The sequence below is a fragment of the Bos indicus genome, chromosome 20 (genome assembly GCF_029378745.1).
Source record: "Bos indicus isolate NIAB-ARS_2022 breed Sahiwal x Tharparkar chromosome 20, NIAB-ARS_B.indTharparkar_mat_pri_1.0, whole genome shotgun sequence".
NCBI lineage: Eukaryota > Metazoa > Chordata > Mammalia > Artiodactyla > Bovidae > Bos > Bos indicus.
This window is the reverse complement of record NC_091779.1, coordinates 37,467,881-37,612,059: the sequence shown is the minus strand read 5'-3', so window position 1 is coordinate 37,612,059 and position 144,179 is coordinate 37,467,881. Positions and strand designations below refer to the sequence as shown.

Genomic DNA, 144,179 nt, shown 5'->3' with positions numbered 1-144,179 from the left:
AAGAGCAAAAATTTTACCCAACACAAATGTCCAAAATAGGGCAACAGTTAAGTAAATTATGATATACCTACATAATGGCAGCATATGCACTCACTGACAAACCATACTTTGATAATACAATGAATTCATGCATAACATGGAAAATACTCATATTAACTCACAGCTAATGAGTGTTTGGGGCGTCCCAGTTGGCTCAGTGGTAAAGAATTCACTTGCCAATGCATGGGACACAGGTTCAATCCCTGGGTCAGGAAGATCCCCTGGAGAAGGAAATAGCAACCCACTTCAAGAGAGAGGGGACATATATATACTTACGGCTGATTCACATTGTTGTATGGTAGAAACCAACACAATATTATAAAGCAATTATACTCCAATTAAAAATAAATTTGAAAAAACTTCTTTAAAAAATAAATACCATCTAAGGTAGCTGTCCATGGTCAGTGGCAGTATGCATAGCTTTCACTTCCTAAGTATGTTAAATATTTTTCAAGCATTCCACAGTGAAGAACTATTTCTCTTATTCTTTGGTTTATTTAAAGGCACAATAAAAGCTCTTGTAAAAAGTATTGCTCCCAAGGAAATGGCAGCTACATCACCAGAGTTTGCAAAGGAAGAAAAAAGAGGAGACTTCAGAAAAGGTTCATGGAAAAGTGAGAGAGACTGAGCCATCCTGCTGCCTACACCCCATTCCCATCTCTTCCAAGCCTCCTCCAAGCTCTAGTTCAGGTCCTGCTTTCACTCAGAACTGTCCCAACTCTGGACCTGAGGAGGGAAACAGGAGCTACTTGCCTCATAGTAATAACTAACAAACTCCTACCTTGGCCATCGTTAAAGAATTTCCCTCCGAAGGGAAGTCTCCTGAAGTCCCCTGCTCTGAGCTGTATCTCCCATTGGAAAGTAAAAACCCACCTCAGACTTCTTAACTCAGTGAAGTCACCCAGCCCCTGTGCTCAGCATTTCACATGATGAGGCTTCTCTGGTGGCTCAGATGGTAAAGAATCTGCCTGCAATACAGGAGACCCAGGTTTGATCCCTGGGTTGGGAAGATCCCCTGGAGAATGAAATTTCAACCCACTCCAGTATGCTTGCCTGGAGAATCCCATGGACGGAGGAGCCTAGCGGGCTACAGTCCATGGGGTTGCAAAGAGTCAGACACAACTGAGCGACTAAGCGTGCATGCACAAGGAATATTACAAAGGAGGCCAGGGAGGCTAGAGGTGCACCCAAGAGTCCTATGCCCACTTCCTTCTCTGGGTCAGCCCCACCCAGTTTTCCCAGAATGCCCTGGACTTTGAGGAATGGCAACAAAGGGGACTATTTGAAATGTACGTCACTCAGCTTCCCCTAGTGTGACTTGGGCTGCCACACTGTTCTTTCCGGGGCACCAGGACTATGCTGCTTGCTTATTTTTAGAACACGCTCTTCTGACGTCCGCATCCTGCAGGAACACGTGTGTACACACACTCGCAGACACCAGCAAGTGCACCGGCAGAGTCACAATCACAAATGCCAGCGTGCATCCCCAGGGCAGGGCGCCCCAGAGATAATCATAAAAGCCTGTCCAAGGAGGGAAGCAGGCAGATAGGCAAGCATCCGAGAGTCTGCTTTCTTCTCCATCTCCTTTGATGTATCTTCTTCCTCAACCTGACCCCTGTTGACTAAAAAAAGATGCACGATGTGAAAGTTTCAATTAAGGTTTATTGGGGGCAAAATGAGGACTGCAGCCAGGGAGACAACTAGGTCTAATAAACAACCCCAAAGAGGTAGTGGGGAAGGACAGCATGCATGTGATTTTGATAAAGGAGGAGTACGTGCAATCCAGCATATTTATTTTTTAGAAAGTTTCTGCTGGTTTCATGAAGCTTCTGCAAGTCACAAGAAACAGTTGTCACAATGAAAGATTTTAGTGCTTTTGTAGATATGAGGAAATACAAGAATTGGGCTCATAATATCAGCTCCTGAGAATATCTAACAAACTGAAGACCTGTACTGCCAGTTTTCCAAGATCACAGAGCGCCTCATTTCTGCTCTTCACCTTGAACTCCTCCAGTGGGTGTTGAAGGTCAGCAGCTGCAGCAGCACATGATTTAATCCTTGTAGAGGTAGATGGCAAGCACTCACGGCAAGTGCCAATTTGTAGCTGACAACCATAAAGGCTGGAGTGTCCTGGGACTCAGTCCCTGAACTTGTCTCTTCTCCATATATTCATATCATGGAAGATCTCATCCAAACAAATCAATAAGCTGACAGTTCCAGCCAGGACTCTCTTGTTAACTCTTACAACAACAATGTTTACAGATCACCTAACCATGGGTAGCAAAACAATGACTAGAAGTAACACAGAGACTTTAAAATCTACTTTCAGGATATTTTTACTTTATCTTGGGAAGCAGGGTTCTCTCCATCAAGTCTTTAAACGAAAAAAAAGGAAGGGAAGGAAAAGAAATTCTGCCTTAGGGACTTTCCTGGTGGTCCAATAGCTAAGACTCAGCGCTGCCAATGCAGAGAGCCTGGGATTCAATCCCTGGTCAGGGAACTAGATCCCACATGCTGCAGCTAAAGACCCCACAAGTCTCAACAAAGACCCAGAATGGCCAAATAAATTTATTTAAAAAAAATTTTTTAAAAGAAAGTCTGCCTTAAAGTGTTTTACAAAAATTTTTTTAAAAGAAAGTCTGCCTTAAAGTGTTTTACAAAGAAGTTTAAGAAAGTTCAAATGAGCAGAGTAGAAGATGAGTTTCATGTCATGGATGACCATACTAACAATAAAATTAAACAATTTATTTTTTGTAAACACTTTCAGATTTGTTCTTTCATTTGATATTCATAACAACTCTATATGGCAAGCAGATGAAATAATTTCATCCATGTTTATCTTTGAAGAAACTGAAAGTGATGTTCAGAAGATCATAGTCAAAGCATGGCTTAGCCAGAAATGCAGCTTCAGTCTCTCAGATCCAAGCCTCGGACAGGTCAGTTGTACCTCCTTGCATGCCATCCCCCTCCTAGAGCCTGTCACTGCTTATCAGTCCCTGGGAATCATAGCAACAAACAGAAAGAAGAGGAGTAGACCTGGATTTTCTTTGTTCTTCACCTGATGTGCAGTGGCAGTCTTCCATACCTAGTACTGAAACCCTAAGAAAGTTTGTTAATTTGGATTAGATTCCAGTCCTGGTGTCTGAGTGATTCCTTGGACTCAGCAAAGGGACCAAGTTTCCAGAGTCCTGAAGACCAGGGGTAACACCCCAAAATATGGATTCATTTTCCACTCTACCTTCATTGGTGGAGCAGCTGCCAAGAACAAAAGCTAAAATCTGGCAAACAAATGCCATAATGTCTCATGAACTGATTGCTTCTCTGAGGTATCCACCTGTGTGTTTGGGGAGAAACTTTGAGAACAAGTTGAGGAGCAACTGTCCTTCTGTGAGACTAGAGAGATTCCATGCAAGAATCTGGTTGTCATGAAGGATGCAACAGCTCAGGCAGAAGAATTGGCTGCTGAAATTACCAGGAAGCTGGAGAAACAGAAGAAAGGAAAGAAAAGAAAGCAGAGGAAGGAAAAGGAAAAGCTGTCTTTGATTGTTCCGGCATCTTCAGAAAACAGCAGTAGTACCCGGAGGAGTGTGAGGAAACAAGCAAAAGACCTAAAAAAGAGGAAAAGCAAAAGCCCCGGGATCCTCAGGAGAATAGAATGGAAGACCTATCTATCTCTTTCTCCAAATCCAAGAAATAGAAATCTTTTTCCAAGAGGAGCTGGTTAGTACTGATCTTGAAGAGACAGCTGGCTGTGAAAGTCTTCCCAAGAGGAAGAAATCTTTCCCCAAAGAGGAACCAGTTAGTGACCCCGAAGAGTCAGAAAATAAGCAGGTCCCCAAGAAAAAGAGGAAATTATCTTCCAAGATGGAGCCACTCAGCGGGGGGCCTGAAGAGGATGCTGCCAGCAAGAGCAGTGGCTCCAAGAAAAAGAAAAAGCTCCAAAAGCTATCCCAGGAAAATTAGAATGGACATTTCCCTAGTGGGGCATAACTTGCAGAGGTCTTTCCCAACCCATCCCTTATGGCCCAATAAAAATAAAAACAAATTCAAGAGAAAAAAAAAAGGAAGAATAGATTCAGTTACACATCTCGGGGGGTGGGGTAGTGGAGAATGGCTTAAAAGAATATAAGTTTTATTTTCTCTCACATCAAAGATGCTGAAAGTACGTGTTCCAGGGCTGTACAGAGTCATCAGAGACCCAGGATCTTACCCCTCTGCTCTGTCATCTTTGGCACTGGCTTCCATCCCCAGGTTCCCTCGTAGTCCAAGCTGGCAACTGGCGCTCCAGTCATCAAGTGTACATTCCAGCCTAACATCAGAAGAAAGCAGGGAAAACTATAGTGTCATTCTCTTCTTCCTTTTAAAAAGCTTATCAAAAAGTGCCACAGAAGCCTTCTTTTCAGATTTCTTCAAAGAAAATTTTATCACATAGCCAAATCAAGCCACAAGAGAGGCTGGAAACAAATCTATATTCTAAGTGGCTAATCCCTACCTAAACATTATGTTCCTATTAAAAAGAAGGGGAGAATAGATACTGAGAGGTAACCTGCATTGTCACCTAATTGCATTCAACTGAGGACTAAGAAAAAGTTGCCTCCTGTTTTAAAAGGCCCTAATCCAACACTCAGGATTTCCCTGGTGGCTCAGTGGTAAAGAATCTGCCTGCCAAGGCAGGAGATGCAGGAGACATGGGTTCAATCCCAGGGTCAGGAAGATTCCCTGAAGAAAGAAATGGCAACCCACTCCAGTATTCTTGCCTGGGAAATCCCATGGACAGAGGAGCCTGGCGGGCTACAGTCCAGGTCACAAAAGAGTCAGACACGACTTGGCGACTAAACAACAGCAGCAACATATATATACATATATATATAAAATATTATTTAATATAATAATATATATTGATAATATAGCTCTAATGTAGTCATTCCACCACTGCCAAAGACAGATTAAGTAGTACCAGATCAGTGCTCAGGCCTCAAATAACCAAAGAAAGAAGACAATATATATGAAACAATTGTTTTTAGATGATGGACAACCAGCAAGAGAGAACTGTAACTCCAAAGAAAAGAGAAATAAATGAAATAACCCCTATGATGACCACAATTCTCCGAAGGTATTTGTTAGACTCCAGACACAGTAGGTACAACACAGTGGTTTCGATGAATACAAGAGATGTTGTTGTTGTTCAGTCACTAAGTCATGTCTGACTCTTTTGCAACCCCATGACCCGTAGCCCACCAGGTTCCTCTGTTCATGGAATTTCCCAGGCAAGAATACTAGAGTGGGTTGCCATTTCTTTCTCCAGGGCATCTTCCTGACCAATGGATTGAACCCTCGTCTCCTGCTTGGCAGGCAGATTCTTTACCACTGTGCTGCCTCAGAAGCCCACAAGAGACATTACTTGAAGTGAGCTGAAGTGGCTGAGATTTGCAAGGCAGAGAGAAGGACGCTATGCATGCAGACATGTAGCTTTAGGAATCTCCTTGAGTCTTTGACTGGATACAAGTCTGTGCCTATATAGGGTAATACAAAAGGAGACCAATCAAGGGAAAACAGAAACTTGACCAAATATTCTGGATAATTTTTTTTCTACCCCATAGCATTAAGGCCAAACTAAACCTAGAGTAAAAACTACTTCAGATTTACTTTAATAAAGCTTAAAAACAAGCCTCAAAATGATGAAGACACTCTGCCAGTAAATTAATTACATGACAGAACAAATCTATTCACTCTTCCATTAAAGGAAAATGAAAAGATACAACCAGGAAATGAACTACCATTTTTTTAAGTTTAAAGGGTTAAAAAAAAAAAGTCCACCTAGAATTCTATAATTAAAAAAAAAAACAACTTCAAAAATGAAGTTTAAATAAAGACGTTTTCAAACAAACAGAACCTGAGAAAACTCATTGCCGTTGTTAAAGTGCTTCAGGTTAAAGGATGATAACTTCAGATGGAAATTTAAACTTCTAGAGATAAATGTAGAAGACATTTATTTCTCATTTTTTAAGTCCTTAAATAATAGTTAACTTTTAAAACAAACCCCAAGAAAGTACTGTGAGGTTTGTACCATATGGAAAAGTAAAATCTATCATAATAATAGAACAAAGAAAGGGAGGAGGGAAAGGAAGTATAATGCTATAAAGTTTTAAAATTCTATGGGAAATGGCATAAAATCAACTTTTTACCTAACTCTCTTACCCTTACATTTCCTATTCCATCAAATCCCAATGAACCCAGTCTTTTCCTCAACATGACTTTCAGTCCCTACTCTTCGAAGTATCCTCCCCTTGCCTTCCAACTCAGCAGGACCCTAGGGCCACAACATAGAATTGTAGATACTTTAGAGCTAAGAGTTGGACGTTATCCACTGCAAAGCCCTTACTTTATAGATAAAGAAAGAATCCAGACCTCCAGCTCCTTTCCCTTCAGATGTCCTTACCATGATCCTTCGCTTCCATGACCAATGCTCCACTTGCCTTGTTAATTCCTGTGCTGTGCATTTTTCCATTTAATTTCTCCAACTTCATCTTTTTATGTTCATTGCTACAGTTAATTTCTTAAGAAATTATTAATCATATCAAGAGCTTCTATTGCCATTTTCTGCATCTCAGCCAGGTTTTCAATATTGCTTCAACTCTTTTTTTCCATATCTTTTTAGTTCCTAGTAGAATTTATAATTTCAGTTTTAGAAACTTTTTTTTTTTGGATGTGCCATTCATCCTGTGAGAGATTAGTTTCCTGACCGGAGATCAAACCCGGACCCTTGGCAGTGAATGATAGGAGTCCTAACACCTGGAACACCAGGGAATTCCCCTCAGATGCTTACCTTTTAGTTTTTTCTATGTCTGTGTTTGTCTTCTTTCTTAACAGTGGACATCGTAAAATTTTGATTTTCCAACGTTTAAAACACCCATACACCTTCCTATGGGGAATTTCCCATTGTGGAAGGCAGGTTTTTAAAAATAGCCTCCAAGATTCCTAGCCTTGGTGTACATGCACCTTCTCCCAGTTATTCAGACACTACTGCTGTGACCTCTCGTTACTCAAACACAAATTTCAGATATAATCAAGTTCCCAGATCAGTTGGTCTTAAAATAGGGAGATTAGCCAGACGAGTGTGACCTAATCACCCTTTAAAGCTGGGTCTGGTGATGGGGACAGAGAAAGTCAGAGAGATAGGAAGCACAAGAGAGGGATTCAATGAGGGTGAAACGCTCCATTCTTGCTTTGAAGCTGGAGGGGGCCACTCGACAAGGAAGGTAGGCAGTCTCTCACCTCTGAGAGTGGCCCCTGGGCAGCCAGCAAGGAAACCACATCACCCAGCCAGCATCATAACCACAAGGAACAGGACTTTCTACAACCACATGAGTTTGGAAGAGGACCCCAAGCTCTAGCTGAGAGTGCAGTCTGACCGACCCCTTGATGTGAGTTTTGTAAGACATGGAGCAGAGATCTAAAGACTTCTGACCTACAGAACAATAAGCTAATATGTGAGTGTTGTTTTAAGCCCTTGATGCTGCTGCTGCCACTAAGTTGCTTCAGTTGTGTCCGACTCTATCCGACCCCAAAGACGGCAGCCCACCAGGCTCCTCTGTCCCTGGGATTCTCCAGGCAAAAATACTGGAGTGGGTTGCCATTTCCTTCTCCTTTAAGCCCCCAAGTCTGGTAATTTGTTATGCAGCAGAAAGAAACTACTACACCCATATTTTACCTTTGGGTAAAAGCTGAAACCAGTCCGTTGCAGGATGAAGGCATATGGTTTAGGTTTTCCTCTGTTAAGAACAAGACAGCAAGGAAATCCCTAGCCGTCCATTGGTTAAAATTCAGTGCTTTCACTCCCGAGGGCCTGGATTTGATCCCTGATTGAAGAACTAAGGTCCCACAAGCCACGCTGTGTAGTAAAGAAAAAAAAAACTCAAAAAAATAATTTCCTTCCAGAAACAAACAAACCAACAGGCCTAAAATGAAGTCACTTACGCTAAGCCTCATGTCACCGAAAATGAAAGTGAAGTCGCTCAGTCGTGTCCGACTTTTTGCGACCCCATGGACAGTAGCCTGCACCAGGCTCCTCCATACATGGGATTTTCTAGGCAAGAGTACTGGAGTGGGTTGGCATTTCCTTCTCCAGGGAATCTTCCCGACCTAGGGATCGAACCCAGGTCTCCCGCATTGTAAGCAGATGCTTTACCATCTGAGCCACCACCGAACTAAGACTTAATTATAGTCTTGACTTTCTCAGAAATGAAATCTTTCCCAGAAATGATCAATCAAAATCACCTAATCGGGACTTCCCTGGTGGTCCAGTGGGTAAGACTCTGTGCTCCCCATGCAGCGGACCCAGGTTCGATCCCTGGTCCCTCATGCCTCAGCTAAGACCTGGTGCAACTGAAAGAAAAGAAGAATCACCTGATCAGCTCTAGTTAGGCAATCTGCCTTATAGAGCCCTGACATTTCCTAAAGGACTTCCCTGGTGGCTCAGTGGTAAAGAATCCTTCTGCAATACAGGAGACACAGGAAACACAGATTCAATCCCTGGGTCGGGAAGATCCCCTGAAGGAGGACATGGCAACTCATTCCAGTATTCTTGCCTGGAGAATTCCATGGACAGCAGAGCCTTGCAAGTTACAATCCATAGGGTTGTAAAGAGTCAGAAATGACTGAATGCACTGACACATGGCATTTCCTAAAGGAAACCAACCTGCTGTTTCGCTTCATACAGCTTCCTTCTTCCTGCTCCCTTCTGCCTATAAAGACAGATCCCTGAAGCTCCTTTCTATCTGCTAGATTGCAGGATGTCTGTTTCAAATCAATTTTTGCTCAAATAAACTCTTAAAATTTTTAACTTGCCTTAGTTTGTCTTTTAACAGTTTTGGTATCAGAAGAGAGAATCAAAGAAGACTCCCCCCACCCACCCATCAGGAGAAGCCCCTCAGGAGCAAAGAGTAACCAGACAGGTATGCTTGGAGCCGCTTGACCTGCCAACTTTCTTAGAGCCCTTGGAGGTGGTGGGTAAGTCCCTCTAGCATTCTAGTTCCTCTGTTTTTGAATTATGAGTTTTCAGATTTTATGTAAGCATTTCTTTTTCCTGGCTGAACCCAAAAAGTGACAAGCATTCAATTTAGAATCCAGTCTGGGTTGGACTAGGTCTTTCTTAGTAATTGGACTGGGTTTAGGTTCATACTGGGAGAAGGCAATGGCACCCCACTCCAGTACTCTTGCCTGGAAAATCCCATGGACGGAGGAGCCTGGTAGGCTGCAGTCCATGGGGTCACTAGGAGTCGGACACGACTGAGTGACTTCACTTTCACTTTTCACTTTCATGCATTGGAGGAAGAAATGGCAACCCACTCCAGTGTTCTTGCCTGGAGAATCCCAGGGACGGGGGAGCCTCGTGGGCTTCGGTCTATGGGGTCGCACAGAGTCGAACACGACTGAAGTGACTTAGCAGCAGTAGCAGCTTCATACTGAGGTGCCACCTAGAAACTGGACAGATGAGGCCGTTTGGGTGAATAAAATTTTGTTTTAAGGCTGAACAAGTAGGTTACGCTTACCAAAGATAACTTGAATTATAATGGCCGAAGTAGAGAACTTTTTTTTCCCCCAAACTTATTTATTTTTAATTGAAGGAAGATTGTTTCACAATATTGTGTTGGCATCTGCCATACACCAACAAGAGTCAGCCACAGGTATACATGTGTCCCCTTCTTCTTTAACCTCCTTCCAACCTCCCACCCCCTTCTACCCCTCTAGGTTGTTACAGAGCCCCAGTTTGAGTTTCCTGAGTCATACAAGGAACAGTGGAGACTCAGACATAAAGAACAGACTTATGAAGATGCAGGGGGGTGGGGTGCGGAGAGGGTGGGAAGAATGGAGAGAGTAACAAGGAAGCATATATACTACCATGGGCAAAATAGGTAACCAATGGGAATTTGCTATATGAAGTAGATAAATTTTAATCTAGATAAGCTTATCCATTCATGAGGTGTCCTTAGAGAGAAAGGGGTCTCAGCCAAGCATTGACCACAAAAGGTAGAAGGAAAATTATTTTTCCTCCTCTACAGTTTCTGGTGACCAGGACTACACCCCTAGGACAGCCTACTTGCTCCAGAACCTGCAGACGGGATCCTGGGGAAATTGGCAGAAGCCTGCAAAGGAGGAGAATTCTTACCCAAGTCAACTTGCCTAGATCTCTATCTGTCATGCCAGGTGAAGAGAGAAGGTAAAATTTCATGTTGTCCTTTCTTTTTAGATTGGCAGACAAAAAAAAACACATGTAAGAATTAGATCTTTAAATTGTGATCTGTGAATTTGCTTTCAGGTACCTGTTGGTTGTCCATCCTTAGCCAGCAATATCTGTTGACTTCTTATTTGTCTCATTTTGTGTCCCAAGTGCTTGACTTGAAAATTGTAGGTTAGGAGCCTCAAAAATATGGCTGGATAGAAATATGGGTTTCAATTCACTTGCAGCTGAGATTCTGTGAACTCAGTCAATCCTAAAGGAAATCAACCCTGGATATTCATTGGAAGGACTGATGCTGAGGCTGAAAGTCCAACACTTTGGCCACCTGATGCAAAGAGCCACCCAGACCACGATGCTGGGAAAGACTGAGGGCAAGAGGAGAAGAGGACAACAAAGGATGAGACGGTTGGATGACATCACCGACTCTATGGACATGAGTTTGAGCAAGCTCCGGGAGATGGTGAAGGACAGGTACGCCTGGCATGCTGCAGTCCATGGGGCTGCATGAATCTAGATCCAGCTCTAAATCTGTAACACGGAAATCTAAATCCAGAAAACAGACATCTTTTGTTTTTCGTCATTGTTGAAGATCTTCTACCAAATAAAAAGAAGCAAATTGAAGATCACTAGCTCCTGGGCAGGGCTTCCCTTGTAGCTCAACTGGTAAAGAATCTGCCTGCAATGAGGGAGACCCCAGTTTGATTCCTGGGTCGGGAAGATCCTCTGGAGAAAGGATAGGCTACCCACTCTAGTATTCTTGGGCTTCCCCGGTGGCTCAGCCGGTAAAGAATCCACCTGCAATGTGGGAGACCTGGGTTTGATCCCTGGGTTGGGAAGATCCCCTTGAGGAGGGCATAGCAAACCACTCCAGTATTCTTGCCTGGAGAATCCCCATGGACAGAGGAGCCTGGAGAGCTGCAGTCCATGGGGTTGCAAAGAATCAGACATGCCTGAGCAACTAAGCATAGCACAACAGAGCTACCAGGCAACCTCCGTGTCAGCCAGGTTTCAACCCAGTTCTTTAAGGAATTAAAATCAACAGCACTTATCTTACAAACTGCAGTCTTATACAAGAACAGAAGTGTGACTCTATGAACAATTCAAAGCCCATCTATCTATTTTTATCAGTTTCCTAACCTCCTCTGTTCACCTCAAAAGACTTGCAGATACTGTAAAAAGTCTGGACTTAGGAAACAGAAGTCCTTCCTGGTGGAAATTCTTTCTCTGTGCCTTTTGATAAGTATTCCACTGGTTTTCTCCAGGAACCAGGGAAATTCTTTTCAGTAAAAAAGGAAAGGCTATTTTGCAAAGTAGACCAATAAAAAACTAAAAATTTCTTTCATAAAAATTAGTAAAAAGCTTTAACCACCTGAACAGGTAATCTTAACTTATTCCATCTGCAAAAAACACAATTTGGATCTACCTGTTCTTTTTTAAACTAGTGATTTTTGTACTATCATGCCCATCTTATGATCAAAATTTCAAAACAAAAGCTATAAGATCTCTGTTTGGGTCTGTATATTTATGTATGTCTATGTGTTTATTTATAGATGTCTGATATTTTTCTACCATGGGAAGGTATTACCAAAATTAATTTGTATAAAGCTCTATTTTATAGGCTTAAAGACAAATAAGCATTTATGTTAATCAAATATACTCTTAAAAATGTAGAAACTAATTAAAATGTTTTTCAAGTTCATGTGATCTAGGATAATCTTCAGTAACTAAAAGCTAGTTTAAGTTTGTTGGTTTAATTAAAACAGGCATGTCAGACTTCCCTGGTGGTCCAGTGGTTAAGACTCTGCCTGCCAATGCAGGGGACATGGGTTTGACCTCTGGTCCCGGAAGATTCCAAGTGCCATGGAGCAACTAAGCCCATGTGCCACAACTACTGAGCCCACTTGGCTAGAGTCCATGCTTCTCAACAAAAGAAGCCACCATAATGAGAAGCCCACACACTGCGACAAAGAGTAGCCCCCGCTCACCATAACTAGAGAAACTCTGCATGCGGCAGCGAAGATCCAGGGCAGCCGAAAATAAATACACAAAACCAGCATGTCTTTAGAGTTATGAGCATTAAATACAATACCTTTATTCTACTTTGGAGAAGGCAACGGCACCCCACTCCAGTGGGAATCCCATGGACAGGGGAGCCTGGAGGGCTGCAGTCCATGGGGTTGCTAAGAGTCGGACACGACTGAGCAACTTCACTTTCACTTTTTACTTTCATGCATTGGAGAAGGAAATGGCAACCCACTCCAGTGTTCTTGCCTGGAGAATCCCAGGGACGGGGGAGCCTGGTGGGTTGCCGTCTATGGGGTTGCACAGAGTCGGACACGACTGAAGCGACTTAGCAGCAGCAGCAGCATTCTACTTAATCAAATGCAAATTCATGCGCCCCATGCACAGGACTTCCCTGGTGGCTCCGATGGGAAAGCATCTGCCTACAATGCGGGAAACCCGGGTTTAATCCCTGGGTTGGGAAGATCTCCTGGAGAAGGCAATGGCACCCCACTCCAGTACTCTTGCCTGGGAAATCCCATGGACGAAGGAGCCTGGCAGGCTACAGTCTATGGGATCCCAAAGAGTCGGACACGACTGAGCGACTTCACTTTCACTTTTCACATGCACAGTAAGGCCAAACAAACCAGAATGTCAGAGTTTGGAGCAGAAAAAGGTATATTTCAGGGCTAAGCAAGAGGAATGGGTGGCTAATGTTCAAAAACCCTGAACTCCTCCATGATTTGGATGAGGAGTTTTTAACCATGAAAAATTTGCAGTGAGGACTGCAGGGTGACTTTCTTCTGATCAGTTGATGGTGCTCAGGAATCTTATGCTCATCCTGAATTTACCATCCTCCACCTGGTGGAAGACCTTAGTTCCTGAGGAAGAACTCACAGATACGGTTATATATATCCCTTGAGAAAGAGCCAGGACCTTGCCCTACCACTGTAGTAATTTTTTTTTTTTTTTTTGGCCATGCCACTCAGTTTATGGGATCTTAGTTCCCCAACCAGGGATTGAACCCAGGTCCTGAGCAGTGAAAGCAGAGTCTTAACCACTGAACCCCCAAGGAATTTCCTGCAGTATTATTTCTTGACTGGTCCTCCTTGGTTCCTGCATTTCCTTATTCCCCTGATTAACTACTGTTGAATCTCTCCTTTAATATTCAGGAAAGTCTAGGAGGCTGAAGCCTTTTTGCTACAAATGAGAACTGGGGACCTAGAAAATATTTATACCTGGGAGAGCCCCACGGGTTCCTGCTCCCTTTCATAACTCTACTTGGAAAATAGTTTCCAAAATCTTCTGGTAACTTGAAACCTTAGAGTGAGATAAAGTAAATGATGGACGTTCATTGACTATCTAGATCATTTCCAAATAAAATACTGAAGCATTAGCTACCCAGGTGGTGCTCGTGAACCCACCTGCCAATGCAGGAGACAAAAGAGACAAGGGTTCCATCCCTGAGTCTGGATGATCCCCTGGAAGAGGGCATGGCAATCCACTCCAGTATTCTTGCCTGGAGAATCCCATGGACAGAGGAACCTGGTGGGCTACTGTCCATAGGGTCACAGTCAGACACGATTGACACAACTTAGCATACACACACACACACACACACAAACACACATGTCACCAAACTGAGATAATTATAGTCTAAGCTCTTCCAAAAATGGAATATCAAACCAGTCAACCAGAAATCACCCGATCCACCACCAGTTGGGGAATTTGGCTCAGAGACTCCTATAATCCTCTAAAGGAAAGTAACTTTGCAATAACCAACCTATTTTTTGCTTCATAGATTAATAACTTCTTCCAATTCCCTTTTGTCTGTAGAATTCTTTTGTACAGCTAATTGGCACTCCTTTCTATCTGTTAGATTGGGTGTTGACTGATTGAACCAACTTTTGCTCAAATAAATTCATAAATTTTAAAATATGATTCATTTTATTTTTAACATATCTCAGATCCATTTTGCCATATTCAGGAGCCAGTGGCCCAAAAAATAGTAATTGTGATGTTCTTATGCTTCCAGTGGTATTAGTGGCAGCTGCTAAAAATCAAGTTTCTCATGTAGAAGTGATGGCTACATAGGTGGATAGCTAGTACTAAACAATTGTTGTTCAGTTGCTAAATCATGTCCAACTCTTTGTGACCCCATGAACTGCAGCACACTAGGCTTCCCTGTCCTCCACTAGCTCCCAGAGTTTGCTCAAATTCGTGTCCATTGACTCGGTGACGCTATCTAACCATGTCATCCTCTGCCACCCTCTTCTCCTTTTGCCTTCAGTCTTCCCCAGCAACAGGGTCTTTTCCAATGAATCAGCTCTTCACATCAGGTAGCCAAACTATTGGAGCTTCAGCTTCAGCATCAATCCTTCTAATGAATATTCAGGGTTGATTTCCTTTAAGATTGACTGGTTTGATCTCCTTGCTGTCCAAGGAACTCTCAGGAATCTTCTCCAACACCACAGTTCAAAAGCATCAATTCTCTGGCACTCAGCCTTCTTTATGGTCCAACTCTCACATCTGTACATGATTACAGTAAGGGCCAATATTTCCAGTTCTTAACCTGGATCCTCTATGGCCCTGAAACATTGATTTTTCTCTTCATTCACTTGTTCAACAAACTTTCATTGACTACCCAATATGTGACTTTTCCCCTAAAATATCATGGTTCAAAAAAAGACAGATTGGGCCCCTGTCCTCACAGATATGATGACCTAAAACATGTCCACTAATTCAACAGTCCTCTCATCAAGCCCTTAGCACAGGCTGGCCTTACTGATTCACTTCTAATTGATTGAATGCAGTGGAAGTGTCACTGTGTGACTCTGCCCTTAGCAGAAATATTGCACAATTTCTCCTTGCTTTTCTCTAGGATGCGTGTTCTGGAAAACCAGTCACTATGCTGTGAAAAACTGAGGCCATGTGGAGAGGTCAAAGCCACATGGAGATGTTCTGGTCAACAGTCTCAGCCGAAGTCTCAGTTGACAGCCACTGTCAACCAGACGTGAGTTTTAGAGTGATTCCGACTCCAGACCTTGTCTGACTATAACTGAATGAGAGATCTTGAGTGATAATCACCTAGCTGAGCCCAGCCAACCTTTGGAACCATGAACAATGATACATAAGTTCTCACTTTATGCCACAATGTTCGAGATGGTTTATTATGCAGCTATACCTGAGTTTACAGTCACCTGCTCTAGTGTCTACAGCAGACATCAAACAATTACCCCCAAAAAACTAAATTCAGTTACAAAGATGGCACCAAGCTTTCTCCTTTCTTGGCTCACAAAACACTACCCCATCCTAGCTCTTTTTCTCCTCTTCCCTGCTTCCCTTTCCTTGCTAATAGCATTATCCTCCTGACAAAAACCAAGGCTGAAAAATTTGAGTCACTCTTGACCTATTTTCCTCATCAGATCAGATCAGATCAGTCGCTCAGTCATGTCCGACTCTTTGCGACCCCATGAACCGCAGCACTCCAGGCCTCCCTGTCCATCACCAACTCCCGGAGTTCACTCAGACTCATGTCCATCGAGTCAGTGATGCCATCCAGCCATCTCATCCTCTGTCGTCCCCTTCTCCTCCTGCCCCCAATCCCTCCCAGCATCACAGTCTTTTCCAATGAGTCAACTCTTCGCATGAGGTGGCCAAAGTACGGAGTTTCAGCTTTAGCATCAGTCCTTCCAAAGAACACCCAGGACTGATTTCCTTTAGGATGGACTGGTTGGATCTCCTTGCAGTCCAAGGGACTCTCAAGAGTCTTCTCCAACACCACAGTTCAAAAGCATCAGTTCTTCGGTGCTCAGCCTTCTTCACAGTCCAACTCTCACATCCATACATGACCACTGGAAAAACCATAGCCTTGACTAGATGAACCTTTGTTGGCAAAGTAATGTTTCTGCTTTTTAATATGCTATCTAGGTTGGTCATAACTTTCCTTCCAAGGAGTAAGCGTCTTTTAATTTCATGGCTGCAGTCACCATCTGTAGTGATTTTGGAGCCCAGAAAAATAAAGTCTGACACTGTTTCCACTGTTTCCCCATCTATTTCCCATGAAATGATGGGACTGGATGCCATGATCTTCATTTTCTGAATGTTGAGCTTTAAGCCAACTTTTTCACTCTCCACTTTCACCATCAAGAGGCTTTTGAGTTCCTCTTCACTTTCTGCCATAAGGGTGGTGTCATCTGCATATCTGAGGTTATTGATATTTCTCCTGGCAATCTTGATTCCAGCTTGTGCTTCTTCCAGTCCAGCATTTCTCATGATGTACTCTGCATAGAAGTTAAATAAACAGGGTGACAATATACAGCCTTGACGAACTTCTTTTCCTATTTGGAACCAGTCTGTTGTTCCATGTCCAGTTCTAACTGTTGCTTCCTGACCTGCATACAAATTTCTCAAGAGGCAGATCAGGTGGTCTGGTATTCCCATCTCTTTCAGAATTTTGCACAGTTTATTGTGATTCACAGAGTCAAAGGCTTTGGCATAGTCAATAAAGCAGAAATAGATGTTTTTCTGGAACTCTCTTGCTTTTTTGATGATCCAGTGGATGTTGGCAATTTGATCTCTGGTTCCTCTGCCTTTTCTAAAACCAGCTTGAACATCAGGAAGTTCACGGTTCACATATTGCTGAAGCCTGGCATGGAGAATTTTAAGCATTACTTTACTAGCGTGTGAGATGAGTGCAATTGTGTGGTAGTTTGAGCATTCTTTGGCATTGCCTTTCTTTGGGATTGGAATGAAAACTGACCTTTTCCAGTCCTGTGGCCACTGCTGAGTTTTGCAAATTTGCTGGCATATTGAGTGCAGCACTTTCACAGCATCATCTTTCAGGATTTGGAATAGCTCAACTGGAATTCTATCACCTCCACTAGCTTTGTTCATAGTGATGCTTTCTAAGGCCCACTTGACTTCACATTCCAGGATGTCTGGCTCTAGGTCAGTGATCACACCATCGTGATTATCTGGGTCATGAAGATCTTTTTTGTACAGTTCTTCTGTGTATTCTTGCCATCTCTTCTTAATATCTTCTGCTTCTGTTAGGTCCATACCATTTCTGTCCTTTATCAAGCCCCTCTTTGCATGAAATGTTCCTTTGGTATCTCTGATTTTCTTAAAGAGATCTCTAGTCTTTCCCATTCTGTTGTTTTCCTCTATCTCTTTGCATATACTCAAATCAGTTATCATATAGTTTTGATTCTATTCCAGAAGGTGCCTCCCCAACCTGACTCCATCTGACAAATCCCGCTGTTACCTTGGCCCAGTTCAGGCCCTCAGAATCTCATCACTGATTTATTGAAATGATTACCCAATGGACCATTCATATCCTTGCCTATTCAACACTGTCAGGTATGTGTTCTCAAACCACATCCTCTATTTTCCCCCTCTCCCGCTAGAAACAAACAAAAAAAAAAACCTGTACTATCTCTTCATTCACTGTCTGAAATGTACCAGCCAATTGTCTCAGACCCTTCATGGTCTTCTGCTAACATTTGGTCTGGCTTTTCTTCCCACATAGTGCTACTATTACATGCTATGCTCCCAATAATCTGAACTTCTCAGTATGCTGATCATGCCCCCTCATTGATGCCCTCAAGCTCTCCCTCCCTCCACTGAAAATGTTTTTTCTTACCCCATCTATCCTGTAATCTCCTGAGGCTCACACAACACAATTGTCATTGATCCTATGGCTAGGTAAGAGTGATAGCTATGGCAGAGATGGTTCATGGCCAACCATTTCATACAGCGGAAGCCATGAGTTTTTGCTGAGCACATGGGCAGCCAGACACTACAATTAACCACTCTTTTAATGCAGCTTGACGCAATCATATGACTAAGTTCTGGCACATGGCATTAATCGAAACAGAATGTGCCACTTCCAGTTTATTCCCTTAAAAAGAAATAAGCATGCCTTCCCCTAGCCTTTTCCCTTTCTTGCTGGCAAGGATGGGACAAGGGCTGGAGCCACCATCTTGGCCTTAGACATGAAACTATATTTTGAAAATGGCAGAGATATTTTTATAATCCTAGACCTCTCAGCTTCAAATAGAGAAAATCCATTTCTATTATTCTGTACTACTGAATTTCGGAGTCTCCTTGTCATTGTAACTTAGTCCATATCCTACCTACTATGATAGCTAATCTTTATATTGAGAGTTTATCAAGTAGCAGACACTGTGCATCGCATCATTTAACCCTCACAATGATATCATGGGAAAATAATGTTAGAGATGAGGAAACTGAAGCTCAGAAGGGGTTTGCAACATGCCTGGAGCCACACAGCTAGTAAATAATGGAGTTAGAACTCAAACCTAGGACAGTTGCTTTCAGAAACTATACCTTTAATCACTGCTTCTCCCTTTGCTCTGATCCACAGCCTTAAAGGCATAGACAGACCTCCCTGAGGTTTGCCAAGAGTCCCCATAAACACTTAGAAATATGTTTCTCATGTCATAGGTACTCAATAAATGTTTGTTGAATAAATATCAATTGGTTTTAGGAAAGCAGGCTTTTTGGAAGTTCCTAACTGCAATCAGATGCAGCCCTGCATCCCTGTTTTATATAGAAAACTCTCCCAGTTGCTTAATACCAGACAATTTTCTCTCTGAAGAATAACATAGAGTACTGCACTTTGGATCCATGCATGTCCTTATGCATCTTACCTGCAATCAGCAGAGAGCCTATATAAGTGGAGCAGGCAGTTGGGGAAAGCACACAGCCAGTTGTACTCATCTGTATTTATTTACACAGCTGTTCTTCCCCTTGTTCAAGCAGAAGACTCCAACCCAGAAATCAGAAACAAAAATAAAATTAGGGGGCTTTTTGAAGACTGCTGGGCAGTATCCTGCATCCTGGGGTCTCAGCAGGGATGTGGGGTCCAAGGACGTTCAAAGTCTCCTTTGTGTGGTGTCGAGGGTACTAGTACAAAGCGAACAGTGCTGAGAGTTTAGGGCTGTGAGAGAGGTTGTTATAAAGTACTGACATCCTGCTGTGAGGGCTGAATGTGTTCCCTTCTTCAGGGCTCTTATCTGGAGCTCTGCGATAGAAAAGGAATAGAAGAGAACGCCTGAACTGTTCTAGCGTTGCCTTCAGCCCTCCCCTGGGAAAACTTTTAGCAATAAACATAAATCAAGAGGAAACTGAAAACGATTTTTTCAAATGGGTCTTCAAACAGCCAGTCTTTATTTGTTCAAGTGGGGGGACTAAAAGAAGAAATTAAAGCCAACTTTCTTTCTAATTAAGTTTCATGGACCTCCCAAAATACAACACAGATGCTGTGATGAACATTAACAAGCTCTCTGATGGAGTGTACTTGAACTCAGTAGGACTAAGACAGAGAATGATTAAAAAAAAAAAAAAAAAAAACTCCACTTCACACGCTGAGAGAAATACCCTAAAAACTTGTAATGATGACTTTTATTAGTTCTTTAGGAGGTTACACAATAAAGCTGAATCCTTTTTTCATCAGTACATTCAAAAGTAAATTCATTCTTCTCTTTTGATTCCAGTAATGATATACATTTAAGATTATTCTTTCTTTTCTTATGGGAACCTACCATGTTAACATATCTAATTAAAATTAAGCATTATTTTGTTTCAGAACATATGTTTAGATATAATGTCCCTGCCCTGGAATTCCACAGAGTCAGTGTCTCAGGGCTTGAGTGCAGGGGTTGGAGGGCTAAGATTGATCCATCACCTAGAGGAGTATGTGCATTAGGAAGAGCTAAGTGATCACTGAAGAGGCATGTTTGATCCACCATGTGTAATCAGTTTTAGTGCAACCAGATCCCAGGGAGTGGGATGAGTGTAAGGCAGGTGATTTTAGCTTCAACTTCAGAAAGTCAAAGATGATTTCGGTGGTATTTCTGCTTCAGTTTTAGCTATACCTGCTATATAGTTGCTCAATCGTATCCAACTCTTTGCTACCCCATAGACTGTAGCCTGCTAGGCTCCACTGTCCATGGAATTCTCCAGGCAAGAATACTTGTTTTAGGGTCCACAGCAATAATCCCACAGATACCATCAAGGATAGGAAAAAACGCATGACATAGAGGGAACCATGCATGGAAGTTGGCATCACTTCAGAGTTAATTAATTTGAGATAAGAATCAGACAGAAACAAGCTATGTGATAGTGCCAAGAAAGATAGATGATGCTCTCCTGAAACGGAAAAAAAAAATTGAGCTCAATGTTGAAATTTCAAACGGAGGCAGTGCAAGGTTGGATTGAGGATTATTTGCCTGTGAGACTGTATTATCTATAAACCATGTCAATGAGGAAAAATAAAAACCAATAAGGAAATTCATTTTTATGATTTCTGTTAAGTATACATGGGGGTGAGGGAAAATACCAACATAATTAACATAGAAGAGGGACTTCCCTAGTGATCCAGTGGTTAAGAATCTGCCTTCTAATGCAGGGGACCCAGATTCAATCACTGGTTCAGGAACTAAGATCACACACGCCAGGGGAGCAACAAAGAGCCCTCGCTGCAACTACAGAGACCATGTGCTCTGGAGCCTGTGAGCCACAACTAGAGTTTTGCACCACAAGGAAAGATCCCGTGTGATGCCATGAAGATCCTGCATGCCTCAGCTAAGACCTGACACAGCCAAATAAATAAATACATAAACTTTCAAGAACTAATGTAGGGAATTAAATGAGGGGATCTGTTTCAGGCCACCAAGGCTTTGCATATGGAGTGAACTGAAGTGGAAGATGGAAGTTTCTGTGTCTCTTCACATCTCTGTGTACTCTCTACCTCACCTTAAAAAGTGGGATAATAATTTACTCCATCCAACATCAAATTGCTAGAAGGGAAAGACTCAGTTTTCTTTCTTGTGGAGGATTCATTTACTTTTTACTTCTTTTTACTTCTCACTCACTCTTCCTTCTTCTTCTCTGGCAAATTAGGGAAGAATAAAGTAGAACTTTTTGGCTCCATTCTTACCTTTTTGGTGGGCCACAAGGATTGTGGAATCAAGGTGCTGAGAGCCTTACATGGACAACTCCCACCTCAGGAGATGGTCCCCAAACCAAGGTTGCCTGAGGCTCAGGAGCACATCCGCCTAATCCTGGAATCAGTTCATAGGGCCATTTGGAGGTACATTTATAGGTACACTATCAACTCAGTTGTAGTCTCTAATGAAGGGTGTCTTTTTATTTCCCATATGCCTGCCTCTTTACCATTTTTCTCACTGTGTTCATAACCTGGACAGAGAAAAGATATACTATATATTGGGCTCCCTGGGAAATCTCAGCAAAAATAAGGAAATATTGGAATGCATAAGCTGGTTTTAAAGTCCACGTAGAAAAATAAGCAAGCAAGAATAGCTAGGACAATTGTGAAAAACAAAAATAGTGAAAGAATGTCTTGATAGTCCAATGATACAATAATTAAAACTGTGGTATTGACACACTGAAGTTGCAGACAGATCAATGGATCAGAGTAGAAAGGTAAGCATTAATCACTCAGTGTGTCTGACTGCTTGCAATCCCATGGACTATAGCCCGCCAGGCTCCTCTGTCTATGGAAATCTCCAGGCAAGAATACTAGAGTGGGTAGCCACTCCTCTTCTCCAGGGGATCTTCCCAACCCAGGGATTGAAACTGCCTCTCCTGCATCTCCTGCATTGCAGACAGATTGTTTACCAACTGAGCCACCAGGGAAGACATAGGCATAAATATATGTGGAAATATAGTTGCAAAGATGACATTTAATATCAATAGAGAAAAGAAAGAGTACTTAATAAATTGTTTTGGAGCAGTATCTGGGGAAACAAAATGAGCCCTTACTTTATGGCAAGATAATTCCAAGTATATTAAATATTTAAAGTCAACAAATTAAATAACAAAAATTCAGGAAGAAATCACTGGAGTCCTTTCATAATCCTAAGTACCATAAAACTTCTCAGAAATCACAAAAAGAAAGACTGATCATTTCAATTGCCTAAAATTCAAAATTTATGTACAGCAAAGCCCATCAATAATCAAAAGATAAATGACAAACTGGTCAAAATATTAGAAACTTAAATCACAGAAAAAAAGACCAACATTTCCTAATAATATATTTATTCTATGTAAGCAGGAAAAGATAGATATCAATAGATAAACAGGCAAAGGATATGAAACAGAAATAGCTCTTAAGCATGAAAAAAAAACCCCAGTATCATTCATTAGAAGAAATATATAAATAACTCTACAATGATTTATCATTTTTTGCCTATTAAATGGACAAAATTAAAAAAAAAAACTTACATAGAACAATGTGTAGAGAAGCCAGCACTATCAATACATTATCCTTGGAAGTATAAATTGATTAATCCTCTACCAAGAATAATTTGATCATATCAGTTCTAAATGTATATACCTTTTGACCCAGAAATTCCTCTTCTAGAATTGTATTCTATCAATATATTTATATATGTGTCAAATGATATATATAAAGTACTTATTAGAGCACTGTTTATAATAGCAAAAGATTGAAAACTAAACATTCATTATTAGGAATTTGGTTGAATAAACTATGATCAACCTCATTAGAAGATAAGGTCTATGAATGAAAGGATTTGTGTTTGCTTTGTTCACTGAAGAAAAAGAAATGCAAAAAGGCAAAATGGTTGTCTGAGGAGGACTTACAAATAGCTGAGAAATGAAGAAAATAGAAAGGCAAAGAAGAAAAGGAAAAATATACCCATCTGCATGCAGAGATCCAAAAAAAAAAAGCAGGGAGAAATAAGAAAGCCTTCCTAAGCAATCAATGCAAAGAAAGAGAAGTATACAACAGAATGGCAAAGACTAGAGATCTCTTCAAGAAAATTAGAGATACCAAGGGAACATTTCATTCAAAGACAGGCACAATAAAGGACAGAAATGGTATGGGCCTAACAGAAGCAGACGATATTAAGAAAAGGTGGCAAGAATACAAAGAACTATACAAAAGAGATCTTCAGATAACCACGATGATGTGATCACTCACCTAGAGCCAGACATCCTGGAGTGGGAAGTCAAGTAGGCCTTAAGAAGCATCACTATGAACAAAGGTAGTGGAGGTGATAGAATTCCAGCTGAACTATTTCAAATCTTAAAAGATGATGCACTTAACATGCCAATAAATTTGGAAAACTCAGCAGTGGCCACAGGACTGGAAAAGGTCATTTTTCATTCCAATCCCAAAGAAAAGCAATGCCAAAGAATGTTCAAACTCTGTACAGAGTACATCATGTGAAATGCTAGGCTAGATGAAGCATAAGCTGAAATTATGATTGATGGGAGAAATATCAATAACCTCAGATATGCAGATGACACTACCCTTATGGCAGAAAGTGAAGAACTAAAGAGCCTCTTGACAAAAGTGAAAGAGGAGAGTGAAAAAATTGGCTTAAAATTCAACATTCAAAAAAAGAAGATCATGTCATCTGATCCTATCACTTCATGGCAGTCAGATGGGGAAACAATTAAAATAGTGAGAGACTTTATTTTGGGGGCCTCCAAAATCACTGCAGCCATGAAATTAAAAGACACTTGCTTCTTGGAAGAAAAGCAATGACCAACCTAGACAGCATATTAAAAAGCAGAGACATTACTTTGCCAACAAAGATCCATCTAGTCAAAGCTTTGGTTTTTCCAGTAGTCATGTATGGATATGAGAGTTGGACTGTGAAGAAAGTTGAGTGCTGAAGAATTGATGCTTTTGAACTGTGGTGTTGGAGAAAACTCTTGAGAGTCCCTTGGACTGCAAGGAGATCCAACCAGTCCATCCTAAAGGAGATCAGTCCTGAATGTTCATTGGAAGGACTGATGTAGATGCTGAAGCTCCACCTGAGGTGAAGAACTGCCTCCTTGGAAAAGACCCTGATGTTGCGAAAGATTGACAGCAGGAGGAGAAGGGGACGACAGAGGATGGGATGGTTGGATGGCATCACTGACCTGATGGACATGAGTTTGAGCAAGCTCCGGGAGTTGGTGATGGACAGGGAAGCCTGGTGTGCTGCAGTCTGTGGGGTTGCAAGTAATTGGACACAACTGAGCAACTCAACTGACTGAGATGAGAAACAAAGCAAAAACCCTGTTAAGACATTGGAAGAAAATCTTGGAGAGTACAGTATTTTTTACCTTTAGAATGGGTAAAGTCTTTGAAAGAAATATCTAAAACCAGAGGCCATGAAAAAAAAAGTAACAATAGCAAACTTACTGCTTAAAATTTCAAACCTCAGATGAGAAAAGACACCATAAATAATGGTAATGTTGTTGACCAAAGCCTCAAGATGTCCCATAGAATATCATTACTCTACCTTTATGAGTAGTATTGTGCCAAGAAGTGGGAAGTATATCATAAGAGTTCAGGACACAAATTCAGAGACAGCAGAAGTTCTCCACCTTTCTGCACCATTGTTCTTTGGCAATCTTATGAAGTCCCTTCTCAGGATTAAATAAAAAATGCATAATGCAAAAGATTACAAAGGGAACCAATTATTTTGATATTCAGTTATATGTATATATGCTTCTCTACTAACACAATAAAAAAAGATACAGTGTCCAATCTAATAATTACTGCAATTTTGAAGTACCGTTGAGCTATCTGAAACAACTGTAAGGTGATATAATGCTATCTATGTCAGTGACAAAGTCCAGGTACTGCTAATATTAATATGGCTTGTTGCCTACATTCTTAAGTGAAAGAATTGCTGAATTTCAATTAAAAGTTAATGAAAGTAGGACTTCCCTGGTGTTCCAGTGGTTAAGAATTCACATTCCAATACAGGGGGCCCAGGTTCAATCTTGGCCAGGGAACTAAGATCCCACAATGCCATGGGGCAACAAAGACCCAGTGTAGTACCCCCAAAAAAGTTAATGAAAAGATTGAAAGGAAAACTGTAATATTTTTCACATCCAAGTTCATGGACACCTAGGTTTTGTCAATAGAAGACCCTTTGGACAGCTCCTCCAACCCCAGGTTCAGAATTCCATGGGAAGATCTTGACACAACCTCAAAATATAAAGAAATGCAAAGTCTAATCAAGTGTTATGGATCCCCTGTGGTTGCTTAAATAGTCCAACCTCATCCCACTTTTTACCCTTCAAAATCATGACGGAGACTTAAACAGCATCTCACAGCATGGCAGTCAAGAGTTGAGAAACTAAGCTCTGCTGTCTGCTGCTTCCCATATCACACCTAGCCAAAATCTCTGGTCAACGTGCCACACTGATTAGCCAGGAATGTATAGCTGGAAACATAATTCCAAAATATCCCTTTGGGAAAGCAACTCTCAAATCCTTTGGATGACATATTTATTTTCTAAGCAAGCAAGTATATATAATCCTGGGGAGATTTAGAATTAAATACAGAGGCCATGTAAATAAGACCAGGTGGTTCAGTGGTAAAGAATCTGCCTGGAATGCAGGAGACTCTGATTCAATCTCTGGGTCAGGAAGATCCCCTGGAGAAGGGCGTGGCAACCTACTCCAGTATTTTCGCATGGGAAATCCATGAACAGAGGAGTCTGGCAAGCTACAGTCCATGGGGTCGCAAAAGAGCTGGACATGACTTCTTGACCAAACAACAAATTCTACGCTTGCATTAAATTTCAAAAGAATCTGTGACTAACTGGTATTTTAAGTACTTGTTTACAATAATTTGGCATATTAGACCATACTTCTGCTTTTTCCTCCCTTACCATGAGGGCTCTCTTCCCATTCCTCCCTATCTTTTCCATCTTTGGGTATTGGAGAGCCCCCAGCCCATTCCTTGATTATCAATTCTTGATTACCTATCTCTAGCTACACTCACACCCTGTGGAAACAAAATCCAAGTTGTTAGTATCAAACTGTGCCCTAGCTTTAAACACTATCTAGAATTTGATAACAGCAGATCTAATCTCCAACCAGACCTCGCCCCTGAATTCCTTCTCTTATATCTAACAGCCTATTCGATATCCCTACTTGATTACCTTTTGATTTCCTGTCCTGCCCACACCGCACACGTCTGTTCCCACTCTTCCCCAAATTGATAAATTACAACCACAGTCTTCCAGTTTCTCAGGCCAAAAACCTTGGTGTCATCCTTTTTGAGCCAACACATGCTTATGAAAAATTTGGCTAACAGTATGAAGCAGAATAATAGAGATTCCATTAGATATAACTTCAGCCTTTGTAATAGTGTTCAGTGTACTAACATGTATAATGTTAAGCAAAATAAACTGAACTATTTAATTTTTAGTTATTCCATTTGTTATGAATCTTTCTGCTCTGTCTCCATGCACACCCATGCACTCCCTTGGCAAGCTCATGCAGAGCTGGAGCTCTTAAATCTGTGTGTGTGACAAATACGGAATGCCGGCTTTCCATCTCTCTTGAATGCCATTGCCACCCGGCATCTACATTTGGCGATCTGAGAGAATCCAAAACAGCTCTTCCGTTCCCTACACCTAACCGAAACTTTCAGCTTTCCACCCATTTCAGTTAAACTCTATCTACACATTTACTCAAGCCTAAAACTTTAGTTCCATCCTTTACTACTCTCTTACCTTCATACCCTTCATTCAAACATCATTAAAGACTGACAGTTCTTTCAAAAGACATCCACTGCTCATCATCTCTCTGGTTAGTCACCTTAATCCAAGCTACCATCATCTTTCCTTGAGGCTTTTCTAGTAGTCTCTCACCGTATTAACCATTCTACACCCAGCAGCCAGAGTTTGATTTTTTTTGTCTGTACCAGGATCTTAGTTCCCTATCCAAGGATGGAACACAGGTCTCCTACAGTGGAAGTACAGAGTCCTAACCACGGGACCACTAAGAAAGTCCTAGAGTTGGTTTTTAAAAAGACTACTTCACCCCTCTGTGCTAAGCTAAGCCCTACAGTGGCTTCCTATCTCTCTCAGTGAGATCCACAGCCCCCTCCTGAAGCCATGCGCATTTCTTTGTTGAGGCTCTATCTCCCACTAGAATGCAAACTCCGGGAGCATCCAGACCTCCTTTCCTTTCTTCAGCATCTATCCACAGCACCTAAACCGTGCCACACACGGAGCAGGGACTCAACAGAAATTTGATGCATAAAGAGTAAATAAACTTGAAGTTTGGGGTTAGCAGATGCAAACTAACACATAAAGAAAGGATAAACAGCAAGGTCCCACAGTATAGCACAGGGAATTCATTCAATATCCTGTGGTAAGTCATAATGCAAAAAAAAATTTTAAGAATATGTACATATATTTAACTAAATCACCTTGCTGTACAGCAAAAATAGCACAACATGTAAATCAACTATGCTTCTATTTTTTTAAAAAGTAAATAAAATGTTGGATGTGGATGAAGCAAAATTTGGGGGTGCAAAGGAGTATATAAGGGCAACATTTACATTTTCCTTTATAATTTTTACTCTTTTGTAAAGAAAAAGCATTTTGAAGACTTAATCCTCAAAAATTTTAGAGGGGAAAAATTTATGTAAACATGTTAGCAAGTTTAAGCTTTCCATAGGATTGAAGGGGCACCAGAATAAGACAGAGAAATCTACAGTGGTGGAGATCTACCAGAAATCTACTGGTGGAGCTGAGGAAGCTGAACAAGTCACATCAACCTTTTAGGAAAAATGTTAGAGAGGAGTCTTCCTCTGGTTCACAATGACTTCCTAATGAGAATCAAAACCCCAGCTTCCACCATAGCCAGTTTCTACGCTTTTGAAGATTATCTGTGCCCTCGTCCACTCTCTTGTCTTGTTTGTTCTTTTCCTTTTTCTCACCCTAATCACATCTATTTTTTTTTTTTTAGTTAATTCCACACATGTATTTAAATCTGATGGTGAAAGTGAAATTCCTCAGTTGTGTCCAACTCTCTGCAACCCCATGGACTATAGCCCACTAGGCTGCTCTGTCCATGGGATTTTCCAGGCAAGAGTACTGGAGTGGGTAATCTGATGGTATGAAGGTATAATTGGTTATAAAAAAGAGAACTTATTGTGAGGTGAACAGCACAGCAAGCATGATGAATGATACAGTTCTTGAGAGTAAGAGGAGGTTTCCTCAGCAAAATAAAATTTCTTAACACCAAGTTACAATCTGTTGGAAAAGACCGTGATGTTGGGAAAGATTGAGGGCAAGAAGAGAAGGGGACAACAGAGAATAAGATGGTTGGATGGCATCACTGAAGCAACAGACATGAGTTTGAGCAAACCCTGGGAGATAGGGAAGGACAGGGAAGCCGGGTGTGCTGCAGCCCACGGGGTCGCAAACAGCTGAACACCACTGAGTGACTGAACAACAACAATCTTATCCAGAAGATCCAAGAAAACAGTTCTAAAAAGCCAGCAAAGAAGAAATAAATTCTTTGTGATAAGAAGTTGAGAAAGCCAGATATTCCAAGTGGGTTAAAAGAATGCCAGAGGCATAGCTTCAGGATTGACATATAAACATTGGCCATATTCTAGGAGTAGGATTTGCTTGGTCCTGGTGATGGTACTATTATTTGTAGTGAAAGACTGGTGCAAAAGGTGGTTTGTTGTTGTTCTTCAGTCACTCAGTCATGTTGACTCTTTGAGACCCCATGAACTGCAGCACGTCAGGCTTCCCTGTCCTTTGTCTCCCAGAGTTTGCTCAAACTCATGTCCATTGAGTTGGTGATGCCATACAATCATCTCATCCTCTGTCGTCCCCTTCTCCTCCTGCCCTCAATCTTTCCCAGCATCAGGGTCTTTTCTAATGAGTCAGCTCTTCACATAAGGCGGCCAAAGTATTGGAGCTTCAGCATCAGTCCTTCCAATAAATACTCAGGATTGATTTCCTTTAGGATTGACAGGTTTGAGCTCCTTGCTGTCCAAGGGACTCTGAATCAGAGTCTTCTCCAGCAACACAGTTCAAAAGCATCAATTCTTTGCCTCTCAGCCTTCTTTATGGTCCAACGCTCACATCCATACTTGACTACTAGAAAAATCACAACTTTGACTATATGAAGCTTTGTCAACAAAGTAATGTCTCTGCTTTTTAATACACTATGTAGGTTTGTCATAACTTTCCTTCCAAGCAGTAAGTGTCTTTTAATTTCATGACTGCAGTCACCATCCACTGCGATTTTGGAGCCCAAGAAAATAAAGTCTGTCACTGTTTCCATTTTAACCCGAGATAAATTAACCCTTCAGCAACACTCCTTTCCCTAAATTCACCACCACACATTTTAACCAGAGACAAACCCTGGGCTGAAATTAGATTGGGACTACATTTTAATCACTTAACTGTTCCATAACAAAAGGCCTCACGTGGTGGCTCCAATTTCCTGCAAGAATTTGAAAGTTGGACAGGCAGTTCTGAGTCACATTGGATTTAGTGAAAAAAAGATTTAAGCAGTGGAAGGGGAAACTCTATCTTCCCTGTCAAGGAAGTGGGCAGTGAGTTCTGCCTTAAAAATTAAATTTGAAAACTTAACAGACATCTAAGAGGGATTCCAACAGATTATCTAATAAAATTATTCACTGTCTCCTACATGCTGGTAAAAGCTACTTTTTCTAGTCTTCTCTGTCTGCCCTTTAATGTTAGCAATTAGTATCCTTCTGTGGATCTATGCTATGCTATGCTAAGTCACTTCAGTCGTGTCCGACTCTGTGCGACCCCATAGACGGCAGCCCACCAGGCTCCCCTGTCCCTGGGATTCTCCAGGCAAGAACACTGGAGTGGGTTGCCATTTCCTTCTCCAATGCATGAAAGTGAAAAGTGAAAGTGAAGTCACTTAGTCGTGTCCGATTCTTAGCGACCCCATGGACTGTAGCCCACCAGGCTCCTCCGTCTATGGGATTTTCCAGGCAAGAGTACTAGAGTGGGGCCATTGCCTTCTGTGGATCTATTGGCCCCCACACAGTCCTTCCTGTAATGGAGTTGAAGGGAACCAGGATTTTGACCTGAGTATGGGTTGGGGTGGAGCTGAGGCAGGGGCATAGTTGAGAAGGCATTTTGTTTCTGCTGATAAAGATCCTGGACTATGAAAGAATGTAGGCCACCAGGAGATCACTTCCCTGGCATCTTTGTTACATTTGGATACACTGTTCCTTTTGATTCTTGAAGATGGCTGGTTCTCTGAAGGTCTTAGGGTCTGATCTTGTGGTAGTTGGTGCTATTGTCTGTTTGGCCTGCTTATAGAAAAAGACTTGAGAGCTTTACAAATTGCATTAATACAAAGCTATCTTTGATTCTGAAAAGACTTTTTTCCAACCCAAGAAATCCTTGTCAAAAAAGCAAAGGTGGGCAAGAGATAAATGAGAAGTTTGGGATTAACAGATATACACTACCATATATAAAATTAATAAAATACAAGGATGTATTTGTTCTGTACAGCACCAGGGCTTCCCTGCTAGCTCAGATGGTAAAGAATCTGCCTGCAACACAGGAGACCTGGATTTGATCCCTGCATCAGGAAGATCCCCTAGAGAAGAAAATGGAAACCCACTCCAGTATTCTTGCCTGGATAATTCCATGGACAGAGGAGCCTGGCAGGCTACAGTCCATGGGGTCACAAAGAGGCAGACACGACTGAGTGACTAACATTTATGTTTACATCGCACAGGGAGCTATAGTCAACATTGTCACAGTCTGTGTGAGAGCTGGAAAAGAATTTTGAGACATGAGGCAGAATGAGAGGAGAATAAAGTTTACTAGAGTGAGAGAGGAGAAGGCAATGGCACCCCACTCCAGTACTGTTGCCCGGAAAATCCCATGAATGGAGGAGCCTGGTAGGCTGCAGTCTGTGGGGTCGCTAAGAGTCAGACAGGACTGAGTGACTTCACTTTCACTTTCCACTTTCATGCATTGGAGAAGGAAATGGCAACCCACTCCAGTGTTCTTCCTGGAGAATCCCATGGACGGAGAAGCCTGGTAGGCTGCAGTCCATGGGGTCGCATAGAGTCAGACACAACTGAAGCGACTTGGCAACAGCAGGCAGCAGAGTGAGAGATGCTGTTAGAATAGCAGGGTGGCTCAAGGGTGAGCTGAACGCTTTCCCAGGCTTGCAGCCAATTTTTATAGCCTCGAAACAGAAAATTCCTACTGGAATGGTGGCATTAGGTGATTGGCTAGGATGCTATAGGGTGGATAGTAGGGTAGGTATTTTACATAATATGGGGTCACGGAACTGGCTGGTTTAGATCCGGAAGCTCATGGCAACAATTGCTATGGGGCTTGGTTAGTTCCAGAGATTTTTATCCTGTGGTACAGTGTTCCACACCTGCGACCTTGGTATAGGGCTCCACAGATATCTTATAGTAACCTATAACAATAACAACAAAAATTTAATGAATATACATGTATATAGACATGTACATATATATATAACCAAATCACTTTGCTATACACCTGAAACTAACACAATATTGTAAATCAATTATACTTCAATTAAAAAAAAAAAAAGAATAAAGCAAAGTATCCAAGGTCTTTCTACCTTCTTACTCTCTACTTGTCTAAACGCAGTATGCTTGAGACCTCCCTCGTGGTCCAGTGGCTAAGAATTTGCTCTAGTAATGCAGGGGATCGAGGTTCTATCCCTGGCCAGAGAACTAAATCCTGCATGCCACAACTAAGACCCGGCACAGTCAAAAATATATTGAAAATAAAACACGGTATACTCAACCTCTTTTGTCTTGTCTTTCACTTGTGCCATATTTTAATAGCTTCTCTGGAGTCCATGCAGCGTCTTTGCTCTTTGGTTTTGCCACCTGAAAGATTCTCCCGAGCTATTCCCGTGTGTGTGTGTGTGTGTGTGTGTGTGTGTGTTAGGCCCTCAGTCCTGTTCCACTGTTTGCGACCCCTTTGATCATAGCCCACCAGGCTCCTCTGTCCATGGAATTTTCCAGGCAAGAATACTGGAGTGGGTTGCCATTCCCTTCTCCAGGAGATCTTCCTTACTGTATTAAAAAAACTTCATCTGTAGAGTTCCTTCTGAACTATTGCCTCTTCCATGCAACCCGCCATTTCCCCCCGAAACTGGAATTAATCTCTCTCCTGTGTGTCTAGGGAGTTTAATTTTTCAGTCTCGTCAGGCCTTATATAGTCATCTATCTCACTGCATATGTTCTCCGTACAATATTGTACGATCCCTGAGGACTGCAACCATTTTGTCCTTCTCTGTGTATTCGGACTTCCTTTCAGTGTCTTCAGACCTGTGGGAATTTGTAGAATTCAGAAGGCAGTATTTTCATCAAGAGTGTTCTTTCTCAAAGCAAAATTGTGTGGCACTCAAAGGCCTGAACTTTGAAAGCAAGTGGCTGCGGTAGAATCTGAGTCCAACCACTTAACCAGCTTGTGATCTTGGCTGGGTGCTCATTCTCTCAGAACCTCAATTCCTTCATTGGGAAAGTGGGAATAATAAAATTTAGTAACAATAGGGTTGTTGTGACAAGTAAATGAGGCAAATGTAAAGCACTTGGCACAAGGCCTGGCACACAGAAAAGATTTAATAAATGGTAGCTGTTTTATTATTATTACTATTACCATAGCATTAAACCTCTGTGCACAGACCAAAATAGTCTCAACACATGCTAATCTATTTAAATAAATTGAGAGGGAATGGACTGGAGAGCTTGCTAGTGCTGCCAAGTCTAAGAACACCTCTATAAAGAGTAATCACTTTATAACAGTGCTGTCCAATAGAAAGACAATGCAAGTCACGTATGTAATTTTAAGTTTTCTATTAGCTACATGAAAATAAGCTACAAGGAACGGATGAAATTCTTAAACATATTTTTAATATATTTTCTTTAACTTGATGACAGTGAAAGAGGAGAGTGAAAAAGTTGACTTAAAACTCAACAACCAAAAAACAAAGACCACAGCATCCAGTTCCATCACTTCATGGAAAATAAATAAGGGGAAAAAATGGAAGCAGAGGCAGATTTTATTTTTCTGGGCTCCAAAATCACTGCAGATAACTACAGCCATGAAATTAAAAGACACTTGCTCCTTGGAAGAAAAGCTATGATAAACCTAGACAGCATAGTAAAAAGCAGAGATGTCACTTTGCCAACAAAGGTCTGTATAGTCAAGGTTATGGTTTTTCCAGTAGTCATGTACAGATATGAGAGTTGGACCACAAAGAAGGCTGAGTGCCAAAGAATTGATGTTTTCGAATTGTGGTACTGGAGGAAACTCTTGAGAGTCCCTTGGACTGCAAGGAGATCAAACCAGTCAATCCTAAAGGAAATCAACCCTGAATTTTCATTGGAAGGACTGATGCTGAAGCTGAAGCTCCAATACTTGGGCCACCTGATGTAAAGAGTTGACTCCCTGGAAAAGACACTAATTCTGGGAAAGAATGAGGGTAGGAGGAGAAGGGGATGGCAGAGAATGAGACGGTTCAATGGTATCACCAACTCATTGGATATGGGTTTGAGCAAACTGGAAAATAGTGAAGAACAGGGAAGCCTGGTGTGCTGCAGTCCATGGGGTCACAAAGAGTCAGACACGACTTAGTGACTAAACAACAACTTAACCCAATATCTAAAATATTATAATTACAAACATGTAATTAATATTAATAACTATTAATGGTATATTTAACATTTTTTGGATTAAAATTTCAAAATTAATATATACTTCACACTTACCCAGTGGTTCAGATGGTAAAGAGTCTGCCCACAATGTGGGAGACCCAGCTTTGATCCCAGGGTCGGGAAGATCCCCTGGAGAAAGAAATGGCAGCACACTCCAGTATTCTTGCCTGGAAAATCCCATGGATGGAGGAGCCTGGCAGGCTACAGTCCATGGGGCTGCAAAGAGTCAGACACGATTAGTGACTAACCCTTTTCACTTTCACACTTACAGCTCATCTCAATTTGTACTAGCCACTTTAAAGCACTCCATAGCAACTTGTGGCTGGTGGCAACCACATTGGACAATATAGCTTTCTAACATGGGATCTGAAAATATCTCCCTTATAAGTGAGTCAAACCATATTAGGCTTTCACTGTATGTTTCTCTGAAAATGATTGGTGGGAGTGTGAACACCAGGTTCAGGTGTTGACTTTGATGTTCACTTCGTTGACTTTGGGCAAACCATTAATTTGGCATTTCCTGCATCTATCCTGGTGCTTAGCAAGGCCACATGGCCATAAAAATTATGACCCATTGCTCAGTCCAGTCTGTCTCATCACCACCCACCATCCCCTCCCATCCCCCTGACCACAGGCCTGGGCCTGAGATCTGCAAAACATACTCCCAGACATCTTACCTATGGCTGAATTTACTACAACAAGCCATGCCTCTGTAAGATTTACTAATTGAGGCATCACTAAAATTGTGGGGTCCTTAGAGTTTAAGGCTTTTGTCTTTTGCTATGAAGTTATTCTATCCTATTAGAGTGCTTTTCTTAGAAATTGAGTACTTTGAGTTACCCTGGAGATCCCCTGGAGAAGGACATGGCAACCCACTTGAGTAATCTTGCCTGGGAGAATCCCATGGACAAAGGAGCCTGGCAGGCTATGGTCCATAGGTTAGCAAAGAGCTGGACACCATTGCAGTGACTTAGCACACAAGCTAGCTAAAGCTGAGTTGGAGATTTGGAGTTGGAGTGTTAGGTTTCCTTGACAGTGTGGGCTGACTTGGGTTTTAATGTGTGATGTGGGCTCATATATGAATTAACTTCATCAGGTTAAAAAAAGTCTGAAACCTAGTTTTTGTCTTACCTTTAGTTTAGTCCCAGGATTTGCCCAAGCTTCCACAACCTGACCCCAGCCTCAGTGTATGTTTCTCCAAGACTAAATTATCTCCCCAAGTTTTATCTGTTGATATTAAGAGATTTTTTTTTAAAGATTTATTTCTTTAGGCTGTCCTGGGTCTTAGTTGTGGCATGCAGGATCTTCTCAGTTGCAGCATGCAAGATATTTATTTGCAACACGCCAACTCTTAGTTATAGCATGTGGGACCTAATTCCCCCACCAGGGATTGAACCTGGGCCCCCTGCACTGGGAGTAGGAAGCCTTAGCCACTGGACCACCAGGGAAGTCCCAGTATCAAGAGATTTTTGAAGAACCTACTGGAACTCATGCAACAGTGATAGAAATACCATTTTACAACTGAGGTCTATCGACAGGAGTGAACAGGTCATCCTGTGAGAATGTCATTGCATTTTGGCAGGTGTGGTCCTATGTGGGAAAAGAGCAGGATGAGGGGGGAGGCTTGGTTTTGCCACTTCTGTGACCCAAGGTGAACTGCCTCACAAGGCCACAGCAATCCCCCTGCCCAGCCCAGGAAAATGGGGTTGGTAGCATTCTAAAGTTTTCTTCTTTGGTCTTTCAATTTAGAATCAGCCTATAGATGTGACATTAGCAGAAGATTGACTTCAACTACTGAGCACAGCACAATGTACATTTTAAAGCATGAAATAACTTTATTCTGACCTTACCCCAAATTACTCTCACAGCATCCGATGACCAAAAATTATTTCAGCCGCTGAGATTGATTTGTGTGCAAGACCCAGACAGTTTCCACCATTCACCCTGTTTTCTCAACTCAAAGCTGCATTTTCTCTTGCTTAAAAAATTTGCATATTTTCTCAGTGCCTGTTTCTGACTCACAATAAACAATGCCCAGAGCTCCTGCCAAAAAAATGTCCAAATGCGAAATAGTTGCTATAATAGTCGTTTTTGTGATGGCAACTTTGAGCTGTGTGCTTTTAAATTATAATTACTTTTTTTCCTTACAAAAAATGTGTATCTGTCTTGATTGCTGTAATTATGATTCTATACTTACAAACACTTATAAAAGATTCATGTCATTGCTGTGCTTCATAAAACCCATGCCCTTCAATAAGCTTCCTTTGGTGACTGTTTATATGTTTGTGTTTAATTTGTGGCAGAGAAATCTAATGAGAAGCCATTAATCACTGCGTGCATATAAAAATTTGTGTCCTTAACTAAATAGACCGAAGTGAATGGGGCAAGCCTATTACTGGCATGACAAATTTAGAATCATAGAACATTGAAAGGGAAAGCGACTTGAGCAAAGTAACGTAGTCTAACCTCATTTTGGGCTTCCCTGGTGACTCAGTCTGTAAAGAATCTGCCTGCAATGCTGGAGATGAGGGTTCGATCCCTGGGTTGGGAAGATCCCCTAGAGAAGGGAATTCAACCTCCTCCAGTACTCTTGCCTGGGAAATCCCATGGGCAGAGAAGCCTGGCAGGCTACAGTCCATGGGGTCGTAAGAGTTGGACATGACTTAGTGAGTAAACTACCACCAATCTCATTTTACAGATGACATGCAAATTTGGAAGGGGAGGAATTTGTGGTTTAGTGATTAAAAATATGATGGGAGCAGGAATGGGGCGTCTAAATTCTAAACCTGGACCTGGCACTAAGGAGTCCTGGCACACGCTGACTTGACTTCCTCATTCATCCTTCTTCTCAAAGATGCTGCCTAGAATCCGTGGATTGATGAGGGCCTCCCCTGAGGGAGAGAGGAGGGGGACACTGAAATAGGTTCTAACATCCATCTCCTATCCATTCCATTAGAGTAGCTCCACTTGGATTTGTTTTTTACTTTTTTGCCCATGTCACCCGACCCCTGTGGTGGAGGGTAGAGTTCTAACCACTGGACTGCCAGGGAATTCCTTCTCCTCCTTTTAAAGTTTGATGTTTTCTGAGATCCTTCCTTCAAGTTTTAGCACTGGAGATGGATTGATATAATTTTTCCTATTTGTGGCTGTGATGTGTCCATTTATTCATGTAATAATTCCTACTTAACCAGGCAACCTTCTGTATTAGTAACTGGGTATGCAGTAGCTGTAAAGACAGACTGCTCTCGAAGAGCCCGCAGTCTAGAAAGAGAGAATTACAGAACAGTGTGGCAATTACTCTGGAAATTTAAACCCCAGGAATCTTGGGAGCACATAGAAGGGGCAGTCAACCCTATCAAGATTTGAGGAGGAAGAGAAGGAAGAGGAGAAGTTTAGGGTTGACTTTCCATAAGAAATAACAGATGGTGGGCATTCCTTTTAATGTTCTTTACTTTCTTTTCTCTTTGTCTTAATAAAAGCTACTGAGGACTTCTTTTGGAAAAAGATGAGAAACCAAACTTCCGAGAACTGTTAAGAGCTCTTGTCACTCACTGACTGTAATCCTGGGCAAATTGCTTAATCCCTATGAAACTCCATGTCAACATCTGGATATACAGGGCCAATAATGATAGAATGTTCCACAAAGTACTATCACAAAGATCGAATTAGATAATGTGTGTAAAAGTGTTTATAAAACTATAAAGCTCTGTAAAAATGTGGACTATCATTATTGCTAACACTCTGTGGAAAGCTTTAATTCCCACTGACCTACCCGATCTTTCCCAATTACACCAAGATTCTGGTCCTGTGGAGGTCTGGCTCACTTTGAATAACTGGGAAGGGAGCCATTTCACAATATGAGTCATAATTAATAGCAATAAGGCTTGTGAAATCTTCATTAAAAAGTAGACCCTCTTTAGTTTTAGGATGAAGAGAATGTGTTACATTTCTGTAAACCATCATTGTGTCCAACTCTTAGCTAACTTGGGATAAAATGGTTGGTATAATTTCTTACCACCTGCAGATTTATTGAGGGGGAGTCCTGTTGTTCTTTTTCTCTATTATAGTGGGATTCCCTAGGCGTCTGCCCTTGCTCAGACTGCTTCTTAAACCTCTTCAGGGGTCAAAACATTAGAATGTTCTAGAGAAACCCACTGGTAACTAAAAAGAGTAAAGTGGGTGGGCCCAGAGATCTGGAAAGAAATTACCTCTAGGGGAGGTGGTCTCAGTTTAATTCCAGCCTGTCTGTTGAACCTCCATACCTTGAGGTTGTCTGTACTGTTCAGTGTAATCTTTTTTTATCTTTAAATGTGAGTGTGAATCATTCTGGTTTGTAAAGGCTCCTCCGTCCCCTTGGCTTCCTGACTCAAGTCTTGTTCCCTTAAAAGGTTTGCATCAATCTAAACCTAAAATCACTCCAATGATTAAATCCTGTGGCTCCCTCTTGCTTAGGAGTAGAGTCAAGGTTTTTTAATTTAGCGTTCTGGCTCCTCTGTAAGTTACCCTGAAGAAGGGCAAGGCAACCCACTCCAGTATTCTTGCCTGGAGAATCCCATGGACAGAGGAGACTGTCGGGCTACGGTCCATAGGATCGCAAAGAGTCGGACACCACTGAACTGACTTAACACAGCACACACGGAGTAAGGATAATGTTGAGCTAGGCATAGCTTCTCCAAGAGTCTCTGAGTCTCAGAGGAAAACCTGGTAAATAGGCTGCAGGACAGGGTTCCCATAACTTTCTGTGGGCCGCTCCCACTGCCCACTGAATAATTACAGATGTGTTTGTGGCCTCCTAGAGAAAAGGGGCTGGTTTTTGCAGCACAGCACTTGTTCAAGGTTTGTTGAATGAGTGACTATGATAAAGGGTACTTTTAGCTGTTCAACTCTTTGTAGCCCTATGGACACTTTCCCGCCAGGCCCCTCTGTCCGTGGAATTCTCCCGGCAAGAATACTGGAGTGCATAATCTTTCCTTTCTCCAGGGGATCTTCCTGACCCAGGGATCAAACTCGGGTCTCCTGTATTGCAGGCAGATTCTTCACCTTCTGAGCCACCAGGGAAGCCTAGCTGCCCACTAAAATTGGGATTTTCAGGCTTCACATAGGTTCAAGATAAACCCAATCTGTTAAAAACCTAACCAGAATTTGCCACCAACTTTTTGTTGTTTTGCTTTTTACATTCGGGCTCAAAAGGAAAAAAAATTCAGGCAAAATGAGAGACCAGCTACTATAAGTACTGTTTCTATGCCTGCTACCTCCAGTACTTTCACTGGAGTTAAATAAGTCCCCTTCATGGTCCTAATATTCTACAATTTCCAAATTGCAGAAGGAAAATTGACATTCCTTACGGTAATCCTAAAATGTAAACTATTTGAACAAGAATGGACAAAATCTCCCATGAAATTACAAATCAAAGTGAAAAATATTCAACAATAGTTAAAAGGGTTTCTAATCACATTCTTCCTCAAATTCCAGAATTCCCTTATCTTGAATGCTGAAATTTGATGGTTCTGACCTATGTTACAAAACTTACTAATACGTCAAACTTCAAACTAATGGAAATTCAAGGATAGGTTGGATTTGGTTGTTTCTTGTTGTGACATTTCCCCTCACCTCCCACCACCCCAATGAATTCACCTACAACGTATTTTATAATAGCATGTTCAAAGAAAATTCTTGAAAGTTTTCAAAAGAAATAGCATTTGCCACATCTTTTTTTTTTTTAACTCTGGAATAGAAAAATTAATATGATTTCCTAGTCCTGTGTCTCCTACCCACAGTAGCCTTAAATAAAATACATACAGAGACTTGTTCATAATTTCTTGCTGTTTGGCTTATTTAGTATTTCTACGAAGGAAAAAATGTTTGAAGGCTCAAGGGTCTTATTTATAAAACAGAGGAAAAGGAAGAAATACGTTGAGTAAACCCAAGTTGTCCCGAGGGCATTATTGCTATAGCTTTCCAAAAGAGAAAGTGGTACTTAAAAGTAGTAATTCCTAATATTTCCCCCAGACTACACCCTTGTAATTCAGATGAACTCTGAACTGAGACTCTTTACATCTCATTTTCTCATTAGGTTTTTATTATAGCCAACAAAACTTTCAGTGGTGAATTACTTCTCTTCTCTGGGGTTCACCAGACTCCTATAATGTCTGTGCTAATTAAAATAATGAAATGGTTTTTAACTAAGATTTGGGGATTAGAAAAAAAGGGATAAAGAGAGGGTACTAGAGCCTTCTCATCTCTCTACTAACCAAAGTATGGTTTTCTAATCCCTTTTCTTGTCCCCCTACTCCAAAACAACCAGAAATAAAAATGCAAATGCCACTTGGCTTGAAATTCCATTTAAAATTATATAAAGATTTCTCTTTTAAGTTCTCTTGAAATACAAGACATTTCCTCAAGAAATGTGGACAAGTTAGTCTTAAATCCATGGCTCAGAGAGGACTTAGTGTAGTAAATAAATGCTTTAAAATGTAGTCAAGGCATTGAGAAATGGCGCCTAGGCCAGAAGTGCCAACACAAAAAGCGATTTTGTTTGTTGCCAAGTGTTATTATGTCAGTTATTCATAGGAGTTAAATTTAATATTTACTGTGTATCAGGTATAAAACCCATTCTTGCTCTCAAAGAACTTACAGTTTAGTTGAGAAGCCAGAAATTTTACAAGGATTTTTTAAAAGAAAAGAGTGGTAGGAGACTTGTAATTAAATGTTAAACTATGTAATACAGATGCTAAGTGATCTAGGAGATAAAAGAAAAAGAAAGACTGCTGAGGGTTGGGACTGCCAAGAGCATATATTTTCAATAAACCCTTAGAATGATGCAATTTTAAAAGTTGTTGTAATTGCTGCTAGTTTATACTTTTAGCATGTACATGATTCACCATTGCTTTCCAACCAGGAGATGTTCAAAAAAGTATAAACATGCAACAGTTGAGACTTGGCAGGAGACATATCTTCAGAATCTCCCTGGATTTGCTAATGAGAGAAAAAGACATACTTTCTTGCTGGAAAACAGACGTAAGAATTAAGCGGATTTTGTATGGGGAATATGAGATTTAATAAACAGGAATACAGAACTCTGGCTGTAATTTTTGGTATGAGTTTTGTTTCTACTAAACATTTTTTCTTCTTGCTAAACACATTCTAAGTTTTGGAGTTGAGTCAGGCTCAAAAAAATTTTTTTTTAATTTTTAAAAACCTATTTTCACAATCTATTTTCTTTAAGAAAGGTGGACTAGAAGTACGAGTTACAGTCTCAAGGAAATGAGAATTTTCTAATTCCTAAAAAACGATGGGGTAGGTGGGGGTGTAGAGGACATTGAGCATCCTTTAAAATTGAGGTGTCTGTCTGCACAGCAAACTTACCTTTTGAAACTACGAAACTTCAAGTGTGCATTTATACTCTTGGTCTTAAAATGCTTTTTACTTTAGTAGTCTAGCAAAGATCTTGGTCTCTTTGTGTTTCTTACCTTTTTTAATCTTTGCCACCAGACAATTTGAGCTAAATTAGATGTGTTATAATAGAGTTTTAACTGCTAAAGCAGAGGCATGTCTCATCTTGTGTTTTGAGTAAGTTTAGTCAAGTTTAGAGCATTATAGCATTTCTTTTCTCCATACTTGATTGCCTTCTGGGTCTTCCCAAGAAATGTCAGTTATTTCCCCAATTCTAAAAAGAGGGACTCTTTCATAATAGTGTACAACCAGGCAAAAGAGCACACTCGTGTTTCCTTAAGGGGAGGAAACCAGTAACAATGTGAGATAATTAAATTTAGCTCCAGAAATCTCTTCTTTGAAACGTTCTAATCAAGACTTCAAGCTTTCTGAGTGTGTGTGCGCTTTATTCTTCAATTCTTCCTGGTCCCGGTTTTGCATTTCTAATGAAAGTGAACTGACAAAGCGGCAAAGTGGTCTAAGGAGCAAAACAAAGCCAACAAGCAGGCTTCTGGTGCGCCAAGATTAATCAATATTCCAGAAACCTCGGGTTTCTCCCCTCCTTCCCTGTGGTGTTTTCATTTTTCCCCACTCCCCCTTTCCCGGGCACAGACTCCGCCCCTTTTCTTAAGTTGCCCTGATAGTAATTTGCAGTTTCAGAGCACATGCACGCCTCGCTCGCTGCGTTCTGTTGCTCTGCCGTACCTGCTGAGAATTCACCTTGTCATTGCCTGGGGTATCTTCCACCCGTTACAAAATCCGGAAAAGGTAAGTCTGACGTCCTGTATTCTTGCTGGGCTTAATTTCTCATTCCATTTCTCTGCCCCTGTATTTTGTTTCCCAGGCAGAGGAGTAGCGAGAGTAAAAGCTAGCCATTTTGGTAGATAAAGTCCATGTTAGTGATTTAATGCAAGGAGCGTGTGGTGTCTATTTACGCCGCGTCCTCTCTTAATTTGGAGTTGAGTCATTCAGGGTGGATTGGGGGCAGATTGTGGTTCCGGCGCTAGAAAAGAATCAAGGCTGAGCTGGTCTGTTTAAAAGTGACTGGTAAAGGGAATGAGAGATCAGTAGGGGGAAAAAATCTGGTCTCTCGCGTCTCCTCTGCTTTACTTCTCCCTAAACGTTTAATCTGCTATAAAGTCTTGAACGACCTGTATGTCTTATTACCACTGACCCCAACCTGCAGTTTTATTTAAAAGTCAAAGCTGTTAGGGTTGTTTTCCCCACCCGCCCCGCACTTGAATTTGCCAAAAGCTTCCGAGGAGTCCCTCGCTTTCTAGTTACTTCCCCCACGGACGCACACGCTGGCTGTTCGCCAGATACACACGTCCACAGGCACCACTGCTTTTTACTTGGATTTATCGTGGGAAAGGTTATGGATTAGAAATCTTGTAAAACAGCAGGAGGAATTTCTTGATCTTTCAAAAGAGCTGATTTCTACCAAGGGGAGATTTACTTAGATATATTTGAATAACCTAGGAGCACTTTAAAGAAACTGGAAACCACACTAACTGTAATGTTTGGAATGAAAATTGGACTCATCTCTTCATCTGTTGTAGAAATCCTAAATTTTAAAATACAGAGAAGTGGGTGATAGTTTCCTTAGAAGACTTCAGCATGTTTGCCACAAAGATAAATGCTACTTTGTACTTCTACTTGGGACAGAAATGTAAATGAATTATGATTTCAGATCATTTATAAATGTGCCCAGCCCACTTTGCTCATTTCATGAAAAAAACTAAAAAGTTGCCATGTGAAAGAGTCATTCTTTCTCAGGGCCTGTGGGTACTTGTGTTCTGTTCATAAGCATATTTACTATTGGATGTTATCATGACATTTTTCTTAATGAAGAAAATAGTTACTTTATTATATATAACAGAAACCTCTGACTGAAATCTCAACATCTTAATTCATTTTATTGAGCTGGTTATGCCTTTCCCATGTATACAACATAAGCCATTAAGTATAGTTATTGAGCATTTCCTGTGCATTTAATTCAGTTGGACATTTATTGAGGGTGAACCCTGTGTAAGGCACCCAGCTAGGTTCCAGGGGATCAGGTTGGGGTAGGGGTTGTTCCGTCACACCCAGCTCTGATGAGCCCTTTTATAGCTTCACTGGAGAGGGAAGGACAAATTTTTAAAAACGTAACACAAGTTCCTGCTCATATATTCTGGATTTATGCACATGTCTCACACGTGGTTCAGTAAGATATCCACATTCGAGCCCTGCGGTCTGGCATTGCCGCTCTCCAGTCCTTGATTCCTAGTGAGATCATGCAGTTTGCCAACGGCTTCCCCTGGTGTGAGGCAGCCCTGATTGTTCACCCCTGGGGGCTGTAACTCTCGTCTCTTTCTCTCCTGTCTAGTTGTGTTCTTTAACACCAAAGAGAACTGGCTTTCTGGGGCTGATTCCGTGACGTTGAAGTTCAAAGCAGAGACACTCTAGAGAAGTAAAATATGACGAAAAGCAATGGAGAAGAGGCCAGGTTGGGAGGCAGGATGGAGAGATTCCAGCAAGGGGTCCGTAAACGCACACTGTTGGCCAAGAAGAAAGTGCAGAACATCACAAAGGAGGACGTTAAAAGTTACCTATTTCGGAATGCATTTGTGCTGCTCACGGTCACTGCAGTCATTGTGGGTAAGTCATTTGATAACAAAACCCCCTTCCAAAAAAAAAAAAAAAAAAAAAACTGGATCTTGTTTCTTTGGGGCATCTGACTGCCTGGGAAAATTATCAGATGAACTGATTGTAGGTATTCAAAAGGACCGCCCAGGCTTTCCTCTGAATTGAAAGATTCTTCTTTTTCCCCTTTACATGACAGTCTGTTGGCACGTTTGGAACTTTGATAAACATGTAGGAATCTGAAGAAGCATCCTTAGGCATTATGCAAATCAATTGATTGTGTGGAGAAGGGAAATAAATCAAATGTTTTTCCATCTTATGTAAGAATAAAAGAGGATAATTTAATCATTAGGCCTGAGCGGTCAAATAACAATAAAAACAAGCAAGCACAGTAGATCTGGCCAAAATGTGATCCTTATACAATGTAACTTTCACTTAAAACTAATTTACACAATTAGCATACCCAAAATGAGACACAGGTCCCTGATAGTAATTATATTCTAACTGATGCTGTCTTGAAGCTGAGTAACAACTCTTAGACTTAGAGGCGGAATCTTTTTTGTTTGCACTCTCTGTCATCCAGTGACTGGGAAAGGTAAATTTCGGAAAATGTTAACACAGATCTCTCTCATTCATTCATTGCCTCTAAGTGCCTGACATAAATGGCTATAACTCTTTTGAAACATTTTAGCCTCTTACTAATTTAGCATTGTTGATGGCAATCTGTACAAATAAAACATTATTGTTTTGTTTGATTTATTGTTATCTGAAATTACAGTTCATTACTTGTGGGTAGCATTATTCTTCCTTTAAAATGTAGTTGGGATTTTTGACTGAACCAATATAAAAGTCCTTAGGCTAGTAAACAGATAAGCCAATGCCATGCTGTTAAAAACAAATAAACAAAGCTTAAATCTGCCACCAGAAAAAGTTTTAATCTCTAACTTGAAGTTTGCTAAAATCTCCGTCAAATATAAGAGGTAATGACAAAACAACTCAGAAAATTCTGTGGCATGTAAATATAATTGTAACTTTATCCCCCAAAAAGGGATTCTTAGATCACAGACAAATATGAATATAGCAGAAGAGTAGTTTGTCACAAGACTTTAGATACATTCCATGTCAGTATCATTGGCTCCTTTTCGTAACTGTTGTTGATTAATGAGTGTTCAATTAATTCTAGAGACGTTCCAAGGGAAAGTGTCTTGACTGACTAGGAAAAATAATGGCTTTCTTTAGGTTGCCAGGTTTGAATACCTTCCTGGAAGAAGTATTTCAGTGCTGTGTCACTGTCTTGGAAGTTGATGTAAAATACATTATTTTCAATGAATTACAATCACTGTCAAGCCAACTAATAGCTGCATAATACTAACAGTGAACATTTATACAGCACTATGCCAGCTACTTTCTAGGTGTTTTGCTTATATTAGCTCACTTAATCTTTAAACAAACCTATGAAGACTGTGGATAGGTATGATTACTCTGATCTTCATTTTATAGTTGAGGAGACTGAGCATGGAGAGATAAGCCACTTGGCCAACATCACACAACCAATAAATGTTAGAGCTGGAAGTGAAACTCAGGCTGTCTAGAGCCAGAGGTGATTTCTCTTAACTAGTCTGCCATCTTGCCTCTCTGCTCTCCTGACTAGTTTATATCTTATGAGAGTTGCCAGGAAGAAAAATACTGCCATGTCTTGGTAGAAGCCAATTACCAAGCAATGCTCGATGCATTCACATAGCCTTGTAATTTTGCTAAATGATTTACTCAGTTAAATTCAGCAGAAAACGTATAATTCTCCTACAAATGATTAAGCTGCATCCCTATCATTAATTTAACAAATACCCGTTTATTTTGTAACCCTATCCATATAATAATAGAGCTTAGTGATACTGGTGTATGTTTGGAAAAGATATAGAAACCCTGATTCAAAATGGTGTTCTAAACACAAGAGTTCAATTGCTACGACAGAAGTGTTTCATTTCAAGAACAGAGAAATAAAAAATGGTAAAAACCTGAGCATGGAAAGCAGATTGATGGAGCAGGAAGTTCTTAAGTGACTAAAAAGAAATAACATCTCTAATAGAAGGAAGATAATCCCAGATTTAAAAGTCCATTTTCTCTTTGAGTTCTGGGATCATTTCCTAGCCCAATGAGTCGTTCCTACAATTTGTGAGATTTGTGATGAGTTGGCTGAGCTGGGGTAGATAGCTTGGCAGGTTGCCCTCGGTGTTGGCTTTACTAATGGAAACTGAGGAGGTAGAAGTAAGGAGAAGAAGCCACTAACAAAGAAACAAATAAAAAGAGCTCATTGACAGTCAGAGAGACCACTGAGTCTGCATAAAGGACTTGGAATCTCAATTTAGTAGCAAACAGGTTTAGGAAAGAAGGAAGACGCTTTGGTTATCTCTTGGTGCCTCTTACATAGAGTGAAAACACGAATTTAGCTTGTTACTGGTACATGTCTACATCAACCTTAAAGAAATATTAGGAAAAGGACATGTCTGTGTATGTCTGCTCAAATTTATTTGCTGCAGCATAAGAAAAGACTGGGAAGTTGCTAGGAAGAAGGAAGAAAATAGTTTATTTCCCCAAAGATGAAATGAGACAAAAGAACTATAGCTATTACTTAGTTTTTGAATTCTTAGGTTTTGATTGCTTTTACTAAGAAAGAGTGGAAAAACCTACATATTGGGGTGAATTTTTTATTCCACTCTATTTTCTTTATCTTTTTGAAATAAAGTAAATGTTCATTTAGTGTGTGGAAATAGAAACTAGAAAAAGAGAGGAAGAGTAGAGACTTGTAATTCCATATGCTCAAAAAAGTAGAGAATTGTAAATATTAATATTTCCATAGCAATTCCTCTACAAACACAGGCATAGCCCTACATGAACAATTTGATGTCATTCCTATGCAATAATATTTCTACTGTCATTTCTAAGTGATATCAAAAGTCTGAAAATGCCTGGTTGCAAAGCCCATGTAACAGGAGCAGGTTAGCAACCTGAGAGAAGGCAGCACCACGTGCTAGATGTCTTTAGGACAGTTCATCATGAAAGCATTAGATGAAGTGTCTTCCCAGGCTATTGCAGACAGCTGTCTGACAAAAGCCATACTGAGAAAAGTGGTTACTGTCCTTTCTCCAGGAAGCATTTTCTCATTTTCCACTGCGGTCAGTTGTGTTAGAGTGACCTCAGACATCTCCCTGAAACAAAGGAAAATCCTTTGTCATGGTCAAGTCACAGAACGTTACTCATTTCATGTGCAGGGAATGAAGAGAAAATAAAAGTGAAATCTCAGGCCAAAGAATTACGAAGAAACGGGTCTTAAGATCAGCTTCAAGGGGAGGGAATCTTTAAATAGAGTTGCAGAGAATTAGATGGTGGTTTTACCTGAGGAAGTTCACAAATACAGCACCCAGCACCTTTTTCTGCTGTTGGTCTTAAGACAGACAGACAGACACACACACACACACATATACACACACACAACATTAACGTTTAGACTATCTTTATGTGACTTTGAGAGAAATTGGTGACTTTTTAAGAAAGAAAACCTGCTGACTGAATGTGTATATTACATTTCCCACCATTCCCTGACACTCTTTGGCAATAAATTTCAATTGCACTAAAATTGAGTGCAATTCAATAATATATCTGAAAGGATGTGCAAGAAATGAGCCACCATGACTGCCTCTTGGGGTAGAATTTGGATAGGTGGGGAGTAGGATGGAAGGAATGTTACTTTATCCTAAATAAGTTTTTGTATAGTTTAAATGTTTTAAGGGCTGATTAGCTCAGTTGGCTATGGCGTGATGCTAATAAATGCTTTATACCACATTCACACATTACCCACTGTGATCTATTATTTGCTGAATACATAAGTTAATTTTTTTAAAGATTCAGTGTTATTCAGTGATTTAACAAATATTGGATATTGTATATCTGGCCCTGTGCTTTGAGATGAGGAGTCTCTGCCCTCCGGTCATTTAGTAGAAGAGATGGATGAAAAATGAGATGACAAAGTGATATACAGGGTTCAGATATCGTAATAGAGGAGTTTGTAGCATTCTTTAAAATGAGATCATATTTGTATATACAGTGCTGTATCATATGTGAGGTCTTCCTGTGTTGGTACTTTAGAGATTCTACTGTGTTATTAACAACCACACTTGGAGCCCTAGATGTGCCACGTGGAATAATCTTTTTTTAAACTGTGGCTTTCGATGAAGGATAGAGCTGGGTTCCTATGCCAGCTGTACTTAATCACTGTGTGAACCTAAATAAGGCGTTTAGCTATTCTGAAGTTTCAGTTTCCTCATCTATCATTATACGTATAATATATATTGTGAACACTTACATGGTGCCAAGCAGTGCTAGAGTAAGCCAGGGAGGAAGGTATTTTTATTCTCATTTTATAGATGAGGAAAGTGAAGGTCAGCCACAGTTGATGCACAGTTGATGCATTTTGACCACAGTTGATGCATTTTGACCATGTTTCAAACCCACCCTTCTGTCTCCAAGTTCATATTCTTACCCACCACAGTGTTCTGGGTGTTCATCTCTGCTCTCAGGAAATGTTCATTCTTGTTTTATTACAACAGTTAACTAAGGATGTGCACTGACACATCAGCACAAGGCGTGGAAAGGAGAGATTGAATCGACAGTTCAGAACAAGGGTCACTCCTGAATCCTGGTGGTTGATTACATGTGAGTTGACAGAGAAAGTGGACTGCAGGTGAATCGTCCGATTTCTGGTTTGGTGCCTGAGTGGTAATGGTGCCACCAGTCATGGTGGAATACAGGAAGAAGATGGGGAAAATAATAAGCTGAGTTTTGGACATTCTGAGTTTGAGATGCAGGCTGCCACTGCAGTGGAGGTATCGTGCAAGAGGCGCGCAGAGATTTGCATGGTAGCCTTACCATCTCCAGGCCCAGTGAAGACAGGCTCTGTCTCTGAAGGTAAATGAATAATGATCAGTGAATCAGGTTATTCTACTACATAAGCTACTCTGTAGGTGAGTCTATTCTGAGAGCAGTCTAACTCTAGGGCCCTTCTTTATGACTAGAAGCAGTAATCTCCCAGAAAGGCTGTAGTGGTATTCTGAGCCTCGGACATGTAACACAATATCCAGCTGAGTCAGTTTAGCTCGACAGGTTCATCGATGCGGTGAACTATCAGCTGCTGCACTGAAGTGACAGGTCTTGGGACCAAAGTAGCCAACTATTTGAGTTAGTGGCCCCCCTGCTGACACCTTCCACCTTACTAAGAGAAGGGCATCTCCTCTCGGGTTGAACAACAGGAATCCAAAGAATGGTGGATGGATTTCTGTTTCCTTCAACACTTCCTGGAAAAGAGAAGAGAGAGAGCTTCCGGAAGCTTCGGGGAGGGTGGCTCCTGAGGCAAGCCCTCCCCTGGTGTTACCAAAGCCCAGCTATTTGTGGTCACACAACGGAGGCTCCCCGGGCAGAGGGCTGGACTGGAAGGGTTAGGCTTTCAGAGCTGAGAACCACAATGCCCTGCTTTAGAGAAATGACACAGGGATTGAGTATTAGGGATTAGAGTCTGAGTTTTTTTTTCTTTTTTATCTGCTTTATCTTCTCCCCCAGGGAGCAGAACTATAGAAAAATTGTCAGGGACAGCAATAGCAAATAAGTGACTTGCATTAGCTGACTTGATCCTAGCCCTCCCTATACCCCACCTTCTCCGCAAGCGTTCCAGGGAGCTGCCTCCTGTCGTGGGGACAGAGTCCAGGACTGGAGAGGGGAGTGGATCAGGGCTATGGATTCTGGAGTCAGACAGTTAGGGCTATGTCCCACTTCTGGAACTGAGCCTCTCTTTCCTTGCGTGTAAAATGGAATAATTTTAACACCTCTCTGCCAAGATTTATATCCCAGTTCTGCCATTTACAACCGTGTAACCTTAAATCACTTCCTTAAATGCTTGGCAGACAGAGTGTCTGTAGGAACTGTCCACACTTTGCCTTTGCTTCCCATCTTTGCTATGGCAATAAGTGGAAATATGCACAGGTTTGATGATGCTATTTGCTCAGAGGACGGAGACCCAGGAATGAGGGAGGCCTGGGAGCTGGAAGCAGAGAAGTCAGTTACCTGGTTTAGGTCTGGAAGTGGCTTGTTTCCTTGGCTAGAGAAAAGAGCTAAGAGAGTTGTAGGAAGAGACCTAATAGCTGTTAAGGTCTCTGAGAGCAGAGATGAAAGCCTCAGAGTAAGTGACACCATCCTTATCTGTCCCTTATCTACCTGGCCTCTTGAGTCAAAGCAGAAAGCAATCTCCAGGCAACTGTTATCACAACACAGCTTGCTCAATGCAGGGAGTACCTGATAGCTGAGGCCCCTCTCAGGAAAATGGGAAGTTGCTGGAAAAGTGGTTTCAATAAACGTAACATACTCAATAGCTCATTTTTGTTCCTAGCACTTGGGGACCCATCAGAGAGTCCATCGCCTCCCTGATTTCTCCTTTTCTCCAGCATTTTGGTGTCTTCCTTGTTGTTTAGTCACTAAGTCATGTCCGACTCTTTTGCAGCCCCATGGATTGTAGCCCGTCCAGCTTCTCAGTCCATGGGATCTCCCAGGCAAAAATACTGGAGTGGGTTGCCATCTCCTTCTCCAAGGGATTTTCTTGACCCAAGGATCAAACCATGTCTTCTTCATTGGCTGGCATATTCTTTACCACTGAGCCACCAAGGAAGCCCATTTTTGGTGTCGACTATTCATTAACTGTCACCCCTGCATTGGAGTGGGGGCAGGAAAGATGAGGGGTTCTGGAAACTTGGAGAAAATGTTGCTGGTTTCTAACAGAGCTGGGAGAGGTTGTTTTGAAGTAGGAGTAAGGCTTAATGTTGTTCTAAGATTATCTCTAGGTTCTATTTTCTTTCTGTTAAATCAGATAATGAGAAAACTGAGCAGGCAATTTCAAATCTATTTATCTTAAAAGTAGGCCATCAAGTAAGTAGATATGTTCAGAACAATTACCTACAATAATAATAATACCTTCCATTTTTCTGTGTCACTTTATAGAGCACTTTCTGTTTGCCCTTTATAGCAATGTAAGTCCATGGCCAGTTCATCCCCTCTTCTGATTAGTGTCTGGGAATGTCTGGAACACAGCTAGGAAAGTGCTAAGAATCTAAAGGTCCTGCTAAGAATCTAAAGGACCCTGCTCTGCCATCAGCTCCCCTTATGATTTTTAAAAATTTTTCATTTATTCTATTTTCAGCTGTGCTTGGTCTTCATTGCTTCATGTGGCTACTCTCTAGGGCGGTATGCAGGCTTCTCATTGCAATGGCTCCTCCTGTTGGGGAGTGTCAACTTTAGACCTTGTGGGCTCAGTAATTGGGGCCCACAGGTTTGGTTGCTCTGTGGCATGTGGACTCCTCCCAGACCAGGGATTGAACCCATGTCCCCTACATTGGCAGGAGGATTCTTAACCACTGGACCATCAGGGAAGTCCTCCCTTTATGATTTAAAACAAGTCTCATCGTGCATACATGCTAAGTTACTTCAGTCGTGTCCAACTCTTTGCAGCCCTACGAACTGTAGCCTGCCAGGCTCCTCTATCCATAGACATTCTCCAGGCAAGAATACTGGAGTGGGTTGCCGTGCCCTACTGGAGTGGGTTACCGTGCCCTCCTCCAGTGGATCTTCCCCACCCAGGGATCGAACCTGCATTTCTTACATCTCCTGCATTGGCAGGTGGGTTCTTTACCCCTAGCACCACCATCAGCAAAATACATTTGGACTAATGTCTGCTGCCAGCTCCAAAATTCTATCATTTAAAGTCTAATTTGCCTTCCTCTAAAGCTGTATATGAAATAAGATACAAGAGTGTTTGCAGCCCATGACGCTGTACCATCGCAGGACCTTTTTCCTGAGCTCATGATCTCCCAACCCATTTGAGCCAGTCTCTCTAAACTCACAAGCAGCTGCCTTCTCTTGCTTTGCATTCTTGGCTGTCAAGTTCCTGACTCTGGGTAATGGCCAGTGTTTCCTAAGCAATGTTCGAGGACACACGTGAGGCATACCTCTTCAGGAGTCACTTCCAACCTTCCGTCTTCTGCTAACCTATCATAGGTCCGAGGATGAAAATTTCGGGTGTCTGTTTTTGCCGTAGAGTAAACAAGGTTGTGAAGAGCCTACGCTATTTGGAAGAGGCAACTGGAATTTAAGCCCCGTCTTTCCCAAGCTGTACATTCCAGGTGTTAGAGTTCTTGATATTTATGGAACACTGGGGTGCCATCATTCATCAGGTATTTGGTCTGGCAGGGAGGTGAGCTGTATCATTGCTGTGAGATGTGGAAACACAGAGAACACTCCAGCACACAAAGTATTGCCATTGTACTGACTGAGGATAAAAATTATGAGTTTTATGTCAAGCTTCAGTGCAATCAGAGCAACCCAGAGCAGATTCCCTAGACCAAGAATATTCCCATCACTAGGCCCAATCAAAAATGTGCTCAAGTTGTTTTGAAAGCAAAAAGAAAAGAATAAAACCCCCAAAAGTAGATAAAGAAAGTTATACCCTGGCTGAATTAAGGCAAGGTTTCCTCTGTGTAGCTTATCAAAGAGTTGAAGGTAAATTTAGGAGCAGCGAGTTGAAAGGCACACTTGAATTTTGAATTTCAAGACTGAGTCCCTGTCTCCTGAGAGGACAGCTTCATTCTTCTTGGCCCCAAAGAGACTTCTCCAGTTCTCCAGCAATGATTCCAGGCCACACACTGCTGTCTCTTCTCAGAGAGAAAACAGCGGGCTATTAATGACAGACTTTCTATTCAGAATCTTGTAAGACGAAGCTCATTTGTCCCTAATGAGAGTAGAGATGGACAATTACTGCCCTTCTCACCCTGAAATGATGGCCTCTGCGTTTAGATCCATTGCACCATTGGAAATTCCACCTTTAAAGCAAGAAAGGCAAACCCCCAGAAATCCATGTGTTTCTTGCTGTCTTCACCATGTCGATGAACGTGAAGACAAAGACATCAAGAAAGAAAGTATGTCTTTGAAGAGATGCCTATGACCCTAGTTGGTTTTGTTTTTTTTTTCTCTTATTTTTTTACTTTTGTCTTAGATTTGCTTTTTTAAGGCAAATGAAGTAGTCCTGTGCTAAAGTTGAGATTCAGTAAACTGGCCAGGGCTTTGTAATTTCTGGTATTGGGATGCTTTACACAACATGGGGGATGAGGAAAGAGCATACACCTTTGCCAAGTTGTTGAGTCTCTGAGTCTTCAGTTCTGGGGTACTTGTAACTCCAGCTAATTGGGTGAACCGGCACATGAGCCTCAGATGACTGAGTTCAAAGTTTTTTCAGAGTCACTTCCTTGTCTCCAGAAAAAGAGCCTTTTGGTCAGAAAGTGATCCACTCAACTATAAGTCTGAGCACAACTAGTGTCTCCTCTCTCCATGACCCAAGTTAAGTAAATTCATTATTAAAATAGATTGAGGACAAGCCGACCCAGACCCAGAATGACCTTTTAGAAAGATCCAGGCATCTAGCAGAAAATATGTAAAATAGAATTCCATCAGCTTGCTTTTTGTAGTTGTGGACTATTTTTGTGTGTGTATTTTGTTATTTAACTTATGAAATAAATCACACTGCCCCAAATCAAAAAGAACAGACGTGAAATGAAAGAGTCACGGCCACCAAACCCCGCCCCCCCCCCCCCCCCCGGGGATCTAATTTGCTTTGTTATCAGTTTCCTCAGTGTATTTACAGTGATTTTATGAGCACAAAAATAAATCCATATTGATTTTTTTTGGTCTTTTCCAAATAGTAGCATAGTATATATAGCCCACTTCATACTTCGCTTTTTTTCACTTTGCAACATTCTTTGGATGTCATTCCTTACTGGCACATAAAAAGGCTCCATTCTCTCAGGGCTGCATTGTATGGGCAAATTATAATTTATTTAAACAATCCCCAATGTAAAGGTTGTTTCCAGCTCTTCGAAATCATTTTTCAAATGGTATAATGAATTATCTTGGATGAAAGTTATTTCACCTTAGTAAAGTATGTCTGTAGAATACACCCTTTACAGTGAAGTTGCTGAGACTAAGGATATACGCATTTGTGATTTTGATAAATATGGCTAACTTACACCTCATAGAGGTTGTTGTCATTTACTCTTTCAAATTGTGAGATTTGAACGTTTTCCCAATGGGACTGCTGCCACAGGTAAAGATGAGTGGACTTTGTAGTTTATGTGGACTGGCAAGCATGTGACTCATAGCAAAGGCATAGGAGGAACTTGGAAAATTTTAAATATATTTTATTTTCAGTTTCTGCTCACAACTGTATATGTACCTGTGCTGTGCTTAGTCGCTCAGTCATGTCCAACTCTTTGCGACCCTTTGGCCTGTAACCTGCCAGGCTCTTCTGTCCATGGGGATTCTCCAGGCAAGAATACTGAAGTGGGTTGTCATGCCCTCCTCCAGGGGATCTTCCCAACCCAGGGATTGAACCCAGGTCTCACAATTGCAGGCAGATTCTTTACCATCCGAGCCACCAGGGAGGCATATAGTTACGTAACTATATAACTATATAGTTACGTATAGTTACGTATAACTGTATAGTTACGTATATAGTAAATATAACATATAGTTACGTAACTATATAACTATATAGTTACGTATAGTTACGTATATAGTAACTATATATATAGTTATATAGTTACGTAACTATATAGTTGCTGCTGCTGCTGCTAAGTTGCTTCAGTCGTGTCCAACTCTGTGTGACCCCATAGACGGCAGCTCACAAGGCTCCCCTGTCTCTGGGATTCTCCAGGCAAGAACGCTGGAGTGGGTTGCCATTTCCTTCTTACGTAACTATAAAATATAATATATATAGTTATATAATATATATTTAAACCAGAAATAAAGGCAACAGATTCTGGTGATTATAGTTCGTATTTCTAAAATAAAAGACTTTTTTAAAAGGACAATGGATTGGACATTTAAGAGATCTGTAGAATTATTTATAAATTACATTACCATTTTGCATAGCCTGTGTTACTGCAATTTGAAGAAGAAAGTCGCACCGCATTGAAAGCCACTCTGCTGTCCCTGGGACATTCTGTGCTTACTATGCCATTTTGTTAATATTTATTGAGCCCTACTATGTGTCAGGATCATCTAGTGATAAACACATATTGGTCTCTGTCTTAAAAAAGAAGGAGAAAACACCAGGTTTTTCAGAACTGCAGGGTTCTTGCAATTCGCTTGGGTCCCAGGGCTGCGTGCCATGTGGATTTGAGTCTGAGTCTGTACCCTGCCTGGTGTCCGTCACGGCTGGTTATCTGGGCATCATTGGTGGAACAAGGCTGGAACAGGTATTTCCCACCTCCAGCAACAGGAAATACCAAAGGATAAAACAATGAGCCAAGTCAGGCCCCAAATCTCTGAAGGATGTGGGAACTGAGGAGTGGGGGAGGGTCAAAAGGTTGACTCAACACAGGGCAGCTTCTCGCCAGGAAATGCCTGCAAGTTTGGGCTAAAACAAAAGGCCAGGGAGCTTCAGACCCTCAATCCCCCCACCCCCAGCAGGTAAACTCTCCATTATTGCCTTGGAGTTTTTATAAAAATGAGTTAATGATGCTTTATGTCCAGCAGCTTCCTCAAGCTGACATGAGACCGGCCTTTAACATCTCCAAATGGATTGGCCACAGTCTAACAAATTTCCAAAACAGAAACTTTTATTCAGTCTCTCAACCTGTTGCGTACCTGCCATAATAGCCATAATGGCCAAATTGATAAAGCGTTTTATGACTTACTACTAGTTTCGTGTGCATTTTCAAGGACTTTAGAATTCATTAGAAGAAACAAGATGAATTCATAAAGAAGCTAAGCTAATGCTCAGGACATTTAGCTGAGAATATTGAAGTTCAAGAAGATCTTAGATACTGGCTTTCTGATCTAGTTCTCCCATTTTTCAGATTAACGAAGAGGGCAAGGAGAACAAAGAGATTATGTGACTTGAAGGTAGGAGCTGTGGAAATAGGAAGATCCAAGTCTATAACCCCATTTTGCCAACATCTCTTACTGGCCGTGTAATCCTGGGCAGACAGCTTATTCTTTCTAGGGTTTGGTCTCCTCATCTATACAATGGTGATTCTAAGTCTGTCTAAGTATGTCTGCTGTGATGATTCAGTCATTTACGTGAAGTGTTTACTTGCATTATTTACTAACAGCATCTGACTTTCAGTCCATGATCTTGCTATTGCATCACATCTGCTGTTCTTCACACTCAAAAAATAAATAAAAACAACCTGCCTTGTCAGAGCATTAGGGATTGAGAGCTATCATGCCTAGTTTGTGAGTCTAGAAGCCTAAGCGTATGAGAAATCGTAGCTCAATCAAGAACCAGTTTCCCAAATCATGAGAGAAACCACGGTTTGGCAGACAGGAGATGTCTCGAAGGGCAGGCTCCTATGTTCACACAGCACAGTAAGGAATCAGATTCACTGTGGAGCTAAGTTATTCCTCTGTTCAGGAAATTGTTCAACAGCAGCTGGAGGCCAGGCCTAGAGACTTTACAGGTCAGACAAACCATTAATCACCCTGTGAAGCTTGCTTGTTGGTGTGGGGAAACTGTTCTTGCTTTTAGGCAATAGAATATGGCAAAGGTGATGGATGCCACTCCTGTGGTTTTATTACATCACACGTTGTTGTTTAGTTGCTAAGGTATGCCTGACTCTTTTTTGACCTCATGGACTGTAGCCTGCCAGTGTCCTCTGTCCATGGGATTTCCCAGGCAAGAATACTGGAGTAGGTTGCCTTTTCCTTCTTGAGGGGGTCTTCCCAACCCAGGGATCAAACCTGCATCTCCTGGGTCTCCTGCTTTGGCAAGTGGATTCTTAACCTCTGAGCCACTCTGGAAGCCCACATCATACTTTAGATTGTTGTAAACTTGAGGCAAAGTCATGCTAGTCTTTTGTTTGTTTGTGTGTTTGGGTTTTGTTTTGTTTTGTTTTGTTTTTGCTACAAAAATGAAAAGACTGTAGCTGGGAAATAGTAGCATTTTGTACATAAAACTGCTACATCCTTGAATCATCTTACAGACAGCATGGTCTTTCTGGCTAAAGACCTACAGGCCAAGCCTTTTCTTGGTAGGAGTTTGAATGCGCTTTGACTGGTTTGCAGTGTAAATGCTTAAAGAGCTAGTTGGCTCATCTTGGGTGGGCTTTTGGTAGCTTTCTTACAGCTGGCCTCAGAATGTGAGGTCCTCTTCTCAAGATCAATGCCACTGTCACCTTTAAATTCTCTTGACATCTGAGCCTTTAGGGGGCATCATCTCTTTCTGAGAATTTTGCACTGTAAGTAATAATTCTAGAAGGCTTTCTACCAACTCTCCAGAGTTTGGAGATAGGGCAGGAATCTTAGTAAAACTTTTGTTTCTAACTCCAGCATCCACGAAAACTTAAATTGGGTGACTTGATCTAGTTTACTTCTGACTGTGCCTCGTTCTTTTACTTTTAAATAAATATGTTCTGACTTCTTGATGTTTTCAGTAATTTTTTCAGATTAGATATGGACCAAATTCTTAAAACAAGTCTTCAGCTTTTACTTGTGTGTGTTTGGCCTTCAAAAGTGAGCTGAGAATGTGTTCTTTCTGAGGTACCAGGGTGCATTTTGTGTCTTAGTTTAGAAAGTGAAGTGATATTTAATCTTCCAAAGAAGTATTTGTTATATAGACTCCCTAGGGAGAACAGTGGGCCCCTGAAGGACTCTCTTCTTGTGCTTTACACATTAAGAGAAAGAATTGAATATTTTTGAAAATGCATCTTTGCTCATAGCAATTAACTTAACTAACTACAGTTAGTTTTCATCCCTGTAAACATTTTTGTTACTGTATTTCCTAGATTCTAGAAATCTTGTTAAAATACCAAAACAGGAGTGCTATAAGCCTACTGGCTGAGAATGAGTGATCTTGATATTGCTCATGACATCTATGTATTACATAATGTTACCAAGATGCCAACTTTGCAAACTTTGCTTTGGCTCTGACCAGTCCTGTTAGGAAGTTCTTCTGGTTTTTATTGTTATTTCCTCAGAGTAATCAATAATAAAGGGTCTGTTCTTTTGCACTGAAGATCTGGTGGCCATAAAGGTCTTTATTAACTCTGGGAATATAGATCAATGTACTTAAGTGCCCACTAATGGAACCCAGCTCTGCAGAGGCATTGAGTTGCTTTACCAAAGGGAAGCAGGCTCCCCCATCCCTCTCCCGCTAACAGGTCAGAAGGACAGAGTGGAGAGGGTGCTGAGACATCTGTGCATCAGGCTGTGAGAACGTGTTTCAGAAAAGGCTTCATTTCTGTAATCAGAAACCTGAATTGCTAACCCCTCAAAAGCCATCTTTGCATGCAGACCATTTCCTCTTGATTTTGATGTTGATCGCTGACTGACCTCACCACTCTGGCTTTACCTCTAACTACCTGTCCCAGCAGAAGGCTGAAGAAAAAAATGTCTTTTGTTTCTTCATGTAACAAATGAGTTGAAAACAGCTAGATGTTAACTTCATTAATTCAATGAAATCTGTCCTCAAGTTAAGCTCCATATTTAACCTAATTAGTTAACCTAATTCAAAATAGAATGAAAAGGTAGATAAAATATTGCTCTTTAAAGTAGTGTCATGACTATTTTTTTTAACACCAAAAACATTTTGTATTGGGGTATCACCAATTAGCAGGGTTGTGATAGCTTCAGGTAAACAGCGAAAGGACTCAGCCGTACAGACACATGTATCCATTCTCCCCCTAACCCGCCAGTGACATGACTATTGAGAGGCCCTGAGTACAGCGTAGTGGGTGATGATCTGGGCCCTGGAGTTGGGTGTGAAGTCCAGCTCAGCCACTCAGCTGACCTTGAAGAACTTGACCACTCATAAGGTGGTCTGTCTACACAGGTTTGTGGTTTTGGCAGTTTACCAACCTTGTTGATGACCGGTTCTTCATCTGAGATATAGGTAGTGCTAGTCTTGGCCTCCATGGTATCTGTGCTTGTGAGAACGTGGCATCTTGCACGTGCTCAAGACTGATATCATTAAGTGAGAGAATATGAAGCATGTTTTCTTTTCATGTCTTTCCTACCTTTGTGTACTGATGGTATCCAAGGATTAAAATGTCTGCCCTGGAAAGAAAAGGCAGGCTACTTTAATGAATAAATTCTATTTAAGTTTAGTTAAATCATTCCATAAAAAAGGACTTGGTGTAACCATTTTAAAAAGTGACTCGATGCTTAATAACCATACTGTAGGACCCTCAGCAAGTCAGAGGACCTGTGGAAGGTTCCAAGATGTGCTGGGTACCTCTGCAGCATCTTCAGCAGATCAAAGCTTAGTACTCAGTTGCTTCTACGATTTAGAGATGCTTGAAGACCCAGAGGTCAGGTGCATTTGAGAACTGTCTTTGCTGCTGCTGCTACTGCTAAGTCGCTTCAGTCGTGTCCGACTCTGTGTGACCCCATAGATGGCAGCCCACCAGGCTCCCCCATCCCTGGGATTCTCCAGGCAAGAACACTGGAGTGGGTTGCCATTTCCTTCTCCAATGCATGAAAGTGAAGAGTGAAAGTGAAGTCGCTTAGTCATGTCCGACTCTTAGTGACCCCATGGACTGCAGCCCACCAGGCTCCCCCATCCATGGGATTTTCCAGGCAAGAGTACTGGAGTGGGGTGCCATTGAGAACTGTCTTTAGGCAGGCTAAATGGAAGAGAAGGTACATGGATCACTCAGAAAGAAAGAGGTGAATACAGCTGAACTGGTTGTTGAGAGCAGAGTAGAATCAGTGTTGGCAACGGTTGGACTCTGGGGAGTGGGATCAAATGTACCTAATATTTAGAAAGAATAATCCCTTCTTTCATCTACACTAGCTTGTCTCTTGCTCTCAGAACCTATATCATAAGTAGAGAAGCTATCTTGCTAGTTTTTTTCTAAATTGTAATTTAGATTTTCTGAACTAGGCAGGATCCTACCTACCCTTGGAAATACTGTTGTATCAATACATGAGTAAATACGTGAATTTAGCAATGAACTTGTAAAGCCAAGCTTATTCTTAAATTGTTGCTTGAAGGATATCTAAAATTCCTACTAGCTTGGTATGGTCAAATTCCAGAAGACCAAAGTGAGTTTCTCGTGTTTACTGTGCATATTTTTTGTTACAATCGAATGACCAGTGTTTAAATGCATTTAAACAAAAGTCACAAAACATAATCAATACCAGTGTAAATTTGATTTGGAAGTAAGGTAAAAATTTTAATATTTATTTATTTACATACTTATAAGATAAAGCATTTAAACTAGTAACAACCTTTATATGAATAAGTAGGAAAAAAACAGATATAACCAGAGCTTTTTATAATATCTATCTGCTGTTAATACTGCTGTATCAAATAATGCACAATGAAAATTGAAGTCAAATCCTTTATCCCAAACCAAGTTCCAGGAAGATTAAAGGTTCAATATTTTAAAACCAAGTGAACTATCTAAAAAGGAAAAATATATTAAAGATTTCTCAAACTTGGGAGGGAAATTAAGTTTATAACTCTTGAAAAGATCATCTAATAAAAAAGATGTGTAGACATTGTTTTATAAAGTAGAATACCTGTATATTTTAAGTAATAATATATGGCAAGTAAATTAGGAAAGTAGTTATAGCAAATACCATTTTAAATATAGGTAGAAAGTAACTATCTCTATTACATAAAGAATATATACCAAATATACACACACATACATAAACTCTTAAACTATCAAAATGTAATAAATGCTTGATGAAAATACAATTGAGGGAATGGTCAAGATCACTAAATATTAAGTAAATTCAAAAGAAAACAAATGTGCATACTATTTTCTCCTCTCATTCAAAAATTCTGCTTCTTTTAAACGTTTTTTATAATGCTGTGTTCCTAGAGGTATAGGAAATAAGCCCTCTTGTTCACTAATGAATTAAACTGCTGAGCTAACCCATTGAGAAAGCAGATTGATAGCATGAATTGAGGTAGTCATACACTTTATTTTCTTGCAGTTTTATTGAGATATAATTGACATACAGCACCATGTAAGTTTAAGGTATACAGTGTGGGAATTCCCTGGCGACCCAATGGTTAGGACTCTGAGCTTTCACTGCTGAGAGACAGGATTCAATCTCTGGTCAGGAAACAAAGATTTCACAAGCCACACAGCTCGGCCCCATAACCCCCACAAAGATGTACAAGATAATAATTTGACTTATTGTTGTTCAGTCACTCAGTCGTGTCTGACTCTTTGCAACCCCATGGACTGCAGCACACCAGGCTTCCCTGTCCTTCATAATCTCGCAAAGTTTGCTCCAACTCATATCCATTGAGTCGGTGATGCCATCCAACCGTCTCATCCTCTGTTGTCCCCCTCTCCTCCTGCCCTCAGTCTTTCCCAGCATCAGGGTCTTTTCTAGTGAGTTGGCTCTTCACATCAGGTGGCCCAAGTATTGGAGCTTCAGCTTCAACATCAGTCCTTAGATGAATATTCAGGACTGATTTCCTTTAGGATTGACTGGTTTGATCTCCTTCCATCATGAAATGATTATCACAATAAGTTTGGTGAACATCCATTATCTTATAGATACAAAAATTGAAACAGAAATTTTTTTTTTCCTTGTGGTAACTCAAGATTTACCCTTTTACCAGTTTTCACATGTAAGTACAGCAGTGTTAATTTATCATGTTGTCCATTACATCCCTAGTATTTCTTTGTCTCATGACTGGAAGTTTGTAGCTTTGACCACCTTTCTCTAATGCTCCTTCCACCCACACCGTGCCTCATGTAACCACAATTCTGATCTCATTTTCCATGAGTTTGTTTTTGAAGTGAGATTGACCTACACCACTACGTTAGTTCCTGGTGTACAACATAGTGATTTAGTATTTCCATACATTTAAAATGGTCCTCATGGTAAGCCTAGTTACTATTTGTCATTCTACCAAAGATATTATATAATTATTGACTATATTACCCCACACTGTACATTTCATACCCATGACTCATTTATTTTGTAACTGCAAGTTTATACATCTTAATCTCTCTTACCTTAATCTCTCCTCTTCCCACCTGGTAGCCAGATTCTTTAACGCACAGGTTCCCTTTCCCTGAACCACGCTAAGCAAAATATTCCTAGGAAAAAACCAGCCTTCATATATTCATAATGGAGTTTTTCATAAAGTAAAAAATGTGAAACAATAAAGTGAAAACAACAAAAAAAATTAGGTACATTTTGATAAAATCATTAGACCTGTTATCATGAGGCTTAAAAGTATTATTTATAGTAACAGTATATGGAAAAGTATTGTCTTCATGATTTCAATATATTTCACTCTGTATGGGAACATCCTGGGAGGAAACTCACAGAAGCACTAACAGTGGTTGTCTGCCCTACTGAAGAGGCAGGAGAATGAAATGTAGTCAGGAACAGGAGATCTGAGTCCTAACTGCCTGGGTTTAACTCCCAGCTCTGCCACTTCGGTGACTGTTTAACTTTGATATGGAAGAGCTATTGAAATCGGGCATGTTTTAAGTTCACTGTGATTAAATTTCTCTGTGAGTAAATTGGTGGTAAATTAGTACATAATTCCTGGGATTTTTTTTGAGGATTAAATATACTAATACAGGCCAGGAAAGGAAGGAGAAGGAAATGGCAACCCACTCCAGTATTCTTGCCTGGAAAACCCCATGGACAGAGGAACTGGCAAGCTACAGTCTATGGGGTCTCAAAAGAGTTGGATACTACTTAGTGACTAAATACAGGTAAAGCACTTAACAGAAATGTTTAGCAAATAGTAAGACCTCAATAAGCATCAGCTGCTGCTGCTAAGTCACTTCAGTCGTGTCCGACTCTGTGTGACCCCACAGACGGCAGCCCACCAGGCTCCCCCATCTCTGGGACTCTCCAGGCAGGAACACTGGAGTGGGTTGCCATTTCCTTCTCCAAGCATTAGCTATTTGCTGTTTAAATAGCAAAGCAAATAAAGCCAGGGTTTTGCCTGGACTTTTCTACCTTTTCCCAATCAACTTTTTATATCAAACATGTTACTGTTATACTGAGGGAAAGCAATAAATATTTTTCTGAAGGTCTTGAAAACTGGGTCAGCTGGATTTTCTAGTAAACATAGATTCAGCTCATAATTAGAATATCATAGATTCAGCTCATGATTGGGGTATCACAGTATGTAATCAAATAGATACTTCATTGCTGCTGGAATCCAAGAATTGAAATTGGAAGTTATAGTAACAACTGAAATGAACTTTGTGTCTCATTTCATAAGAAGTTAGGATGGCTCAGTTTCCTTAAAGTAAAGATTGCTTCCTTTGGAAAAACTTGTGTCTACACAGTATTCACTTCCTCAACCTTTAGCCTCTAGACTACTCAGTACTTCTCTATAATTCACATGTTTTAGTAATAACAGTGCAAAATTTTTGAAAATATTCATAATAATGGAATAAGCACATTTTAGGGGTCAAGGGTTAGCAAATACCCTCTTCCAACAACAGAAGACTCTACACATGAGCATCACCAGACAGCCAACACCAAAATCAGATTGATTATATTCTTTGCAGCCAAAGATGGAGAAGCTGTATACAGTCAGCAAAAATAAGACCAGGAGCTGACTGTGGCTGAGATCATGAACTCCTTATTGCCAAACTCAGACTTAAATTGAAGAAAGTAGGGAAAATCACTAGACCATTCAGGTATGACCTAAATCAAAACCCTTACGATTGTGCAGTGGAAGTGAGAAATAGATTTATGGGACTAGATCTGATAGACAGAGTACCTGATGAACTATGGATGGAGGTTTGGGACATTGTACAGGAGACAGGGATCAAGACCATCCCCAAGAAAAGGAATTGCAAAAAAGCAAAATGGCTGTCTGAGGAGGCCTTACAAATAGCTGTGAAAAGAAAAGAAGCGAGAAGCAAAAGAGAAAAGGAAAGATACACCCATTTGAATGTAGAGTTCCAAAGAATAGCAAGGAGAGATAAGAAAGCCTTCCTCAGTGATCTGTGCAAAGAAATAGAGGAAAACTAGAAAGACTAGAGACCTCTTCAAGAAAATTAGAGATACCAAGGGAACATTTCATGCAAAGATGGGCTCAATAAAGGACAGAAATGGCATGGACCTAATAGAAGCAGAAGATATTAAGAAGAGGTGGCAGGAATACACAGAAGAACTGTACAAAAAAGATCTTCACGACCCAGATAATCACGATGGTGTGATCACTGACCTAGAGCCAGACATCCTGGAATGCAAAGTCAAGTGGGCGTTAGGAAGCATCACTATGAACAAAGGTAGTGGAGGTGATGGAATCCCAGCTGAGCTATTTCAAATCCTGAAAGATGATGCTGTGAAAGTGCTGCACTCAATATGCCAGCAAATTTGGAAAACTCAGCAGTGGCCACAGGACTGGAAAGGCCAGTTTTCATTCCAATCCCAAAGAAAGGCAATGCCAAAGAATGTTCAAACTACCACACAATTGCACTCATCTCACATGCTAGTAAAGTCAAGCTCAAAATTCTCCAAGCCAGGCTTCAGCAATATATGAACTGTGAACGTCCAGATGTTCAAGCTGGTTTTAGAAAAGGCAGAGGAACCAGAGATCAAATTGCCAACATCATCAAAAAAGCAAGAGAGTTCCAGGAAAACATCTATTTCTGCTTTATTGACTATGCCAAAGCCTTTGACTGTGTGGATCACAACAAACTGTAGAAAATTCTGAAAGAGATGGGAATACCAGACCACCTGACCTGCCTCTTGAGAAATCTGTATGCAAGTCAGGAAGCAACAGTTAGAACTGGACATGGAACAACAGACTGGTTCCAAATAGGAGAAGGAGTACATCAAGGCTGTATATTGTCACTCTGCTTATTTAACTTATATGCAGAGTACATCATGAGAAACGCTGGGCTGGAAGAAGCACAAGCTGGAATCAAGATTGCCGGGAGAAATATCAATAACCTCAGATATGCAGATGACACCATCCTTATGGCAGAAAGTGAAGAGGAACTAAAGAGCCTGTTGATGAAAGTGAAAGAGGAGAGTGAAAAAGTTGGCTTAAAGCTCAACATTCAGAAAACTAAGATCATGGCATCCAATCCCATCACTTCATGGCAAATAGATGGGGAAACAGTGGAAACAGTGGCTGACTTTATTTTGGGGGGCTCCAAAATCACTGCAGATGGTGACTACAGCCATGAAATTGAAAGACGCTTGCTCCTTAGAAGAAAAGCTATGATCAACCTAGACAGCATATTAAAAAGCAGAGACTACTTTGCCAACAAAGGTCTGTCTAGTCAAGGCTATGGTTTTTCCAGTAGTCATGTATGGATGTGAGAGTTGGACTATAAAGAAAGCTGAGTGCCGACGAATTGATGCCTTTGAACTGTGGTGTTGGAGAAGACTCTTGAGAGTCTCTTGGACTGCAAGGAGATCCAACCAGTCCATCCTAGAGGAGATCAGTCCTAAGTGTTCTTTGGAAGGACTGATGGTGAAGCTGAAACTCCAATACTTTAGCCACCTGATGCGAAGAGCTGACTCATTTGAAAAGACCCTGATGCTGGGAAAGATTGAAGGCGGGAGGAGAAGGGGACGACAGAGGATGATGTGATTGGATGGCGTCACTGACTCAATGGACATGGGTTTGGGTAAACTCTGGGAGTTGGTGATGAACAGGGAGGCCTGGCATGCTGTGGTCCATGGGGTCGGGAAGTCAGACACGACTGAGTGCCTGAACTGAACTGAACTGAGGTGGAGTCAGGAAAGTTAATTAGGGAAAGGGGAGAGGGAGTAAATTTATTCACTACATTTGTTAATTTTTAAACATTTCCAATGGTATCATGCATAATTTGATTTGCATATAAAGTTAATAAATATTTAAAGATTCTATTTATTTATTTTTGGCTCCACCGGGTCTTCATTGCTTCGCTTGACTTTCTCTAGTTGTGGCAAGCGGGGGTTACACTCTAGTTGCAGTGTGCATGCTTCTCATTGCAGTGGCTTCTCACTGCAGAGCACAGGCTCTTGGGTGTGTGGGCTTCAGTAGTTGCAGCTCATGGACCTTAAAGCATGGGCTCGGTAGGTGTGGTATACAGGCTTAGTTGCCCCTCAGCCTGTGGAATCTTCCTGGACCAGGGATTGAACCCATGTTCCCTGCATTGGCAGACAGATTCTTAACCACCAGAGCACCACAGAGTACTTCATTTTGATATTTTTTAAAGTTCCAGGAGCAGAATCAAATTAAGGGAAAAATTGCTTTCTCTGTCCCCTATTATCCCCTAAGTTTTTCAGGGAAGATTTTTGGGAAAAGTGAAATCCTCTCCTGCCAGCAACTAGCAACTCTGTACAGGATAGTTGCCAAGGCAATATCAGGACCACGTAGACAGAAAGTGTGGGGTGTAGATAGGGGGATGATGAAACTGGATTCACAGTGTGAGCGAGAGGAGTTTTTTTTTTTTTAATTGTAAAAAATAAAATTACACTACCCTTTATAAGTAGTTATGCCAGCAGTTCTAACATCTGTTGTTACAAAGGAACTTGAATATAATAAGCCTTTTCCCCCATATTGCCTTGTATATGGGGACACGCTTTGTTTCCTAGATATGCCCCAGTCTTTATAACTTTGTCCTGGGCCATGTCAAAATTGGTTGCAAGTTAGACAAAGAAATTTTTCATTGGCTAAGACCAGGAACATTTTTTTCTCTAACTTCTCTGTGAAGCCCTGAATTCTGCCAGACCCTTTGAGATTATGGTTGAAAAGACAGGCAACACCCCTTGCAGCAAAGCAGCACAAATATTTGCTGCTTAAATAAATTGATTCTTGTTAGACAGGCATGATCACCAGCCAAATTCTTGCATATTTTTCTAAGCTTGTTAAAGTTTCAAGAAAGGCTCAACTTTTCTTCCTTGTTTTTCTTTTTCCTTCAGGTACAATCCTTGGATTTACCCTCCGACCATACAGAATGAGCTACCGGGAAGTCAAGTACTTCTCTTTTCCTGGGGAGCTCCTGATGAGGATGCTACAGATGCTGGTGTTACCACTCATCATCTCCAGTCTCGTCACAGGTACCCTATGCAGTTTTGTTTTTTCATGTGTGCTTATTGCCAAAGATCGCTTAGAAAAACCAACGCTTTAGGTTTCTGCTGGATGCATGCTCTGTTCTAGAAAATAAAAGTCCCTTCAAAATGATGGAAAGGAGGCTTCAGTAATGCATGAATGATTATAACTCTCGTATTTTACCAATCACAAGAGGAAACGGATTTGAACCGCCACGTAATCTGGTCTGCCTCACTATGCAAGAGGCACCCTGCTAGACACTACACCACCAGCCTTCTCTGCCCACAGCGATGTAGTTGACAACAGCGTACAACAGGTCTGTTTTCTCACCCTCTTATCCCACCCAGATAACATCTGGTTGGACAGCCTATTAGCTATTGATGCAAGAATGCTTGTTCTCAGAGCCACCACGACTTGAGCGGGAGCCTTCTTGGAAGCCTCATCAAGAGGTAATGCCCACGACACACTCACCAACTCTCCTGCCACCAACACTGTATCTTTTCCTGGTGAACCCGCATGACTTCTCCATTGTCCCCCACCCCCGTTGCCTTTTACGCTGGTGGGAGAATGGGGAGGGGGTGGGAGATTTCCCCATCCAGACACTTTGTCAGTTGACACTTGGATTGTCGAGGCATGGAAGCTTGGCAGGATAGGATTCTTATTCTCTATGAACGTGAAATAACGATTTACGCCTGCGTGGGAAATGGTTTAAGAGTACATGTGATTGGTGAATACGAACAGAGCTAAAAATTTCAGAAAAATGTTGCTGTACGTTCCTCCCTGCCCACTGTTCTCTTTCCCCACAGCACATCTCTGACTTGGAGAAGGAATATCCGTAGACACTACCCCCAGCAGGATGGTTTCTGGGTTTGTAGCTCAAGCCCAGACCTCAGGTATTACTAGCCCTGTTTTCTTTTCCGTCCTTGGCTTACTGTCCACCCTTAGGCAGATCATTCTGTGAGCTGGCTCTCAGCATCTTTTCACCTCCCAGGGAGTTCGCAAGGATGTTTATAATCTCCTTTCAAGATCTCTGTGTAAAAAGAACTCCATAGAACAACTCGAAAGTCTTGAGGCAAGATTCTGACTGCTTTATGCCTTGGAGGGCTGGCCATTACTTGGAACAGAAACTACGTCAGTTTCTTTTTTTTCCCAATGCCTTGCAGATCTCTGCTGGCTTCTACTTGCCCAGGTCTTCAAACAAGTGATTGCATGTACATAAAGCTCCCATTGGAGGATGAGTTGCCCATAAAACAGTCAAGTAGACAGGATGATTTGGGGCACATGTTTTTGAAACTGGTCTGGCCCATTGCTGACCAGAGGTAATCATAGCCGGCCACGATTCTTAGCAGAAAAGCTACATTCATACTGAGGTGAGGGCACGTCCTCATTATGCATTTGCTGCCATTTTTCTGGGAAGCAAGTTCTTGCAGCAAGCACTCAGAGGACAGAACTCATATCTGCCATTTTGTTTAGTGGAACAGGGAGTCCCTTCCCACCACCCTGTGGCTGGAGTCGGAATTGAGTCCCTGCAGTTTTCCTGGATGCAAACTGAGGGTCTTGTGCTCCTTTATGCTCTCTCTTCAGTGGTGAGGCCAGTGTTTAGAGGTTTCTGCTTTCTGATAATTGTGCTTTAAAAAAAAAACCCACTGTGTTACCCTTTGTAAGAGGAGAGCCCTTGTTCAGTACAACTAGAGAAAATATTCGTTCCCTTTAGCAATCCTTTGAAGTAGAACTCCCTAGTGTTTTCTCATACTTAATACATCAACTTTGTTGCAGGAATAAGACCTTTGGTTGAGTAATTTTTCAGGGAAAAAACAACAACAACACTAAGAGGCAGTCCCTCTGCTTGGTTAAAAAGAAACTGTGTGTAAACCTTGGAGAAATTATCAACATTTATGATACTGGTGTTAAAGAGAAAGGAATTTTAAACCTTGAACAACCAGTATAAAATGAACCTTAAAAGGTAACCTAATTGCAAGTTGGGAATGCCACCACTTGGAACCATTACAAGAGTCTCAGTTCTTTTCTAGGACTGTTAAGGCAAGGGACATAATTACGTTTGCTAAAGATCTTTTCAAGGTGTTAGTCTCAAAGGAATGATTTCTAAGCTACATGATAATTTAGATACTTATGATCAATTGGAATGAATGATAGATTCAATAAGAATTTCTTTCATGATTTGAAGTGCTGTGATTCTAAACCAAAGCAGGGTGTGATCCAGTGTAAATAAGGAGGTCCCCTTTGGGGACTTTTGCAAATTACACATACACAAGAGGATCTCTGTGTGTGTTGGGAAGCATTACTGGAGAATGTATCCGGAGAGGACAAAGTAAGGGCCCAATATTTTAGAACGGAAAAGCAAGCTCAAATGCCTCCAGTGGCCAAGCAGGTGAGGGATCTTTATATATGAAGTTGCCCTTTCAGGCTCCTTTTTGTTTTCCTACTTGATAGAGTCATGGATACAGGGAAATATTTCTCTTCAGTGGGAGAGGTAGCAGGGATGAGTATGATGATAAATGGAAAGTGACCCACTGCAGAACAGTGTAGACAAAGGGAGGAAAGGAGGTGATTATGACCTGAAAGCTATCAACTCCATCCAGTTGTTGCCATGTGTCAACAAGGGCCAAATCTTCCAATTTTTCCAAAGAATCCAGAAATCCAAAAATTGATAAGAACCTAGATTTTTTTTAAATTTATTTATTTTTGGCTGTGCTGGGTCTTTTTTGCTGTGCACAGGCTTTCTTTAGTTGAAGTGAGCAGGCTTCTCATTGCAATGGCTTCTCTTGTTGCGAAGCACAGGCTCTAGAGCATGGGCTAAGTAGCTGTGGCACACAGGCTTAGTTGCTCCACAGCATGTGGGATCTTCCTGGACCACGGATTGAACTCATGTCTCTTGCATGGACAGGCAGATTCTTAACCACTGGACCACTAGGGAAGTCCAGAACCTAGCTTTTTTTAAACACTGACATAGGTAACAGAACAAAACAGTGAAAGCCAAACAAAGCACATCTGCAGGCTCAGTCCAACACTTGAGCCACCAATACTGGAACTCAGGTTTCAGTGTCGGTGCTATTAATTATAAGAATGCACTGATAGACTTGTGCATGCATCAGCCTATTCCCAGGTTTCATATGTTACCTTATTCCACAGTTGGTAGTTCCTTGTCAAAGCTTAGCTTAACATGGAATCAGCTACTGAACGCCACTAAACAAGCAACTGTTGGAAAATCTCTCCATCTTCTGTGTTATAAATGTGTTGTGTCCTGGCCGTGCTGGCCTTTTCGGCCCCCATCAGGAATATGAGAACTCAGCACTCTTTAAGTTCAAAAGTCCCAGGGTCTGTGCAGACAGAACTTGGAATGCATGAAACCCTTACTGCATTGCCTGCGTTTGGCATTTTGTTTCAGAAGGTTCTGTGTGTTGTTTTTCCTTCAATTAATTAATTAATATATTTTAGGCTGTGCTGGGTCGTCGTTGCTGCACCGGCTTTTCTCTGGTTGTGGAGAAACCTTGGGTGCAGCGTGCAGGTTTCTCACTGTTGTGGCTTCTCTTGTGGAGCACGGGCTCTAAGGTGCATGAGCTTCAGTGTTGCGGCAGGTGGGCTCAGGGTCGCAGCAGGTGGGCTCAGTAGCTGCAGTTCCTGGGCCCTAGAGCACAGGCTCAGTGGCTGTGGCTCACTGGCTCTAGAGTGCGTGGGCTTGTGTACGTGGGCTCTAGGCACTGGGTTGGTAGTTGTGGCACACGGGCTTAGTTGCTCCACGGCATGTGGGATCTTCCTGGAGCAGGGATCCAACCTGCAACTCTTGCACCTGCAGGCAGATTCTTGACCAATGAGCCACCAGAGAAGCCTGGTTCTGAATGTTTTTAATCACATTTAAACTCTGAGAAATTTAAGTTAGATTTTCACCCTTGGAACATCCTTCTTGGTGAATTGTGGCACTAGAGACCCTGGAAGCCATGGTCTCCTTTTCTCAAATTTGACATTTCAGTCCTTCCTAACATCCTTGGTATGTATTAGCATTCCAGAAGCTGCCAGAGAGAAGCCGGGAGAAAGCCTAACGGCTACATTTGTACTCAAGTACCTATTTTTTTGGACAAAAGGAATACAACTGTGCCAACATACCACACAATAAAATGGGGAGTTGGCACCAATTTCTATTGATTTGGTCAAGATAGGCAGCCAGACTAGATATTTCATGCCAGAAATATGAGTTGGTTTGACTGACTTAACCCTGATTAAATTCACTAGATAATAGTTAAACTCCATTTCAGGTTGCTCTGTGTAGACATAGCTACCACCTCACTTCCTCCTTACTTTGGAATCTTTTCGGAAAACTCGTGCTTTCTTTTCTCATTCTGAATGTGCATTCCTTCTCAAGCTCTTACCCTGCAAGAAATCTTCTGTGTCTCCAGTTTTCTGGAAGGTGAAAGCATCCCTTTTGACAAACGATCTTCCAAATCTGTAGACCCGTGAATTCAGTGAAATATAGGACTTCAGTATAGGTGAAGCCAACAAGCTCCACTCAGCAAAGGGCTCCCTTACTTGAGAAAACAGAAGTAGAGACAGTAAATGGTAAACCTCAAAATATGGCCCCTTATTGTCAAAGAAAAGACAGCTACAATAAGAATGATCTCAAATTTTGTCATTTCATTTAACACGAGAGGGCAAGCAATGAGCTAGACGATTCTTGGTTCTTGGACATATGAAGGTTTTGTGAAGGTCTTGCAAAAATGAAAGCCAAAACACATAAGAAAAATTTACTATTTTAAATGATACACTGTCGTGGCTGAGGGGTATCACTGAGGCTTGATGAAATACTCCAGGTGCTTATGTACAAGAAAAGGGAGAGCAGATTTCTTTCCTTTCCCCCCCTACACATACATTTCATTGAAGAAGGAAATATATCTATCTCTGGTGGGGAGGAGTGTCTTTGAGCCTCCTTTTCATTCTCTGTAAAATGAATTCATTCATGGTATCTGTGTCATGGATCTGTTCTGAGGATTTGTGCTTGGCACACAGTTCAGTTCAGTTTAGCTCAGTTGTTTCCCACTCCTTGTGACCCCATGGACTGCAGCACGCCAGGCCTCCCTGTTCATCACCAGCTCCTGGTGTTCACCCAAACCCATGTCCATTGAGTCAGTGATGCCATCCAACCATCCCATCCTCTGTCATCCCCTTCTCCTCCTGCCTTCAATCTTTCCCAGCATCAGGGTCTTTTCAAATGAGTCAGCTCTTCGCATCAGGTGGCCAAAGGACTGGAGTTTCAGCTTTAATGTCAGTCCTTCCAATGAATATTCAGGACTGAATTCCTTTAGGATGGACTGGTTGGATCTCCTTGCAGTCCAAGGGACTCTCAAGAGTCTTTTCCAATACCACGGTTCAAAAGCATCAATTCTTTGGTGCTCAGCTTTCTTTATAGTCCAACTCTCACATCCATACATGACTACTGGAAAAACCATAGCCTCGACTAGACGGACCTTTGTTGGCAAAGTAATGTCTCTGCTTTTTAATATGCTGTCTAGGTTGTACGTGCTCAGTTACTGGTAGCTACTGGTGGTAAGGATAGCAGCAGTAAGAGCTGTCCTGGTCCACACAGTATGAGTGAAAATTCTATAACAAGAAGAGAGAGCTTCAGCTTAGGGGCATGTAACTAAGCCTCCAGATTCCTTACATTTTATTTGTCTGTGGTCTTCACAGTGATCACTTTCCTATTAAAGGTTGATTAAAGAAACCATGAAGTTAATCAAGTAGCAACTGGGGGCCAGGGAGAATTCCTTCCTGTCCACTGGAAAGGATTGGTTTCTTCCCTGCAATGTGGAATGGGATGACCTTATTACTGCTGCATCATTCTAAATATTATCATTGGTTATACAACTGCCCAGTCGTTACTGAGCAACGAGGCCCCAGTGTGCAGCACCCTGGAATCCACAGGGCAGCAAAATCTACTTGCTGCTTATAGGCCACAAGCGGAGCCTTCCTGGCTAATCAAAAGTTGGACAAATGGAGTCTGTCTCGACACAATGCTTGGCAACCTAGAAACAAGCCACCCAGAAAGAAACTTTGGCCCAGTTCATTTGAAGCCAACAGGTTGGCCCCGCTTCATTTTCTCTCTAGATCTGTTGACAAACATGGGGAGGGAGGCTGAATTACATCCACAGAGACAGAGAGATTGTAAGATATAATAGGAAGACCCACCTGAGGGCTGAAGAGATCACCTGGCTTTTTTTTTGGCATCCTGTAGAAAGGAAATCTCGGAAACTAAATGCTCTTTATTTATTTTTAGTAAATTTGGGTTTTGTTAAAAGGTAGACCAAATTATTTAAGTCTAGCTGTCCCAGAAAATATCTACCTTTCCATCACAAATAATTTCATTCAATAAGCACTTGACTTTTTTTTTCTTTTTTTTAATGTACCAGCCACTTTTCTAGGACATGAGGATGACACAGAACTTCCCTGGCAGTCCAGTGGTTAAGCCTCTCGCTTCCACTGCAGGGGGTACAGGTTCGATCCCTGGTCGCCAAAGTAGGATCCCGAATGCTTCAAGGCACAGGCCAAAAAAAAAAATTTTTTTTTTTTTAATGAGAAAGACAAAATCCCTGACTTCAGGAGTTCAGAGTCCGGTGGGCGATAGACTTGCAGTGGCAGTATCATGGACGGGGACAGTGACGCAGGGAGGAAGAGCCCAGGGAGGGACAAAGTTGAGACTGAGTAGCCCCAGGCCAGCTGTACTCCCCAGTTTTCAGGCTCCCTCGTCAGGAAGCGACTCTACTAGCAGAGAAGAAGTTGTTTAGGTTGTTGTTCTCCTTACACTTGGCTCACCATTAAATGCTGCAAGAGCCGGAGGTTGGGCCCTGGGCAGCTCCCAGCAAAAGTAACCCTGGGATGTGCGGCCACACAGAGGGAAGAGGACCCTGACGGGATTTCAGCCACAGAAACTCCCTTTGGGAGCAGAGCCTCTCTCTCGGCTCTCAGTGGGGCATGCAGGAGATTGGGTCCCTCTGAGCTGGATGGCAGGGAGAGGACATGCTGTGCATTCCAGCGCCCAGAGTGGCAGCCCCCTCCCCTGCACCCCGGAAGGCGGCCCGCAGCCGCTGCCTGAAAGTTTTGTGTGTCCATGGTCCAAACTTAAGTTGAACTTGTCTCCTGTGAGGTCCAGGGAGAAATAGAGGATGACAGTTCGGACGGTGTCAGGAAAGCACTTGAGCACAGCCTCGAATTTTTCTGCCAGTTCTTCTCAGATGCCCAGTCCTCCTAGGCCCTTCGCCAACCTGGTTGCCTTCCACATCCCCTTGTGTTCCCAGAGTTGAACCCAGTGTTCAGGTGTCACATGACCAGGTCGGGGCAGTCACCGGACCCAGTCCTCTGCTCATACCGACTGGGGTGGGTCAGCTGTCATAAGGTGCAACAGACCCCTGGCTCAGAGGGGTTCAGCCTGTGGTCACCTAACTCCTCAGAAATGAAGTTTGTGGAGAAGTACGACTGAGCGACTGAACTGAACTGAGCTGAAACCCATTGTAAATCAAGGAAGATCTATATTAACAATGCCAAGGGGGAACTTGTTGCCTGTCCTAAAGAAGCTAATAGTTTATTGGATTGTACATTTTGGTGATCAAATGCCATGCATGAAAAGAAACGGTAGAAAAAAGAAAGAGATAAGAAAGAAGGTAGAGCTGAATTTGGAAGTCCTGCCTCTGTTTTCACTAACTTTGTAAACTTTAGTAATCGCTTAAACTTTCTAAGCTTTAGTTTTACTAACTTGAGAAGTTAACCAAATATTCTGCCTGCAACATATGGTTCGTAAGAGATTTATATGAGAAAAATAAATACGTTATAAAAAAAAAATCAAATAGTTCTTGAAAAATCAGAAGCCCCAGGCTCAAGGCTTTCCTAGAAAGCTTAGGCTTCTATGACTTGGAAATTCTTATCTGTGAAATTTCAGCAGCTTCAAGGTAGGTAGCCTACAGTTTTGATCAGTTCCTGCTTGTAAGACATTTTTGAACGTTTCTTTAATTAAAAAAAAAAAAAAGATTTAAAGCTTCTTTTAAAGTTAAATTATTCTCTAAGAAAAATAAGATCCCCGGCCCCACCCCCACCCCTACCCCCCCCACCCCCCAACCCCAGCTTATATTAATTTGGTATTAATCTGGTAATTTCTTTCAAACCACTCTGAAACTGCAAGTCTGTGGACAGTGCTGAAAACAGATGCTTTTATTCTGCTGATATGATCTTGGTTTTCAGTAGAGCGAGGATGAATCCTGACTGGAGATTTGTGCTTAAGGACACACACAGACACCCAGTTTATTAACTCTGATTTGAATGGATTTCTGCTAGGAAAACTGCTTACCTTGAAAGTGACTGGGAAAACTGCCTTCCGTTATAAATTATGCATGTCTCATAAAGCCGAGTTAAACAGTGCTGGAGTATCTGCCAGCAGAAAGAGACAGAGATAGAGACAGAAAGAGACAAGATTCTATAGCTGGATAAGGCTTTCTGTGACAATGTCATGGATTGTGTGTCTTCAGGCGATAGTACCCCTTCTTCTGTTTGTTCAATGTTTAGTGGATATTTCATGATAAGCAGAAAGAAGGCTTTTGGGGGTGATGATATTTTCTGCTGAAGGATGGATCTGCTGGAATGATCCAGCCAATTTTGAGCCTGTGTAGAATCTAGCTTCCCGAGTCTTGTATTTGTGCAAATTCGTTTCTCTAGGCAAGATAAACTTCTTTTTAGCTTCTTCACAGAAGATCTTTACAAAAATCCCAGATGGAAGCCAGTTTACTACCCATGATTGCAACTGTTTTGCTAGCCCAGCAACATCTACATTTTCAGTTAAGACTGCTTTCAGATGTGCATTTCCTGGACTCCCATGTATGGGGAAATAGGTTTTGCCGTCTTTGTTTAATTTGTTAAACAATTACTTGAGTTTTCATCTGAGTTTTTCTCGGAGGGAAGAAACTTCCCCTAAATTACCAAGGGGGTTTCCTCTCAGAGCGCTGGATGAAGGGAGGCCAGTGTCTGAGCTCTGTGATGCTGGGGGCAAGTAAACAAGTCAGAAGAACCTCTTGGCTAGCCATTTAGAAAGAGTTTTAGAAGGAAGAACAAGGTGGCAAGATGATTGCAGACTTTCTAGATTCAGCCTGTTGAAATGACATTTATATTACCAGGACTTGTCAGTGTGGTTGAGGGAGAATATAAATATATAATCTTGTCTGCAGTAGCCTTAGATCCCCTCCCCCACCTATACTCCTTCCCACCATTGGATTATTTTGAAGCAAATACGAGAACACATAAGACAGGAATGATACTTTAAGATAATTTTAACTTGTTTCATGTTTCCATAATGTCCTACCCCGCCACCCCCGCACACACACACACACCAAGAGCTGTCCTTCACTTTAAAAAAGTATTGCCAACCCAGTTCTTTCCTTTTGTGGTGCAAACTTCCCTGCCACTGCTTACAGTAATTACCAAAATCTGCTTCCAGAGAGCATGATAAATCTCTGGTATAAGATGATGCAATAAAATGTTGATGCTATGGAATTTGGGGACACAATTTTTCACTGAAGCACAATACAAGTATGTCTGTGCACACATAACTGTGTGTGTTTTGTCCAAAGTTCTTCCAAGTCTGAAAAGTACTCTGGTCTGACTGTTGCCTCTACTCTTTGTAATTTACAGCTTTTCCAGAATTTCTTTCTGTACTTTATGGTATCTTACATAGATTATTTCTAGTTAAGCTATAATTTGAACACATTGTTCTCAGAGGAATTTGTGCTAAGAGCTGAAGTTTCAATTATTTTAGAACTAACTTTCCTAAAGAATATCGCAAAATTTTCCTGAGTTGGTGCATACCATAAAATCCTTAATATCAGCATACCTTACCTACACACTAAGTATTTTGGAGTTTGGGAAAGAATGAATACTTATATATGTATGGCTGAGTTGCTTTGCTGTGTACCTGAAATTATCACAACATTATGAATTGTCTATACTCCCATATAAAATAAAAAGTTTTTTTTTTTTTTTTTTAAAAAAGATGGAAACATTAATAGCTTCTATACTAGAATCTTATAACTTTCATACTAGAATCTTGCCTTCTTTTTTATTTTAGAATAGAATTTGGTAGTCTTATCTTGGGACCTATGCTTAATGACATATCTGAAAGCATTCCTTTGGCATACTTAGGCTTAAAGCCAGGCATTAATGTAGTAGTTCTTAAACATATTTAAGAATAACAAACTGGAAACTCATAACACTCTCATGGGTATATTCAAAATGTTTACATATTGAATGATGTAGGAATACATTTACTGTAAGAAAATATGACTCTTATGCAGTATAGGAACAAAACTATAAAGCGTATTTCCACAAATAGTATAAGCTATTAAACGAAAGCATGATTGACAGTTGCAAAGTTTGTAATATCATTTAGGTATTCATAATTTTTAAGTCATTTTTCTGCTAGCATTCACATAAGTAGAGGCAAGAAATACTGAAGAAAAATTTATAGTGAAAAATCAAAAGAATTCGGTCTACTGACTTTATTCATTTTTTTCCCTCTGAATTGGGCATGTGGCATCATTATCTGATCTTAGCAGAAAACAGATGTTTTATGGGAAAGTGACTGACGTCACTCTATAATTTCCCATTAAATAAACATCTGAACACTAACTTAACAGCTAGCAAGTGAGGTCAAGTGCCTGAAAAGTGCTGTATACACCACAGAAGCACATTTTGCATCTGTGAAAGATGGATGTGTAGCAGTGTGTATCAGACTTTCAACTGCTAGGAACATCCTGGTTGCCAAACTTTGCCTCTGTCACTACTTGTTCTTTGGAATGATAGAAGCCTATTTTACAATAGAAAGAGAGAGGTTTTTATTTATATGATGTTCCTGAAATTATTTCTTGGTATTGGTAGACTTAGGTTTATCTTATTTCAAGGTGCTTTTAATTTTTTTAACAGTTCTGCTGAAATGTAACTCACACACATACGATTTACCCCTATTGTGTATAATTCAATGGTTTTTAGTGTATTCGTGAAGTTGTGCATCCATCATCACATTAAAATTTTAGAACATTATTATTACCCCCTGAAAAAAATCCCACACTCCATAGCCATCACCCCCCCCATTACCCCATTCCTCCAGCCCTACGCAAACACCAAACTATTGCCTTTCTCTCTGCGCCTGTCTATCCTGGAGATTCCATATAAATGGAATGCATGGTCCTTTGTTACTAGTTCTTTCAGAGTTCATCCTTGTTGCTGTGCATGTTCGTGTCTCAGTCCCTTTTATGGCCAAATGATATTTTGTTTTCTGAACATCCCATACTTTATTTATCATTCATTACTTGGTAGACTTCAGGGATTTTGTCTGTTACAGGCAGGGTGCTCTTATGAATAATGCTGCTGTAAACTTTCGTGGGCCGATGTTTTCATTTCTCTTGGGTATATACCTCAGACTGGAACTCCTGGGACATGATAATTCTCCTTAAAACTCTGGAAGAACTGCCAGACTGTCTTGTACTACTTGTACCATCTTATCCCCACCAGCCGCATGCTGGGGTTCCAGTTTGTCTACATTCTTGCCAACACTAACCATGTCTTTCTTGGTTTGTTGGGTTTTTTTGTTGTTGTTTAACTTTTACCTATAAAAGATGTATGTTTTAGCTAAAACTTTTGAAGTCGTAAGATATGTAATTTCTGTATTATAACTAAATTTTACATTTCAAAAAAGATAAAGTTCAAATATTACATCTTTGGTTGTACTAAAATAATTGCTGAAATCCTTTAAAATGTATGTGGACTCATCAATTACAACTTTTTGTTTGTATTAATTTCTTTATAGTGAATACAAATCAACTTAACTAAAAAAATAAGACAGGTGACACAGCAATGTGACTATACTTAACACCACTCAACTGCACATCTGAAAATAGTTAAGGTGGTACATTTTATGATACATGATCTTAAACACAAACATTTTTTAAAATAAGGTAGATGTAATTTTTTTCTGGTTTTTTATTTTTAATTGGAGGATAATTGCTTTACAATATTGTATTGGTTTCTGCTATACATAAACATGAATCAGCCATAGGTGTATATATGCCCCCTCCCTCTTGAACCTCCCTCTCACCTTCCACTCCAAAAATATGATTTTTTAAGTCAATCGTTTGAAGCATAGTTGCTTTATAATGTTATGTTAGTTTCTATTGTATAGCAAAAATTAATCAGTCATACAAGATGTGCTATTTTAATATTAGTTCTTTTGAAAGAGACGTTCTAAATATTTGTCTAAATATTCTAAATATTTGTTTTCTTATTAATCTAATCTACCACCGCTAAAGTTTTTATACACAGCTTTCAAAGGACATCTGCTTTAGTCAGATAGCTTTCTCCCTGCGCCTGGATTTACATTTGGAAATAGCAGTATAGATGCTTGGGTTATCCAGAATGTTAAAATCTCTCCAAACTGAGACATTCTTCAACGGCCCCTGTGGTTTCCCTGAGGTGGTTGGGGGTGAGTGTGGGGGTGGGGGAAGAGACAGACTAAAGCCAGAGATCCTCTGGATTCCTCCAAGGAATGTAGATGTTAAGACTGGAGTGCTGACACAAATCTCACTGGTATGAAGTGATTTTTATGAGCTGCTTCAGTGGCCTGGTACATCTTAATTTACAGAATGCCCCCCATTGCTGAAAGTTCTGTTCTGATCTTTTACAATACTATTGAATTATGTATTCATTCTAATTCTTTGCATGGTGAGCTATAATTCCAAGTCAGTTATTTTCAGCTCAGAAGGAAAGTGTTTGCTTCCTTAGGTATTCACACTTGGGGAATTTAAGAAGAACCCCCTTAGTTCCATTCTTTTAGGAATCTTTCCCTTTAAAGCATGCGTAAGATCTCCAATCCAAATTTTGAGCTGTGTCTTTGCAGAATGGCTTCTGTTGCCTTTCGACCATCAGAAAGCCAAAGTGAAGCCTGCCAACTGATCATTCTCAATAATTTGGGGGTTGTTTCATTCAGCTTCCATCTCATTTATTGAATTGCCAGGAGCGAGCTTTACCTCTGTTTGATGAGCTAGTTTTGGTACTGGTTATTGCTCATTTTTATGCCCGAATAGAATTATATACCCCAAGCTATTTCTTGCATTGATGGTGATACACTCTTACAGATGTATAAGTAATGTACAGGATAATTACAAATTATTCCTTTGCATTTTATTAAAGAAAACCTTAAAGACTGGTGTAAGCGAAATATAAGCCACTGACCACCCGTTAAAGAAACAAAGCTATATTGTTAAGGGAAAACTAAAGTCTGTTGGGTCTTTTGAAGTTGATGTCTCAGAGGGCAACATTGGTGCTGCTGCCAGAGACAGGATGGATTATTGGTCTGACCAAGGGAAGTCTGGAATTTTAAAGAACACTGATAGAGTATTACATGGACTATCCTTGATAACAAGGGCTGGCTTTTGTTTCACTAACAGTTGGTTTCCTCTGTTTATTTTGCTGTTTCAGATTATCCTTTCTGTGTTGAAATCCACACAAGGGCCATGAGATTAAAACCCTCAAAAAATAAACAAAATATCCCAAGCTCTTTGGAAATCTAAATGTTAGACATTGTTTAGTCATGTCTGCCCCCTCTTGTGGTTAGACAAACCGCACTCTGGTATGTGTCGGCTTCATTCTGCAGCCCTGTGATTTGCTTTTGGTGGCTCTGGGCCAGTGTCCTCTCCAAGTGCAAGCTGCATGAAGGCAGACAGTGCGTCTCCCTTCTGATTAAGCTTTGCAGTCAAGCTCCCCCACAGGTGCCACACTGGCCCAGCATTGTGCATCTGTGTGTACACACTGACAGTGACAATTTAACCTCCCTGCTGGGAAATGGGTTTGGATATTAGAAGGAAAACAATTTGTGGTGTCATATTTGTGGTCTCTTAAAGGAGAATATTCCAAGTGGTTCTTAAGTCTTTGAAAACTTTCTATTTCAGGATGTCTATTTCAAGCGTCCTCACAAATAATGCCCAAAGGGCTATTTGGGGGGAAGAGAAAAAGATTTCTTGACACTTTACAGGTACAAAAGTTCTTGCCTCGGTGGAGTACAAATTTTGCTACGTGAAGGAAACAAAGGCATGGGCAGGAATTTAAATTTAAATTTTATATTACATCCATCCATGTTTATTGGGCTATTGGAGTGTAAGGGTCAGAGGTAGAATTGTTCCTTTGGCATACTTTTTGTTGAAATCATTTCTGTCCACAACCCTGGGGTCACTAGCCAAAATATATCTATTCTAGTAAAATATAGATTCCTTATGACACCATATCATTATAAACTACACATTTGTGAGTGTTGCAATGGAATTAGACTCTACTTACTTACTTCATACACACAGAAAGTGCAGAGAAAATTTCATGATTCTGCATAACTAAGTTTTAGGTTTTCATTTGTTTTCTTTAATTATCCCACTGGAAATACATGGTTCTTCTTTTGTAGCACCAAGTAAGAATCTAATTTGACCATTTTCCTTTTAAAATACTTTGTAAGTCCTGTGAGTACTCAACTAACACTCACTGTTAACCAACTTCTATTCTCAGTCACATGCCGGTCATAATGCAATTTATTAAAAGGACTTGAATGAAATAATTTAATTATTTTCAATATACAAAAGGCAAAATTAGCTGCCATGAATTTCTCTGGAGCAAAGCATACTTGATCCTTCCAAATAAGTATTCATTCTTGACATCCAATCAAGATACACTCAAATTCAAATATATCTTTTGTTAAGTGGAATATTACCTTTGGCATTCAAAATGATTCCAAAGTTTGCTCAGGAAAGAGAAAGAGAGAGAAATCAAATGTATTAAAGGAATTTAATCAGTTCTACTTGGGCACATTATTCCTGCCAATCTACTCATTGGTTTACTTACACCAAAGATAAGATAGAATCTGTGATTCTTTCATGGAAAGAGATTTTTGTCAATACTAGAAAAAGTCAGATTTTGGTCAGATTTTTACTGAAAGGCTATTTCCTTAAATATCCAGCCTGCAATCATCCATTTTATTTTTACAACTGCAAACAGTTTTTGAGAAAAGGTAGCAGCAGTTCCAGCAATTATTATGTTTTAAAAGAGCTCAGTTTCTTTTATGGCTATTTATCATAGTAACTTCCTGGGTTTTGTTCCTTATTTTTAATTTATCCCAACCTTCATGTGGAGGAGGCTAACATGGGCTTTGGGTGCTGAGAGTTTATAAGAAGCATTCTCTATGTTTCTATGTGATCACTTAGAATTTTCTTTTAATTAAGGCATTAATCAGCCTTAAATTTACCATTTGTTTTTTTTTTTTTTTTTTGAGGACCAAGCACATAAACATGCAAGAAACTATATTTTATTCTGCTAAATACCTTTCTGTTATTAAATTTTTAAAAATGTTTGCACTGTCTCAATGTTGAAAGAAAATTTTTCAAGGTTTACATGTTTGATTATTTTATCTGTAGTCAGGACTGTGCCACTTGAAACAACAAACTCAGTTTTCAAAATTTTAACTTGGGGACTTTTCAAGGAAGTTTGAGATTTGTGTCAAGAAACCATTTTTTTGTTTTATAACTGATGACTAATGTAAGTTGGAACACCGTTCTTAAATCAGATCTACTGTTTTTGCCCCATAGTTCATCAGATCTTTGGACAATTTCCAAAGGCATTCTGTACCATACTTCATACTGTCTCCTCTGTGTCGTTTGAGAGTTTGGCTCTTACAACCTTCAGTTGCCCTTGGGAGGTATTTATGGCTTTGATGGGCTATGTTCACAGTCACAGGGTTCTTGTAGATAAACCTCTTGGCCTTCTTGTGACACCAAGCTACTGATCCCAGCTTCCCAAGTGCACGGTCAAAGTCCACTTCCAAACAGTGCGGCCTCACCACAAGAGGGGCTTGGAAAGGACTTTTAGGCACGAGCAGACCCCCTGTGTGACCGATCTTTAGACACAGTGAATCTCTCTGGTTTTCTTTCTCTCCGCAGACATTGTGAAAAGATTCAGTAGAGAGAAGTGCAGGACTTGATCTCTCTGGACTCTAACTGCATTAATGACCTGTGGTTCAAGAGTTATTAAGATTTCAGTAGAAGAAAAAATATGAAAACAAAAGCCTTTTTAGACAACACTACAGATAATGGGTTTTTTTTTTTTTTTTTTTGCTACATATAATGAACAGTCCTAATTGTACAGTACAGTTATTATATTCCTTATTATGTTGAATTATGAAAGTTGAATAATTCACAGTCCATCTTAGCTGAATACATTTATCTAATTGGCTCATGGCTAAAAGATTCTCTGAGGTTTTCATTTTCTCTATTGTGAAAAATGGACAGTTGGTTTAAATTCCTATGCTTCTCAAAGAAAAAACACAGTCCTACCTTCTGTTGGTTGACAAAATCAAGATAGAAAAGCATCATAAAGAGCAAGGCTCTGGCCTTTCTGCAGCTTACTTATTTTTCTGTTAAGACAAAAGGCATTCCTATCTCTTGCAGGAACTTCATTCCAACAAATTGGTTCTAGAACAATTCTTGACTATGTTGAATGATCAAGGTAGACTTCACTTTGAAAAAATACCCAAAAAGAAAGTCCAGATCAATGGTTCTCTAAATTTTTCCAGTCCCAACTTCCTTGAGAGAGAAAAATCACTCTTCTTGGTAATTAATAGTAGCTAATATAATCTCTTAGTTTTTTGTGTGTGTGTGTGTTTTTTTGGTATGGGGAGAACAGAAGGAGCCTTGTACACTTGTATTGTTTAAAAAGATTCTAAAAGATATATGCCAGCAAATTTGGAAAACTCAGCAGTGGCCACAGGACTGGAAAAGGTCAGTTTTCATTCCAATCCCAAAGAAAGGCAATGCCAAAGAATGCTCAAACTACAGCACAATTGCACTCATCTCACACGCTACTAAAGTCATGCTCAAAATTCTCCAAGCCAGGCTTCAGCAATATGTGAACCGTGAACTTCCAGATGTTCAAGCTGGTTTTAGAAAAGGCAGAGGAGCCAGAGATCAAATTGCCAACATCCGCTGGATCACGGAAAAAGCAAGAGAGTTCCAGAAAAACATCTATTTCTGCTTTATTGACTATGCCAAAGCCTTTGACTGTGTGGATCACAATAAACTGTGGAAAATTCTGAAAGAGATGGGAATACCAGACCACCTGACCTACCTCTTGAGAAACCTATATGCAGGTCAGGAAGCAACAGTTAGAACTGGACGTGGAACAACAGACTGGTTCCAAATAGCAAAAGGAGTATGTCAAGGCTGTAAATTGTCACCCTGCTTATTTAACTTATATGCAGAGAAGGCAGTGGCATCCCACTCCGGTACTCTTGCCTGGAAAATCCCATGGATGGAGGAGCCTGGTGGGCTAGAGTCCATGGGGTCGCTAAGAGTCAGACACGACTGAGCGACTTCACTTTCACTTTTCACTTTCATGCATTGGAGAAGGAAATGGCAACACACTCCAGTGTTCTTGTCTGGAGAATCTCAGGGACAGGGGAGCCTGGTGGGCTGCCGTCTATGGGGTTGCACAGAGTTGGACACGACTGAAGTGACTTAGCAGCAGCAGCAGTCAAGAGACAGGTGGGGAAAATAGATTGACTATTGGAGAAACTCTTCCACTGTTTCTACCCTAACCTCTAGCTCTGGAATGAAAATGAAAATCATCTTTCCTGGATACAGGCTAAGGACTTTCTATAGTCTGAGGGAAAGTCTGGCTTCTGTTGGAGTCATGTATGCCTAAAAAGAGGAAAATCAGTTTCCCTAAAATATAACCATTCCCTAAACAAATGAAATTAGAAATGCCAGGCTGGATGAAGCACAAGCTGGAATCAAGACTGCAGGAAGAAATATCAATAACCTCAGATATGCAGATGATACCACCCTTATGACAGAAAGTGAAGAGGAACTAAAGAGCCTCATAATGAAAGTGAAAGAGGAGACTGAAAAGCTGGCTTAAAACTCAACATTCAAAAAACTAAGATCATGGCATCTGGTCCCATTACTTCATGGCAAATAGATGGGAAACAATGGAAACAGTGAGAGATTTTATTTTCTTGGGCTCTGAAATCACTGCAGATGGTGACTGCAACCATGAAGTTAAAAGACATTTGCTCCCTGGAAGAAAAGCTATGATCAACCTAGACAGCATATTAAAAAGCAGAGACATTACTTTGCTGACAAAGGTCCATCTAGTCAAAGCTACTTGCCTGGAGAACCCCATGGACAGAGGAGCCTGGTGGTCTGCTGTCCATGGGGTCACACAGAGTGGACACAACTGAAGTGACTTAGCATGCATGCATGCATTGGAGAAGGAAATGGCAGCCCACTCCTGTATTCTTGCCTGGAGAATCCCAGGGATGGAGGAGCCTGGTGGGCTGTGGTCTATGGGGTTGCCCAGAGTCAAACACAACTGAAGTGACCTGCTGCTAAGTCGCGTCAGTCATGTCTGACTCTGGATGACCCCAGAGACCGCAGCCTACCAGGCTCCCCATCCCTGGGATTCTCAAGGCAAGAACACTGGAGTAGCATCAGCAGTCAAAGCTATGGTTTTTCCAGTAGTCATGTATGGATGTGAGAGTTAGACCATAAAAAAAAGCTGAGCGCCAAAGAACTGATGCTTTTGAACTGTGGTGTTGGAGAAGTCTCTTGAGAGTCCCTTGGACTGCAAGGAGATCCAACCAGTCCATCCTAAAGGAAATCAGTCCTAAATATTCACTGGAAGAACTGATGCTGAAGTTGAAGCTCCAAGACTTTGGCTACCTGATGCGAATAACTACCTCATTGGAAAAAACCCTGATGCTGGGAAGGATTGAAGGCAGGAGGAGAAGGGGATGACAGAGGATGAGATGGCTGGATGGCATCACCGACTCGATGGACATGAGTTTTAGCAAGCTCCAGGAGTTGGTGATGGACAGGGAAGCCTTGTGTACTGCAGTCCTTGGGGTCACAAAGAGTTGGACATTACTGAGCAACTGAACTGAACTGAAACATAATTATAATGCTCATTATCATTTGTTTAAAAATTAACAATAATCCCTTAATATCATCCAATCAGTTTCAAAAGAAAATCCCCATTTCTTTTCTCCCTCCGTTTTTACAGTGTGTTAGTTTGAATCAAGCCAGATTGTTTTGCGTATCTTTTAAACCTTGTAATCTACAGGTTCTTTCTCTTTCTCTGTCTCTCTTTCCCACTCTTTTCTTTCGTACTTTGTTGAAGAGACCAGATTGTTTGTCATGTAAAATTAGTTTTCCATATTCTGGATTTTGCTGATTACATCTCCCTGGTGTTGTTTAACATCTTCCTCTGACCATCAGACCATAGTTTTTTGGTCAAGAGTCACAGATAGATACAACCAGAAGTCTGTATTGGAAAGAGACCTTGAAGAACCTTAGTAACCACAGCTTTCAGGAACTGGTAAAACTCAGTTGGCTAAAGGCTCTTGAGTTAGGCCACTGTTGACATGTGATTGCTACTTCTTTTCTTTTTGTTTCCATGTTTATTTATCTGGTCACGCCGGGTCATAGTTGTCTTACACAGTATCTTCCATCTTCATTATGGTATGCAGGTTTTTTAGTTCCGGTATGTGGGATCTAGTTCCCTAACTATGGATCAAACCTAGGCCCCCTGAATTGGGAGTACAGAGTCTTATTGTTAGACCATCAGGGAAGTCCTGATTGTTACTTCTACAGACTCACAAAAATTCTTCTTTTATTTCCAGATGGAAGATAGCTATTGGATGTGTTCCCAGGTGTGTGAAAACTAGAATTATCTGCCAAATAAACTTACAGACACAGTAAAAATTTCATAATTCTGAGCCTGGTTCACTGCCTGAAAAGACCTGCTGGTCCCTTTTAAGTTACTAAGATTTTACAGAGCTGGTTCATTATTATGAAGATGGTGAGTGCAGGTCGAATAAATGTATTCCTGGTGAAAGAATGTAAACATGGAGGAGAAATCAGCTATTTTAGAGAAAGAGTACAAAACTATTGAAAGTTTGCTGTTGTTTTTAAATCAAAGGAAATGTAGACAGTAGGGGCTAAATCAGAAACTTCACCTCCTCTCCTGCTCCTCCCCCCATGCACAAACTTGTTGATTCCACCTCCTTAACTCTGACTTCTCACTGTGGACACCCGTCCACCAAGTCCAAGCAACACCAGCTCAATCCTAAACTACAGCTTCAACGCCATTGCCAGCCTCTCTGCCTTCCCTCACACTCCCCATGGAGACTTGCCCTTTGCTGACCTGATTGTTTACATGAAGGCAGTATGATCTTGCTGTTTTTGAATTCCCCACACTGCTTTTGAAATAAAGGTCAGAATGTAAGCATGTCTTCTGTGGTTCCTGCTTATCTCTTTCCATCTCATTTATCACTGACTTTCCCCCACCATGTCTGCCTGGAAGCTTTATCTGAAAGCTCTCCTTAACCTCTGATCTTACTTTGGATGTCATTTCCGCCAAGAAACCTTTCCTACCCTTCCTGTGTCATCAAGTGGCCCCGCTGTCATTTTTCCACCTCCTCCAGCCAGCTGTAAGTTTCTGGGAAGCATAGGATCATTTTGTTTGACACTACATCCCTGAGGGGGCTGGCAACAATTGTTTTTTGAGATCCCAGAGAGTCTTCAGTGATTTTAGAAAAAGACATGAAAGTCTCCATTTTTCATGTAAAAAAGGCATTATACCCTGCATACCATTTCTCAGAGGTTAATACAGGAGGGAAGAAGGGTCAGCATTCCAAGGTGACCCAGCTCCTCCTGAAACTATTCCACTGTGTCCTTGAGTAGCATCAGACCAGAACAGCCAACATTTGGACTCCTGACTTAGAGAAAAATATTGCACTGTACTGCCAATTTATGCAGTTGGCTTTTTTTTTTTTTTTTTTTTAAACAGGCAAAGAGAGCTTTGACATGCTTTTCCTGGAAAGATTCACTGATTCACTCTTTCAGTTAATATTTGGTAGAGTGCCTTCTAAAGCCGTGGCATGCAATTCTGCCCTAGGACATGAAAGTGTGTGCCGTTTAAAACAGTGAGCATTACATGGAGTTTCTGATTGCCAGCTAGTTTGCTTCCCTGATAGGCATTTCCGGATGTGAGGAAAGATTTATTTTGGCCCCTCTAGCTCCAACTGGTATGTGTGCATGTCTACACACACACACACACACACACACACACTTTCTCCCTCGGTGCTTAAAATCATCTGTTTTCAACCTTTGGAAATTGAATTGACACAACAGCAGAATAACTGGCTCTCAGTAACTTTCAAGAGGAGAAGGGCATCACTCTCTCCTCTGGAACTGAGTACAACAGCTTAAAAATAGAACAATGTGTATTGGGTGTTTTTCTTTTCATCCTTTGCATCAATAGCAGGTGTACAGTTACAGACACAAAGAGCTAGATTCACGTCTTCTGCACGCCTGCAGAGAATTCCCAGAGTTACCCAGGGAGCAAGAACTGGCCTAAAATGATCAGTAAAAAGACAGTAACCCAATACAGCTGTGTGTTACTAATACTGCCATATCACATGACTTTATTATTCTCCTTCCATAGTGACTCTCAGAGGTAAATGGCCAGTAGAAGAAAGTTTCACCAAGAGCAATTCTTAGGTACCAGTAGACAATATAAAGTTAAAACCTCAAAAAGTCCAATTAGAGTCACTGATTCAGCTACTGTGAATTGCAGGCTTTGAAATGGTTACGGTGAGGGTACTGAGAATTGAAATGCTTCCACTAGAGAGTATCACTACAGCTTCATAAACCAAATGTGAGGTGCTAGTTTGCTTTTTAATGGATTTTCTTTTTTCAAAAAAAATAATTATTTGTTTATCTGGCTATGTTGGGTCTTCGTGACTGCTCATAGGCTTTCTCTAGTTGCAGTGAGTGGAGAATGCATTTTCTAAGATGGGCTTCTTAAGTTGTTTGATGACCTTGGGGCACTGACCTTACATGTGCCCTGGGACTGAATTCCTCATCCGTTTTGCAGCATGTCTGTGGTCAGAACGCTGTTACTTAATGAATCAGTTCACACATGAATTTGCTGCATGGAAGTGGTACGCCTCGCTAGCACACTTCTCGGCAGCTGCTTGCAATTCTTTCACATTCCTCCCCAAGGAGATGGTTCATAATAGATTTGAACAGATGCTAGGTGTTTGGCAGCATGGTGAGGGGTACTAGTTTTCAAAATTTGGGGTTATTTCATGTCTTGTAATTAAAATTATGCCTTCAATGTGCTCACAGACATACCTAACCTCTGACTCCACACTTAACCCCTCATGAGCTCTCCTAACCTATTTATTGGTTCTGATGGCATCACTGCTAAATCCTTGGTGCTCAGAGTCCAATCTGGTAAACATGCACAGGCAGATCTGATTTGGCACGAAAATTGCTCCTTCTTTCTAAATGTACTTTTCCAGTTGTCCCGACAGCAAAGTCAAGCATTTCCAGAAGCCCAGCTTCCAGGTTATCACAGTCCCCATGCTCCCCTTCCCCAGCACTCCTCTCTTCCCACCAGAATGTGGCCCATCCATCACTGCTCTGCCTGCCACTACAAGCACTGAAACCAGCCCTGGGTTTTATTTCCCAAGCCTGGCATACAATAAGTGCTCAATAAATTTCTTTCAAATAAGCCAAGGATGGTTCACCAAGAAAAAAGGAAAATGTTTGTGTTTTCTTCTTAATCAGCTTTAATCTCAGAGTCTTCCTCAGAAGGGCTTCTAATGCTCCTCCAGGAGCCTAGGGAAAGCTGTTTGTATGAACAGAAAATCCGCAGTGTGTTGGATAAGCTCGTGGAAACCCTCTCATGCTTCCAAACACTCAGGGGTGGCTTAAGGGGCGTGTGTGCCTATCTTGCAAGCTGATTCCCAACAGATGGTTACTCTGTTCACCTTCTTTACACATTTATCTCCCTACTTGAAGTATTCTACATCTCTACTCACTTGGAAGTTATTCCACAAGCCGTCATGAGGCATTTTCTTGTGTTGTGGCCTCAGTAAGACTGTTGAGACACTTCTCAGGGAGTGCGGGCTGTTCCACTTCCTTTATTTTCCACGTCAAACCTCGTCTGGCTCCGCACTTTCACTGGATGCGCAGTAAATAGTCCCAACAGCATCTGCCATACGTTTTCACGCTTCGTTCCCTCCCGTGTCCTCGTTGCTTTTGTGCCCTGAGTCATGCACAGTGGCTATTGTCTAGCTGAGCTTGTTAACTCATTCAGTATTGAGTTCCTCCAGTCAGCTGTGCTAGGTACTGAAGAACCAAGTGACAGAGCTGTTAAACAGGGACTCTGGGCCTGGATTTCCTTCCTCTGTGGACAGACAAGGTGTTTAATCCTGAAAACTTGAAAAGGGGCTAGCTGAGCAGTGCAGAGTAGAGGATCAAAGAACAGGAGGCTCCCTCTGGCTGCATGTACCCACAGTAATCCCTGTTTGTTTCTTAAGAGCACAAACTTTGGAATTATCAGACTAGTTTTCATACTGACTAGCCAAGGGGAACATTGCTTTGGTATTCAAGGCTTATCGATGGAGTGGGAAATAATGGTAGTGATAGGAATATTTGTCCATGCTATGAGAGGGGACCCAGAGATGAGCCCAGCTGAGATTGTGGCTATGCGCATGCTCTGTGTGAATTGCAGGCAGTGAACTAATGTTAGTGATTACTGTCGCTCTCGGACTCTGCTTCAATGCTGTGAACATCAAATGCAAAGGTCCTTTGGCTTCCTTGCTGGAGAGGATCTGGTGAAAGGCCCTTCCTCATTTGTAGATCTTGCCTCTGCTCAGAGAGGATTCATTTCCAAAGTCTTGGCCCCAGGTCATCTGATAGTGCTCGAATCAGTGACCATGACTGTTGTTGTTATTCTTATTCAGTCACTAAGTAGTGTCCAACTCTTCAAGAGGGGTTTGCACAAGTTCATGTCCATTGAGTTGGGGATGCCATCCAACCATCTCATCCTCTGCCACCCTCTTCTCCTTTTACTTTCAATCTTTCCCAGCATCAGATCTTTTCCAGTGAGTCAGCTGTTCACATCAGGTGGCCAAAGTAGTGGAGCATCAGCTTCAGGACCACTCCTGGACTGTCACTAATTGGTAGCCAGTTTCAGAGATCAGATCATGTTGTATGCCACTTTACCTCCTTTCAGCCAATTTGTGGGTTCCCTGGTGGCTCAGCAGGTAAAGAATGAACCTACAATGCAGGAGACCTGGGTTCTATCCCTGGGTTGGGAAGATGGAGACCTGGATTGGGAAGATCCCCTGGAGAAGGGAATGGCTACCCACTCCAGTATTCTGGCCTAGAGAATTCTATGGACTGAACAGTCCATAGGGTTGCAAAGAGTCAGATACAACTGAGCGACTTTCACGTCACTTCAAGACATGCTCACTGCAGCTCATCAATGTTTCTCAAAAAGAACACTGCTGGGGATGACCCAGGGTAAACAATTCAAAGTGAAACTGAAGTCGATCAGTTGTGTCTGACTCTTTGCAACCCAATGGACTGTAGCCTACCAGGTTCCTCCGACCATGGGATTTTCCAGGCAGGAATACTGGAGTGGGTTGCCATTTCCTTCTCCAGGAGATCTTTCCGACCCAGGGATTGAACCCGGGTCTCCCGCATTGTAGACAGACGCTTCACCGTCAGAGCCACCAGGGAAGCTAACTTTTAATTTTTTTTTTAAACCATTAAAGTCACTTTATATTCTATGTTAGGAAAAAAAAAAACAAAAACTCATTTGCCAAAAAAGCTCATGACCTCCCAGGATTGGGAACATTTTCTTTGTCCTAAACTTAACCAGCTTCATGGGGCTTCCCCATGGCTCAGTGGGTAAAGAATCTGCTTGCAGTGCCAGAGACACAGGAGACACCGGTTTGATCCCTGGTACAGGAAGATCCCCTGGAGGAGGCAATGGCAATCCACTCCAGTATTCTTGCCTGAAAATTCCATCAGAATTTTCAACAGAGGAGCCTGGCGGGCTACAGTCCAGGGACTGTAGAGTCAGTCAGACAAAGAGTCAGACATGACTGAGCAATTAACATTTTAACTGGCTTCAAGTTGGTGTACTAATGCAAAGCTTTAAACTACTTTGCAAAGTTTCACGGTGAAGATTTCATTCCATCCCAGCCTCACCATTACCGAGCGGTGTCATTTCATACGTTATTGAGAGTCTCTTGGTTTCTGAGACTCATTTTCCTTAGTCATGACCTAGCCCCAGTCTTCAGCATTTAATTTTGGCTTTTTGGTAATGGATGTGGTTTCAAAGGGTGTTTGCAGACTCTGCCTTGGGATTATCAAGTTTCCATAGCATTAAGATGTGTGCAAGTTAGAGACAGTGCTACATGGTTTGCTTAGTCTGGGACAGAACCTGGCACATGGTATTTCCTCAAAAATTGGCTAAATAATGTGTGATTTACATCTGAAGCTGAAAATGTATGAGAACATTGGTATTGCCATTCAGATCATGTTTACTCTCTCCTACCTTAAAGAGGTGAAATGATAATCCTGGTTGCAGATTTATTCTTTGATTGGTCAGTGACTTTTGAAATTTGACCTGCATAATAATTGCTAGCAGTTATTGAGTGTAAGAGACATGCTGGGCCTTGAATGCATATACTTGTTATTCCTTCTGCAAGGTCGTTATTCCCATTTTCAGATGAGGAAACTTCCCAAGGTGTCCCTGGCAGCAAGTGACTGAACCTGTGTTCAAACTCAGATCTCTTTGTCACAAAAGCGATGCCATGCAGAGATACACTCTGCAGTGCTGTGCAACCTCTTATGGGCTCTGGCCACTAGATTTGTACAAGACTGACTGATAATGGTAAAGTGCATTTGTTGCCTTAATTTTACTGCCTGTAATAAAGTCTTTTCTCCACATGAGCAAAATTTTTCCACATTAAGGCAACAAATGCATTTTAGCAGTATACACTTAACTTTTTAAGTCACATGTGGTTGATCATTTATTTGTTGAGAACTTGTCAACTCAAAGAAAGAGCTCCTTGAGAATAGGAACTACTGTTTGGACATCTGCATTTCAGGCCTGGTTACAGTGATGAGTTTAGTAGATATTACATAAATAATATCTCATTGATTTGTGGATCGAGTACATTTGCTTAATTATTCTCACCTGCTAAATGTGCACTTTTTCACTCATCATTTGTGCAACAAAATAACTTTTGGGTCCCTACTGTGATAGCCACTGGATGTACAGCAGTAAATACAGACCATCATGTATACTTAGGATTGAAGGACTGTAACTTAGAAAACCACAAGCTACTATGTACTGGTAGAAGGACTAAAAGTGAAGATGAGTTAAAAGCATACACTTTTGAAAAATAATGGACATTTTAATGATCAGTGTCATTAACATAGGGTAACATCTGGGATTGTTTGCCAATGAATTACCCAGTGAACTTTTCTAAAGCCTAAAATAATTATTATGCTATTTCTTTCTCACATGAGTAACTATGTTTGTATTAATCCTTGTCCTGTTTAAATCTCTACCCCGTGATGTTACATTCCCATTTAGTAGAGAAAGATATTTATCAATGTATAATTTTTTGGATTCATACTATTGATTCTTTTAGGAAAAGAGAATTATTTCCTAAAGTTACAAAGTCAAGCTTAATGTATTCTCACAAAGTATCCTGTAAGAATTCCTTGTGCTGCAAAGAATCTTTTTATGTTTTAAAAGCAATCCCTTTCTATAATAACAGTTGGCTATGGACTTCAATTTATTTGAATTCAATTGGATACAATTTATTTTGGTTATTCTGAAAATTTCAGTCTTCTGTAGTACCCTTGATAATAAAATAGCACCAAGTATATACCACTGTGTATACTTGAAACTGGCTGAATGTTTAGCTCCTAAGGAGTGTTTAAAGCTACATGGCAACCTGGAAAGATACCTGGTAACGTACTCTGATGGTGGTGATGGTGATTTAATCGCTAAGTTGTGTCCTACTCTTGCAACCCCATAGACTGTAGTTCACCAGGCTCCTCCGTCCACAGGATTTCCCAGACAAGAATACTAGGGTGGGTTGCCATTTCCTTCTCCAGAGGATCTTCCTGACCCAGGGATCAAACCCAGGTCTCCTGCATTGCAGGCAGATTCCTTACCAACTGAGCCACCAGGGAAGCCCGATGTACTCATAAAAAAGTATTCAAGCGTACTTATGAAAAAAACCCTGTCTTGTTCCATTATTTTAAATCAACAACTTAATGACCCAGAAGACACCTACACTGTGTTTTGAGATGATATAAGCCCCTGAAGAATAGCTTCTACCACATATGCCTCTAAGGATGATTCAAAATGACTTCAATAGGCTGCAATGCTGGATGGAAACCAACAAGATGAAGCTGAGCAGGGGATAAATGCACATTTCTGCTTTTAGATTCAAAAGGCAATTGCGCAATCGCAGGATAGGGAGCAACTGAGCTTGGCAGCTGTTCATGCAACTAAAAGCTTAATGGGAACCAACAGTAGGATGTGGTGGCTAAAAAAGAATGAATATAGTCGTGTTCTTCCTCAGTAGAATTATGAATAGTTCACTGTACTCTGCAGCGATCACACTGCCTCAGGAGTATTTGTTTAGAACCGAGCACATTCGGGAGCACCTTTGACAAAGCAGAGTAGCTACTAAGAGGGTGTTGAATCCAATCCCAGACACATTTATTGGACTCCTGTTTTGAGCTGGAGATGTGCTAACTGGTATGAGAATAAAGATGTGAAGAAGACCTTGCCAGTCTGTAGCCTCAAGGAGTTGAAAATGTTAATGGACTGCCTGACAGGTACACACTGTAAAACCAAGCTTGACTCTGAAGCCAAGAAGCAATAAAGAGAGTGCTCTGAGAATTCAGGAGCTGGACCGGTGGAAGGATTTCCACAGGAAATGAGGACAAGGGCAGAGGAAGCTGTAAAAGCAAAGATGCAGAGACATGAAAACTCGAGGCACGTCTAGGGACTACTGAGCAGTGTAGGCTGTCCAGAAGAATAGGGTAGCCTCGTAGAAGATGAAGCTGAGAGATGAAGGTTTGGATCAGAGCATGAGAGTCCTGACTGGTAGACAGTTTTAGAAGGATTACAGGTTGGTGAACTTCTGAAAGGGCTTCCCAGGTGGTGCTAGTGGTAAAGAACCCATCTGTCAATGCAGGAGATGTAAGAGGATGCAGGTTTGATCCCTGGGTCAGGAAGATCCCCTGGAGGAGGGCAGGACAACCCACTCCAGTGTGCATGCCTGGAAGTCCCCACGGACAGAGGAGCCTGGAGGTCTACAGTCCGTAGAGTCACAAAGAGTTGGACACAACTGAAGCGACTTAGCACTCACGCACACATGAACCTCTGAAAACAATGCTATATGGAGATTGGTTGGAGAAATGATGTGTATTTAGTGTGCAGAAAAGAAGACCAAGATCTCTGATAAATGTGGACCAGATTTGTTCTGTGTTCCTCCAGAAGCTAAAATTTATCTCAGGGGGGAAAGAGTTATAAAGAACCAGATTTCAGTTCTGTCTATGCACCAGGTTTTTAAAAAATCAAAGCTGGGACTTCCCTGGTGGTCCAGTGGTTAAGAATATGCCTTCTAATGCAGGGGATGTAGGTTCGTTACCTGGTCGGGGAACTAAGATCCCACATAATGCTGGGCAACTAAGCCCTCGTGCCACAACTAGACTGGTGTTCCAAGGAGTCTTTCAAACCTAAAAATATTTGTAAAAAACAAAAAATTTGCCATCATCATGGCTAGGATACGTGCCATATATTTGTTCTGAGGCATCACATGCTGAATTTATTTAATCCTCCAAAAAATCCCATGAATTAAATACTATTATCATCTCTCATTTACTGAGACCCTGAGAGGTTGACCAGTCACTGGCTAATCAGTGAGGGAACCAGGATTCAAACCAAGCCCACTCCCAAATTCTTCCAATATATACCAACAAATTTCCTGGTTTTCCTCCTAATTCCATTCCAAATCACTCTGCTGGATAATTCTATGCATTTTACTTGTTAACATTAATATGTTTTAAAGTCTTACTTGTTACTAAATACTAAATACATGAGGGTCTTAATGATCATGTCTTTGGCGGATCATTGAGAAGGCCCTTAATGAAAGGTGACTGAACACATGAATAAATGAGAAATTTTTAATTATAAAATCAATTAGTATAGCCACTTTCAAAAGAAGTAACTTGCCCTTAATAGAACTTCATTACCTTACTGCCTCTTTCCATTATTTGTGATGGGACAGTCCTAGTTATTTGAATTATTTAATAGTCATTTGAAATTGATGTTTTGTAGCTGCTTTTTTTAATCTTATTTATAAACCTTTTATGCCATATTCAGTTTTAACAACAATATCCCAAGTTCATATTCTCTCTTTTCTGTTTTGTGTTACCAGATTTCACTTAAATGTGCCCATCCAGTCCTAAAGTCTAAGTTAAAGAAGAATATTACCAATCATGCAATATCAGTCTCAAATCAACCAAACACCATTTCCACATCTTTTCTTTGACAACCTTCTAGATCCCTGAAGTCTGTTCAAGATAACTGAAGTCTGATGTCAGGGGCTGCCCATAATTTTCTTTGGAGAATTTTTGGGAATTCCTAAATTATCCCTTGAAAAAAAATCAAAATAGGAAATTGACGCTACAAAACTAAAGTAGAATTTGCAGAAACAACTCCCTTGTGTAGAAGGGAAAAAAGCTGTCAAGTGTTGCGCCATTTCTAGTGGACTATTTCAGGAATAATTCAATTCCATTGTCGCCCTTGGCCCTGGGGGCAAAAATGCAGCTTTTCCGGTTCCAAGGAGGGACTGTTCTCTGACTTAACATGTGAGGCAGAGATGAGGCAAGCCAACCAGTTCTAGAGTTTACAGTCTTTTTCACTCTGCGAAGTGATACTGCCTTATTGTTTGGGTCAGGTACTTGGGAGCACAATCTCCCACCCCCTGGGTGCGACTATTCCTTTATAGATTAGATAAGAACAATTGATGAACTTTTAAATGCTGAGAAAACTAATCAGAACTGGAAAGGGGGGTGGGTGTTGGCCACAGCCCAAGAAATATGCCGACTGAGATAAAAGCACCTTCTGAACTGTTTCTCCATCCCACACTTCTCGGCTTTTAAGTCTCCATTTCTTTTGTCTCTTGTCTTTCTTATCTGTCATTCCCTCAACTCTCTTATCTCCACTATCTTTCTCTTCTCCTCAACCCCAACTTGATCCCCAAAGACTTAACTTTGAAAACTCTCTTAACTGGGCAAAACATGGACTTACCTTTTCAAAAATGCATTCTTTTTTGTAGTACATAAGACTCTACATTCTGGATTTAATTCAGAAAATAGCTCAGGTGAGCATATGAATGAATGAAAGATGCTCAGTCGTGTCCAACTTTTTGTGACCCCATGGACTATAGCCCGCTTGGCTCCTCTGTCCATGGAATTTTTCAGGCAAGAATACTGGAGTGGGTTGCCATTCCCTTCTCCCGGGGATCTTCCTGACCCAGGGATCAAACCCGTGTTTCCTGCACTGCAAGCAGAAAACATGCTTCCAGGTGAACATATCTTACTCTCAATTCTTCCTTTTTTTTTTTAAAGAAATATTAAAAATATCTTAATTTTCATTTCGGGCAACAGACTCAACCTCAGTTCATTTCAGGTTGGGTTATGGTTCCAGATTCTTGATGGCAAGGAATTGGAGGGGGGAGGGTGGACCTTGGGTCACAGAGTCTGTATGAGTCCTTTGGCCCCAGCACTCTTTGCTGCTTCCCAGCCTCATTTCAAGGCCCGGAGTCATACTCCTGCTTCAAATGTTCTGGGAATCCAGGCCAGATAGATTTGAGTTTTAATGTCCATATGTTGCTTTCAGTTTCTCTGAGGCTTTCAATTCCTTTTTTTTTTTCCTGTGAGGGACAGGCCTTCCCTGGGAAGAAAGAGCACCCCTTGAGTCTGACATGTTCTGCAGTCATTTGTGACGCCCTTTGATTAACTTGGGACGAGTCTGGCCCCATGCTGGAACTCAGTCCCATTCAGCATCCTGCCAGCTAGAAAACGTACTGTCTCGATCAACACCTTCTTAAGAAAGTTGTACGATGCCCAGAACATAAAGGTCTTTTCCGTGGCAAGTTAGGCAACCCAAAGGAAAGAGAGCTGTTATGGAAACGGCCAACAACTCATCCGGTGGTTGGTTGTAAATCATTCTTTGGGGGAATAAAGGCAGAGTGGGCTGGAGCTCTGGCCCTCAAAGAACTTCCTCTCATTAAACCAGAGCAATTTGCTGCTCTCTGCGTGCTCTTTCTGCTGTGAGAGAAGTCACCTGCTTTCCTCATTCACATCAGTGCTCCTGGCAGGGTCTGGTTGAGGGTCCCCTGCCAGGGGTGCATCTTTCCACCTTATAGAGGTCTCTTCTCGAAGCCAGACTCCACAGGTGTAACTCAGAGTCGATCTGATCAGCTCCTTGCCCCCACTGCCCAACTCTCACTTTTTCTCTTAGCTGCTCTTTTCTGTGGTCCTGGGTTTCCCAGTCTTGGCGAGAAGACAGTCATTCCTTTGTGTTCGGCTGCTACAATGAGGTAACCAAAGAAAGGGTCTTGGTCTGAGGCTGTCAGCTGTTACTAATCACTACTCCCCGGCTCATCATGGGTCCCACTCGCCTCTCCCTCTTGCTCTGCTTAGCACACATAAAGAAGATGAATGACTCCCTGGTTCCTCTTCAAAAAAGCATATTGTGCGGCACATTCCAATACCGTGAGCGAAGGATGGGCTAGTGTGTGGGGTGAATGGGTATCTAAATCACCTCTCCGTGGGCCTCATGCCGGCAGCTGTGGCCTGTGAGACGTGAACCTCAGAGCTGGCCCTCTGAGAGTTTCCTGAGACCACGCTGAGAGAGAGAGGAAGTTGATGTGATGGGTTCCTGAGTTACTGGAACCATTCGTTGCAGGGCTGTGTTAGGCTGGGATATGCTGTGTTAGGCTGGGATGAGACTATAGGATGGTTAAGACTAGTGCAGAAAGGGGCTTCACTGGTGGCTCAGATGGTAAAGAATCTGCCTACAATGCGGGAGACCCAGGTTCGATCCCTGGGTCGGGAAGATCCCCTGGAGAAGGGCATGGCAACCCACTCCAGTATTCTTGCGTGGAGAATCCTCATGGACAGAGGAGCCTGGTGGGCTATAGTCCACGGGGTCACAAAGAGTCAGACACAACTGAGCGACTAAGCACAGCACAGTGCAGAGAAGACAAAGCTTGACCATTTGGAGGGCCTCACCAGTTGGTTACCCAAAAGGAGGGCGCTCAGACGTGTCTGACTCTTCGAGACCCCATGAGTTGTAGTCTGCCAGGCTCCTCTGTCCATGGGATTCTCCAGGCAAGAAGACTGCAGTGGGGTGTCATTTCTTCCTCCAGGGGATCTTCCCAACCCAGGGACTGAAGCCACTTCTACATCTCCTGCATTGGCAGGTAGATTCTTTACTGCTAGTGCCACCTAGAAAGCCCCACCCAAAAGAAGGATTCTCCCCACCCCAAGGTTAACGAAAAGGACCCAGAAACTCTTGGACATGAGAGGTAGCAGAAGTTGAAGCTGGGCCTCCGTGTCCCCTCTGCTCCCTTCTGTGAAAGCTCATTTTCAAGGCTGCCTGTAGCCAGAGAAAAGGGATTGTCTGCTCAGTCCTACCACACTGAGAATAAAAGGTGACTTATGATATAACTTTTCCTGCTACTGACAATCATGTCTGTTCCACTACGTTTCCTATTTAACAATCTTGAAAAAGAATGTTTCCTTTCCATGGCATTCTACTAGTGAACACCAGAGCTCAGGAAAAGACTTTGTTGACAAGCCTTAAGAATTGAATTAAAAAGTCAACTTGGCTGACAAAGTGATATGCCAGTGATACATTTGTTAGGAAGCATCTTTGTCCTCCTCAGGCAAAATAACCTCATAAAACTAAGTGGTGTCATAGGTGAATGAAACGCCAAGTTTTGGGATGCTGTGAACAGCCATAACAGGAAGGAAATTTTGGCCAGGGGGGAAACCCTTGTGAGAATGTTTGTGATTTAATTGACTGTGAATTCCACAAAATCATTCTCAGTTCTTTGTGGAAGATGGTTTAACTCTCTTCACCAAGAATCACTGATTAAAGTAAAAGCCTTCTTGGCTCAAAATTCCATGAAGCATACCTTTTCTAAAAGTTCTCCCTTCATTACAGTGTCTGCAGAATTTCTGTTCAGATGAGTTGACCAGATTCCAGTGATCAGCACCGTCATTTCCTTGGTCTCCATTAGAGATGGGGTGCAGTCTTGGGTGGAGTGGGTGGGCAGCCCCAGGGGAACGGAAGCAAGGTGAGAGGGTGGGAAGACCGTAGCTCAGAGCTCCTTTTTCAAGCCTCTACTCCCAACTGAATGTGGGTATATACCAGCGTTTGCAAACTCTTTATTTTTTTTAACTAGAACCTGCAGATACCGTATAAACGTATTTTACGCTGTGACCTGGCCGCACACAGACATACAAACGTGCAGCTGGAAAAACTGCACGTTTTTCCCTCTTACCCCACGTAATGCACTCTATCGTTTTCGATTCTATCCTGTTTCATTAATAGGATAAAAGATACTAGCTCATGACCTACTAAATTGATTTCATGACTGGCATCTTAAGCACTTATTCAACCTCACTTCCTCTTCCATTCCCGTCTCTGTGTTGGGTTTTTCATTTATTTGCTCATTGTTCTGTTACTGTGTGACAGATAGGACTATAGCAATTACATAAGCTCATCTGCTAGAGTGAATCCTGTTAAAGATGGCAAAGAATAAAGGAGTGGGGGGAGGGAGAGGCTGGGTGAGAGGGAGGGGTACTCCTGTGGTGAGGGGTAGCCGTGTGCCAGCCTCCTGCCCATCCTGCCCTTCTCGGATTACCCACCACCCCCATCTGGAGATAAAGCTCCAGGTGATGCTGGGTCCCTCCCCGCAAGGTCTGTCTCTCCTTCAAGGTAGAAGGAACCTCACTACTTCAGATTAAATTTGGGGAAGAGGGCTTCCCCAGTGGTTCAATGGTAAAGAACTTGCCTGTAATGCAGGAGACTTGCAAGAGAGGCAGGTTTGATCTCTGGGTGAGGAAGATACCCTGGAAAAGGAAATAGCAACCCACTCCAGCCTGGGAAATCCCGTGGACAGAGGAGCCTGGTGGGCTACGTTCCATGGGGTCGACAGCTGAGCAACCAAACAACAACGACACTGTGATAAACATGGGGACGAGCAATCAAAATTGGCGAGTCTGAATTTCAGAGTATTTTAAACACAACAATTTTAGTGCTGGTCATTCGAACACTAGCCTAAGTGAAATGTTTTTAAAAAGTTTGTGACCTCCTCCCAGCATAACAACAACAACAGTGATAAGAATGACTATTCAACATTCTATTGGGCATCTTCCTGTGCAGGCACTGTTTGGGGCAAGGAGGCTACATCAATGAATAAAACAGATTGTTCTGCTCTCCTGGCACTAAAATTCTAACAGGGGGCATCATATAATAATCATAGCATTTATCAAGGGCTTACTTTGTATAGATTCTTCATGTAAGTTTTCCATAAGCTTGCAGTGTAGGTATTATCTTCTTGTCTAGGTGAAATGGAGACTTAGAGAGGTCAAATATTATTATTTGATTAATTAATAATAGCAGCTAACATTGCTTGAATGCTCAGTATGTGACAAGCACAATGCTAAGTGCATCTTGTACAGAAGTCCCTTTAGAGCCATGAAAACCCTGTGAGGGAGCTTTCTTCATTCCCGTGATACAGATAAGGAAACTAAGGCTTCCAGAAGTCACAGGGCATCCCAGAGCTAGAAGTAGAATCCAGGTGTTCTAACCTCAGAGCCTGAACTCTTAATCACTGAGCCACAATTTTTTAAAAACAATGTGCTTCTGAAAATGCCTGAGGCTGGCCTTAAGTAGTTTTAAAATATTGACTCTTCGATTAAATTCTGAGGCTTTAACCAGCTTATTCATTGTGATGCAAAATTATGATACAATTTCTAACCTAACTAAGATTTGCCTTCTGTTCTAGAACCCCTAGAATCATCAAACTTATTTTTTTTTCCAATCTAGTTTATAAAGAAGCTGGAAGAAAATATCCCAGTAGGAAAAAAACTTCACATAGTTTTAGAAGGATATTTACAGCAATTTGTTCCATGCTCACTCCCACCCCCTCACACCTTTCCTCAGAGCTTTTTCTCCTGCTGTATGTGCTGAGGGTCCAGGGTGCCCTTGCTCCAGCAATGGGCAGATGCTCTAGGACACAAGAGCTCCTTTTTCGGCCTGTAAATATGAAGTACGTTGTATTTTTTAGAGTTTAGTTTTTCTTATTGAAAAAACATCACATGAATACGGTATATACTACCACTCATCCTTGATTTCCTTGTTATAAGTTTGCCCGTCTTAAAATTCTAGGAGGCTTGAGAACAGGCGGCTTTCATTAGATAAATGTCTGAGAAACCCATGGTAGAGAAGGAGTATATCTAAAATAAAAAACTAAAACAGAGCAATATTCTTGAGGCAGCAGTTGCCACCCCCTCCCTTTTCCATTCTTTCTGGGCCTGATCCAGTGGCCCTGAAAGAACAATGAAACACCATGAGGGTGAGTAGAAAGAGCATTCATAGCAGAAGGCTTCTTCTTTAGATTTCACATTTCAGAGCCAGAAATAGGAATCGTTGGAAGAATATACTGAGACCCATTAACGTATAAGACAGACTTTTAGCAGATGGGAGAATAAAATCCATGCAAAGAGTAGAGCCTTAGGAACTTGACATTATTTATATGTTACCCTTTAATAACTTGACTGAATACATATTTCATTTATCCAATAAGTCATACCAAATATTATACCAGAAGAAATCTAATTTACAATAAACTTACAAGAGTTCCATATACATATTTATTGAACACTCTCTCCCCATCCCCATCTTGCCCCAAAACGTGAATTTCATGCATTTTCTGTTGTGCTAAACTGATTACTTAAACATTATCTTCATAAATAAAGAGGTAAATGCTTACTAACCCATTTGCATTAAGAAACTCTCTTCCTCTCTCTTCAGAGTGACTGCTGCCTAAAATATTCAGGTGTTTGAAGCAAAGTCTAAATCTTTTGCATTCTAGAGAATGTCTTGTTCAGTCTTTTTTAGATGCATAACTCATTGGTAAACATATATTAGGTTTGCAGACATGAATGATTAATTACTTTTTAAAAATTAATTTCTATTGGAGTATAGTTGACTTGATTACTTTGTTGACAACTGGTATTTGATGGGTTTGTTTTTAGAAAAGAAGACAAGATCCGTGTGCCCACAGTCAGCAAATATCCATGATCCTCAGTGCTCCATTAGAACACATTCTGGGCTCTTTTTCTAGGAATGATGAGGAATTTGAACAGATTGATCTGCTCTCTAGCTAGTCCTTCTGGTGACCACTGTGGTCCACTTCCCCCCAAGGTGGGGAAATGTCAGAGTTTTTCCACAGTTACCTCCCTGTATGCAAATTTCTTCTAGCCAGATGGCTCATTTCAACATTGAACTCAAATGCAATAAAGTTAGAGAAAGCTAGTATGGATAAAAGTGCATGAAACGTGGGTGACTCCTAGCTTGTCCTTAAGGATTGAGATATAGTAGAAAGGGTACTCCCTTTGAGTGTGGGTTCAAATCCTGCCATTACTGTTTACTAGCTGTGCAACACTGGGCAAGTGACTTAACTTCTCTGGTCTCTTGTCTCTTTACCTTTAAAATGGTATCAACAATATCTGCAACATACAGTTGTCATGAAATTAGATGTGCCACTGGTGAGAGGAAGAATTTGGTGAGTGATTTAGTGGATCAGCACAAAAGTTAACTCAAAATATACAAAACATATAAACTTACAAACATGTCACTGTAATTGGAAGAACTATGGCAGAACTGTAATTAATAGGCAATATAGTATTTCTTGGGGTTCAAGAGGATCTCAATTCTGATGACAGATTGTTTTCATAATAAAGATGTCAGGATGTCTTGAATAGGGTTGGTTCAGCTAAGCCCAGATCAGATGAGGAAAAAGGGACCAGTTAAGATCATTCTCTTTACTACTTGCCCTGGAATGTGTTTCTCACGTACGTATTTAGATGAACACAGAGTCGTCATAACATACTCCCACGAGTACCTGCATACCCAAGTGACCTCGTTCGCCCTCACCCCAGTGCCCTTTTCCTCCATATATTTTAAAATGACGAGGCTCCATGCAGACTTCCCCCTTCTCAAACATTTAGAGCACTTCCTGCCAGAGTTCCCTTTTCTATAAAGTGATTTAGTGCTTTACTCTTGTGCCCAGACACTCTGACATTTGTGTGCAGCGCTTTGTCTGGAATTTCAGGAGGCTTGAGAAAGGAGATGGCCCCAGAGTTGGGGTGAGAGACAGGAAGAATGACAGCCTGCCCGTGTGGAGTTTTGCCTTCCAGAGCTTTTCCTCCATTTCCTTTGCTCCTCCAGCATTGAGGCTGTTCTCTTGCAGACCCGGTGTTGTGACAGATTGTCCACATCCATCCTACCTTTGCCCTGATGACAGTGTGTGGCTTTGCTTCTAGCGTTCCCTTTAGTTTGACAGACCCTACTCAGAGAAAAGGGGAGAGGTTAGAGTTGGAAGGAGGAGGGGAGGGGCACTGGGGTACCCAGAGCAGAAGTCAGCAAGCAGCCCCTCATGGGACACCAGACCCCTTTAGAAGAAGGACCTCCATGGAGATTTGGTTAATAAAGATACCCGTACACACCCCTGCCTTTTCTAAAACGTTAGCAGTTGCTGCTTTATTCTCTTTCACAGGATCAGGGTCAATATGCAGAGGTTGGTGAGGCCTCTCATTTGACCATCGATTCTCTCTCTGGGCTCATTGCTAAAGAAAATGCTTCAGTGTTTGTCTTCATCTATTTCACAATTGGAAAGTATGGAGTAAAAAGTCACTGGTTTTCTTTTTTTATTAACTTTATTTAAAAAAAGAAAAACAAAAAATCTATAAACTTTGTTTCCTAGAGCTGATGGCCCTGTAGCTGTGAATTCCGGAATAACAGTGCCCAGCCCTCCCCCATGGTGGGAGGGAGGGAGATTTAAGCCTCCTCCTTTGTCTGCCACGTTGGTTTCCAGTGCTGTGCCTTGACCACTTAGCGCTCTCTCTGAATAGCTATAGGTCGGGAATAGTGGGCAGGAGCGGCAGAGAAGAGTTGGCGTGAGAACGGAACAGCACCACAGAATAGAAGGCGAGAGGGAAAGAAAGCATCTCGGAGGAAGAGAATACTGCCGCCTGGTACCCCTAGCAGAGATATCCGGCCTTTTGTGCCCACACCACTCGCCCGCCGAAGAATTGCAGGCTTCAGTGGTGACGAGCTCAGGCAATGATGGGAAAGAGAGTGGGCCCCTTCTGGGAGAAATGATTTCAAGCACAGGAAAGCCAAGATATTTTGAGACACCATAGGAGACCTGCGGATGAACCTGGGGGGATGGGACCACGTGGACTGAGGACAGATTAGCCCATTTCTAATGATGGTAAAGTGTTGAAGTGGCGCCAACCTCACAAGTGGGTGTTAACCTTAGGTTTCAAGAAGCCTAGGGCAAGGATAAAAGAAGCTAACTTCACTGCCTTAAAACCAAAATTGGCCTTCTCGTTTGTGGGAGCTGTAGGTGGTTTTCTCAGGGGCAGAAAGTACACTAAATTCAGTTACATAAGATCTGGGCTCAAGTTCCCACTTCATTTTACTTGGTATTAACTAAGAACTGAGAAATTTACTTAATTGCTTTTTAATCTGCCTTATAGATTGTTGTTAAAAATAAGAATATAGCAAGTACTACGTGCTTATTATGAAAATTATGAATGATTTGATTCAAATACACATGAAATTATAAATTGGAGATCATGGCTTCAATTCCCATATAAGCTCATTACCATTATCAAGATTTGGGGGCAAACCCAGCCAGTTATCTGGCATTCATGGACATTATCCAATATACTTTACCTTACTCTAAATACATTGATATAAACAGAGTCACTACCTACATATTGAACCACTGTTAGAGTCTGATACTGATCACTGAGCTACAGTGTAAACTTTTAATATATTTATAAATTTATGATTTTGCATAATAAAGAAAATAGTTTGATTAATTACGATTGGATGATGCTATAATTGAATCTTAGTGTTTTAGGGAGTTTGGGGGGGAGAAAGAAAAAAGACAAATGAAGAAATGGTTAATGAAACAGAAGAGCCCATATTATGATTATGAAAACTTAATCTTTTGAGAGTTTTGGGTTATTTCCAATTTTTTTCCATCCCGAGAGGCATGGAGATGTGTTCCATTTGCTAGAACAGTTAGGGAAACATTCACCATCATGCCTCCTCTTTCACAGAGGATCATGCCTTGTCTGAGGTAGACTTTGAAGATGTCCTGAAAAAGAGGGGAAGAATGTTTCACATGAGATAAGGTATGCCAGGCCTGTGGGACAAGGTGGAGGAAGGCAGAGAGCAAAAATGAGAGGAACCCCACCAAAATTACTGTTTTTAAAAACTGTTGATGAGATGAGATAAAATGAAACAACAAGAGAAGCTGTTTGAGAACTTTGGCCTACTATCGATGTAAATTGAGGATAACTCAGTAAGTGAATAGAATAATAGCTTAAATTTTACATTAAAAATAAAAAAAACTTACAAGTACATACATAAAATAATAATTCTTATAAAAGAATTTAATGGTAGTTACTCTGTGTGAGTCTGCAGAGTGCTCAAAACTTGAAATATGCTTAGATTATCCTGCCAGAAACCTTTTTTAAGGTATCTCTTCATATACACACACACACACAATACTCACTAATTCACACTCACAGCTTCCCCAACTAGTAGCAACCTAGGAAAGAATTTGATTGCCCCTTCAAACCATCAGAGAGTCATGTGAAATCAACTCTTGGGGCAGAAAATGGGTGATCACGTGTTAGCTGACACAGCTGATGCCTAGCCATTTTATGGCTTTTCCCCTTCACCTTTTGTGATGCCCTGACTCAATTTGGTGCCAAGTTCTCATAACATGTATAAAATCCCATTGTCGGGTGGGAGAGGGTTGGGGAGTGAAAAAGGAAATGTTCTTCCCATTACCTTCCACTGGACAATTCCCTGAACTGATTTCCTGAAAATCTCCTTCTGTTTGCCTTCCCTAGGAATGGCGGCCCTAGATAGTAAGGCATCAGGAAAGATGGGGATGCGAGCTGTAGTCTATTACATGACTACGACCATCATTGCCGTGGTGATTGGCATAATCATTGTTATCATCATCCATCCTGGGAAGGGCACAAAGGAAAACATGCACAGAGAAGGCAAAATTGTACAAGTGACAGCTGCAGACGCCTTCCTGGACTTGATCAGGTACGTCCTTGCAAGCCCATCCTCTTGAGTATATTTTGACAACCTCTCCTCTTTCGGGGGGAGCTGATCAAACCCTAGAAGAGGTATCCAACTGAACCAGTCCTGTTGGGCTTGAAATGAAGATCACATGTAACAGAAATGGAAGTAAGGATCCGTTTTCTGATCTCATGTGAAAGAGATAAAAAGAGCAAGGAAAAGATAAAGATTTAGGAGCCCTGCTTTTAGGATTCAGAATCTGAGCACTCAGTCCTCTTAACTGTGCAGCTCATCTTGGAATATTAATATCAATAGTTCTTTTGTGTGTATGATTTTTTATTGAAGTATAGGGTTGTGCAATTACATAAGTAACAGGTGTACAACATAGAAATTCAAAATTTTTTACAGGTTATACTTTGCTTATAAAATACCAGCTTTATTCCCTGTGTTGTACAGTATATCCTTGTAGCTTATTTTATACTTATCAGTTTGTACTGCTTACTCTTCAACCCCTGTATTGCCCTTTCCCCCTTCCCTCTCCCCACTGATAACCACTAGTTCTGTGTCTGTGAGTTTGCTTTTTGTGTTATACTCACTAGTTTGCTGTACTTTTTAGATTCCACATGTATAAGTGATAATCATATAGTATTTGTCTCTTTCTGACTTATATCACTTAGCATAATGCCTTTCAATAATTCTTGACCTACCTTTCTCAAGTCTTACTGTTTAAGGCTATTTTTTTCCCTCAAGTATAGCCTGTTCATTGGACTCTTCTAATTTGGAACTTGTGATCTGTATCACCATCCATTATACACAACAATTCATTTCCAGAAGGGACCTTAGAGATCATCTGATCTCACCTGTCCTAAGGTTTTCCTTTTGTACTATTTATGAAGAAAGGATTTGGCAAATCAATAATAAAAGATTAAAGGATGACTTCTTTAGCATTGTTTTTATATACAAACTGTATACTGATTACAAATTAGTTTTATCTAGTACTTGAAACAGATTCAAATGATATAGTCTGATTTACACAGAACTGAGAAGTAAGCCTAAATTTGATCCTGGCACTTCCCTGCCTGCTGTCTATCCACATTTGCTTTTGCATGGGTCAGGTCCTGGAGGGAAGCATTGCAGGCTCAAAAGGATCACTGAACAGGGCGTGCAAAGGTGTGGGCTGGGTTAAGGGAGCCTACAGGGGACTATCAGCAATAGGAAATTGTTTTGTTACCACCTGTTGCTTTGAGGTCAGGAAGGGAGCTATTCCTAGAACTCAGGATGAGCTGTAGCCTTGGAAAAGGCCACGAAGGACAGGGGCTGGAGCTCTAATTTGGAGGAAGGGAGCTATTGCCCAACCTGCCAAGAGAGAGAGCTGGAAGAACCTATACATCCACTTCTCTCTCCCACTTCTGTCTGTGATCTGTCAGCACCTCCCACTGGACAAACCCAACAGGAAGCCAGAAGGCAACGGGGCAGCCTCGCAGGCACAGAGCAGGATGGCGGGTAGATGGAGAAGAGCAAATGGAAGATACCCTAGCACAGACCTCGAGATGTCCCACCTGCTCAACAGTCCAGCCAGCAGCCCATCCAGGCTGTCTTCCCAAACCTAGCTCTTTCCTCCTTATTTTCCAATGGACCTACTTGCAGAGTGACTGGCTTGCCAGTCCTAGATGTCTACTCTAGGATTCCCCACTGACCATTTGAAAGCGCTCCTCCTAGCAACTCAGTCTCCCATGCCATCTCAAGGAATGGGTCCGTGGCTGGTAGGTTCAGGAGTGAGTTGGGCAGCAAAGGACCTTTCAGCAGCACCTCTCAATACCTACCACGAGTGACTTTGTAGCATCTGTGTGTAAGCACTATACAGCCCCCTCTTGAAAGCCTTTTCCAGGGAGTTAATGGCAGTTATCTGAAGGTAATAAGCCATTCTGTTTTAGTTCATATCAAGTTGGCACCTGATGACAATGATTTTATTTAGTTCCTACAGTTAATTAAAGCTTTTCACCATTTTTTTCAGGGACTTTACCTTCAGGTAGTTTGGATTGGGGGTATTTTATTATATTCTCTTTCTGTATAATTTCTACTCCTTGTTTAAAGAGTTGGGAACTTGTCATTCTCTGATGCTTTTCTGCCCCTCCTTGCCCCAGTGACAAGTATAAGACTAGCCTGTCCTCCCCCACACACCGGGTTTGAGCATTTATCTTGGAACCTCCTAAACATTTATCTCAGGGTTCATAGAAACAGACCCATAGAGCATAGATGGGAAGAACAAAGAAACAGGATGGTCCAGGCAGTAAGAAGAGACAAGAATTTATAATCTTAACATATGATCGATGACTTAACAATTGCTGGAATCTCGGGCTCTGACCAGCTGCCCAGGTCATGTCTCCTCCACAGGCTTCCATCCTGGAGCCCTGGTGATAGTTAAACCCATCTCATCTTTAACAGATGAGCAAACTGAGACCTGCATGGACGCCACGAGTCACCCAAGGTCACACAGCTGGTTAGAAATTCCCCAATGAGAGTGCTGACTCTCATTCCTTCCCCACCATGAGCACAGACACTGGTCTAAGGAAATGACAAATTCTGCCACCTGGACCCCAGCTTCAAGTTCTGTGGACCATCTCCCTGTTGGTTACCAAAGGGCTAGAAGCTCTAACCATTCAGAGTCATTATCTCATCCCCCAGCATTCTTTGGGAGGACTTTGTGGAGAATAAAATTCCACAGTCTGACCATGACATTTGATTCAGAACATTTGGTCCCTAAACACCCAGCGTGATACTAAAATGACCCCTATTGAATGACCCCTAATGACCTCCCCCTGCCACCAGTCAACCAGAATGCTTATGCTAAAAGGTATTTCCATTTTCACTTGGGTTCTTCCTGGGCGCAGGGTTTGATGTCTGAATTTTAAAAATTCATTTGTCTGACAAAAGGACAGATGAGTTGGATTTGGGACTTAAACTGAAAAATATGAACTACATGGACCACACTTGGGGATGACCTGTGTCCCATTTCAAAACTATCTACCAAAATCTGTCTCTTTTTTCATCTGCCGCTTAGTTGGATGCAATCTTTACCTTACACACAATGAAAAGGTATTTAAGGAACTAATTTATTATTTGGAAAAGTTTCAAGTGATCATTATTTTCTTTGCAGGAATATGTTCCCTCCAAATCTGGTGGAAGCTTGCTTTAAACAGGTAAATACTCTACAGCCATGAATTCCCCTTTGAAATTCCTCTTTGGCAAACAGAGTGTGGCTGTCTTTTTAATTGAATTTACTTTTTTTTTCCTGTTTCCCTGCAATAAGAAACTTCCTTTGCCAACTAGATGGAAAGCACTAGAGTTTTCTGGGGAATTGGGAGGGGAGGGAGGGGTCTTCCCTTGTATTGAAGGCTTATTAGTTGCCAGACACTATATGTCTTGCATACAAATGGTTCATTAAGTCTCTGTTAATTGTTAAGAAGGCTAATCAGGAGACTTTCTCCCTTCCTCCATATCGCATACACAAAAGCTCACCAAGCACACAAACTCCAGTATAAGATATATTTACAACTTGCTTCAAAGATTAGGGAGATTATTCAAGTGTCTGGGTTTGATTTTAAAAGTCAGTGGGTTGTGTTTTTTAAAAGTCTGTTGAGGGCCTTTAAAGGACTCTAAAGGAGGAACCATGTCAGAAAGGATTGCCCCATCACGTATTGGATGTCTGCTCTGTGCCAAGCACTAATGTTGTATTTACTCCTCACATAAATATGATGGGTATCATTGTCTTCATTTCATCAATGAGGCAACTCATCTGTGATCATTCAGAGGGGTCAAGTAACAGGCATACGATTTCACAAGTAGTAAATGCCAGACCCAGAATTCAAACCTGTTGTGCTGATTCCCAATTCTGTCATCTTTCTGCTTCTACATTCTGTTCCCCTTCCTGGAAAGCAGTATCCAGGCTGATGCGACACTTCCCAGGAGGCCGTAGTGAGCGTCAGTTCTTCTTAGCACCAAATCCAAGCAACCCTTGGCTCTCTGTGTTGAACACACAAATACATTTTTACTATTAGGGGATAAAATGAGTAAAGCTCATTCTAACCTCAATTGAATTAAAAAAAAGCTTTGTTGCCCAAAATATTAAGAGGGAAACAATTAAATATTATAGTTGTTAAATAGTAGTTCCCAAACATTTCCCCAGATGGTGTCACTTTCCCTAACCCCTGTGCTTGGGATGTGGAAAATAAACAAAACCAAACCCTGACCCCATGGAAGGCCAAGTTTTCCACTCTTCACTTTTCTTCCCTTTTTAAAATCTGTATTGACCGTTTTTAATAGTCAATTTTGCACATACTGCAAAATTCAAACAGAATTCTTTCTTTAAAAAAAAAAAGGCTGACAAGGCAAAATCTAACTCTTTTTATTCAAAACAACTGTAACCATAAATAATAATCCCCTTTCAATCCAGCCAGCCAACCCCAGCACCATGGGGCTGATTCTTCCAGTTAGTCAGCTGGCACTGGACGAATTCAAAAACATTGATTTCTAGCAGCACTGGGAAAAGTGCTGACTCACACGGATTTATTGTATTCAATATTTGGTTTTGGATAGCACTTACACGATTTTGAAGGAGAAGCAAATGTATCGTTCCAGATCTATTTGTCTTAGATCAGAATGCAAGTGAGGTTGCAATTTCTGTGTAGGCTGCAAACTGTGTCTTAGGGGAAAGAGTTGGAGGTGTAGGAAAGGCTAGTTGGGATTGAAAATTCACCCTAGACAGTCTAAAATTGGGGTGCACTAAAATGCATAAGCACCCCAATTGAACACAGATTTGACTGGAATAGGAGACAGAACGGGGCCAGTTTCTTTGTTAAAATTACCAGCAATGCCACTGATTGTTTAGGGCTACGTCTACAGTATTGACAGCTGGCCATGTCCTTGTTTGGAAATGATAGTTTCCCACTGCACAAAAAAAGTCTCCCATACTTTACCAGTACTCTTGGTAAAGTGATGGCCAAGCATTCCATGTACAGCTGTGCTTTCTTCCCCTAGACTCTAGATCGAGGCAGCATCCATAGATTATTACTTTCTCTGGTGCTTTAGTACCATCAATGTGAAGGCCAGAAATTCTGTTCTTATTAAAATCGTAGAGAGATGGGCTTGTTTCAAATGGCCACAGGAAGACACTCAGCATCTTCTCTCTGGGGCATCTATGCAGACATTTTGGTAGAAAGACCATCTCCCTTTTTTCTTTTAAGATTTATTTATTTGTTTATGGTTGCCCTGGATCTTCATTGCTGCTCACAAGCTTTCTCTAGTTGCAGCGAGCAGGAGCTACTTTCTGGTTGCAGCCCGCAGGCTCAGTAGTTGCGGCACACTGGCTTAGTTGCCCCACAGCATGTGAGATCCTCCTGGACCAGAGATTGAACCCATGTTCCCTGCATTGGCAGGTGGATTCCTAATCACTGGACAACCAGGGAAGCCTCAAGACCACTTCCTGAGTAAGAGGAGAAACTCCTCTGTAGACTTGAGAAGTGGGTTGTCATCCTCACCAATCAAACACTTCTGCTTAAGAAATGATACAATCAGGAATACCTGGAGGAATGTTATTTGGGGATATTAAAATTTTTAATAGTCACCAAAATCGCCAACTAAGTCTAGTTCCAGAAGAGCTTTATTTGTGAGTATCATTAGCCAACATTAAAATCTGTGCTTTAAAATTTATCAGATGATCTCATATATTGTTTAATTTGATCATTACAACAACCCTGTGAGGTAGAGTCAGCCCAGTGACCCCTGTTTTGCAGCTATGGGATATGAGCAAAGGAGGTTAGGTGATTTGCCAGTGATCACATAACATGAACCCATAGAGGATACAGGAATTGTTGTGAATATCTTTTAATTTTTAAAAAGCCTATTATAGTCATTTTATTAGGGTTTCAGAAACATGCATATGTTTACTCCAACATCTTCAACCTCTTTCCTGTTATGATTTGCTGTATATTTAAGTGTGTGTGTGTGTGTGTGTGTGTGTGTGTGTGTGTGTCTGTACTGAGGAAGTAGTAGAGGTTTGTCACAGATTAGTTAGATGATAGATATAGATAGACAGATACTTTCTATAACACAGTTCTCTGACTTGAGGGTAATGTATATCATTACAGAAAATGCGAGCAGAAAAGTACAAAGAAGAAAAGAAAAATCATCTTTCATCACTGTTGTGTCTTTTCTTTTTAAGTTTAAAACCAACTATGAGAAGAGGAGCTTTAAAGTGCCCATCCAGCCCAACGAAACACTCGTGGGCGCCGTGATAAACAATGTGTCAGAGGCCATGGAGACTCTGACGAGGATCACAGAAGAGTTAGTCCCAGTCCCAGGGTCTGTGAATGGGGTCAATGCCCTAGGACTAGTTGTCTTCTCCATGTGCTTCGGATTTGTGATTGGAAACATGAAGGAGCAGGGCCAGGCCCTGCGAGAGTTCTTTGATTCTCTCAACGAAGCCATCATGAGATTGGTAGCAGTGATCATGTGGTATGTATTTCCATTTGCTCTGTATGCTCTATAGAAGATGCTTATTGCCATCAACTTGTGTTCTGTTCTGAGGAAGATGCCACCAGGCAGGATGGCCAATTGCAGAGATTTCATCTGGGTAAGCATAAGAAAATCAGTGACTTTCTGGGCTGGTAGTAGCCTTGAACGTATCTGTGAACCTCTTTTCATAGTTTGCTTCCTTGGTTTTGAAAGATGTCAACTCCTTTATTCCAGTGCTGATGGCATCCCATTGCTCATTCCTCTTTTACAACTAATTAACTATTCATTCAATACATATTTTTTTGTTATCTCCTGTATACCAAGCATTTAATGCCAGGCACTATGGATATAGCACTGAGGAAAACAGACAAGGATGTCCTAGATCTTACATTTTTTTAAATTCTTTTCCATTATAGTTTATTATAAGATATTACATATAGTTTCCTGAGCTATATAGTACGACTTTGTTCAGATCTTATATTCTTAAACAAATCAACCATATGCTTGGAGTCACAAGTGCTATGGAGAAAAAAATAAAAATATTTTATTTTATTTTTATATAATTTTATTTTATATAATATCATGTGGTGTGATTAAAAAAAAAATAACTGAGGAGGAGGCTTAAAATTTGCATTGGTTGGGACAGAAAGGCCTCTGAAGAGATGGATGACATTTTTTGCTGAGCTCTGCATGACCAGGAGAAGCTAGCTATACAAAGTGGTGAGAATCACATTCCCAGGAGAGGGAAAAGCAAAGGCCGAGGCCCCTGAACCATCAGAAAAACAGAGCTCTCCTCTCCTCCACTTCAGTCCTAAGAAGGAAGTGTAAATGGCCCTTCTGCAGCTAGTGTGAGGGACTCATGGGAAGTGTTATAGAAAGCCAAGCCACAATTTATAACAAAACTTCCTTCAAAGAAAGTTGAGAGCAGGAGACAAAGGAAAAGACTAAATCCACAGAGGAACATTGACCTTGGAAAAGTAAACTCTCCCCAGCAGGGAAGAACCCAGTGATTGGGTTAAACCTCCTGTGAGGGTTGCTTTCCTTTTATCCTTTATTTAAAATCCAGACTCCCTCTTGGCACCTGAGGCAGGAAGGCATCCATTTCTAAGAAAAGCACTCACCAACGTGATTAAAAATATCCTTGGTTTTTATTGCCACTGAAGCCCAGAGAATCCATTTTTCAGGAGTTTGTACAAGATGGATATGAAGTCGGAAACACAAAGATGATCAGAGTGCGGTCTCCACAGGCATCCCCATTGCAATGCTGGGGCCCTCCTTGGAAACCTTGGCGGGGCTGAAAGTGGACATTTATCTTCATATTATTAAAATGCTCTACCTTTCACCTCTTTTATGAAAGAAGTCTATTCAAAGGCTGCTGAATGAACCTCACATGTAGCTTTTTCTAGCTGTACATTTCGCCTGCACATTCAACATTGAGTTATTACATTTCTGAAAACAGGTACTCTTATACTTTTCTGGCCTGTGTTTTTAAAGGGCTTTTAAAAGAACCATTGTATTTTTCAATATGAAAGAAGTCCTCCACAGTTCCCAACAGACCCTTCTCCTGAAGGGTGATCGACTTCTGTGTTTATGGTAATGGGAGTTGGGTTGTAGTTTACAGCATGCATCGGACAAAGAGAGTTGAAAGCCTGGCAGCACAGCCTTGATTCAATGTATACAATCCATTTCATGTCTCCGATGTTAATTCTTGCTCAGATGTAGAGCAAGATCTAGAAGAAGGATTGCAAATAGCGGTAGCAGCCTGTGGATAATAATTGCTTAACTAGAGCACTTATAACCTGATTGTGGAGGTACATACATGCATGTTATTAACTTTGATAGCTGTGAGTTTATTTTACGATTGCCTTCTACTCATCGCAAATGGTGTTAGTTTTTCATTTGCACTGTAACATGTAATTTCCTCTTATAATACATTTATTTAAGTTAAAAAAAATACCACGCATGTAATATTATAACAAGGTTGTAATATAGGAAAAACCAATAAAAGTGGTCCTTGATAAAGAGAGTTGACTGCAAATCTAGAACACTGAAATGGCATGGTATACATCTTGCTTTAGCTTGGGAATCAGTCTCTGATGTGGGAAATGCTGCCCCCTCTCCCCTGCCCAGAAGTCTGGAAATTGGTTCAGTAGATTCTGACTGTTCAGGGTATTTAGCAGGGGAACAGGAAGTGGTGGGGAGGGCTTGGAGAGTGGATGGCATCTGAGGACTCCCAAAGCGACTGAGGTATTTAGGGAAAAAAAGAGGTAAGTAACAAAACCTCTGAACCAACCATTTTTCTTGGCTTTGGAGAAAAAAAACTGTGACCTAAAGAAATTCTGAGTTAGTGGAAAGTCTAAAGTACTATTTATATTTAAATTTATATTTTAAAAAAGGAAAGAAGGAAGTTCATAATTTCTGCAAGCCCTCATAGTATCCTGGGCAGAAAAGTTTGGAAATCAACTCTCATTGACTTTTTCTTATCACTTGGTAATTTCTGTGGAATAGTTTGTTGGAAATCAGGCTTCCAACTGTGCGTGTGTTGCTTCTACATAGGTACGCCCCTCTGGGCATACTCTTCCTGATTGCAGGGAAAATTGTTGAGATGGAAGACATGGGAGTGATCGGGGGACAGCTGGCCATGTACACAGTGACAGTCATCGTGGGCTTGCTCATCCATGCTGTCATTGTCCTACCCCTCCTCTACTTCCTGGTAACGCGGAAAAACCCCTGGGTTTTCATCGGAGGTTTGCTGCAAGCGCTCATCACAGCTCTGGGAACTTCCTCCAGGTATAGATATATCCATGGCTTATTCCTATCAGAAAATATATTTCAAAACTTACTTTGAACCAGAACCTTCAGATTGGAGTGGCAGGGTGCATTTTTTCCAGGTTTTAAATGTCTAGATGCATGAATTGGCTTTTTGACTCTGATGCTAATCAGACTGATTTGGGATTTAGGGAATGGCTGGATATACACACTTTTAGGAGAAAAATAGAAATCAACTATCCTTTCCTGCCCACTCTCATCTCCCTTGTCCAGTTGCCCTTTATCTGAGATGGCAGAGCATCGGCACAGGCTCTTCTTGCGGGAGTTGGAGAGTAATCACAAGCGATGCCTCATGGAGGAACCTAGAAGCAGAAGAGCTGTCAAATGATGCAGTGAAGAGACCCACTGTTCTAATCCTGCTCCCCTATTTATAATAGTGCTGACTTAGTTCCCTTTAATTTAGAATATGGGAGAGGAAGGAACTCTCTGTCCAAAGTACTAAAACAGACAGGCACAACGGTAGGACCAACTCCCTAAGGGTTGTTGCAAGAAGCAAATGAGGTATGCCCTGCTTCACATGTCAGGATGGTCAACTGACATGTCCTGTTTCACTGTGCTCAGCTCCGCCACCCTACCCATCACCTTCAAGTGCCTGGAAGAGAACAATGGCGTGGACAAACGCGTTACCAGATTCGTGCTCCCGGTGGGGGCCACCATCAACATGGATGGGACCGCCCTCTATGAGGCCTTGGCTGCCATTTTCATTGCTCAAGTTAACAACTTCGAACTGAACTTTGGACAGATTATTACAATCAGGTACCAGGAATATTCTACATGACATTTTCTTAAGAATGCCTTTAAATGATGAGCTAGTGATCAGGGCCACCCAGATGAGGGTAACACCCAGTTTGACACAATCACAAGCTCTGGTCCCTTACTCTATAGAACACTTGGTACTATACAAGGGGGACAGAGTAAGGGAACCGTGAACAGTCTCTTCCACAGACTTATTACTTTATGAATACCACTTTATATCTACTCATAAAACATTTTCACATTGTCACATAAGCCTATCAAATAGATATTTAACAAACTGAGTTCCAGACGGGTTATATGCCTTACAAATGAAATTCACATCGCCTCTGTAAAAAATATTGATAGTGCTACAGAACTTTGTTCATAAATCATTTTGCTTTTGAATTCATAAATTTGATTTGTTTTTCTGACCACGGTAGCCATACAAGTTCAGTATCCCTTACAATCCTCTGCTTGGATAGAGGAATTATTAGAAATAAATTGTTATTATAACTATACAGTATTTTAGACCTTACGAAATACTTTCAGGTACATGAGGAAGTATTCTATAACATCATAGGGGAAAGGCCAAAAGAACTTTTTGGCCAACCCAATATCTAGGTACAAAGTTCTTTATTTAGAAAAGGTTGTAATAGTAGGACCAATTCTTGAAGGGTTGTTGCAAGAAGCAAATGAGGTAAGCCATGCTTCACATATCAGGAGGCACATAGTAGGCATTTGATAAGTATTAGTTAATATGCTTATTAACTCAATGGGCTTTTTTTAACAATCTCATTTACGTTTTTCTAAAATGTGTCCTTAATTTGGCAAGTCATACAGCACCACTGTGCATGTTTTATAGGATCTGCTCTCTATTTGGGGAGATTTAAACAAAGGTTTTCTGTTTGGGGACTTCCTCTAACAGCATCACAGCCACGGCTGCCAGTATTGGGGCAGCTGGGATTCCTCAGGCAGGCCTGGTCACCATGGTCATCGTGCTGACATCTGTGGGCCTGCCCACCGACGACATCACACTCATCATCGCGGTGGACTGGTTCCTGTGAGTACACTCGGGCTGCATCATCCGACTTGCCATCGTGGGGGCCCCTCTGTCGTCTTAGGACACCAGGCAGCCTGGCACCCCTGCCAAAGGGCTCCAGGAAGAGGGGCAGCTTGGCCTGTAATTATCGTGCTCCCTGCCTGATCCCGACGGCTATCTGGAGCCTGAGTCCCAGACTCTATGCACACTCACCCCCTTATCAGCCCACAGGGCACATCTGGCTGTTACCCTTCTCACTCCATAAAGCCATTTGGGGATTGGGAAACCCACTGTCTGCAAAGTCAACATAAATCGGCGAAGTCAGTTCTGAATTGCACAACACATCCCCATGGTGGCCGGGACAGAAATGTGGGCCTCCCAGGCTGGCTCAGACTTTCTCCTTGTGCTTCCCATTCCAATGGCGTAATACAGGGCAGATGTTCCCATCTGATCCCCGCAGGGAGTGGGGCGTCCCCAAAGACAGTGAAAAGAGAGCTGGCGTCATTAAGTAGAATTGATTTTTGGCTCTGGGGAAAATTCCAAGAACAATACCCTAGACCCTAACCTCTAGGGCTCATCCCTCTGCCCTTTTCCCCTCACCCTTTCGACTGACACGTTCCACTCCTCTTCTTTCCCTTCCACTTACAGAATTTCTCCCCAGGATGCCCAGGTTGAAAGCCTAGAAGGACGCAGTAGGTGATAGAGTCTACATAGACGCTGTGAGCTAGATCCAATGACCGCAGAAGCTCAGTGTGCTCAAGGCATTATCAGGTGGGGGAGGGGGGTAATTAACTGAAGCGAGAGATCCACAGTCACTCGGATCTGGGCTTGTGTCCTGCCCCATGTGATACTGGGAGGGTACCCGGCCACCCTAGTTTCCTCCTCTGTAAAACGAAGACAGGAATGTCTTCAGTGGTGCTACGAGGACTAAATGCAGTGGTACGTAGGAAGCATTTGGCCCACTATCTGCCCCACAGTCCTACTCGATTCATGTGAAGACTTTTATAGCGTAAATTGGTGGTTCTCAAAGGTTTTAGTCTCATAACCCCTTTACATTTAAAAAACTGAGGACTCCCCAAACTTTTTTATCTGTATGGGTCATATCTATCAATGTTCATCATGTTAGAAAAGCTTGGGCATTTTTAAAATGTTAAATACATTTAAAGATTACAATACTAAATTCATTACATGTTAACATATATAACGTTTTTCTGAAAAAAAAATACCATCTTCCAAACCAAAAATTTAGGGAAAAGAATGACACCATTTTACATCTTTGAAAATCTCCTTAAAATCTAGTTTAATACAAGACTAACTGCTTCTGCCTTCAATCTCTTTTGTTATCTTTTGTGTTATTTTGTAATATTCTAGAAACTCCACTAGATAGACATTCATGAGAAAGTGAGATGGAAAGGGGCAAATAATATCTTGGCATTATTATGAAAATTGTTTTTACCTTAGGGACCCCCAGGGGTCTCTAGAGTCCAATTTGAGACCTTCTGGTAAAAGGAAGGAAAGAGAACCAAAGATTAATTTTAAATAGAAGGAAACAGGGAAGCAGAACTTAAGAGATGCCCCCAATGACTTAGCTGGCTAGTTCAGAACATGAGCTGAAAGCTCCTGATGTTTACTGGGGCCTCGCTTTTCACTCCTCCACGCTCTTCCCCAGGGACCGCCTTCGCACCACCACCAACGTGTTGGGAGACTCTCTAGGAGCCGGCATTGTTGAACACTTGTCACGACATGAACTGAAGAACCGGGATGTCGAAATGGGTAACTCAGTGATTGAAGAGAATGAAATGAAGAAACCATATCAGCTGATTTCCCAGGAAAGCGAAATTGAAAAATCCATGGACAGTGAGACCAAGATGTAGACTAACACAAAGAAATGCTTCCTTGAGCTCCAGGTGTTTGAAAACCAGTATACAATATTTCCATCTCATTACAACTCATTCTCACCAGTAAGCCCCTTACCTCCCTTCTCCTCCCTGCCCTGACAGGATTGGGAAGTATTCATCCAAAATCAAGGGAGGATTTTGCAGTGGCCAAAATGTATAGTTTTCATCCCAGCCTTGAAATTTTTAAGTCATTTCGTGTTAGTCTTATCTAATAAGGTACTGAGATCAAAAATAGTCCTGATCAGATCTTACAAGTTTCTGTGGCACACAATCCTGTAAATGTGATAGATCTTATAATTTAAAGACTCAAAACAAATACTCAGCTAAAATCATGGTGTTAAATCAACTTTCAGAATGGAAAAATCCTTCAGAATACAATTCAGTTTTAGGATCAAAACAAAACAAATTGATCAGCAATGGGTTATTAGTTGGATATTAAGAGGGTTCCCCCCCCCCCTTTCTCCTATGATTTGTGTCCTTATTTTATTAGTAGCAGGACAATATTAATACACAGCACAGCTGTAAGGAGGCATGTGAAGAGAAATTTCCGTGTGCCATGGGGAAGTTATGAAGTCTTATCTCTAGGCCTCAGTGTTCCCATCTATAAAATGAGCAAGTTCCTTAGATGCCTTTATGATTAATTCCAGTCCAAACATCAGGTGGCACCATGAAAGAACATCAGATTCCTCAAATTCCCCTCAGAGTGTTCTGTAGCAAGGATCATTCCATGGAGCATGGGACTTTCAAAGCAGATATTCATTGCAAAGGAACGTTTCTAAATAGTGGGGGGGATGGCTGTGTGGTTTACGAGGTCCTGAGTCCAAAATGTCAGTTACACGTCACCAGACTGGAGGCATTCCAGGAGTGGAGTTGTTCATGAAACTCTGCTTAGTTCTTCCCAAGAGGGGATGTATTCCTTTCTTTCTTCCCTTAAGGAAGGGATTCTTAAGGGATTCTTCTGGGAAGGATGTCTCCCACCACTCCTCAACTGACCATAGACTTTTAGAAAATAAAAGGTAAGACTATCAGTTGGCAAGGGTGCTTACCCATCTTACTTTGGAACACTAAAGAGCCAGCCAGGAAAGAATGGAGCATGGTTGATATTATAAACAGAGGATTTTAAAACACCAAGATTTTAAGTCATCTTTAAGGAAAAGGTGTTTTGTTTTTTTTTAAACCTGAAACACGTTTTCTCTTCAGTTCAAAAATCATTCCCTAAGGAAGTCTGCAGATTAAAATATAAGGTCACTTCTTATATTATTTTAAACAAGTCAAATGAATGAGCTCTGTCTCTACTAGAGGTCCCAGAGTCAGGTGGGTGGTCTCTTATTTGAAAAGGTTTTTGATTCTCATCAAAAGTTCTCAGAATGAGTAAAACAAGATATTTCTTTGTGTTGGAACACCACTCACAAACTCATTCAAAATCTTAAGCTGGAGTAGTGTTTAATTTGATTGTGTTTTTGTCCATGAGAGAAATAGTAGAAGATGAATCGGTATGAAGCCATATCAGCGTGGTTCCAAGAAGAAAAAAAAAAAAAAAAAGACATTGGGGCATTAGTTTCAGGCAAGGCAGCTACCAGGTTTAGAGGAGATTAATTTTTTTTTTTTTACCCTGTAAGGAATATGCAGTTAAAGATGTGAAGTGGGAGCTGTCAGACAATACCAACTGTGTTTGAGTTTCTGACTGAAAATGGTGAAGAATGGACTTAATTATGCTAACAGATTGAAAATATAGACATACATCCTCTGATACACAATTAGAGATATTTTTATATAGATCGCAAGCATTACGTGTGTACAAAAGTTAACGTTAGGCTGTGGTGGAATAACCATTTAATGTCAAGGCTGTATTTGGGAAATACACTACAAAACTTAATGTATTATCCATGGCTGTCATGACACCAGTAGAGCAAAAATTAACCATGTCAAATTAACTCGGTTACACAGTGTGATCTTTTTTAATACTAACCATCTCTTAGGGAAAGCAGATCCTCTGAGATGACCCTCTCGCCAGCCCATCATAGGCTCTGCATATCACTTGTACCCAGTGTGGACTGAGAAGCGTTACTTTGTAGATGTATTTTCAATAAAGAAAAAAATTAGTTTTACATGATATCTTTGCATGTGGTTATTATTCTTCTCCCTGAAGGAAAATAAACTTTTCATTCAAGGAAGTATTTCAGTGAGGTCAGGATAATGCTGGGAAGGATGCCTTGCAGATTTTTGGTTTGTTTGGTTTTTTTCTTTTTTTAGATTTTACTAGGTAAAATCTTGGAAGGCCCAGCTAGGGAACCCAAACACAAGAAAATCAGAAAGGACATACTCTCCCTGCCCAACTCCTAAAACTGAAGCTGGAAACAGGAGGAAGTGAGGGAAGCATTTTGCTTTAACAGCCTGCATTTACTTGTTCATTTCAGATTCAGATTTCTGCAATAGAGTGAATCATTTCCATGTTGGGATTAATTAGAAGAGTGTAATGCCACCAGTGGTTCTTCCAAAAAAAAAGTAATTTCCTGTCTGACCTTCAAATTAGGTAGATTTATCTATGTGATGACTGCTGCCATTTGTGAAAAGAGCTGAATAAGATCTCAAGGGATATTTCAGAAACAGCCAATGTGCCAGTGAACCATTCTATTCATAAAGTATGAATTATGAGTAACTGCTTTTTTTTTTTTTTTTTCTGTCATGCTTTTTAATAAAGAAGTGAAAGGCAGTACCATGGAATGCCCGGATTAAAGTTGTGTCTGGAGACCTTTTAATCTAACCCTCTACCAGCAGGTGGCAGCCACCTAGAGGAGGGTCTCTTTTAAGTATGGTCCACAAAACCCCTAGATCAGGGGTCCACAACCTCTGGGCCACAGTAATGGTATCTCCTGTCAGATCAGCAGTGGCATTAGATTAGAAATAAAGTGCACAGTAAGTGTAATGCACTTAAATCATCCCAAACCATCCCCACCACCACCACCCTATCCGTGGAAAAGTTGTCTTCCGTGAACCCTATCCCTGATGCCTGAGAGGTTAGGGACCACTGTTCTAGATCATCCATGTGAAGACTTCAGTGAGCTCATACAGCCCTTGAAATTGTAGGGAAAGTTCTGGGCATTTGCCTTTCTGCATGGGAGCAATCTTTAATTTCCATCAGTTTCTCTAAAGGATCTTTTGACCAAAACATTTACAAATCACTGTTTGACCAGTCTTTTTACAAGGCATCTATGATATTTGAATGGTTGGCTGGGGAAATGCCCACAACCTGAGGGAATCAAACCAGCTCTGGCCACCCTAAGGGAATCTGCATCTATGGGACTCTCTGGATACAGAAGCAATCAGGAAAGTGCCACAAAAAATCCCCCCCTAGGAAGTGCTTCTTCCTGCAGTCACCAGTTTCCTTCCCGTCCCAGTTGAAGCTGGATTTTGCCTCCGCCCCAACCTCCACAGCCACGCCTGAAGCTGGTCCTCAGCCTGTGGAAGATCTGGAGATGCCATTAGGGTTGAGGGACATGGCAGCCCTGTCGGTGTGTGACTAAGGTGGTGATGGGGAAGCCGGCATAGATCCCTCTGTGTGGTGGTCATAGATCCGTTCACAAACGGAACTTTGGAAATTTTTCAGATTCACAACTTTTTTTTTTTTTTAATGTTTCTGATGAGTAAACACACTCCTAACAATTTTTCTTACAATCCAGCACTGTGAGAAGTTGAGAGTCTATTCGTGCTTCCCATATTTATCCCTTCAGCACCACTGCCCCTCTCCAAGCAGGATTTTTCTCTCCCAGGCTGAAAAATCTCTTTCCCAGTAAAATCCCTTCTCTTTCTTTCTTTTTTTTTTTTTTTTTGGTAAGTCTTTATTCATATACAGAGTGTTGAAAATAAAGATTTTACTGCTGTTAATTGTGTGGGTCTGAAGGAAGGGCTCATTTCGCGCTGGAAGGGGCAAAGGGGGACGTGGAGGGGGCACCCGCGCTCCTTCCGGGTGGCCCGCGGGGCACTTGACCTGAGGCTGCTGTCAGTCATCCGGCCTCCGCGGCGGCGCGCTGCCCCTTCTCCCACCCGGGTGGTCCCAGAACTGGGGCAACAATGACCAGCTCTGTGTGGCCTGTACTGGGGGCCAGAGCCGTTGGTAGGCGTCATGCCGAAAGCAGACTCCGAATGAATAAACGGTCAGAAAAAGCCGAGAAGCAAGAGCCGAGAAAGCTAAGTTCGAGGAAGGCCGAGTTCTAAGAGAGAAAGCGGGAAATTGGAAAACTCGGGGATAAATGAAGCAGGGCCTGGGGGAGCGATACCCATAATAGCCACCGGGGGGAGCCCGGAGCTCTTCGCAGGAAGGAACTGCACTTCCTCTTGGAGAACTCGCTTGAATTAGCTCAATATGAAATTCCAAGGTCTGCAATGCAGAGGGAAGATCAATATGTGAAAGCCATCAAGGGGTTTAAAACTCTACCCCGCCCCATTTCCCTTCTCCCTCTGGTCATCCTACTTCTCCAGTCCTCTCTCCCAGGAGCCTCCTCCTTTCTGGATATTCTGTTTAGTCTCCCCCGGTGGACCTGCCTCTCTCTCCTCCCACTTCCTTTTTTATACCACCTTGTTCTAGATTATTATCTTCACATCCTATCACTTATGTTTTCTAAGCACAAAACAGGTACACAGAAAGTGGCATGGGAACATTCTTTTTCAGCTCATCTTTATGCCTGCAAAACTTCCCTCTTTATTCCTGCAAAACCAGTGTCTCAACCTTCAATTTGGAAACAGTCTCATTTTATTGAACATACACATTCAAGTAGGATTGTCAGATAAAATACAAGACAGCAGATAAATCTGAATACTAACAAATAATGTTTTAGTTTGAGTATTAAATAGCAAATAATGTTTTAGTGTAAGTGTGTCCCAAAATATCATAAGGGCAACCTGTATTTTTTGGTTAACTTGGCTATCCTACATACAAGTGAAATGAAGAATTCAAGACTATGCTTGCTTCAGTGAAATGAATATTATAGGTGACAGAGTTCGTGTGATTGTTAAAATAATTATCCTAATTTTTAATTTCTCTTTGTAGACAAAAACATGTGTAAAAGGCAGCCCAAATCTGGGACATTTCTTCCTATTTATTTACTTTGGGGACTTCATCACTTATTATGTGCTTGTAAATCACTGCATGGTCTTAAATAAATTAAATAGTGTTTCAGTTATCCATGCTTGAAATATTTTAGGCTCACATCTGTTTTTCTTCTCTTTTCATTTTCCCCCCTTTCCTTCTCTTACCCCTTCCTCCTGTCCTCCCCTGCCCCTACCCAACTCCAAACATAAGATATTTTCTGTAATCTGTTACAGAGCTGAGCAATTTGGCACTCACATATTGTTTTCCAACGTGAACATATTTTTTTCATTTGGGGTACTCTTTTTTAAAAACGCACCCATATTCTTTTCATATTGCACTATCCAAAGACCGTCATTTTCCAGCTATTGTAAAGTTGGAAAGGAGGCATTTTTCAAAGTCTTCTGAGGAAACTGTAGCCTCTGTGGTTGGGCGTCATTCCCACAAAAGCCCCTTCTTTCAGCCGAAGCTGAAGGATATTAAAAAGCAGGGCCCAACTGGTGCTGCAGAAGGAGCACAAAATATGCCCCTTAAAAATTGTAAAGTCTTTCCCAATAATCACACACACAGCCAGCTGACAGTGGGTCTTGCAAAAGATGGTGTCAGATGACAACTTTTGGGTTTCCCTTCCGAATCTGTAGGTTCAGGAGATCAAGAAAAAAAGGCTGAAGGCAGCCAGCCAGGAGCTTGCAGACATAGCAGGAAAAAATAAAGAAGACCATCCAAGAGTCATCTCAGCCCCCAAAGGAACTAACGATCCATCTGGGGAGAACTTAGCACTCAAAGTTCTGTCAACAACACAAGTCTGAAAACTGTCACCAAATTCCATGGCCTTGGCACTACAGGGCTTCAATAAAGAATTATTCCATGTAAGCTGATGATGAGCCATTAGCTGAAGAAGTAGAACATCTACATATGTGTTAGGAAACTAACACAGCTAGGCTAAAAGTATCAATACCTTCATGCTTTCTCAAACTTAAAGGCCTTTGGCTGGCTTCAGAGTGATGGTTGAATCCAAACCTGTATATGACCTTGCTGGCTGAATCCACACTATTAACCCTAAGTTCTAGGGCAGTTTCTTCAAGATCGCTGAACTATCTTGCTTAACCCTGGAACTTAATCTATGGCTTCATGGTGATAGTAGTTACCTGGACAAGGAAATGTGAGTTCAAGTCCCTGGCTTGCTTTTTTTTTTTTTTGGCTGTGCTGGGTCTTAGTTGAGGTATGCAGGATCTTTAGTTGTGGTACGCAAATTCTTATTTGTGGCATATGGAATCTTGTTCCCTGACCAGGGATCAAACCTGGGCCACTCTTGCATTGGGAACTTGGAGCCTTAGGCATTGGACCATCAGGAAAATCCCTGACCTGTTCTTAGCCAACTGTGGTACCCTGACCTAAACCTTTAGGCTCCCCTGTAAGTTCTTATCTGTACACGTCGAGGTTAAATGAAACCCAGATTCTCCACACCAATTTTCCTCTCAGGTTTCTGTATACCAGAGGAGGTTTAATGGGGCTCTCTGGTCAGCCACACTTGGCTTCAGCTCTCCTTATCAACAGGTATACTAAGACCTCCGCAACATGTAGTGGGACTTTCCAGGTGGCTCAGATGGTAAAGTGTCTGCCTACAATGCGGGAGACCTGGGTTCAACCCCTGCGTTGGGAAGATCTCCTGGAGAAGGAGATGGCAACCCACTTCAGTATTCTTGCCTGGAAAATCCCATGGACGGAGGAGCCTAGTAGACTACAGTCCATGGGGTTGCAAAGAGTCGGACACGACTGAGCGACTTCACTTTCAACATGTAATGAGAATTAAATAAATGAAAATTATAAAATTCTCAGCACAGCTCAAGGCACTTAGGAAGATTCTTAAGGTGTCTAGAATAAAACCGGCTTAGTGGAAAAAGAAGAGGCGCACGGATGGTGCTGGAGGAGGGGAAGGTGGCTCCTGACTCCATCTGGGCCCACAGAGCAGGAAGGAACTCCCGGAGGATGCCGCAGACCAACCTCCTCTGGGAGGGAGGTTTTCGGAGGCCCATCACCCCTAGAAACAAGCATCCTGAGAAACTGCCAGGCCGGAGGGGCCCAGGCCTCTGCGTGCACCCAGGGTACAGGCAACCCCTGCCAGTCTCCTCCGAGGCCTTTGTCAGGCCCGGCTCTCCCAGCAGCCCCGCGCTGCATGGCGGTTTTGTCAAGGGCACAATTCGACACTCTGAGGGGACCACCCAGCTTCCTCCCGGGTCTCCCAGAGAACAAAACCGCCTCTCTGTGTGCCAGCGACCTCCCCCTCTGCCAGGCCCCTTCCAGCTGCCCTGCTCCCTGCCAAGGGGAAACGGAGAGGCAGTCAGGCCCACACTCTGTGGGAACCCAAGGGCGGGTGCGCTAATGAGCTGTCCCCAGCTCCAGGCCAGACTCTCGGTACCTGGCATACTGCTGCCACCCTGTGGCAGAGGTCTTTCTCTAGGCTCTCCGGGGGGGCCCTCCAGACCAGACGAGGCAGAAACACCGGGCACTTGCTGTAAACTCATGACTGAGACTGGAGCAAAGGCTAGAGAGACAGAAAATAGTTCAGGAGTCTGAAAGAAAAGGGAACCCGAAGTAGTGTATGTCTATGACAGGGATTCTCAAACTGTGGTCCCTGGACCAGCACTACCAGAATCGCCTGGGAACTAACTAGAAATGCAGATTCTCAGATTCCACCCTGGATCTACAGAATCAGAAAAGCCCAGCAGGCTGTTTTTACAAGTCCTCCAGGTGATTCTGAAGCACGTCGGAGTTTGAGAACTACTGGTCTAGAATCTTAAAGAGAAATGGACTTTGGAATTGACAGACCAGGGTCCTAATCCCGGCCTTGCCTGTTAACTGTGTGACTCTGGGCCAGTTAATTCACTTCCCCATACCTCAATTGGCTCATCCCTATCAGGGTCATAATCATTCCTATTTTCTAGGATCTTGTTGAAGGTTCTATCGGAAACACAGGTAAAAGACCAGCACATGCACCTGCCTGATCAGTGGGGCATGTTTGAGGTGTTATCATAATGGAGTCATAAACTTGTTTACAGTCTCACAAGGATAAACAGAGAAGATTCTGCCCTTCATCTGTTTACAGATATTGATAGAGTGCCTGCCATGTGCAGGCACAGTCATGGCAATTTAGGAATAGCAATGCACAGACAATTCTAAGAAATGTGGAAATGCATTCGAATAAACGTGGACTTATAAGGATGCCTTGGACTGAATACTAGTCCCTCCAATAGGTTAAAGCCCTAACCTCCAATGTGATTGCATTTGGAGATGGGGCTTTTAGAAGGTAATAGGGTAAATGAAGCCACAAGTATAGGGGTCTAATTTGACAGGATTTGTGATCTTCTCTCTCTCTCTCTCTCTACACACACATACACACACACATACATACACATATGCCAAGGAAAGGTCATGTGAGCACACAGCAAGAAGGCTGCTATCTTCAATCTTGAAGGAGAGGCCTCGCCAGAACCTGACCATGCTGACACTCTAAGCTTGGATTCCCAGCCTCCAGGCTATGAAAAAATGAAATCTCTGTTGTTTAAGCCACTCAGTCTGTGATATTTTGTTAAGACATAGGCTCAAACTGTAATCATTCTGAGGGATAATAAAGCTGTGTAAGAGCCTGGAGAGGGATTAGAGAACTATTTAAATAGGGTGGGAACTTCCTTGATGGTCCGGTGGCTAAGACTCCACGCTCCCAATGCAAGGGGCCTGGGCTCAATCCCTGGTCAGGAAACTAGCTCCCACATGCTGCAGCTTCTTAGCTGGGATCTTTCCCACAAGTGAAGTCAAAGTCACTCAGTCGTGTCCGACTCTTTGCGACCCCATGGACTATACAGTCCATGGAATTCTCCAAGCCAGAATATTGAGTGGGTTGCCATGCCCTTCTCCAGGGGATCTTCCCAACCTAGGGATCAAACCCAGGTCTCCTGCACTGCAGGTGGATTCTTAACCATCTGAACCACCACGGATCCTCTATTTTATCTCTCACTTCTCTGTTGGTCCTTCAGGTTGACAAACCCAGTCCTTGCCCAGCTAAATAGTCTTCTGTGGTAATTTGGCATCTTTCAGTGCCATTCCCTAGACTTTCTGCTCCCTCTTCTCTTCTCCACCTTCTTCCTCCAACCCTGGGACTCACTCCCACACACACAAGCTTACTGTTCAGACCTGCTGGCTGTCGGCCTGATATCCACACTGCACAGGAAATGAGAGAGGTCTGAGTGAGCAAACCATACCATAATACCCTCTGCTGGCACAGGGCAGCGCAGCACAGAGGTCTCTGCCCATGGAGTTCTCCTCAGCTTGGGTAACACCAGCTTCTTAAAGAAGGTACTTCTCTCCTGGCTGCATCTCTTTTAATAGCTGGGAGGGATGGGGTTTTAATAACTGGAAGGGATGGGGTTCTGCCACCCACGGTACTCCCTCCATCAATCTCCTAATGAAACCCCGACTGTCTAGTTCACCAGGCCTGGGTTTTGATAAGCTAAGGAAGGATGTGAGGAAATTGAGAAAATCTCTCTTCACAATGTCTGCTCTCAGGTCTGTTGCCTCAAAATGAGATCTTATTTTGAGAATCAGAACGTGAATACCATTGATTTCTTTCTGCTGTAATTATCCTAATTTCTTGAGGCAGATAAGTGTCCTTGGCCAGGCTTGGCAGAAAATATATTCCGAAAAGCAAAAGAGGAAATCTTGTCAACTTTTTTCCTGCCAAAATATTATGTAATTATTATAATACCAATTATTATTATAGAAAAATGAGGCTGTAGTGATTAGGGAAATTTCACTGGGGTTCTTTTTCCTACAAGGGGTTTTTCCAGTGTCTTTTCAAAGACGCTTTTCACTTCTATCTAAAAAGTCTTTGGACTTCCCTGGTGGCTCAAACAGTAAAGCAACTATCTACAATACAGGAGACCCGGGTTCAATCCCTGGGTCAGGAAGATCTCCTAGAGAAGGAAATGGCAACCCACTCCAGAACTCTTGCCTAGAAAATCCCATGGACAGAGGAGCCTGGTGTCCATAGGGTCGCAAAGAGTTGGACATGACTGAGCGGCTTCACTTTCACTAAGAAGTCCCTTTAAGATGTATTCATTTATGAAATTCAAGCTACGTCAGGCTTTTATGTCTGGCATAGGTTTCTCCCCCCTCAGTGTCCTCCAATTGTCCCCCCCATGAGGTTGTAACTTGCCCTGGGTCAGGTTGCCAGTCACTTGGGTCCTTTGCTGCACATGGAAGGAAAGACTATGGATACGTGTTGGGGAAACCTGGCGAGTTACAGACCACGGGGTTACAGAGAGGCAGACAGGACTTAGCAACCAAACAGCAACAAACAACGTTGCTGGGGAAAAAGCTGAAGAGTCTTAGAGCTCAGACCCTGTCAAGGACCCCAGCCCCCTGCAGGGTCATGCTTGAACCAAACCCAGCCATTTTTCTTGATTAAGAGCCCTCTTGAAGTGGAGAGGAGGCTTGAAGTAAAAATAATGGACATGTTTTTCAAATCCACTCCCCAAAAGGACAGGAAAGGTTTAACATAGGAAAGAGGTCACCATTTTCTATTCATTTCCTGCCTTAAGGGAAATAAGAAACTAGAGTGACACTCTCGGGGGCCATTATTGGACGAAATCAAGAAGTCTCTCTAAGAATGGAAAGGACACTCCCTCACCTACATGTCTCAAACTCAAACTCCAAACAGATGCTCCCTTGTTCCCACCTTGGCCCAGCTTTGCCCTTCTGAGACGCAAGTCACCCCAGAGTAGTTAAGCAGTCAGGGCCTTACAGTCAGAAGCCTCAAGTTCAAATCAGACTCTTCCAGTTACTCACTATGTGTCCTGGGACACTAATGTCACTTCTCTGAACTTAATGTTTTCTCATTTGGTGGTTTTCTGGGGATTTAATTAGGCAATGCTTACTCAGCAGGTAAAGAAACTGCCTGCAATGCAGGAGATGTGGGTTCAATCCCTGGGTTGGGAAGATCCCCTGGAGAAGGTAATGGCAACCCACTGCAGTATTCTTGCCTGAAGCATCCCAAGGACAGAGGAGCCTGGAGAGCTACATTCCAAAGGGTCACAAAGAGTCGGACATGACTGAGCACACACAGCATACATATATCTCATGGCCAGCACACACGTGCTAGAGCTGAATACAGCTGAAAATCCGTGTCCAGTCTAGCCACACCAGGGATTTGCTGCTGTATCACTTCTGATTGGTCAGCATCCATGCATCAGTGATTGTAAAGTATGTTCACTATCACCTCCAAGTATTTTATCATTAACGTTATTATTCCTCTTGTTTTCACACTGTGTATCCCTGGTGACTTTATCTAGAGAGAGAGAGAGAGATCTTACCACAGGATGGCAGCAAATAATCTTCAAAGTCCTTCCCAACTCTAAAATTTCATGAGTCTCCAAAAATGATCTATAGCTAGAACTGAGTAAGGCCAAAGAGAACTCATGTCAAAGCTCTGGGAGGTGGTGAAGGACTAGGAAGCCTGGCGTGCTGCAGTCCATGGAGTCTCAAAGAGTCAGACAGGACTGAGCGGCTGAAAAACAACAGAAAGAGGTCTGAACTGTAACAATTGTAACTCCAGCAAGTTGCTAGAGCCATGAGGAGCATCCTTCTCTGCTCCTTCCCATCCAGGCAAAAATCTTCAGGGGCTGCTTAGAGAGTCTATGGGTGTTCTTAGAGCTCAGAGCATTTCTCCACCTCCCTGCCTTCCTTCTCTTTATCCTTCGCTCTCCCTTGATTGTGTATAATCTCTCTCTCTCATTCTCTCTGGCCCTCAGACTGAGGATTCAGACAGCTTACGAGTTTTTCATTTCCATTCCCCCTAAGGCATTATCTCTTTCATAGTGATTCCTCTGGCTCCGTGTTCTGAAGCTTGCCCCCACTGACATGGTCCAGGATCCGTATGTGTGTATATATATACACATACATGGTATACATATATACCACATCTTCTTTATCCATTCATCTATTGATAGACACTTATGTTGCTTCTATATCTTGGTTACTGTAAATAATGCTGCTATGAACATTGAGGTGCATGTACCTTTTCAAATTAGTGTTTTTGTTTCCTTTGAGTATATACCCAAGAGTGGACTTGCTGGCTCATTTGGTAGTTATATTTTAATTTTTGAGAAATCTTCACACTGTTTTTCACAGTGGATGAACCAATTTACATTCCTACCAAGAGTGTGCAAGGTCAACATGTATTTATCATGTACCCCAACTCTGGCTTTAGAGTATTTATCATGTACCCCAACTCTGGCTTTAGAGTATTTATCATGTACCCCAACTCTGGCTTTAGAGAGGTAAGTCTGAATCCTGACTCTGCTGTCTGCTAATTGTGTGACTTGGGGAAGGTTTACACCCTCTCTGAGCCTCAGTGCCTTCATCTATCAAATGGAGATATGACAACATCTGCCTTGCTACGGTAGCTGTGAGGATAGGTGATCATGCACACGTAGAGCAGGACACATCACAAAACAAGAGGCTTTACTGTCACAAAACAGATTCAGGGAATTTATAACCTAATGGGGAGCAGAGATACAATTACAACACAAGAAAACACTGCCAGGCTTTCCTGGTGGTCCAGTGGTTAAGAATCTGCCTTGCAATGCGAGGGACACAGTTCGATCCCTGGTCCACAGGGCAACTAAGCCTAGGAGCCATAGCTATTGACCTGTGCTCCAGAGGCTGAGAGCCACAACTACTGAAGCCCATGTAAGTAGAGACCATGCTCCAAAACAAGAGAAGCCACTGCAGTGAGAAGCCCACGCCCCGCAAATAGAGTGGCCCCTGCTATCCACAGCTAGACAGTGAGAAGCCCATGCCCTGCCAATAGAGTGGCCCCTGCTATCCACACCTAGACAGTGAGAAGCCCATGCCCCACAAATAGAGTGGCCCCTGCTATCCACAGCTAGAGAAAGCCCGCTTGCAGCAACGGAGACCCAGCATAGCCAAAAGTAAGTAAATAAAATATTTCTTAAAAAGAAAACTCTGCCAATGTTCACATGGATTCTTATGTCAGGGATTCAGAAGAGTTGAAGCGCTAGGAAATCAGTCTCTTCCTCGGGTGACATAATTCAGAGGCTCTTGCAGACTGAAAACACCCAGGTAGTTAATTATAAAACAAATCACATGACCCTGGTAATAAGTATTTATTACCCTGAAAATTAAAAAGCCAGTTTGCCCAGCTCTCCCTCAGCATGTCACAGGGCTCCTCAGCTAGAATTCTCCAAATGGGATGTCTGACCCACAGTCACATGCCCATTCATAGTTCTACCTTAATATCAACAATATTTTGAGCATCTACTGTTAACCAGCCAAGCTCAGATCCTAGAAGGGAAAAATCATTAAATGAGCAATAGCATTTGTGTAATTGGGCTTCCCTGGTAGCTCAGTTGGTAAAGAGTCCGCCTGTAATGCAGGAGACCCCAGTTCGATTCCTGGGTCAGGAAGATCCCCTGCAGAAGGGATAGGCTATCCACCCCAGTATTCTTAGGTTTCTTTGGTGGCTCTGATGGTAAAGAATCCACCTGCATTGCGGAGACCTAGGTTCAATCCCTGGGCTGGGAAGATGCCCTGGAGAAGGCAAAGGCTACCCACTCCAGTATTCTTGCCTGGAGAATCCCATGGACAGAGGAGCCTGGCGGGCTCCAGTCCACGGGTGTCAAAGAGTCAGACACGACTGAGCAACTTTCACTTTAGATCACTTCACATTTGTGTGATTAGTACTAGGAGAGAGTTAGACAGGGGAATTCCAGTGAAGCTGTTACTGTAAACTGGGTATGTCTTCCTCTCCCCAAACCTCTAAGAAGCATTATTCCAGCTCTCTGCCTCTGAGCGTGATTATGCCTGAACTACTCGCACAAGATTATTCTATTTTTAAGGATTTCCAGGCACTGGTTTTAGGATATAATCTCCCTTCCACATGAAATACTCTGGTTTAGTTAAATTGTAATTTCTCTAGCCACATATAATATAAAACCCATCAAATACAATATACATGGAATCTAGAAAGATGGTGTAGATGAACCTGTTTGCAGGGCAGCAGTGGAAACACCGACATAGAGAACAGACTTATGGACAAGGGCGGAGGGAGGAAGGAGAGGGTGAGATGAGTGGAGAGAGTAGCACGGAAGCATCTACACACTGCCAGATGTGAAACAGATACCCAATGGAAATGTGCTCTAAGACTCAGGGAACTCAAACCAGGGCTCTATAACAATCTAGAGGGGTGGGAAAGGATGGGAGGTGGGAGGGAGTTCAAGAGGGAGGGGACGTATGTACATCTATGGCTACTTCACGTTGATGCGTGGCAGAAATCAAACCAATGTTGTAAAGCAATCATCAATCAATTAAACATAATTTAAATTTTTTAAATAAGACAAAAAAGAAAACCCTCTTCGAGTAGAGAAGGGCAAGGCATATGTTGAAAGTCTTGTTACATACTAGGTGCTTCACAACAGTCCTGTGAGGAGGCATTGTTATATCCATTTTACATGCAAGAAAGTTGAGGTTCAGGGGATAAGTAACTTAAGGCAAATTTTCCATCTGAGTCCAAGTCTATACCTGAAGGATGGGTTTCCCCCTTAGACTACTCTAACCCTAGAACTTAACTCTGATCAAGCATTGAAAATCCAGGACCTCATCTAAAACGTACTATGGCATAATCTCATAGGTCAGTATTTTTCGAACTGTGGGTCATCATTTTGGTGGGTCCCAACCAGAATTTTTTAATGAAAGAATACAATAGAAAAGAAAATACAAGAGAGCCCAACATGCACATAAAATATTGTTTTAGGAAATTTTTATTTCAATTATATATGTATAGGTATAGGCTTGCATAGTGAGTAAATTACATTTCATGATTTAAAATTTTAAAGCTACAGTTCCAAGCCTTTGCTGATCAATAACCAATCAATAACTTTTTCACCTCTTAAATTTACCTTAAATTTCACCTCTTAAGGGTCTGAGTGTCTTTGGTTTTCACAATTGCCCACCCTCAAGGAAAGTTCATCTTCCAAATACAAATACTTCCTTCGGATGTGATGATTTGATCTATCTTTGTTGTTGCTTAGTCACTAAGCCCTGCAGATTATTTTGCTACTCCATGGACTGTAGCCTACCAGGCTTCTCTATCCATGGGATTTCTCACACAAGAATACTGAGTGGGTTGCCATTTCTTTCTCCAGGGGATCTTCTCTACCCAGGGATCAAACCCACATCTTCTGCAATGGCAGGTGAGTTCTTTACCACTGAGCCACCAATAAAAGTCCAGTGCTGCTGCTGCTGCTGCTGCTGCGTCTCTTCAATCGTGTCCAACTCTGTGGGACCCCGTAGACGGCAGCCCACCAGGCTCCCTCGTCCCTGGGATTCTCCAGGCAAGAACACTGGAGTAGGTTGCCATTTCCTTCTCCAATGCATGAAAGTGAAAAGTGAAAGTGAAGTCGCTCAGTCGAGTCCGACTCTTAGTGACATGGACTGCAGCCCACCAGGCTCCTCCATCCATGGGATTTTCCAGGCAAGAGTACTAGAGTGGGGTGCCACTGCCTTCTCCTAAAAGTCCAGTGATTTAGACTTTTATCTTAAAGAGCTAACTGTTTTACCAACATATATTTTCCAAATTCGGTTCTAGGCTCTGCCAAAATATATATTTATAACCCAGCCTTCCAAAATCCCTCCACATTCCCATGAACTAGAAGATGAGCTCCATGACCAGGTTAAATTTCTCTTAGCTGTGTCTGCCAGCGGTGGTGGTAGCGGTTTAGTCACTGAGTTGTGTCCGACTCTTTCGACCCCATGGACTGTAGCTCACTAGGCTCCTGTGTCCATGGGATTTCCCAAATGAAGACACTTCAGCTCTGGAAACAAAACAAAGAGGAGGAACTCCTTGTTAGCACTGACATCTGGTGGTCACCAAGAGGCCAGCATCACAGTGTCTGGGCTGTTTCGAATTCATCATTTATATACAAAAATATAAATATGAATGTATAAATGCATGCATATTTGTATGTATAGTGTTTACTCTGTGCCAGGGACCAGAGCAGGAGCCAGGTACCAACCCTGTTCTGTGCTTAGTCGTTCAGTCGTGTCTGAGTCTTTGTGACCCCATGGACTGTAGCTCGCCAGGCTCCTCTGTCCATGGGGATTCTCCAGGCAAGAATATTGGAGTGGGTAGCCATTCCCCTTCTCCAGGGGATCTTCCCAACCCAGGGATCAAACCTAGGTCTCCCTCAGGCAGATTCTTTACCGTCTGAGCCACCAGGGAAGCCCTACTGCAGCCAAATTGACTCCTCGTGTCCTCACACACCCTTCTGGGCTCACCTCTGTTCTACTTGTAGCTAGACGCAGCAAGGTGGAGGGAAAGGACAGGGACTTCGAACATGCCAAGGTCAGGGGATCCTGGGTAAACTACTTAAATTCTGGAAGACTCTGTTGCATAATCAGGATAAGAAAACAACAATCTACACTGGGCATGGGGTATCTTATTTTATTTAACCCTCAAAATGTTTCCTTTGATATTAAGTTCCAGATACCTACTAAGCATTCAGAGAATACTGGTTTTCTTCCCGCTCTGTCATTTTATGTAAGGCATTCACTAGTTGTCTTTCAAAGTCTAGAGTCCTACTTTGTTCCCATCATGGCTTACCTGCCTTACTCAATTAAAATAATAACAAAGATTTATGGAGCACTTACTATGTGCCATGAGATTTCTACAAGATATCTAAAAGTATTCTAAGAGATTTACATGGTTAAAATAAAGTCACAGGCTTCCCTGATGGCCCAGTGGTAAAGAATCTGTCTGCCAATGCAGGAGACACAAGTACGATCCCTGATCCAGGAAGATCCACATGCCACACACCAACTAAGCCCATGTACCACAGTTATTGAGCCTGTGCTCTAGAGTCTGGGACCCACAACTACTGAGCCCACAAGCCCTAGAGCCTGTGCTCTGCGACAAGAGCAGACACCACATTGAGAAGCCTGAGCACCACAACTAGAGTTTAGCCCCTACTCACTGCAACTAGAGAAAAGTTCGTGCAACAACGAAGATGCAGCACAGCCAAAAATAATTAAATAAATAAAATTATTTTGTTTAAAAAATCAAGTTACATTAGCCCTCTGAAAAGGAACTATTATTGCCTTCTATTTTTTAAAAAAATTTGTTTATTTTTATTTATTTGGCTGTGCCGGGTCTTAGTTGAGGTGCATGAGTTCTTTAGGTGCAACATGTGGGATCTAGTTCCCTGACTAGGGGTCAAACCCAGGCCCCCTGCATTGGGAGCATGGAGTCTTAACCACTGGACCACCAGGGAAGTTCCTGTCGCCTCCCATTTTATACAATTGTCTCATCTAATTGCATTAAAACCCTGTAAGATAGTTACTGTTATTATCCTTATTCAACAGATGAGAAAGCTGAGGTTAAATAACTAGGCTGAGGTCCCAAAGCTAACAAACACTGAAGTTGGAATTACAACTAAGTTTCATTCCAAAGGCTTAGGTCTTCACCACCCTTCTCCTTTAGACTTTCACATGGTTCCAGTCTCCCAAACTAGCCCATGATCTCAAAGGCAGAGCAGTCGATGTGCAAAAGGTTTTCCCTCACCATGTGATATATTTAACACAAAAACAATTTAGCAATTTTTTAAAAATTGAGGACTTCATGACACTTCATATAAGAGGCCCTCCTGTGGTGGTGTGCAAAAACAAAAACAAAATCAGGAATCACCGGGGCCAATACATGGGGACTGCAATCAGCCAGCCCAATCCTGGGTGACTGTTTGCTTTCTGTTAATAAGCTACCTTAGTTTCCTATTGCTGTTGCTACAATAGGAAATTGCAAATTTTTACAAATTTAGTAGCTTAAGACAATGTAAACTTATTTATTCTCTTAGAATTCTAAATGCCAGGCTGGATGAAGCACAAGCTGGAATCAAGATTGCCAGGAGAAATATCAATAACTTCAAATATGCAGATGACACCACCCTTATGGCAGAAAGTGAAGAGGATCTAAAGAGCCTCTTGAGGAAGGTGAAAGAGGAGAGTGAAAAAGCTGGCTTAAAACTCAACCTTCAAAAAACTAAGATCATGGCATCTGGCCCCATCACTTTATGGCAAATAGATGGGGAAACAATGACAGATTTTATTTTCAGAGGGCTCCAAAATCACTGCAGATGGTGACTGCAGCCATGAAATTAAAAGATGCTTGCTCCTTGGAAGAAAAGCTATTCCAAATCTAGACAGCATATTAAAAAGCAGAGACATTGCTTTGCCAACAAAGGTCCATCTAGTCAAAGCTATTGTTTTTCCAGTAGTCATGTATGGATGTTAGAGTTGGACCATAAAGAAGGCCAAAGGCCAAAGAATTGATGGTTTTGAATTGTGGTGTTGGAGAAGCCTCTTGAGAGTCTCTTGGACTCCTAGGAGATTAAACCAGTCAATCCTAAAGGAAATCAGTCCTGGGTGTTCATTGGAAGGACTCATGCTGAAGCTGCAGCTCCAATACTTTGGCCACCTGAAGCAAAGAGCTGACTCATTAGAAAAGACCCTGATGCTGGGAAAGACTGAAGGCAAGAGAAGAAGGGGACGACAGAGGATGAGATGGTTGGATGGCATCACCGACTCAATAGACATGAGTTTGAGCAAGCTGCATGAGGTGGTGAAGGACAGGGAAGCATGTCGTGCTGCAGTCCATGGGTTCGCAAAGAGTTGGACATGAATGAGTGACTGAACAACAACAAAAACAGTTCTGGAGATCAGAAGTCTCAAATCAAGATGTTGGCCGGGCTGAATTCCTTCTGGGAGTTTTCCACAAGAATCTATTTCTTTGCCTTTTCCAGGTTTTAGACATCATCCACATTCCTTGGCCCATGGCCCCTTCCTTGCATCACTCCAACCTCTTCCTTCCACTATCACATCTCCTACTAGTAACTTTAGTCCTCCTGCCTCCCTCTCTTGAATACAGAAGACATGGGTTTGGTCCTTGATCTGGGAAGATTCCACATGCTGCCAGGCAATTAAACCCATGTGCCCCAACTACTGAGCCCACGTACCACAACTACTGAAGGCCTCAGGCCCTAAAGCCTGTGCCCTGAAACAAGAGAAGTCATTGCAATGAAAAGCCCCTGCTCACAGCAATTAGAGAAAGCCCAAGTGCAGCAACAAAGACCCAGCACAGACATATAAATAAATAAATGTTTTTAAAAAGATTGTTAACAAAGTCCCTTTAACCGTGTCAGGGAACATCCTCACAGGTTCCAGGCATCGGATCCAGACATCGCTGAATGACCACAATGCAGCCTAACACACAAGCCCAGGCCAGGTTTCCTCCCACAGGGAATTTCACAGGTCAGAGCTCTGCTTCTCCAATAAGATGGTACTTGGAAGCTCTACGAGGCCTGAGCTCCAGATGTATGAGGTGAACCTTTATTCTGGACAGTAAAGCAGCATGGTGTGGTGCTTTAGAACCATAGGAAAGCAGGACTTCTGAGTCCAGCTTGCATTCCCTTTTAGCAGGTAGATCAAAGACCATTCACTTCACTTGATTAAGCTTCAGTGTCTTGTCTGTGAAATGGAAACATCACCTGCCCTCAGGGTTGATGTGAGGACTGAAGATCCATTCCAGAAAGGGCCTAGTGCATAGGAGGTTCTCCCTGAGACCCTCTCAGGTGACTGTGAACTCGAGCTGCCCAGCTATAACATTGATGTGATGGGTCTGCTCATGCAGAGATGAAGGCCGAAGAGAGAGGAGGAATCCAGAAAAAAAAAAAAAATATATATATATATATATATATATAGGTCATGTGGCCAGGACAAGAATGAAGTAGTCTTCTTCTACTTGACCTATTTTGTGAAAACTATAAAAATTTCTTTTGCTTTCTCATTATCCATTGTTAACCTCAAATATACAAGCAATAGATGTTGGATCTGTGTTGAGAGCAAAAAGCTAGCTTCATGAGATGCCTGATGTACTTTGAAAATGGTGCTGAGATTTTGAGATTTGAAAGCTATGTTGAATATTCAACATTGCTGATATTCGGTTAAATTGAGAAAGTAAAAACCCTTAGTTGATTGGTGGTCTCAGCTTCCTTCTCTGAAAATGAGAGGATTTTTTTTTTTTAATGCGTCTCTTTCTAACTGAGTAGAGCACAGAGGAACCTCAAAGATTTTCATTAATGAGCATGCCGTTTATCTATTTTGAAGATAATCATAGCTTAAGTCAGGGTTTGTGTCTTAGTTACTGATGCCAGCACAGGAAAAGGTTAAGTATAGGACCCTGTTATGAATAAGAGTTGTGAAACTCTACTGCTGTTTCTTTTATACTCAGAGGCACTGATCACTTTAATCGAAGATAAGACACCTTGCCTAAAACAATTAGCGTTGACAGTACATGTAATAAGCAGAACATTAAATTGTAAATGTGTTCCTTTTCTTTTCCCCTGCCACACATATTAGGTAACAGTGACAAGAAAAGTAAGTAAAAGATGATTCCAAGTAATTTCAGAGCATGATTATAAAGTGAGGCTGGTGAGATTTTTGTCTTTTTGACAAATCGAAGGAAGCCCGTAGAACAAATCTACTTTCGAGAGTGCATTTCCACTTAGCTATTCTCTAAGTGGCGATGCATTACCCCTAGAAAGAAATATCAAAGTTCTTCAACTGCCAAAGATAAAATGACACATTTGGCTCCCAGCAATACATTCTTGACTGTCACTAGATTTCCAGGAAAAGAAAACAAGAAAATTAAATTTGACAGAAATGCAGAGGGTGAAGAAAGAAGGAATTTTTTCCAGTTAGCATCTCAAAGTCCATTCAGTAACAGACCACTTTGGCATCTCCCCATTTTACCCTACAGATATGAATGCTATTTTTAAAATTATTTTATTATTAGTGTTTTTGGCTGCACTGGGTCTTTGTTGCTTTGCAAGGGCTTTCTCTGGTTGCAGAGAGTGGGGGCTACTCTTCGTTGTGGTGCTCAGGCTTTTCATTGAGGTGGTATCTCTTGTTGCAGAGCAAGGACTCTAGGGCATGTGGGTTTCAGTAGCTGAGGCACACAGGCTTATTAGTTGTGGCTCATGGGCTGTAGAGCATGGGCTCAGTCATTGTGGTACAGGCTCTTAGTTACTCTGTGGTATGTGGGATCTTCTCAGAACAGGGATCAGATCTGTGTTCCCTGCATTGGCAAGCAGATTCTTTACCACTGAGCCATCAGGAAAGTTCCATGAATGTTATTTTAATGGAGCTGCCACCCTATAGAGAATAGATGGTGTCCACATGTTTAGTCCACAGATGACTTGTGTAGTTTGCATGATAACTCATTCCAGACAACTTGAGAATAACTGTGAGCAACTACCTGTCCAGAAATGAATTGTACAGCTCTCACTTCTGTATTTCCAAAATACCCTTCCATGGAATTATTGCAAAAGCCTGTTCTTCAATCTGAGCTTTAAACTGAGGATCTTGTTCGTTCCATGTTTGGAAATTATCCAATATGATAGTGGTTATTTAAATTAATTTAAATGTCATTTTAGTCAATTATTAGTCAATTTTATTTAAAATGAAGTGAAATGTAAAATTTCAGTTCTTCAGTTGCACAAACCACATTGCAGGTGTTCAATGGCCCAAGTGGCCAGTGGCTGCCATCTTGGACAGCACAGATGGAGGACATGGCCATCAAGGCAGAAGGTCTTATTTATTGAGTTATCTCTGTGCTCAGGACACTGTAGGTTGAGAGTGAAGGGTGGGAACTGGGAGAGGTTGAGAATCGGGTGGGAGAGTGAGAGGTGGGAACACAAGGATGGGGAAGAGGAGTTACAATAGACATTTATGGGCAACAAGGGGGATTCGAGTCAAAGAAGAACTGCTGATTGACTACTCTGTGAGCACCAACACTGAGAGAAACGGAGATGAATAAATGAGATGTAGTTCCTGCCCTCAGGATATTCAGGGTAGGACAAAAACAACAAACACACATTACAAAACTACTTTCATACAAGTTATTATGCCAAAAGGACATATCATGAGAGAGCTATGGGGGCATTCAGACAGTTATTAATGGAAATTAAAGATGGGAACAATCAGGAACTGAAGGGTGAAAGAAAAAGGAGACCACAGGGTAGGAGAGGCTGCCAGAGGGAGATGGTGGGGATTGGAGAGAAATGTCGAAGTGAACTTGCTAACAAACACGAGCCCGATATGGAGCAAGACTAGCAGAGGGTATAGATTCTCAACATCATCAAACACTGTTTTTTTTATTAGTCTTCCACTACTGTGTTTTGAAAGATGTTTATCATTATTACCTGAAATAATAAAACATGCGCGTGCTTTGGAGTAAGAAAGACTTGGACTTGAATCCCAGCTCTACTACTTACCCGCTGTGCAATGTTAGTTAACTTACCTAACCTAACCTCTGGGAGCCTATCTTCTTCCTCATTTACAGAACTGTGGATTATAACAGCTATTTCTAAGTATTGTCACAAAGACTAAATGAAATAGTGCAGATAAAAGTGTTTAACAGAGTGCCTGACTCATGGTAAATACACAACTGGGGTTATGTTTTCCCTTCCCTTTCTGGAAGATGATGGCTAAGCCTGCAGCTTTGGAGGGTAGACTGCTTGGTTCAACTCATGCTCTATCTCTTACTGGCTGTGTGATACTGGGTACAGTCTGAGAGACATCTTCCCAAGTGACAGTAAGTGTGGACTCGTGACAGTTTAAGTCTGAGCATACCACTTTTTTTTAGCAGAAATGGGACCTATTGGCAAAAATAACTTTGTAGGACTCTATTTTCACTGCTTATGTTAAGGATAAATACTTGTTAGTTAATAATACAGTAACAATTTGAGAATAGTGGTAACTAGTACTGAAGTTATCACTCAATTAGGGAATTAAACAAGTTAAGCAGGGTTATGGTTTGTTTACACCTGTACGGTCAGCTCTATTTTAATCTGCACCAACAGTGACACCTCATACCATCTCCTATGGGTTTACACTTTTGAACTTAATCACATACATTTCGGGCCTGTGGTGTTATCTCTTCTATAACAGATCATCTGTTTCCTTTTCATTTATTTTATTTCCCAAGCCAATACACAATGTTTTTGAAAGAAGGAGCCAAGTATACGTTCTTTATATCTCACATGGTTCCTAGCACAGTCTTGCACTTGTTGCAGAAGAAAAGGGGGGCATGGGAGAAAGGAAAAATGGGAGCAGCTTGTGTTTGTGTTAGAAATCTGAAATAAACATGTATTTAGTTACGGCAGAAAGTGAAGAAGAACTAAAGAGCCTCTTGATGAAAGTGAAAGAGAGAGTGAAAAAGTTGGCTTAAAGCTCAACATTCAGAAAACGAAGATCATGGCATCCAGTCCCATCACTTCATGGGAAATAGATGGGGAAACACTGGAAACAGTGGCAGACTTTATTTTCTTGGGCTCCAAAATCACTGCAGATGGTGACTGCAACCATGAAATTAAAAGACGCTTACTCCTTGGATTGAAAGTTACGACCAACCTAGACAGCATATTAAAAAGCAGATACATTACTTTGCCAAAAAAGGTCCATCTAGTCAAAGCTATGGTTTCTCCAGTGGTCATGTATGGATGTGGGAGTTGGACTATAAAGAAAGCTGAGTGACGAAGAATTGATGCTTTTGAACTGTGGTGTTGGAGAAGACTCTTGAGAGTCCCTTGGACTGCAAGGA

At 41.7% G+C, this 144,179-nt stretch overlaps 1 protein-coding gene across 1 annotated transcript; it reads left to right on the top strand.

Annotated features, from left to right (window-relative positions):
• Positions 1-41,867: 41,867 nt before the first annotated feature.
• Positions 41,868-122,479, top strand: SLC1A3 (solute carrier family 1 member 3). Its single transcript, XM_019982956.2, has 10 exons — positions 41,868-42,017; positions 43,618-43,889; positions 66,834-66,971; positions 107,172-107,376; positions 110,510-110,552; positions 113,573-113,865; positions 116,422-116,655; positions 117,256-117,450; positions 118,355-118,489; positions 120,138-122,479. Exons 2-10 carry the CDS (start codon positions 43,709-43,711, stop codon positions 120,340-120,342), a joined length of 1,629 nt encoding a protein of 542 aa, XP_019838515.2. The 5' UTR covers positions 41,868-42,017; positions 43,618-43,708; the 3' UTR covers positions 120,343-122,479.
• Positions 122,480-144,179: the final 21,700 nt, after the last annotated feature.

Excerpts from the sequence above, each read along its gene's own strand:
- SLC1A3 (XM_019982956.2), top strand. The coding sequence starts at position 43,709 with ATGACGAAAAGCAATGGAGAAGAGGCCAGGTTGGGAGGCAGGATGGAG. Across the intron at positions 66,972-107,171 it reads CATCTCCAGTCTCGTCACAG|GAATGGCGGCCCTAGATAGT; the intron begins GTACCCTATGCA and ends TGCCTTCCCTAG. Across the intron at positions 107,377-110,509 it reads GCCTTCCTGGACTTGATCAG|GAATATGTTCCCTCCAAATC; the intron begins GTACGTCCTTGC and ends TTTTCTTTGCAG.